At 45.8% G+C, this 144,179-nt stretch overlaps 1 protein-coding gene across 2 annotated transcripts; it reads left to right on the top strand.

The window, feature by feature from the left end:
- Positions 1–30,769: 30,769 nt before the first annotated feature.
- Positions 30,770–139,132, top strand: LOC138284995 (indolethylamine N-methyltransferase-like). 2 transcript variants are annotated; one of them, XM_069224394.1, is made up of 3 exons: positions 30,770–30,936; positions 83,305–83,512; positions 137,981–139,132. In XM_069224394.1, the coding sequence occupies exons 1-3, from the start codon at positions 30,783–30,785 to the stop codon at positions 138,408–138,410; spliced, it is 792 nt and encodes a 263-aa protein (XP_069080495.1). In that variant the 5' UTR covers positions 30,770–30,782; the 3' UTR covers positions 138,411–139,132. The 2 variants fall into 2 exon arrangements, with proteins under 2 accessions (XP_069080495.1, XP_069080496.1); XM_069224395.1 differs by lacking the exon at positions 137,981–139,132 and adding an exon at positions 91,887–92,084.
- The last annotated feature ends 5,047 nt before the right edge of the window (positions 139,133–144,179 follow it).

Below are 144,179 nucleotides of genomic sequence, written 5' to 3'. Positions count from 1 at the left end.
TGTGCCCGTAACCTTTCGTCCTCCCCCTCCCGTGTGTCGTAGGTGCAGTACTCACCGTTGTCGTCTGCGCCGGACTTCGTACTCGTGGTAGATGAGAAGGTAGACGAGAGCAGGTAGGATGTTTAATTCGGGTTCCATGCTGTCCTCCTTCCTCCTGGAGTGCGTAGTGGTGAGCGTTTTCCCGTCCGTAGTCTGTTTCCGCCGTGTTTTTATCGGCGGTGCTCCCGCCCCGGAAAAGGTGGCGTATTGGTGGGTTGGAATAGTGTGGGCGGTACATTGTCTGCCGCCTGTCTGTTGGCGGTGACCGCCACGCTGTTTGTTTGTACCGCAGTGGCGGTCGGAGTGTTAAGGTGGCGGGCTGTGTTGGCGGTTCCCGCCAGGCTCAGAATCCCATTTTTTTTACCGCCAGCCTGTTGGCGGGTTGGCCGCCGCTTTAACACCGACCGCCAGGGTTAGAATCACCCCCTATGTTTGGACCCATTCATTGTACTTGTGTTCTACTGTACTCTATGTATTGTATTGTTGTTGTCTTTTGTTTTTCAATCAAAAAAAAGAAAAATAAATAAAATTGGATATTAAAAAAATATATCTTACTGGAGAGATAGGTGTTTTTGTTAGCTGCAGTTTTGACTCATCAGGCTGTAGAGTAGATCATTAATGTACCTGCTGCAAATCACAAGGTTCATGTTGCATGCAGATCACAGATATGTATTTTTATGTGGCTAGCACAGTGTGTACCAGCTTTTGACAATGCAATGCGTTTCTTATTTAGGGTTCAAAAGTTACAATCATTCTAATATAGCACTGTGAGTCATGAACCAGCATCAAGAAGCCGAATGCAAACTGGAAAGCCCAAGTTTGGAACCTTATTGTTTTTCAAAATTCTTCAGTATTCTAAGGTTGTTAAAAAGGGTTCCTTTAGGTAGCAATAAAGGTTTATCTGCATCAACAAACCAACCACTGTGATATTTTAAATCCTGACTTTGTGTGCCTCCTGTCTAAGCACTCAACATATAGGCCCTCATTATGACATCAGCACTCTTTGTAAAAGACAGCCGATGCCATGCGCGCCACAATACCGTCAGCTGCTCACGCCCGTGGTATGTGTGCCACCCGATTATGACCTTTCCGCAGGGCCAGCGGAAAAGTCACAACAACATTGAAGCAGGCTCGTAATCGAGCCGGCAGCAATGTTGATGCGCAACGGGTGCAGAAGCACTCGTCATGCATTTCAAGCCCGTAATTCGGGCAGTGAAATTCGTGATGAGACTGTGCCTGGGGGCCCCTGCACTGCCCATGCCAAGTGCATGGGCAGTGCAGGGCCCCACAGGGGCACCCCAAGTCCCCCTTACCATCAGCCTTTCCATGGCGGTGTTTACCGCCATGGACAGGCTGGCGGATGGGGACTCATTGTCCCCAGGGCAGCGCTGCTTGCAGTGCTGCCCTGACGGATTATGACCACCAGGCTGCCCGCCGGGCGGTGCCGGCAATATAACCATGGCAAATGCGCCACAGTCATAAAACGGCTGGTTGGCACCGTCAGCCTGTTGGCGGTACCACCGCCACTGCCGGCAGGGCGGTCCGGGACCGCCAGAGTCGTAATGACCCCCATAATCCCTCCCAGTTTGGAGGATATATGTCACCAATGCACCTATTTCCTGCACATTGATTTACACTTGCATGAATGAGCTGCATAATTTACATATGTGTTGTAAAGCACTCTGCCATACTATATTGTAGCAGTCTAAAAGCAAATGAAAAAATAAGCTGGTCATTTTTAAACCTATATCAGTGTAATAATTACTCGTATAGGCAAATACATCTGACAGTTCATACAGTGCAGGAAGGAAACCTTCATTCACGGCGTTTTGCTCTTTCTATGTGTGCTGCACAATGCAGCACACATAGAAAAAGCAAAAACGAGGAAAAATAAAAGTATTTCTTCTCGTTGCACATTGCTAACACCACCCCTAGGGTGGTGTTAGTTTTTAGAGCTGCCACTGATTTCTAAATTCTTGTAAATCTGGGGCAGCATCAAAAATAATGGTTGTTGTTGTTGTGGAATGCCCACAGCAACATCCATTGCACGGCCCTCTGCTACAGAAATGGTTTCAGAGGGGCCCATATTTACAAGGCAGTGTTTAGCCACAATAAGTGGCTTAGCACTGCCTTGTAAATATGGCGCAGTGCACAGCTCCAACGGAGCGTCACAAAAGGTGACTCTCTGGTGATGCTAGGGGCATGTAAATATACCCCTGTAAATTTTCATTTCCCTCAATTTTATTTCCCCCTAGTTGTTAGATTCCAGATTGCTCCTAATCAGGCTTAGATTCCAACCATAGGAGGGCAAAGGGCCTTTTATGTGAGACTTTTCTGATGGGCCCAGCTCAAATGAAAATAAGATAGCCCCTCATCCCATAGCGGTTGCTGCTTTGAAAGGAAAGTAGACAATTTGCTAGCACGGCTGAACGAGTCCAGGCATTGGAAAATCACACAGGAATTGTAGGAGGCTGGCCTGGATTATAGTGGGTACCTTGTGGTACTTACACCCTGTGCCAGCTCCAGTTATCCCTTATTAGATGAACAGAGGTGTTTCTAGCAGCCTAGGCTGATAGAAGGTAGCTATGGCAAAGCAGCTTAGGCTGAACTATGAGAAATGCAAAGCTCCTACTATACCACTTGTATCATAAAGCACAATATCATTAGAAAACGCAATACACAGAGTTACAAAAATAAAGGTACTTTATTTTTATGACAATATGCCAAAAGTATCTCAGCGAGTACCCTCAGTAAGAAGGTAAGTAATATACACAAGGTATATGTACACAAACCCAAAATAGGTAAGGAAGAGTAAGAAAAGTAATGCAAACAGTGTAGAATTACAATAGGATGCAATAGGTGAACATACGTCTAGGGGCAACACAAGCCATATACTCCAAAAGTGGAATGTGAATCACAAATGGACCTCAGACCTATAGAAGCTTGTAGAGGGTCGCTGGGACTGTAAGAAAACAGTCAGGGTGTCGAAGATACCACACCCCAAGACTCTGAAAAGTAAGAGTAAAGTACACCTACTACCCCAAAAGGACACAATAGTCGTGATAGGGAGATTCTGCTAGAACAACAAACACCAGCCAAGCACTGAAGATGGATTCCTGGACCTGAGGGCCTGTAAGGGGACCAAGCCCAAGCGTCGCAATAGTGTCCAGGGGGGGCAGGAGCCCAGGAAACCCCAGATGAAGGTGCAAGGAAGCTGCCTCCGGATGGAAGAAGCTTAGGATTCTGCAACAACGAAGAGGACTAGGAACTTCTCCTTTGCATGGAATATGTCCCACGTCCTGCTGAAGGTTGCAGAAGTGTTCCCACTCAGAAATACCACAAACAAGTGTTGCTAGCTGCAAGAGTCTCGGTATAGGTTTTTGGCTGCTGCTGGGGACCAGGAAGGACCAGGATGTCGCCCCTTGGAGGAGGAGATAGAGGGGGTGCTCAGCAACTCAGAGAGCCCCCACAGAAGCAGGCAGCACCCACAAAAGTACCGGAGCAGGCACTTAGAAGATTTGTGAACCGGAGCTGGCTCAGAGTCACAAAGGAGGGTCCCACGACATCGGAGGCCAACTCAGCGGGTTGAGCACTGCAGGACAGAGTGCTGGGGACCCAGGCTAGGCAGTGCACGAAGAAAATCCTGGAAGAGTGCACAGGAGCCAGAGCAGCTGCAAATCACGCAGTACACAGGTTTGCAGTCTAGCGTGGGGAGGCAAGGACTTAGCTCCACCAAACTTGGACTGAAGGATCACTGGACTGTGGGAGTCACTTGGACAGAGTTCCTGTGTTCCAGAGACCACGCTCGTCAGGATGAGAGGGGACCCAGAGGACCGGTGATGCAGTCTTTTGGTGCCTCCGTTAGCAGGGGGAAGATTCCATCAACCCACAGGAGATTTCCTCTTGGCTTCCAGTGCTGGGTGAAGGCAGATGACCCCCAGAGCATGCACCACCAGGAAACAGTTGAGAAAGCCGGCAAGATGAGGCGCTACAATGTTGCTGGTAGTCGTCTTGCTACTTTGTTGCGGTTTTGCAGGCGTCCTGGAGCAGTCAGCGGTCGATCCTTGGCAGAACTCGAAGAGGGAAATGCAAAGGAACTCTGGTGAGCTCCTACATTCGTTATCTGCAGAATTCCCTGGAGGAGAGACCCTAAATAGCCAGAAAAGGAGGTTTGGCTACCAAGAAAGGAGGGTTGACTACCAAGAGATGTAAGAGCCCATCAGAGGGGTTCTCTGATGTCACCTGCTGGCACTGGCCACTCAGAGCAGTCCAGTGTGCCCCCAACACCTCTGTTTCCAAGATGGCAGAGGTCTGGGACACACTGGAGGAGCTCTGGGCACCTTCCCTGGGAGGTACCGGTCAGGGGAGTGGTCACCCCCTTTCCTTCGTCCAGTTTTGCGCCAGAGCAGGGCTGGGGGATCCCTGAACCACTGTAGACTGGCTTATGCAGAGATGGGCACCATGTGTGCCCATCAAAGCATTTCCAGAGGCTGGGGGAGGCTACTCCTCCCCAGCCCTTCACACCTATTTCCAAAGGGAGAGGGTGTAACACCCTCTCTCAGAGGAAATCCTTTGTTCTGCCTTCCTGGGCTGGGGCTGCCCAGACCCCAGGAGGGCAGAATCCTGTCTGAGGGGTTGGCAGCAGCAGCTGCAGTGGAAACCCCGGAAAGGCAGTTTGGCAGCACCAGGGTTCTGTGCTAGAGACCCGGGGGATCATGGAATTGTCCCCCCAATACCAGAATGGTATTGGGGTGACAATTCCATGATCTTAGACATGTTACATGGCCATGTTTTGAGTTACCATTGTGACGCTATACATAGGTAGTGACCTATGTATAGTGCACGCGTGTAATGGTGTCCCCGCACTCACAAAGTCTGGGGAATTGGCCCTGAACAATGTGGGGGCACCTTGGCTAGTGCCAGGGTGCCCTCACACTAAGTAACTTTGCACCTAACCTTTACCAGGTAAAGGTTAGACATATAGGTGACTTATAAGTTACTTAAGTGCAGTGTAAAATGGCTGTGAAATAACGTGGACGTTATTTCACTCAGGCTGCAGTGGCAGGCATGTGTAAGAATTGCCTGAGCTCCCTATGGGTTGCAATAGAAATGCTGCAGCCCATAGGGATCTCCTGGAACCCTAATACCCTGGGTACATCAGTACCATATACAAAGGACTAATATGGGTGCACCAGTTTGCCAATGAGAATTGGTAAATTTAGTCACTAGCCTGCAGTGACAAATTTAGAAAGCAGAGAGAGCATAAACACTGAGGTTCTGGTTAGCAGAGCCTCAGTGATACAGTTAGGTACCACACAGGGAACACATATAGGCCACAAACATATGAGCACTGGAATCCTGGCTAGCAGGATCCCAGTGACGCATATCAAACACACTGACAACATAGGGTTTTCACTATGAGCACTGGGCCCTGGCTAGCAGGATCCCAGTGAGACAGTAAAAACACCCTGACATATACTCACAAACAGGCCAAAAGTGGGGGTAACAAGGCTAGAAAGAGGCTACCTTCCTACAAAAATGAATTCAGCATATTTCACCCAGGCTGGCCTGGAATAAGCTCAATTTATGGCTGCAAAATAAAGAAATTGCATGGATCATTTCACCCCCGTTTCCTGCACTAACAAAAAGGCATACATACTGAAGTGGTGTTTGGACAAAATATAAAGTTTTTAAATTGTGATAGCAGAATATCAATGTATATACAAGTATATCCTTAAGCAGGGTATTTGGTCAATAGGAAACTTGCAGGTAATAATATCATTTGTTTATGCAGGTTTTTAATATTGTTGTTAAGTATATACTTGAAGAAAGAGCATTGTTCATAATATCATTGGTGTTGATCTCTTTGTTTATTTTTTAGTATATTTTGTACTTGGTTTTTTGTATTTGAATGTCTTGTTTTTCAATTGGTAATTTAATTTGGGATTATTTGATTGTTTAAATTGATGTAAAAATAATTTAAAAACAATAATGACATATGAATTATTTAGAGTAGTATAATATTTTTATGAGGCAGGATGTAGAGGAGTGGTTCCCAACCTGTGGTCCAGGGAACCTTGGGGGTCCGTAAGGCCTCCTCAGGGGGTCCGTGACTGCTTAAAAAATGAAATAATATTAACAGGTTAGGTCACTAGCTTTCAGCAATGACTCAGCTGAGGGTCACCGAATTTCAATAAAGATTCAGTGAGGGTCCCCAGATTTCAGGAATGATAAAGAGGGTGTCCACAAAAGTCAAAAGGCTGGGAACCACTGATGCAGAGGAAACAGGGTGGTGAGAGGTTGGGAGGGCAAGGCTGCAGGCTGGTCTGAGGAGGAATTATCGTTGTCAGGGAGCCACTTGACGAAGTTGAAGATTTCTTCATTTGTAATTAGTCAAATATCTCCAGTGGGATGAAGCTGGAGGCTGTAGGAGGTGAGATTTCAATGAAACTGGATATCCCTCTGGCAAATGACCTCTAAACAGGATTTGCTGCTGTGGAGAAGAATGTAGCAAAACGGCCGACCAGTGATGCACTATGGGTGGATAGACAAGCAGGTTGGTCCAGGTCTCCTCTGGGTTCTCAGAGCAGTTTTTAGTCAGAAATTTCCAAGTTTTTGATTTTGGCTATCTGGGCACCTTTAGCACCACCACCAAGGATCAAGGACTGGAGGGGTTAGGGCTCACTGAGGCTGGGTCCAGGTGCAGGTTCAAGAAGATCAGAACCTTTCTGTCCATGAAGCTCTGATCAGGAAGCCAGCCAACTAGCCACTGGAGTCACTCTGGTTGTCCTGGGTGTAGGAAAGTAGCCTCTTTCTAGCATATTTACCGCCACTTTTGGCCTGTTTGTAAGTGTGTGTCAGTGTGTTTTTATTGTGTCACTGAGATCCTGCTAGCCAGGACCCCAGTGCTCATAGATAAAAACTTATAAGTCAGGGTGCTTTGCCTGTCTCACTGGGATCCTGCTAGCCAGGATCCCAGTGCTCATAGTTTGTGGCCTAATGTGTATGCCTGTGTAGTGCCTAACTGTGTCACTGAGGCTCTGCTAATCAGAACCTCAGTGCTTATGCTCTCTCTGCTGTTAAATTTGTCTCTGTAGGCCAGTTACTTCATTAACCAATTTCAATTGGCACACTGGACTCCTCTTATAAGTCCCTAGTATGTGGTACCTAGATACCCAGGGCATTTGGGGTTCCAGGAGATTCATATGGCCTGCAGCATTTCTTTTGCCACCCATAGGAAGGTCAGACAAACCCTTACACAGGACTGCCATTGCAGCCCGCGTGAAATAGTGCACACACTATTTCACAGCCATTTTCGCTGCACTTAAGTAACTTATAAGTCACCAATATGTCTAACCCTCACTTGCTGAAGGTTAGGTGCAAAGTTGCTAAGTGTGAGGGCACCCTTGCACTAGCAAAGGTTCCCCCACATAGTTCAGGGCCATTTCCCTGGACTTTGGGAGTGCGGGGATGCCATTACATGCGTGCACTACATATAGGTTAATACCTATATGTAGCTTCACAATGGTAACTCCGAATATGGCCATGTAGCATGTCTAAGATCATGGAATTGTCTACCTATTCCAAATCTGGTATTGGGGAGCCAATTTCATGTATCGTGGGGCCTCCACCATGGACCCGCAGTAATGCCAAACCAGCTCTCTGAGGCTTGCACTGCAGCTACAGCTGCTGCCACCTCACAGACAGGGTTCTGCCCTCCTGGGGTCTGGGCAGCCCAGTCCCAGAAAGGCAGAACAAAGCATTTCCCCTGAGAGCAGGGTGTTACACCCTCTCCCTTTGGAAATAGGTGTTACAGGCTGGGGAGGGGGAGCCTCCCCCAGCCTCTGGGAATGCTTTGAAGGGCACAGATGGTGCCCTCCTTGCATAAACCAGTCTACACCGGTTCAGGGACCCCTTCTCCCCTGCTCTGGCGGGAAGCTGGACAAAGGAAAGGGGAGTGGCCACTCCCCTGTCTATCACCACCCCAGGGGTGGTACCCAGAGTTCCTCCAATGTGTCCCAGACTTCAGCCATCTTGCTTTGCAAGGTGTAGGGGCACTCTAGAGGACTCTGAGTGGCCAGTGCCAGCAGGTGACATCATAGACCCCTCCTGATAGGCCCATACCTGATAAGGTAGCCACTCCCCCTTTCAGGGCTAATAAGGGTCTCTCCTGTGGGTTCTCTTCAGATTCTGCTTGCAGGTTTCCTGCAGGAATCCTCTGCAACAACTTCAGCTCCCTCTGACCTCGGATCAACCTCAGCCTGCTCCAAGAAATGCTGTACCTGCAACAAAGTGTCTACAAGAGACACTTTTCTTTAGCAACCTCAGCTCCAAGTCAGCAATTGCAAAAGTTTTCATGGTGTGCATGCTCTAGGGACTTCCTGTCTTCATCCCGTACTATAAGGACCAAAGAAATCTCCTGTGGTGGGACGGAGCCACTCCCCTGCTCCAAGCAGGCACCTTCCAAGGCCATGACCAGTACCCTGAGACTCCTCTCTCAGTGACAAGCATGCTCCTAAGGACACAGAGGGTAGATATCATCGACATAAACTGTCCTGAGGTCCTGCTGACGCAATCTGGAGAAGTAAGACCTTGCCTTCCCTGAGAAGTATGTACCCCTGTGTTGTGTGTCTTCTTCGCCTCCTGAATCTGCAAAATTCCTTTGTGCACAGACTGACCCAGGTTTCCAGCACTTCACCCTGGAATGCTCAACTTGTTGAGTTGTTCTCCGGCGGTGTGGGAACTTCTTTTGCTGTGCTGCATCAACTGCATTTTGCACCTCCTTTGAACCTGGATCCTGCGCCTTCTCGTTGTGCTGGCTGCCATCCTGAGGCCCCTCTAAAGTGCTGAGAGACCCTTCTTCCTCCTCACATAGAGTTGAGGCCCCCAGTCCCTCCTGAATCCATCCAGCACCATTTTGATGAAAAACATACTTTTGCCGTAGCCAAAGCTTGTTGCCTCCATCCAACACGAAATCTCATCTGCAACAATCTTCACACTATAGGACATCTTTTGCATCATGCAGGAACCCACTGGCATCTTCCTAGGGTGCATTTCTACAGTCTTCAACTAACCAGGGACTCTTCTTTTGCACCCTCTTAAGGGTTGACAGGGGCTCCTGTCCTTCCTGTAACTTCTTTCGACTTCTGGACTTGGTTCCCTTCCTTTGCAGGTCTTCAGGGCCAATAATCCAGCAGTTGTTCTTTGCACACTTGGTTGGCTGCTGCAAAATCCCAAAAACGAGGTGTAGTCTTTCCTAAGGAAACTTGCAGTACTTTACTCCTGCTTTTCTGGGCTCTGGGGTGGGGTAATTTACTTACCTTTACTGTATTCTTTCTCTCCCAGCGAATCTGCACACTCTACACTTGTCTAGGGGGGAATTTGTGATTCACATTCCACTTTTTTTGTATATGGTTTGTGTTGCCTCTAGACCTATTTTCCCCCATTACATTCCACTACTGTTTGCATTGTTCTATGACTATTTACTTGTCTAATTTTGGAGTCTAGTGTATATATTGTGTATAATACTTACCTACAGAGGGAGTATTGTTTCTGAGAGATTTTGGTGCTGTGCCACCCAAATAAATACCTTTATTTTTGGTAACACTGAGTACTGTCTTTACTTCTGTATAAGTACTGTGTAACTATAAGTGGTATTGCAAGTCTCCTGGTTCAGCCTAAGCTGCTCTGCTATAGCTACCTCTATCAGCGTAAGCTGCTAGACCACTAATACATTCACTAACAAGGGATAACTGGACCTGGTGTAAGGTGTAAGTACCCAAGGTACCCACTACAAACCAGGCAAGCCTCTTACACTGAGTGTAAGCTGAGGAACAGGGCTCAAGCAGCAGGGAAGTCCTCAGAGGGCATAGGGTGGGTTCCAGTCAGAACAATAGTTGTCCTTCATAGGCACCGTCCGCTGGGACGTTCCATGGTCTCAAGACACCACCAGGCGGTTCAGCGGACTGGCGGCGGACCCCCACCTCCTCCCCCACTACTAACAACATGGGAGGAGCAGGTCTTGGCAATTCTAAATCCTGAGGGCCTCGCAGGAGTAGCTGGAGGAATGCACTCTGGTAAGACACATCTTAATTATTAAATCCCCCACCCTAACTGCATGCTATCACATGCCCCCACCCTCACCCTCACCCCCAGCACCCCAACTCCTCACATATGTCCCAAAATCACAAACCACCCATCCCAACACCAAGCCCTGCATGCAACAACAAAGCATGGACACCCATCACTAAAGCATGCCCACTGCACATACCCATACAACCCCCTAAACCATCATCACACAAGGTACCACACAGGAATGCAAGCACTGGGGTACACGGTCACCCACCCATTGCACACCATGACACACACAGATGTAATAACCATCCTTTTATACCCCTGCAGGACCCCTACCCAACGTCACCGGACAGGAGGGTCCACACATGCCCACACCACTAACAGAAGAGGCCCACAGTAAAGACAGCACCTCTGTCCAACTGGATCAAGATGACCAGCCCGGCCCATCGGGGACCTCGGGACAGTCGGTTCCCCTCACACTGGCACAGGCCACCACAGACCTTCCCCCATCTGGAAACACCAGCACAGCACCCACCCAGCGGGCCCATACATCCGTCCCCAGGAGATGTCAATCATCTGTGTGTCCACCAATACAGGGAACCCAGGAGAACCCACCACCCCAACAACAACAGGGAACTGGGGGCAGTGGTAGTGGGCACACGGTCCAGGGGATGTAGGCCCAGGAACACAGGGGAACTGGGAGGGCTGCTGTGCGACAGGGGGCGGACAGGCCAAGGGAACCCACTCTCCACGAGGCCCTCTCCTCCATCATGGGAGCCTACCACCTCTCCCAGGAGACGATGGCAATGGTGCTGGCCAAGTTTCAGGAGACCCTGCGCCTGCAGGAGGAACAGTATTTGGGCTTCAGGGAGGAACTCAGAACCATCAGCTCCACCCTGGGCACTATTGTAGGGGTGCTGAAGGAAGTACTCAACAGAACGAAGGACACTGTTGCACTACAAGGGGCCCCTGACACTAGCATGGACGATGAACTGCCCACCACCTCCGCTGGCGGTAGTGGACAGGACGCCCCGCCACAGGACCACCACACCAGCACCCCGTCCTTGCAGAGGGAGTACCACCCCGCAAACGGTCCCTGAGATCCAGGACAAAGACAGAGCACGATGCCAAGACCCCCGCCAAGAAATTAGACCACCCTGATTGTCATCCTACTGTCCCACTTTGTCACTCTGTCCATACTTAAACTGCCCCAGCTCCACTTCCAAAGCCCATTTGGGCAATGCACATGTGAGACTAATAGACTGAACTCTGCCATGGACATTCCTCTGCCATCACCCCTCCCCATTTCACTACCCCCTCCAATATTGAGCACTAAAATAAACACACTTAAAGCACAAAACAATCTGGAGTCTGTCTGTGATTTCGAAATAGTGTATTATCAATTGCAGTGACAAAATGGTCTTTCAATTATAATGTCAACATACCTATGTCACACAGCTCTAGTCCATGAGGAATCAAAGCAGATGTCACACAGAAGGACCCACATCTGTGAAATCGTAAGGGAAAGTGACAACTCAGTGACCATACACTGGATGAAAACGACAGACATTAGAGAGGTAGTAGTGTTAAAGTACATGTAGTAGGCAGGTCTGTACTCTTACCTGTGTCTCACTGGAAATATTGCTGGATCACTGAGTCCCTGTTGTTCATGTCTTCTTCCTCTGCTTCCTCGTCTTCACTGTCCACAGGCTCCACAGCTGCAACAACACCGTCATCTGGATCATCCTCCTGCAGAAAAGGCACCTGTCATCGAAAAGCCAAGTTGTGAAGCATACAGCAGGCCACGATGATCTGGCACACCTTCTTTGGTGAGTAGAATAGGGATCCACCTGTCATATGGAGGCACCTGGACTTCAGGAGGCCGAAGGTCAGTTCGATCACCCTCCTAGTTCGCCCCATGGGTCTCATTGTAGCGATTCTCTGCCCTTGTCCTGGGATTCCTCACTGGGGTCAGTAGCCATGACAGGTTGGGGTAACCAGAGTCACCTGCAAATGGCGAGGGACAACTGTTAGACACACACTAACCTGTAGGGATATCCCCAGACAACCATTCCCACTGACTTGCTTCCAGGTGCTCACCTAACAGCCACACAAGGTGCCTCTGGAGTTGACCCATCACATAAGGGATGCTTCTATTCTGCAGGCATTCACATGGGAGATGTACTGGTCTGCCAAACATACCATCTGTACATTCATAGAATGATAACTCTTCCGGTTTCTGTACACCTGTTCACTCCTGTGGGAGGGGACCAAAGCCACATGGGTCCCATCAATGGCACCTATGATGTTGGGGATGTGTCCCAGGGCATAGAAATCACCTTTCACTGTAGGCAAATGCTCAAGCTGAGGGAAAACGATGTAGCTCTGCCTGTGCTTCAGAAGGGCAGACAACACTCTGGACAATACGTTGAAAAACATAGGCTGGGACATCCCTGATGTCATGGCCACTGTTGTTTGAAAAGACACACTTGCAAGGAAATGGAACACTGACAGCACCTGCACTTGAAGGGGGATTCCTGTGGGATGGCGGATTGCTGACATCAGGTCTGGCTCCAACTGGGTACACAGTTCCTGGATTGTGGCACGGTCAAGCCTGTATGTGATAATCACATGTCGCTCCTCCATTGTAGACAGGTCCACCAACGGTCGGTACACCGGAGGATACCGCCATCTCCTCACATGTCCCAGCGGACGGTGCCTATGAAGGACAACAACAAGCACAGAGTCAAACAACTCAGAGGTACGTACCCACAGTTTACCCAGAACACCAATCATACACAAAAGGTGGCCTGTATGTGTGTTGAGTCTAGGCCCAGGTATGTGTGGCGCAGTTGGAAATGAAGTCATGTGGGCCCCTGAAATGGCGGCTGCCTGACCTGTAAAGTGGGACAACGGGACGTGAGGTAACAGCGCATGCGTTGTATACCGTCACGGTAGGCGGCCGAAGACCGCAGCGCAATGCTGCATTGGTTAACAATGGACCCTATGGGTCCCAGGAGCCCGATGTACGCCGGCGGTGACGGTACGCACCGCCACGGACGTGACCACCATTTTCTATCTGTTCAATCACTCAATACCTAATCTTCGACAGGAGAGGACCTACACTGCAAGTGCTGCTGTGACCTCGGTCTGGAAGTGACAATGGCTCGAGTGTCTGAGGAAAGGGCCCCATGCCTTCACATCGGAGGAGTTGGAGAAGCTCCTGGATGGGGTCCTCCACCAGTACACGCTACTCTACGGTCCTCCAGACAAACAGGTAAGTACACAGGGAGCATGTTGTATGGGCTATGCCTGTGTGGAGAGGGCTGGATGTAAGAAGGAAGGGGGGAGAGTGCTGCATGCATGAAAAACGGTGAATGCATGTGCCACATGGCAAGAGTAGGGATGGGGGCCAATCACTTTGACGGTGCAGCTGGTAATAACTTCTCTTTTTCCCCTGTACATTTCATGTAGGTCAGAGCCCACCAGAAAAAAGATATTTGGCGTGTCATCGCCAAGGACGTCCGGACCCTGGGGGTCTACCACAGACGGAGCACCCACTGCGGGAAAAAGATGGGAGGACATTCGCTGCTGGAGCAAGAAGACGTCCGAGGCTCAGCTAGGGAGGGGTGCCCGTCGCACCATGACCCCCCTGATGTTCAGGATCCTGGTGAGGCCTACCTGTAGTTGGATGGGTGCTTGAGGGCATCACAGCACCTGCAAGGGGGTGAGTACACTCTCATTCTGGTGACTTTGCACGCAGTGGAGGTGTCTGGTTGGGGGAGTTGGGCTGTGGGTTTCCCTAGGCCAGGGCGAGTTCTGTAGGCAAGGCCCCTCCGTAAGGCAGGCCATGTGGCACCCTACCCCACCTCTGTAGAATGCCAAGTACACCTAGTCATGTCCCTGTGTCCTCTATGTGTGCAGATGTCGTGAATAGCCTTGTAGGCTGTTTCCCAGGAGTTGAACAGTGGAGCCCAAGAGGGCGGGGTAGTGCAGGGGGCTTCTGTGTCTGTCGTGTCCACCAACGCTAGCGGTAATGCATGCACTCAACATGTCTTTCTTCTGTCTTCCCCCCCCCCCTTTTTGTGGTCTCCCTGTTCTTGTGTGCATTAGCATCATCAGGCGGAGGAGCAGTGGCACCGGAGCACGAGGGAGCTGCATCCCACATGGCCCTGGAGGGCGAGACTATGGACTCAGAGTTCACCAGTGGGACGGAGGGCGAGGGGAGCTCCAAGGCGGGGACAGGAGCTGACACCAGCAACACGGACTCGTCCTCTGATGGGAGCTCCCTTGTGGTGGCGGCAACATCTGTGCCCCCTGCATCTACAGGTACAGCCGCCACCCCCCCCTACCAGCACCGCCCTCCCAGCAGCCCCTCAGCCTTTGCCCTCTGCCCGCTCACCCAGGAGGTTGGGCATCACCTTCGCCCCAGGCACCTCAGGCCATGCCCCAGTCACCCCTGCTGCCCTCAGTGAGGAGGCCATTGACCTCCTCAGGTCCCTCACTTTTGGGCAGTCTACCATTTTGAATGCCATCCAGGGTGTAGAGAGGCAGTTGCAACAAACCAATGCATTCCTGGAGGGCATTCATTCTGGTCAGGCGTCCCTTCAGCGAGCTTTTCAGACTCTGGCCTCAGCACTGATGGCAGCCATTGTCCCTGTCTCTAGTCTCCCTCCTTCAACTTCCTCCACCCCAACCCAATCCCCTGTACCTCAGCCTAACCCAAGCACACCTACAGACCAACATGCACACACGTCAACACACAAGGGAAGCTCAGGCAAACATAAGCACCACACATCCCACAGGCACTCACGCAAGCATCAGACACATGCAGACACACAAACATCCACCTCCTCCACTGTGTCCCCCTCCTCGTCTCCCTCCTCCCTCCCAGTCTCGTCTACACTCACACCTGCATGCACTACCTCTACAGCCACTACATCCCTCTCCAGCAAACCCACCACCACACCGCACTCATGTGCAGTCACCACCCCACTACCATTCACACGTCCCCTGTGTCCTCTTCCAATGTGTCTGTGACGCCCCCTCCTAAGATACACAAACGCAGGCACACACCCACCCAACAGCCACCCACCTCACGACAGCCTCCAGGACATGCACCTTCACCCAAAGTCACCAAACGTACACCTCCTACAACTACCACCTCTTTCTCCACTCCCAGACCCCCTCCAGCTACTCGTCCCAGTGTGTCCCAAAAACTTTTCCTGTCCAACCTTGACCTCTTTCCCACACCTCCCCCACCCCGTCCGTCTCATAGGTCCCGAACTAGCACCTCAGCCACAACACCCCTGGGACCAGTGGTGCCTGTAGTCACCGGAATCTGGAGTGCACCGGCCACCAGGGCAGCCAGTGTGGCACGGAGCCACAGCACAGACAGTCCCCCACCTGTGAAGCATCAGAAGTTGGCCAGTGCCCGGCGGGAGAAGGGGAAGACTCCAGCCACCAAAGCCATCCCAGGGGTCCCGGTGGGAGTGTGGAGTCAGCTGTGACACCTTCCAAGGTGGGGAAGGGCCACAAGAAATCCGGCAAGTCTGGGAAGAGCAGCACGGCGGAGAAGACCACCATCATCCCCGGTGCCCAGGATCACATCTCCAGGACAAGCCCAGCTGCCGAGGAGGCCACCGCCAGCACCAGCTCAGCTGCCTAGGAGGCCACCACCAGCACCAGCCCACCTGCCCAGGAGGCCACGCCAGCACCAGCCCACCTGCCCAGGAAGCCACCGCCAGCACCAGCCCAGCTGCCCAGGAGGCCACCTGCCCAGGAGGCCACCACCAGCACCAGCCCACCTGCCCAGGAAGCCACCGCCAACACCAGCCCACCTGCCCAGGAGGCCACCTCCAGCACCAGCCCACCTGCCCAGGAGGCCACCACCAGAACCAGCACAGCTGCCCAGGAGGCCACCACCAGCACTAGCCCCGCTGGGCCTTGAACGATCGCCAGCAAAATCCCCGCTGGGCCAGGAAGGACTGCCAGCAAAAGCCCCGCTGGGCCATGAAGGACCGCCAGAAAAAGCCCCGCTGGGCCATGAAGGACCGCCAGCAGCTGAGACCCTGCAATGGAGAACGCCGTCTCAATTACCGCTGCACAGGGCACCGCCATCTCAAGCACCGCTGCACAGGGCACCGCCATCTCAAGCACCGCTGCACAGGGCAACGCCGTCTCAAGCACCGCTGGCCCATGAGCGGCAAGGGCACTGACACAACTGCATCCGTCACGGGGTGAATGATGCACTCTGGGCACCAAGCCCCCTCCAGAACCAGTTGAGAAAAGCATCCACTACCTCTGTCCTTGGCAGGATGAAGCACTCTGGGCACCAAGCCCCCTCCAGAACCAGTGGAGAAAAGCATCCACTACCTCTGTCCTCAGCAGGATGAAGCACTCTGGGCACCAAGCCCCCTCCAGAACCAGTGGAGAAAAGCATCCACTACACCAATCCTTGGCAGGATGAAGAACTCTGGGCACCAAGCCCCCTCCAGAACCAGTGGAGAAAAGCATCCACTACACCAATCCTTGGCAGGATGAAGCACTCTGGGCACCATGCCCCCTCCAGACCCAGTGGAGACTGTCATCCACTTCTGAGACTGTGGCTTTGCACTCCCCAGGATATGGCAGTGGGCAAACCACCCACTGTAGAGACTTGAGAGACTGTGGCTTTGCACTCCCCAGGATATGGCAGTGGGCAAACCACCCACTGTAGAGACTCGAGAGACTGTGGCTTTGCACTCCCCAGGATATGGCAGTGTGCAACCCACCCACTATAGAGACTTGAGAGACTGTGGCTTTGCACTCCCCAGGATATGCCAGTGGGCAAACCACCCACTGTAGAGACTTGAGAGACTGTGGCTTTTCACTCCCCAGGATATGGCAGGGGCAACCCACCCACTGTAGAGACTTGAGAGACTGTGGCTTTGCACTCCCCAGGATGTAACAGTGGCCATGTGGCCCCCTCTTGGATTTTGCGTCGTGCACTCTAGCGGCTGAGGTGCCCCCCCTTTCCCTCCCCCTGAGGTGCCCGTTTAGTTGCTCTCTGATGCCCCTGAAGTGTTCTCTCCGTCATGGTCGGGGATCTTGTGTGGGCCTCGCCCATACCGTGTGGTCCCAGTGTTCCACGGACTTTCTTAGAGCACTACCTGGACTACTATGCTTGGTATATATTATGTACATGGTGTATATATATATATATTTCTGCCTACTTGCTTTTAATATATTACAATGGTTACCCTCATTTTCTATTGTTTTTGCATTCTTCTGGGGGGTTTGGGGGGTGTAACTGTGATGTATTGATATGCATTAGCGAGTGTGTTGTAGTGGGTGAGGGTGGGGGTGTTGCGTGTGTGTGTCCCTGTTTTTTGCCTTCCCCCTCCCCTGTGTCGTAGGTGCAGTACTCACCGTGGTCTTTGCCGCCGGCATTCGTGCTCCTGGTAGAGGAGCAGGAAAACTATTGCAGGGAGAATTTGGAGTTCCAGGTCTATGGCATCCTCGTTCCTCGTGGGGTGTGTAGAGGTGAGCGTTTTCCCTTCGGGATTCCTGTTTCCGCCGTGTTTTTATCCGCAGTGAATCCGCTCTGGAAAAGGTGGCGGATTGGCCTGTCATAATAGTGTGGGTGGTACATTGTCTCCCGCCTGTCTGTTGGAGGTGACCGCCACGCTTTTTCTTTGTACCGCCGTGGCAGTTGGCGTGTTAAAGTGTCTGTCTTTGTTGGCGGTTTCCGCCACGGTCGTAATTGCAAATTTTTTACCGCCGGCATGTTGGCGGTCTTTCCGCCGTTTTAACACCGACTGCCAGGGTTGCAATGACCACCAATATGTTATACCATTTTGTTTTGTATACAGATACATACCCTTTATACAAAATGTAAATGTACTTTATATAAGATATATTTGTTAACAATTGTATATGCTAATATTTTTATGTATCAGTTTAATTCTATAGTAGTATATTTACATTGAAGTTATAGACAGATGTCTAGAGATGTTATTTATAAAATGTATTAAAAAATAACTTTATGTCACTTGACATGTCAGTGACTTAATGTCACTTTGACCCAATGGAGCACAAGAGATCACTGGAACATGATGGCGAAATCAAGAGGATGTATGAAACTTTTTTAATAGACATCCTAGCTCACGTTTTAATCATATCTAGAGTACCCTTTAAATATAAAACAAATCATTTGATAAAGTAAGAGAAAAAACATGGTTGCAGTAGCCACCAGAGACCTGTGCATCAATACTAAATGATGGCCTTTAGTGCATGTATACTGATAAAACGTGGTGACCTTACCTATGCACACAAATTATACATATGGTATGTGATTGATCATGTGCTTTACAAGCAGTGTGGTATAATAACGTAAGGTGTCTTTACTATGGGCTCCATGAAATTATCAGCACAGACCATGCAGAAAATATATATGATAGTGAACTTTCCAGATCATACTAACCCTTGTAAAAAGATCATCTAAGTTTCCCACAAAGTTTATTTTATACCCACCTGCAATGTAAAAGTGAAGTAATGAGTCATGATCATGTTGTATGAGGATTTCACCATGGCATGATGAATAGCAATTTTACTGTCTGCATGTCTTAGATGCTTATATGCTGTACGTCCTTACAACTAATAAAACACTGATGAAAGAAAGTAATTTAAAAATGTGGATTATGTGCATTAGAAAAGATAATATGAACACAATGATACTTTAATTTTGTAATTGTGTGACTACCGGGAGGTGTCCCCCTTCCCCCCTTCCCATGCCTGGGAAGTGAAAATGATCACTTGCCAATGTAATTGAGGATTATAGACATTCATGCGGTCATGTTCGCTATGGCTATTAAGCCTGCTGTGTAAAAAGTTTGCAATTGAGAGCTCCTCAAACTTGTGTTTCAATGTCCATTAAAAGTCATAGTACTGTTCTATGATAAAAAAGTTAATCCAGTGTTTTCAAATAAATATTTATAATATAAAAAACATTTGTATGATACATTTAGAATAAGAGGTAATCAAATCTACAAATAACAGGTCTGAGAGCTTTACACCTTGACATATTATCTTGCATGTTAGAAAGTGCAAACTAGCTAAGGACCACCACTTTACTGAAGGAAGGCTAAGAACCAACAGGGCTCAAGAGATAGGTGAAACTTCTCAGCAAAATTAAATTGATGTATGAAACATTGCTTTCAACAGACATCCCAGTTCCAGTCTTTATTCATACCACTGAGTTCCCTCTGAAAAAAATAGAAATCTTTGGTATATCATTAGACAATTTTAAATAACTGGATCACTCCTTATATCAGAAGGATTTAGTTGGAACTCACTTCACTGGTCAAGTTCATTGAGGTGGCATTTACTTACCTGGATGGGAAGAGAACATCAATGATTATGCATGCAACAAAGAATCGTGGGTAAGATGTCATCATCCAATGTCTTGGGATAACTATGATGTGCCAAGAGATGACAAATAGAGTCCCTGAATGAAAACCTATGTACCTTGGGTGTTCAGTTGTGACTTTAGCTGGGTTGTGTGTAGGTCTGGTTTCTCCCTTTCTCTCCCACTTGTGCACAAGAAGGGTAGTACTTGACCCAGATGTTCAGGATCCACAGTAAACTGGTTCCCGGGACAGCAGGAGTAAAAGGCCTCAACCCTCTCAACTGGGACCAGTAGCCTCTGTCTGCCCAATTTCACTCTTTAAGGGGTACTGAAACTGCTAGCAATGGATTTGTGAATTGTCTTCAAAGAATTTCTAGAAAACCATCTGCCTATAGATTTGTGAATCAGTTCCTTTCTTGTTTGATCAACGTTGACATGATTATCGATCTGTTTACACAGAGCCTGAAAATCAATTTCTTCAGAATCTACCTAAAAACCTAACATCAGTTTCCACAGTTTCTTGTTTCTGCTTAAGTTACATCTTCATTCTCTTCTTACATTCTTTTTTCATGCTCTATTTTCCCTTCACAGTAATGTGGATCAGCACACTCAATCTTCACATGTAAATAAAACAGGAGGGGGCAATAGAATTGGAAAGTGTATAGATGGTAAATGTGCTGGTTTTAATTTAAAAATGTTACAAGCACCTATGCTCGAAGCCTCAAAGTGGATTTGAACATACGCATATTGTGCTGCATGTGCACGACTGCTTTTGGCCCAGCTATCTGCATGTTACTCAATCACAAAATGCCCAAATCTACTCCTTGCACGAATCACAGCAGCATTGAGAAACAGTATGACCTCTGTGACTGAAAGAGATGCATTGCAGGTAGATTGGTCTAGGGCAGTGGTTCCCAACCTTTTGACTTCTGTTGACTCCCACTTTACCAATACTGGAATCCAGGGACCCCCACTGAATCATTATTGGAGTGCAGGAACTCCTCACTGAGTCATTACTCAAAGCTGGGGACCTAATCTGTTGAAATTATTACATTTTCTAAGCAGTTGTGGACCCCTAGTGTAGGAAAGTACCATCTTTCTTGGCATGTTACCCCTAATTTCTGCCTGTTTGACAGTATGTTTTGCCTGTCTCCTGCTGGTCAGGACCCCAGTGCTCATAATTTGTGGCCTAATGTGTGTGTTGTCAGTAGTGCTTAACTGTGTCACTGAAGTTCTGCTAACCAGAACTTCAGTGTTTATGCTCTCTCTGCTTCCAAATTAGTCACTAAAGTTTAGTGACTTCATATTCCAATTCCAATTGGCACACTAGACCCCCCCCTTATAAGTCCCTAGTATATGGTACCTAGGTACCCAGGGCATTGGGGTTCCAGGAGATCCTTATGGGCTGCAGCATTTCTTTTGCTACCCATAAGGAGCTCAGACAAACCCTACTTCAGGACTGCCACTGCAGCCTGCATGAAATAGTACACACACTATTTCACAGCCATTTCCACTGCATTTAAGTAACCTCTAAGTCACCTATATATAAGAGGGGTCCAGTGTGCCAATTGAAATTGGTAAATGAAGTCACTAGCCTACAGTGACAAATTTAAAAGCAGAGAGAGCATAAGCACTGAGGTTCTGATTAGCAGAGCCTCAGTAACACAGTTAAGCACTATATAGACACACACATTAGGCCATAAACTAGGAACACTGGGGTCTTGACCAACAGGATCCCAGTGAGACAGCCAAAAACATACTGACATACAGGCAAAAATGGGGGTAACATGCCAAGGAAGATGGTACTTTCCTACACAACCCCCCCACCAAACGAGTGACAATAAGGCTAACCTTGCCCAGATGAGCCTTTGTTGTCTAAGTGGAAATATATGGAGAGTCCATCTGCATTGGAGTGCGTACTTCCAGGTCTATGTTCCCCTGTATAGTCCATTCCCTGTAGGGAAATTGACCACCTCAACAATGTAGGGTTTTTACCTTTCATTTGTTTAAGCCATAATAGAGGTTTGTGGTCTGTCTGAACAATAAAGTGACCCCCAAACAAGTAGGGTCTCAGCTTTTTCAGTGCCCAGTGGCAGACCAATGCTTTTCACTAGAGGCCAACCTCCTGCTAATGAAAGCAACAGGTTGATCCTGGCCCTCTGAGGTTAGTTGTGATAGTACAGCCCCTACCCCTAATACAGAAGTATATGTTTGAAGAATTAATTTTTTGAGTATTTTGGGCTCCTTAAGACAAGTGCAGAGCACATTGCCTGCAAAGCTTTTTAACAGCTGGCTGTCCACAATACCTTTTTAGGCATTTTCTTATTGGTGAGGTCATTAAGAGGTGTTGCAATGGAGCCATAGTTCTGAATTAACCTCCTGTGAAACCCAGTGAGACCTAAGAAGGCTCTGACCTGGGTCTGAGTTGTAGGGGGAGCCCAGTCCATAATGGTCTGAATCTTCCCCTGAAGTGGTGCAATATGTTCTCCACCTACCAGGTGGCCCACAAAAACCACTTTTCCCTGCCATATCTGGCACTTTGAAGCTTTGATAGTTAGGCCTGCCTTTTGCAGAGCCTCCAAAACTTTCCAGAGATGGACCAGATGATCCTCCCAGGTGGAGCTAAATACAACAATATTGTCCAAATATGCTGCACTAAAAGCTTCCAAGCCTTAGAAAACTGTATTCACTAGTCTCTGAAAAGTGGCAGGTGCATTTTTCAAACCAAAGGGCATCACTGTGAAGTGATAATGTCCTCTTATGGTAGAGAATGTCGGTTTTGCTTGAGCATCTTCTGACATTTGGATTTGCCAATACCCTGCAGTCAAGTCAAAAGTGCTTAGATACTTGGCAGATGCCAGTGTATCTAATAGCTCATCTGCCCTGGGTGTAGGTTGAGCATCTGTTTTGGTTATTGTATTGAGACCCCTATAGTCCACACAAAACCACATTTCTCTCTTTCCTTCTTTGCTATGTGGTTTGGGTACGGGCACCCCTGTGAGGTACTGGGTTTTTCAGAACCGGTACTGATCCGGTAACCCAGCGGTGCCAGGGTACACCCAAAGACCTCGGGTACTTTCCTGATTCAGACCACAGATACTCAGAGTCTTCTAGGTGAAGTCAAAGATCTAATTTATTGGCTGCAGCCAAGTAACAAGCGTCCTAGAAGTACAACAGCACGGTTTGTATGTTCTCAGGAGACTGTGTTTCAATGCAAAGTCAGGTTTCCTTATATACAGTTTTTTAAGCTTCAGGCAAACATTCTTGACATTTTGGTTGGTCATTCACATGTTTTCACTACAAAGGAAAAAACAGTGTCATGATGAAACCTCATATTTCATGTCATCCAACCCATAATAAATTATCCGGCAAGACCTAGTATTTTACATCAGATAAGTGTGGACCCCCAATAAAAACGGGCACCTCCCCCTCGTAAAGTAAGAAGAAGAAAAGAGCAGGTGCAGGTGTGAGCAAGATTAGGCAGGGTGTGTGAGCGATAATAAGGGTTTTATGGCATGGTATGCCTTGATGCTATCTGATTCGGCCACTGGGAGAGGGACTGACCAAACAGGTTTGGCCTGAGGCAATGGTTCCAGCTTGCCCAGGTCAGAGAAAAGTCAATCAAGGTGTACGTGTCCTTGGAATCAAATCTGACTGTATTATAAGCCTATGTGAGGGCAACTTTTAAAATGGCTGCCGTGTATAAAATGGGAGCCACGAGTGCAGGACGAAAAAGGCGATTTCGAGGTGAAAACGCTGCTGGAATTGAGCGAAAATGCTCATGCTTAGTGTACTAGTCATTATCGGTCTTTTGATACTAAAATCGTACTGCTGTGGCAAAGTAAATTACATGGGTCCAGAATTTTTAGAACCACACCTGGGCTAGCCAAGGTGCTATCAGAAGGCTCAATAACTCCAAGGTCTAACATTTTCTGAACTTCAGCTTTTATGCAATCTCTGACATGGTCAGGTTGCCTGTAAATTCTTCTTTGGACAGGTAAACTGTCTCCAGTGCCAATTGTATGTTTACACCAAGTTGTTGTACCAGGTGTGAGTGAGAAGAGTTCAGAAAACTGATCAAGGAGATTTTTGCAGTCTTCCTTCTGCTCAGCAGTTAGGCAGTCTGCCAGAACCACTCCCTCCACTAAACCATCAGTTTAAGTGGTGGAGAAGAGATCAGGGAGAGGGTCATTCTCTTCTTCCTGTCCCTCATCTGTAGCCATGAGCAGGGTTAAGTCAGCCCTGTCATAGTAAGGCTTTAGGTGATTGACTTGAAGTACTCTAAGGGGACTTCTGGCAGTGCACAGGTCTACCAAAGTATGTGACCTCACTTTTTTTTCTTTAGTGAGATGGGGTCCACTCCATTTGTCCTGGAGTGCTCTTGGGGCCATAGGCTCCAATACCCAGACCTTCTGTCCTGGGTGGTGCTTTTGGAGCTCATGGCTTGCCTGAAGGTTTTTGCTGGCCTTTTTGATGTACACAACCATTCTACTTCTTGGGCCAAGTACATAGTCCTCAATGTCTTGTTTCGGAGCTTTTAAAGGTTGTTCCCAACCCTCCTTAACAAGAGCAAGGGGACCCCTAACAGGGTGACCAAACAGGAGTTCAAAGGGGCTGTAACCCACTCCTTTTTGGGGTGCCTCCCTGTAGGCGAAAATGAGGCATGGTAATAGGACATCCCATCTCCTTCTGAGTTTTTCAGAGAGTCCCATAATCATACCTTTGAGAGTTTTATTAAATCTCTCAACCAGTCCATTAGTTTGTGGATGATAAAGGGTGGTGAACTTGTAGGTAACACCACACTCCTTCCGCATTGCTTTTAGGTATGCAGACATGAAGTTACTACCTCTGTCTTACACCACTTCCTTAGGGAAGCCTACCCTGGAAAAGATTCCTAGGAGGGCTTTTGCCACTGCAGGAGCTGTAGTGGCCCTTAAGGGAATAGCTTCTGGGTTTCTTGTGGCATGGTCCACCACCACAAGGATAAACCTATTGCCAGAAGCTGTTGGAGGGTCAAGGGGGCCAACAATATAAACCCCTACCCTTTCAAAGGGCACCACAACCACTGGTAGTGGCATTAAAGGTGCCTTTGGGGTGCCACCAGTCTTTCCACTGGCTTGGCAGGTGACACAGGAGCGAGAAAACTCCTTTGTGTCTTCTGACATATGGAGCCAGTGAAAATGTGAAACAAGTTTGACCCATGTTTTGCTATGGCCTAAATGCCCAGCTAAAGGGATGTCATGAGCCAGAGTTAGGAGGTATTCCCTGTACTGAAGGGGGATGACCAGTCTCCTGGTAGCACAAGGTTTGGGGTCCCTTGCTTCAGTATAAATGAGATTATTCTCCCAGTAAACTCTGTGTGTGTCAGTGACATCACCATTTTGCTGCTTGACAGCTTGCTGTCTGAGGCCCTCTAGTGTGGGACAGGTTTGCTGTGCCATACTCAGCTCTTCCCTGTCAGGGCCCCCTGCACCCAAAAGCTCAGCTGTATCAGCTTCCAGCTCCTCTGGTGTATGTTCTGTACAGGGAGAGAATGCCTCTTCCTCAAAAGGGGAATCACCTGTGGAGGGAGGGATAGTGGACAAGGGTTTGCCCTTCCTATCCCTAGTTTTTGGGAGCACTTGGTCCATTGTTGAGCCCTGGTAACAGCAAAGATATGCCCAGGAATGCCCAGCATTTCTGTATGGTCCACCAACTTCACTTCAGCCCAAGCTGAAGTCTCCAAATCATTGCCTAGCAGACATACTACAGGTAAATCAGTTGCTACCACAACTTTCTTTGGACCGGTAACCCACCACAGTTGAGATTCACAACAGCCATGGTGTGGCTCACAGTGTTGCTATGGGCATCTGTTACTTGGTACTGGTGACCAAGTAGGTACTGCTCAGGGGCAACCAGTTTGTCCATCACTATGGTGACACTGGCACCTGTGCCCCTGTAGGCCATTAATCAGGGGTAGCTGCTTGTACTTATCCATAGTAAGGGGACAAGCAACTAAAGTGGCTAGGTCAATGCCACCATCAGAGACTAAAACAGCCTTGGTGATCTCCCTAACTAGCCCAGCTACACCCTTTGACTGGCTATTAGTCGTGCTCCTCCCACCACCACTGCTATTGATAGGGGCACTAGTGGTTGCAGCTGGGGTTGTGGTGGTGGGAGGTTTGATGTTTTTCTTTGGACAATGACTGTCAGTTGCCCAAAGGCCTTTGACTCTACACAAATAACACCAGAGTTTCTTATCTTTGTGAGGAGAGCATTTGGACCCATCACCCCCGGAGGATTTTGTGGGCCTGATGAAGACTCTGATTATTTTTTTTTATCTTTGTCCCCAACCTTGTCATGTGACTTATCGTCCTTCTTCTTGTCATCCTTGTCACCCCCTTGTTCTGACCCATTTGTCTGCCCTCTTTCCCAATTCTTGGGGAGAGGTCATATCTGAGTCCACAAGATAGTGATTCAACAAGTCACAAGTCAAGATATGCTCTCTCAGAATCAAGTGATATAGTTTTTCATAATCAGTCACCTTACTGCCATGTAACCAACCATCTAAGGCGTTCACAGAACAGTCTACAAAGTCTGTCCAGTCCTGTGATGACTCCTTTCTGGTCTTTCTGAACTTAAGTCTATACTGTTCAGTGGTTAAGCCCATACCATTCAAGAGTGCATTTTTAAGAATTTGGTAATTATCTACATCATCCTTTCTGACAATAAGAAGTTAGTCTCTACCCTTGCCAGAGAAGGATAAGCAAAGGATAGCAGCCCACTGTACATGAGGGACCCTCTGAACTTTACAGGCATTCTCACGTGCAGCAAACCCCCTTTTGATGTCATCGCCATCCTTGTAAGGAGGGACAACTTTGTGCAGATTCCTAGAATCAAATGAAGGTTCCCTAACATTTGTATTTCTAAAACTGCTGCTGCCACCATGGGATACTAACCCCAAACCCTGCCTCTCTCTCTCTCCACAGCCAGGGATTCCCTGTCTAAGGCCAACGGTTGCTGCATTAGCCTCAGTCTAGCCTCCTCCAACCTCAGTTTTCTGAGTTCCCTATCTAGGGACTGGTCCTCAGAGTTAGAATTATGTGAAGCCTCTAAAACAGAGGTAACATGAGATTGTGCAGAGGCAGATCTATCTCTAACAGGGGCCACTCTAGTGACCTGGCCTCTAGGGGTGAAGGAAGCCTTACGTGTGTGTGAACCCTTCCCACTACCAGTTATACTAGGGAGCTTGTTGACAGATGGGTCTGTGGAAGTACCCTCCCCAGGATTGTCATTCTGCTCCTCTGAGCCTTCCTGGTTGGAGTCATCCTCTACCTCTTCCCCTGTCTGATCTGGACCAGTGCAGAGTCCCCGGTCATCTTGGAGGAGAGGATTTAAGAGGAACTCCTTATTGGGCTTCTTCCCAATCCCTAAACTTCTTTCAGTGCAGAGACTCCTCAAACTTTTAAAGTTTAGATTCTCATAGATAGTCTTGACAACTCTAGGGGTAGCGTCTACAGAAGACATATTGAAAGAAAAGAGAAAAGATAAAAAATGTGTTTTCACTGCACTTAAGTAACTTATAAGTCACCTATATGTCTAACCTTCACTTGATGAAGGTTAGGTGCAAAGTTACTTAGGGGCATATTTATACTCCGTTTGCGCCGAATTAGCGTCGTTTTTTGACGCAAATTCGGCGCAAAACTAACGCCATATTTATACTTTGGTGCTAGACGCGTCTAGCGCCAAAGTATGAGTAAAGAGCGTCATTTTTTTGCGTGAACGCCTTCCTTGCGTTAATGAGATGCAAGGTAGGCGTTCCCGTCCAAAAAAATGACTGCGCCGCAAATGCGTCGTATTTATACTCCCGGGCAAAAATCACTCCCGGGAGTTGGCGGGGCAGAAAACCCCGCATTTGCGCCACTTTTTAACGCCTGGGTCAGGGCAGGCGTTAAGGGACCTGTGGGCTCAAAATGAGCCCACAGCTGCCCTCCCATGCCCCCAGGGACCCCCCCTGCCACCCTTGCCCACCCCAGGAGGACACCCAAGGATGGAGGGACCCACCCCAGGGACATTCAGGTAAGTTCAGGTAAGTATAATTTTTTTTTTTTTTTTTTTTGGCATAGGGGGGGCCTGATTTGTGCCCCCCTACATGCCACAATGCCCAATGACCATGCCCAGGGGACAGAAGTCCCCTGGGCATGGCCATTGGGCAAGGGGGCATGACTCCTGTCTTTACTAAGACAGGAGTCATGTAAATGGCGTCTGGGCCTCGTTTAAAATGGCGCAAATCGGGTTAAGATGATATTTTAGCGTCAACCTGACTTGCACCATTTTTAAGACGCCCTAACGACATTTTTCCCTACGCCGGCGCTGCCTGGTGTACGTGGTTTTTTTCCACGCACACCAGGCAGCGCCGGTCTGCTTGCGCCGGCTAACGCCATTCAATAAATACGGCGCCCGCATGGCGCTTCAGAATGGCGTTAGCCGGCGCAAAAAATGTTTACGCTAAACTGCGTTAGCGCAGTTTAGCGTCAAAAAGTATAAATACGGGCCTAAGTGTGAGGGCACCCTTGCACTAGCAAAGGTGTCCCCACATAGTTCAGGGCCATTTCCCAGGACTTTGTGAGTGCGGGAAGCCATTACACGTGTGCACTACATATAGGTCAAAACCTATATGTAGCTTCACAATGGTAACTCCAAATAAGGCCATGTAACATGTCTAAGATCATGGAATTGTCCCCCCATTCCAAATCTGGCATTGGGGAGCTTATTCCATGCCTTCTGGGGGCTCCACTGTGGACCTACAGTACTGCCAAACCAGCTCTCTGAGGCTTGCACTGCAGCTACAGCTGCTGCCAACTCACAGACAGGGTTCTGCTCTCTTGGGGACTGGGGTGCCCAGTCCCAGGAAGGCAGAACAAAGCATTTCCTCTGAGAGCAGGATGTTACACCCTCTCCCCTTGAAATAGGTGTGACAGGCTGGGGAGGGGTAGCCTCCCCCAGCCTCTGGGAATGCTTTGAAGGGCACAGATGGTGCCCTCCTTGCATAAACCAGTCTACACCGGTTCCACTTGGCTGGCACGAAACTGGACAAAGGAAATGGGAATGACCACTCCCCTGTCCATCACCACTCTAGGGGTGGTGCCCAGAGTTCCTCCAGTGTGTTCCAGACTTCAGCTATCTTGTTTTCCAAGATGTGGGGACACTCTGGAGATCTCTGAGTGCCCAGTGCGAGCGGGTGACGTCAAACACCCCACCTGATAGGTGCATACCTGGTTAGGTAGCCAATCTCCCTCTCAGGACTATTTAGGGTCTCTCCTGTGGGTTCCTCTTCAGATTCAGCTTGCACGTTTCCTCCAGGAATCCTCTGCAACCTCTGCTTTAGCTGCTGACAGTCGGATCAACCGCAGACTGCTCCAGGAACTGCTGAAACTGCAATAAAGTATCCAGAAAGGCTACTGTGACCCTGCAAATTCAGCTCCAGCCAGCAACTCCAACAGTTTTGAAGGTGTGAATGCTCTGAGGACTCTCTGCCTTCCCCCTCCACCAGAAGAACCAAAGGAATCTCCCGTGGAGTGACAGAGTCACTTCCCTGCTCCAGCAGGCATCTTCTAAGACGACGACCAGTTCTCTGGGACTCCTCTCCTGGCGACGAGCTTACTCCCTGGAACGCAGGGGGTGATCCACTTCGACCCAGACTGTTTTAAGGTCCAGCTGTCACAATTTGGCGGAGGTAAGAGCTTACCTTTCCGGTTTGCGACAGTACCCCTGTGCAGCATGTCATCTCTAACTCCTGGGGCCTTTGTGCACTTTTTGCAAGAATCCTTTGTGCACAGTGTGGCCCAGGTCTGCAGAATTCCATCCTGTGATGCACAACTCACTGAGTTGTTCTCCGGCAGTGTGGGACCTTCTTTTGTTTGACAAACCTGCAGCAAGCAGGAACCCATAGCCATCTTCTGTGGTGCTCTTCTGCAGACTTCTTCTAACCGGAGAATCCTCTTTTGCATCATCTTCTAGGTTGGCAGGGGCTCCTGTCCTTCCTGGAATCTTCTGCGACTTCTGGACTTGGTCTCCTCTCTTCACACGTCTTCAGGTCCAGGAATCCACCATTTGTTGCTTGCAGTCTTGCTTGGTTCCTGCAATAACTCTTAACACAACTTGTAGTGTGTCCTGAGGAAACTTGCAGTACTTTACTCCTACTTTCCTGGGCTCTGGGGTGGGTATTTTACTTACCTTTGGTGTTTTATTACACTCCTAGCGCTCCTCTACACAATGCTCTTGCCTAGAGGGGAATTCATGATTCGCTTTCCACTTTCTTAGTATATGGTTTGTGTTGCCCCTACACCTATTGCTTTCTACTGTATGTTCTACAGTTTGCACTATTATACGACTACTTACTTACCTGATTTTGGTCTCTAGTGTATATACCGTGTATAATACGCACCTCCAGAAGGACTTTTGCCTCTAAGATATGTTTGGCCTTGTGTCACTAAAATAAAGTACCTTTATTTTTGGTAACACTGAGCATTGTATTTTATTGTGTATGAGTACTAGGTGACTATAGTGGTATTGCAGGAGCTTTGCATGTCTCCTAGTCCAGCCTAAGCTGCTCTGCTAGAGCATCCTCTAGGCAGCCTAAGCTGCTAGAACACTGACTACATTCCACTAAAAAGGGCTAAATGGACCTGGTATAATGTGTAAGTACCTAGGGTACCCATTACAAACCAGGCCAGCCTCCTACACCCTGAGAAGGCTTCACAGACCCCTATGGGTCCCTGGACCACAGGCTAGGAACCACTGGTCTAGGACCTATAATGGGTGCATTCTGCCCTAAGATTTAGCTGTTTTTTCTGTTTCTCTGTGTTTAGCTTGGAACATTTTGCCATCAGTGGGTTGAAAGTACTTGAAGCATTATAGCCCAGGGCCAAAGGAAGCGATTCTTTCAATGAGTGAGGAGCAGGTGTAATTTGAGCGGAATAAAATTATTTAAAATCATTTTAAAACAAGTATATTTCATTGCACTCCCTTGGTGAATGTAATCCTGGTGCCATGAAGAGGCCCCCATCCCGCACCCACACAGTTTATAAGAAGCATTTAATGACGGAGCATGAAGCCAGATGCCTTTTTATTTGAGAAGTAGGAACACTGTAAACTGAGAGGTTACATAAGGTAATTTTAGCTTTCACCATGACTGTATTGCAAAATTAGCAGAGCATCAAGGATCCATTTCGCAACACTATAAAAGGCGTTGTCTGAGATGAAATTACAGCATTTTGTTCCAGATTTTCAAGCTAACACAATGGAACCTGAATTCGACTTAAAAGATTTGTACCAAAAGGATTTTGATACTGAGAGCTATTTTCAAATGTACTTCAATCCAAAGTCTGATGCATACGTCGAAGGTTATTTTTTGCCCTTTATGTTGGAAAATCTGCATAAGACATTCTCATCAGGCAAGTAGCAAAATGACTGCATTGATGATTTACTTGCTTTAGCATGTTAAGGTGTACACGGCAATGTGACGTTTTACTTAATTGCTTCTGATTTATTTTCGTATAATATCTATTCCTATTTCACATCAGTTTGAAACTTAATTTTCTCGCAGGATCCTTGATTCCTCTCAAGTCAATACAGTATGCCTTATGCGACCAGATTGGTGGTGGTGGGGGGGCTTCAGATTTCCCAACAATTCCGCTAGCACATCCTGTTAAAATGAATTACACAACAAGCAGGGCGCACAAGACGAGCTTAGAAGGCAGCGTAATTGGAGAGGAATGCTCATTCGGAGGGTTGCTAAGTGAAAGAAACACGTTATTTGTGAAATAGCCAAAATTTTTGAAGTTTTTCCAAACAGAACGAGAGGGAGAGGGTGTGTGTGGGTTGTGTCTGTATGTGTAACATTTCCTAGTAAAATCTGACAAAAACTGCACCATACCCGACTGAAAGCACCTGTACTCAACTATGTATCATAAAATACATTTACTAGGGGGCGTAGCACCCCAAACATCCCCTCCTAACAAGAAGCTACGATGGATCGTCAGGTTATAGATAACCAAAAATAAAAGCTGAAAAAAAGCTTCTTAAAGCATATTAGTGCAAAAAAATGCAAAAACACAATCAGATAATAACGTAGTGACATGTAAGAACAAGCATTTGCAATGCAACGGATCTCGCATTAAGTCGAGTTAGAGCTATTAGCATTGTAAACACATAACCAGACTTTTCTTGCCACATTAAATGAGGAAAAGAAAAAAAAACGAGTGCTACTGCGCTGTGTAAAAACAGCGTGATCGCGCTGCGAAATAAAGTGGAAAAGTAGTCCAGAAACCATACGGAAAACATAGAGCCTTGCATGATTCCAGTAGTTTACCGGTGTTCTCGAGGAGGGCTAAACACCGGAAAAGGCATGACGTGTGCATGCCTTTCACGAATGAAAATAAGCGGATTTTAAAAGGCAAGCCCACGAACCAATGAAAGTGACTGACCTAAAATGGGAGTGGTTAAAATCCCCCTAAAGAGAGATTAGAAGAGGGGCGGAGCACTTTGCACTCGCCCCTAAAAACTACATCAGCTAAAAGCTCAAGTTATATCACCAAATAAAACCACACAATTTCAAGAAAATCGCCTGTAATATATAGTTTTATAGTTTGTTTTCTGTGGCATCCTTAATTAAATTAAATCCAGACTCAATGTAACTTGTTCCCCAATATAGAATTATCATTGTATGCCACGTACAGAAGTACAGCATCAATCACAGCGAGTTATAGGTAAACGTTAAATTTGTTGAAACAGATCATTAATTAAAGACTGCATGTTAATAATGTGGCGATATTGTGACCTCAAAACAGCAGTTCAAACTTTAAAATCCTTTACCAATAGTCACCAAGCTTTAGGTCTAAATGCATTTGAAATCCAGGAAGTTGCAAGATATTTGCTGGACTTTGGCCAGACAAATAGATGCTGGTCTACTACTTAACATGACTTGTTTATCAAGAGAAATTCATATCTGGGAAGTGTACAGAAATATTTTTCGGCAGTGCCCACATACAACGTAATTTGAAACCAATTCGTAGAAGGGGCAGAGCCCCCAGTAAGCCCTACATGTAAAGTGTCTTAACGTTGCACTAAAAAATAAATAAAGAAGTGGTCCTTCTAAGTTCTTGATGGTGTCCTTAAAAAGGGCACAAGAAATCGATGAAAAGGCTTTTTGTTTTTCACCAACTACTCTGGGCCCCCACCTGCAACTTTAAATCAAATTTAAAAAAAACATGGGTGGTGTCTAATCAGGATAAAAAAAAACACATCGTAAAAACCCTTTTGATAAGTTCTTCACTAACATCAACGAAAAACATTTCCCTGATTGTTAACTCCAACATCTAACAGGCCAAAGGTCTTCAGAGTTACCTGCAATGTGATGTAAAACATGCCTAATAATGAACATGAAGCAATTGAGGAATGCTGAATTTGTGCCCATATTTTGTGGAGCTCAGCACCGGCACTTGTTTATGGGAACACACCACACAGTGGCATTTTCAAGTTGTTTTTTGAAGCACAGCATGTGTCTTTAGTAATACAATATATTAAAAAGTTATTTAAATTATATTTTTAAAAAATCGCACTTCCAAACTATTCCTACAGATGAACTGAAATAGTGCAAAATGTCTCACTTGTTTAAGTGTAATGATTAGTAGGTAATGCTGGGGACTGCCACTCGACAACTGCTTTGGGTTGTATCGGAAGCAATAGAATACCATTAGCCCTGATGCTCATATTTTTGATAAGGACAGTTGTAGACTAGTGTGAAAAATGTCTTATGGATACCTTGAAATACGTTCTACAAAAGTACAAAAAAAAATACTAACAGATTAATAAAGTGTATGTAAACAAAATAGTGACTGAAAACTATTAAAACATTCTGTAAATGTAAAGGGATTTGAAATTGAGGCTAAAAATTAAGTTGAATTGTTGGAGCAGTGCAAGTGTCTCAAACACAATACAGTATGGAGGAAGAGTGGCCTCATTTCAACTTAGAAAAACCCCATCCTTCCCATTAAAATTTTGATTTTATTTTATATTTGTTAGCAAATTAAATAAAATGCTTAATCATTGGTGTATTTGTTTGATAAAGGTTCGTTTCTGTATTTTTTGTGTACTGTTTTGTGGTTCAGATCATTAAAATGCTTAGGCTGGGGCCCCCAGCTTCTAGTAGAGACTAATGGTGGTCTATGTATTCCAATAATGATTCAGTGGAGGTACCAGGGTTTGAGTAATAATTAGGCAGGGGTCCACAGAAGTGAAAAGGTTAAGAACCACTGATCTTGTGGAATGTGGAAAGTTCCAATTCTGTCTTTTCCGCGAGATAAAAAATAAATCAGTTTACCATCCCCTTTTGCTTATCTACCAACCTTTAGAAAGCACAGTAAAAGGCCTGGTTTAGGGGTGAGGCAGGAACGGAAGTGGTATAACCCACGTTGTAGATAGACAACCCCAGATGTAAGGAGAGAGAATGTGGATCCTTTGCGAAGGTCCTTGGAATTACTAACACAGAAAGGTCAACCACATTGTAAAATCAGGGGGCACAGGTACACAAAGGCAGATTCCTGTTACATGAAGGCAGAGTATGAACCACAACTCAACGACCAAACACAATCTCGAATAGCCGAAACCTCAAGAACACGCGGGCTCATTGTTTCTCTTTTGGGCAAAGGAGTGTCTTGTTGTATCAGTTATCTTCTCTACTTTTTTTGCTCGTTTCAAACTGGTATCTGACATCCCTTTAAGCTTAAAGTGAAGTAACAGAGGTCTCCTTTGGAGACCATCAGAGGCCGTGGTGGAACACAACTCTACAGGGAACGACAACCCATTCTGCTATTCTTGATAAGACTATGAGAGGACACCAGTGAATTTATATAAACAGAGTATCTCCAGAGAGGAAATGAGGAGTGTCATAGTTCAGATAAAGGGCCTTTTGGATTATGTTGGATTTACAGAACATCAATCAAAACACACCAAGCGATTTGCAGGGGTGACGTTGGCGACAGTCTTGAAGTAAAAGGCTGTCACGACCTGCCACTCTATATTTACCGAAGGACAACATGACGTGCGTCAGTTTCTACATACTTCAGTGTTCTTGGGCAGCAGTTGTGTGCCGCGCCCTAAACTCAGTCCTATTAAAAATGGATTAAGTGAGTGGGGGTCAGGTTTAACTGCAGGGCCTCAAAATAATAAGTAGGCAGATTTCTTATTGGTTTAAACATTTCCATACGTGTTTTGGTGTCTGCTGGAAAAACTGCTATACAAAGACCTAACTATGAAAACTAAGGTAACAGATGATGGGGGTGGCCTCCTATAGCACAGTTTACATCCACCGCCTCGCTGTTCCTCCAAAACAGTAAAAATATACATAATACACAAACTGCCCCATGGAAATATCCAAGTCAAGCTTTTCGAGGTCACTCCAGCTCCCAACCTTATCAAACACTACCGGGTCAGTAGAGGGCTGTGGGCCCTTTTCATCGAGGCCTTTCTCTGAAAATGAACATACTTGTTGTCATAGGCGGAGATGCCTTCGGTACACCTGGGGGGTCTATACGGACAGATATAGAACCGGCTCTCGCATTCAGGGAACTAACCCACAGCCCAGTGGGAGGCGCTATGGGCCTCAGTGCGGACCATCCACAGTACAAGAGCCACAGATACAGCTCCCTCCCTCACCCTACAAAGAAAGCGGCCACACTCACCCCGTGAGGGGCACCGGTCACGGCGCTGCCCGGGTCTCGGAGGTGAAAGAGGAAGGCCTCTGTGAACCGGCTCACCGATCACACGCAGCAACCGAAGGGGAGATGGCGGCGATGGAAATAAAGGATGGACACGTCTGCTGCAGTCTGTTGTCTATTTCTTATGGTTTCGCCACCATACTGTGGCTGCAGCCCTCCCGTGAACTAACTAGAAACAGTATCAGAAAACATCCAAGCCTATAATAAACAAGCCATTTTGAGGAAAATCAAACTTGCACAACTCACATAAACACGTCTCGTGTTTTACTGTGACCTTTATAAGCAAGCTGGCCGTAAGTCTTACAATAAAAAAAAATTGTATATTTGTCTACTGAACGGAGAGCTACAATCAGTGCTCACAGTGATGAAAACAATAAGCTTTACAGCTTAACTCGCATGAACACATGGATTGTGTTTTACCGATCATCACTCACAGTGATGAAAAAATAATCTTCACAGCTTAACTCGCATAAACACATGGGCCATGTTTTACCGTAACCTTTTATAAATATGCACAAGAAACTGAATCATGTTTACACAACATAAAAACAGTGAGGGGAGAGCAAGCTGGCCCTGGAAAAGCCCCCCTCTATTTTTATTAAGTTTGCAGAGGGAGCTGGTGGGGAGGAGGGACTGAACAAGCACCCACAGTGTTGAAGTGAAAAAGGCAAATGCTAAAAAAAAGTCCCTTACAGAAGACATAAACAGGACATAGCATAATTACACAGTACTTTGAGCTGCTCCCAAAGTGAAAAAAGGTAGGGCAAAGAGGCAGACCTGACCACTAGCAAGCAAGGATTTTTGAAGGACACTGCAACTAACAAATTAAATAGCTTTTCTTCACAGTATAAGTATACTAAAAGTATACAACACTTTGAACGCTAACGCTCGACCTAAAAAATATGATATTCAGAGCACTGTGTATGGTGCAAAAGGATCTGTTCAAAAACATTATAAAAGAGAAAAGAGATTGAGATATGTGCAATGAAATAATCTTAGAGCTGCCACTGCCTCCATACATATATTTCACTGTAGCGTCTTACAACTGAACTGTCTTACAATGAAGCAGGGGCTATCTAGGCAATATAAACCATGAGCAGAAGTGCCTGCCTCTTGTGCGCTGGTTCATTAAAATGAGGTGGGTGCTTTCATTGTGTAGCTGAATTGTCATGGTACTGTAACATCCTAGTATTTACAGCTGAGAGTTGTGTCAGGCTTCAGGTGTGCATGCGCACACTCACACACATACTCTTCTTGCTGTCACAGGGGTGATGCATGCCTGCAACCAACCTGATTAATATGCAGAAGCCTGCTGTCTTCCTTTTCGGCACATATACCACTGACAAAGAGCAACACGCTTAAGTAACAGTCTTCCAGATGGTCATTGCCTTATATAATTTGAACTATTTTTGCAGCCCATGTGGAATCATGCACCCACAGCTTGAAAGTCCCTGGTTTCTGGAGGTCTTTGTATGATACTGACACACGAATGGTGGTGATGCAGGATTATATGGGAGGAAAAGACAGTTAACAATACAACTCTATGGCCTGTCAAAAAAGAATATGGCAATATATTTCTGATCTAAAAGGCTGAGCTATTGGATTTACTAATGCTTTTTTCCAAGGCATTACTTTCGATAGGCAGCTCCAGCATTTGCCCTCTTGAGGAAGGTTCAAGCATGATAAGAAGTTACCCAAGAGATCCACAATTCAACTGCTTTATTTAAAGCACAGAAAAGAGGAAGACGGCAGGATCCTGCAAGTTGAAGGAGGCCTCTTCTAGCTGCCTCCCTGTTCAGGAAGGGAGGACAGGGTGGAGTGGAGGGAACTGAAACAGGGCCACACATGGCCAGAATGGAATGAAACAACAGAGTGTTTTTCCTGCTCTGTTCTGTTGTGTAGTGCATAGTACAAAGTGAGGAAATAGAGTCTGAATCAGAGGGTTGAGACAAGTAGCTCTCTTGTGATGCAAGGACTTGATCCTACAAACAGATCAGGTTATATTTACATAATCTGCTAGAGTGAGGGTGGTGTGCCACACCACACTGACCTTAATGATGGTGGTAAACGGAGAAAGATAGAAAGGTGGAGTGTTGGACATGGTCTTTTTTGCAGGGTTATTGCAAACTTTTTTTGCCTTCTTCCTCCTATTTTTTCTGACCTGTTTTTGTTGGCTTTAGGACAGTGTGTACTTTATAACTGCTAACCCGTGCTAAAGTGCATATGCTCTCTACCTAAAATGTATTGGTGATTGGTTTATCCGTGATTAGCATATTTGATTTACTAGTAAATGTAGGAGGCTGGCCTGGCTCATAGTGGGTACCTTGTAGTACTTACACCTTGTGCCAGGTCCAGTTATCCCTTATTAGTAGAATAGAGGTGTTTCTAGCAGCTTAGGCTGATAGAGATAGCTATGGCAAAGCAGCTTAGGCTGAACTAGGAGACATGCAAAGCTCCTACCATACCACTTATATCATATAGCACTATATCATAAGAAAACACAATACTTAGAGTTACTAAAAATAAAGGTACTTTATTTTAGTGACAATATGCCAAAAGTATCTCAGAGGATACACTCCCTTAGGGGGTAAGTAATATACACAAATTATATGTACACAAACCAAAAACAGGTAAGTAACAGTTAGAAAAGTAATGCAAACAATGTAGAATCACAATAGAATGCAAAAGGTAGAAATAGGCCTAGGGCAACACAAACCATATACTCCAAAAGTGGAATGCAAACCACAAATGGACCCCAGGATCTAGTGTAGGTTGCAGAGGGTTGCTGGGACTGTTAGAAAACACTAAGGGTGTCCAAGATTCCCAACCCCAAGACCCTGAAAAGTAGGAGTAAAGTTTCCCATACTTCCCCAGAAAGATAGTAAAGTCGCGATAGGGGATTCTGCAAGGACAACAACTGCCAGTAAAACACTGAAGACAGATTCCTGGACCTGAGGACCTGTAAAGGAAGGGGAACAAGTCCAAGAGTCACACCAGTGTCTGGGGGGGGGCAAGAGCCCACTAAACCCCGGATGAAGTGCAAAAGGGCTGCCTCTGGGTGGAAGAAGCCAAAGATTCTGCAACAATGGAAGAAGCCAGGAACTTCTCCTTTGGTCAGAAGATGTCCCACAGGCTGCTGGAGGATGGAGAGTTGTGTCCACGCAGAAAGACTGCAAACAAGCCTTTCTAGCTGCAAGAGTCACGGTTGAGGAGTTTGGGTGCTGCTGGGGCCCAGGAAGGACCAGGAGGTCGCCCCTTGGAGGAGGAGACAGAGGAGGCACACAGCAACTCAGAGAACCCCCAAGGAAGCAGGCAGCACCCGCAGAAGTACCGGAACAGGCTATTAGAAGATCTTAGGACAGCAGTCAACTCAGAGTCACAAAGGAGGGTCCCACGACGTCTGAGTCCAACTCAGCGAGTTGTGCAATGCAGAACAGAGTGCTGGGGACCTGGGCTAGGCTGTGCACAAAAGAAGTCTTGGAAGAGTGCAGAGAAGCCCGAGCAGCTGCACATCATGCAGTACACAGGATTACTGTCTGACGTGGGGAGGCAAGGACTAACCTCCACCAAATTTGGACAGAAAGGCCACTGGACTGTGGGAGACACTTGGACCCAGCTCCTGTGTTCCAGGGACCAAGCTCGTCAGGATGGGAGGGGACCCAGTGGACTGGTGATGCAGAAGTTTGATGCCTGCGTTGGCAGGGGGAAGATTCTGTCGACCCAGGGGAGATTTCTTCCTGGCTTCCAGTGCACGGTGAAGGCAGACAGCCCTCAGAGCATGCACCACCAGGAAACAGTCGAGAAAGCCAGCAGGATGAGCCCCTACAATGTTGCTGGTAGTCTTCTTGCTACTTTGTTGCGGTTATGCAGGTGTCCTGGAGCAGTCAGTGGTCGATCCTTATCAGAAGTTGAAGAGGGAAGTGCAGAGGAACTCTGGTGAGCTCTTGCATTCGTTATTTGAGGAATAGCCCACAGGAGAGACCCTAAATAGCCCACAGAGGAGGATTGGCTACTGAGAAAGGTAAGCAACTATCAGGAGGGGTCTCTGACGTCACCTGCTGGCACTGGCCACTCAGAGCTCTCCATTGTGCCCTCACACCTCTGCATTACAGATGGCAGAGGTCTGGGACACACTGGAGGAGCTCTGGGCACCTCTCCTGGGAGGTGCTGTTCAGGGGAGTGGTCACTCGCCTTTCCTTTGTCCAGTTTTGTGCCAGAGCAGGGCTGGGGGATCCCTGACCCGGTGTAGACTGGCTTATGCAGAGAGGGCACCATCTGTGCCCATCAAAACATTTCCAGAGGCTGGGGGAGGCTACTCCTCCCCAGCTCTTCACACCTATTTCCAAAGGGAGAGGGTGTAACACCCTCTCTCAGAGGAAATTCTTTGTTCTGCCTTCCTGGGACCAGGCTGCCCAAGCCCCAGGGGGGCAGAAACCTGTCTGAGGGTTGGCAGCAGCAGTATCTGCAGTGGAGACCCCGGAAAGTTAGTTTGTCAGTACCTGGGCTCTGTGCTGGAGACCCGGGGATGTATGGAATTGTCCCCCCAATACCAGAATGGTATTGGGGTGACTATTCCATGATCCTAGACATGTTACATGGCCATGTTCGGAGTTACCATGGTGATGCTACATATAGGTATTGACCTATAGGTAGTGCACACGTGTAATGGTGTCCCCGCACTTACAAAGTCTGGGGAATTTTCCCTGAGCAATGTGGGGGCACCTTGGCTAGTGCCAGGGTGCCCACATACTAAGTAACTTTGCACCTAACCTTCACCAAGTGAGGGTTAGACATAAAGGTGACTTATAAGTTACTTAAGTGCAGTGTAAAATGGCTGTGAAATAACGTGGACGTTATTTCACTCAGGCTACAGTGGCAGTCCTGTGTAAGAATTGTCTGAGCTCCCTATGGGTGACAAAAGAAATGTTGCAGCCCATAGGGATCTCCTGGAACACCAATACCCTGGGTACCTAGGTACCATACACTAGGGAATTATAATAGTGTTCCAGTGTGCCAATCCGGATTGGTAAAATTATTCACTAGCCTGCAGTGACAATTTTAAAAGCAGAGAGAGCATAAACACTGAGGTTCTGGTTAGCAGAGCCTCAGTGATACAGTTAGGCACCACACAGGGAACACATATAGGCCCCAAACCTATGAGCACTGGAGTCCTGGCTAGCAGGATCCCAGTGCCATATATCAAACACACTGACAACATACAGTTTCCACTATGACCACTGGGCCCTGGCTAGCAGGATCACAGTGAGACAGTAAAAACACCCTGACATCTACTCACAAACAGGCCACAAGTGGGGGTAACAAGGCTTGAAAGAGGCTGTCTTCCTACAGTAAGTCCCTATTATAGTGCAGGAGGTGTGACCCGCAAGCACTATCTCTCCCATAGGGTAACATGGGAATTACCTTTAAATTTCTTTCAAGTGTAGTTTCCCATTGGGAGCGGATGGAGATATGGAGGCAGGGGTCTCTGAATTCACAATTTAAAAATATATCTTTAGGTGAAGTTGGTTCTTGAATTGTAAGTTTAAAAATGCCACCTTTAGGAAGTGGACATTTTCTTTCTTAACCTTTCTGTGCCTATGCCTGTCTGCTAAATACACATCCTCTGTCAGGTCGACAGTTGGGCTTTTTTGTGCATTCACTCTAGACATTCACACAAAGGGACCTAGGTGTGCCCTGGATAGCCTGAAGGCCCGTCACCAGGCTGATGGGTCTTCCTGAGCTAAAGTGGTGGGAGGAGGTGACTTTTGCACCTAAATACGGCTATGTCCGTTCTCACACAAAGTAGTCTCCAATCCCCAGTAGTGTGTCTGTGGCCTGGGTAGGGAAAGGTGGGGTCTTGTAAACTACAAAGATTTATCTTTGAAGTTTGCCTACTTCAAAGGCAGAAATGGGTTTGACTACTGGACCTTTGACACCACATAGTTATAATCCTTTTGGACTCAGGAAATTCTACCAGGAAGAAGAGCTGGATGCTGTAGACATGCCACTCTGTCTGATGCTTTGTTGTGCTGGCCTGCTTCTTGCTGCTTCTGACCAGGAAGTGAAAAGGACTGGACTTGACTTTCTATATCCTGCTTCCAAAGGTTCTCCAAGGGCTTGGCTGAGCTTGCCTCCAGTTAGGAAGTCTCAGGAATATCAAAGATTTTACTTGCCAGTACCTGTGTTCTTATGCTGAGAGTCCTGACTTACCAAGTGGTGCCAAATCCAGTTCCTGGGCCCTTGGGAGTGAGGTCTGGAGCAGAAAGAAAAAAACCTGGTGTAATGACTTTGGAACTGGCACCGCGCCCTGCACTGTAGCCATGGTCCCCGCTGAGTGCACTGAACCTGACCTACAACGCAAGCCTGACGCTGTTAAAGTGCCTCCGAAGTCTCACAACAATGTGAGTCCAGAGTGCTGTGTCACCGATGCTCGATACACCCAACTCCGCAACAGTACCTGTGGCCCCGTCTTGTGATTTCAACACTGTGAAGTTGACGCCTTGTCGTAAGGAACTGCCGCCTTGCTGCCAACACTGCAACATCTTCCCTGCAACCATAAGAAACTGAAGCCTCAACTTCCCTGCCTAGCAGTAAGGAACCGACGCCTCACCCCCGGTGACAGTAAGAATCTGACTCCGCACCGTCTCCAGCGATGCCTCACCTCCCCGACGCCATGCAACATCTTTGTTTCCTCATCGTTTTAAAAGGTACTGTAACTGGGGTCCACATTACTCTGCATCCGGCCCGTGCTCCCTCATGGGTGGCGCTGGACTGTTGGAAGTGATTTCGTCAAGCAGCTTTGATAGCCCCAGTTGGAGCTATTTTGTTTCTAAGCACTATACTGCATTTAATCTTTGAAAATTCATATTAATACTTGTGTATGTTGGATTTTTATCATTTCGGTCTTATTTTACTATTTAATATTGGCTACGTTTCTAAACTGGTGTGGAGTACATTTGTGGCGTTTTCACTCTGTTACTGTGTGTGTGTGTACAATTACTTTACACATTGCCTCTGAGATAAGCTAGACTGCTTGTGCCAAGCTACCAAGGGGGTTGAACAAGTGTTATCTTAGCTGTGTGATTCCCTTCCCCTGACTAGAGTAAGGGTCCTACTTGGATAAGGTGGAAACCGCTGCAAACTAAAGATCCCATTTCTAACATGGAGGTAGAGCAAGGAAACAGCTTTAGCTGAAGAAAGAAGGACGCCATCCAATTGTAAGTAAGTGGTGACCCTACGCCCACTCAATGTATTGTATAGTTTACAATGAGTGTTTCAAAAAGGGACATTAAAGCCATCTGTGGCAGTGGTCTAAAATCTGCAAGCACTAGAATGCAATTACAAATACGTATACTGAGTGTTCAGCAGGCTAGTGTCCTGTCATGGGATCACTTGAGATCTCTGCAGACTATGATTTACTCCAGGTTAAACTTAAAACACAGGTAGTCATCTGCACCAAAGAGCTTAGATAACTTCCAGGTTGAATACAATAGAAATACCTACTAAGGAAAGCAAGAAAGTTAAATATATTCCAACGGCGTGAAACCATTGACTTAAAAGTTTGAAATGCATTTTCTGCAAGTTCCATAATAAAGGAGGGGGAGAGTGAATTATACTTGATTGACAAGTGTGTTCCACAAAGGAGAATAACCCCAGTGCCTGCATCCTACTCATTCTGGTAGGTTGGAAATTGCCTGTTAGGATGTACAAATTATGTGGCCATTGCTTACTTTTAGCTGGTGGTTGCTGGTGAAAGCCACAGGCACTCGTTTTTGGGGGGGCTGGCACTTATTTGTTCTGATCAGACAATTACAGTAAGCATGAGAGGGAACAAACACAAAGGGAAAAAAGGAGGAACAGAAAGACTGAAAACCCATCAACAATGGAGAAAGCAGGAGCCTGCAGGAGGAGGATAATGGTCTGGGAGTGTCTGGTAGTGGATTAAGGGCCAGATGTAGGAAGCATTTTGCGCCTCGCAAACGGCGAAAAACGCAGTTTGCGAGGCGCAAAAGGCCAAATGCGATGCACAACCGCAAATTGCGAGTCAATACCGACTCGCAATTTGAGGCTGCGACTCGCAAATAAGAAGGGGTGTTCCCTTCCTATTTGAGAGCGCATCACCATGCTGGGTTGCTTTGGGACCGCGAATGCGGTCGCAAACCAACTCGCAGTCACCATCCACTTGAAGTGGATGGTAACTCATTCGCAAAAGGGAAGGGGTCCCCAAGGGACCCCTTCCCCTTTGTGAATGTCAATAAAAATATTTTTTCAGAGCATGCAGTGGTCCTAAGGACCACTGACTACTCTGAAAAAAACGAAACCAAATGGTTTCGGAATTTTTTCTTTTTGCAGCTCGTTTTCCTTTAAGGAAAACGGACTGCAAGAAGAAAAAAAAAAAACTGCTTTATTCAAAAAGCAGTCACGGACATGGTCGTCTGCTGTCTCCAGCAGGCCACCATCCCTGTGAGTGCATGGACTCGCTATGGGGTCGCAAACTGCGACCCACCTCGTTAATATTCATGAGGTGGGTCTTTGCGACCCCATAGCGAGTCGCAGAAGGTGTCTGAGACACCTTTCTGCATGCACGTTTGCGAGTTGCAATTTGCGAGTCACTATGACTCGCAAATTGCAAATCGCAAAAGTAAACTTACCTACATCTGGCCCTAAGTAGCTGGCTAATACACAGTTTTCGTATTCAGTACACAGACATTTAATAGCAGCAGTCACAGACTTCTGAGAAAAGCTTTGGGCAACAGCACATATTTTTTTGTACAAATTAAGCACTGTCTGCGAAACATCACAGGGAGGTTTAATTCTTTGTCACTGATCCAGACATTTCATACCAGAAAAACTATCATAAAAAAACAAAGCACCCCTCCGCTCCCACCAGCAACCACCGTCATCTGGAAGGGGCTAAGTGGGAGTGGTGCATCTCTTCCATTTGCAGACAGACTCTACAATAATCGGTGACATTTAATAAACATAGGGACAGATTTAAGAAAAGTGGTGTTGCCCCTAGTGCAGAGCCACTTTCCTTGTGCCCCTTAGCCCCCCCCCTCACCACCATGTGTGCACCGTATTTAAAATACGGCGCACCATGGCGCAGGGTAGAGAGCAATAGTGTCATTTTTTAAAACTTTTTTACACTGCAAAATTTTGGCACTACACCTGCAGATGACATAGGGGCCCATTATAGATAATGGAAGACCCCTTTTTTAACGCCTGCTCTGATCAGGCTTTAAAAGTGCCGAAAAATATGGCACAAGGAATTCTCTTAGATTTCTTTGCGTCATTTTTTCAGCCCCCCTAGTGGGGAAATGCCCCCATGCACATATGCCTGGCTCAGACATAATGTGGGGCAAGGGTTTACAAAGTGGGGTAATTCATGATTGAATGCATTGCGCCACTTTGTAAATATTGCGCAGGGAAAATGCCACTTTAGCGCCTCCTTAGCGTAAAAAAAATTACGATATGGCAGCGATAAGGTGGCGATAGGGCTCTTAAATCTGCCCCATACATTTTTGTTAAAGTAGAGTTTAAAAACCTAGAATCCCTTCCAGAAAATACCAAAGGCTAGCGATAGGCTGTTAGCATCTAAAGCCACATTTACACCTCTTTGTCTGACACAAAAGTCTAAAACTAAAAGACAGCTAACTTTAGGAGTCAGCCTTTAATGGTACTGCATGGGACTATGTCACTGGGACAAAGCCTTTAAGTCTTGTATTTTCCATTTACAAATCTGAATGGAGCTAAGACTACGATACACATGCTCTGTTTTGTGTGTAATGAAACCCTGAGACTGCAAACGAGATGGCACAAATATATCTAGTAACTATTTAATAAAGACCCCATGGCTTTCTTTGATTTTCATCAAACTTATTTTGAGTGGGCAACAATTTATTCAACCTACTAAAGAAATTTCAAGTTAACATATGAATCTTCAAGAAATGTTGAATGGCAAGGGGAAAGGATGACCAGTGACAACTTGCATATAAAATCAGCTTCTGCTTCCATTCTGGGTAGAAATTCCTTCAAAGAGGACTTCCGAGCAGTGATGAAAACCTGTAGGATGAGTGTACAACAAATCTGTCAAGAGGAGCAACTAAAACTGATGTCCCTTTAAGGATATGTGAATTTTCATGTTTTATCTATTTTAAAGAAACTAAGGAAACAATTTTAGAGAAAGGACTACTTTATTATCATGACCCCGCGTTATTTTGGCCTTCCTGATTATGCTGGTTTTGTACCAAAGCCCTGGAAGGCAAAATGTCATATATAGGCCCGGTGTAATTTCAATTATGCTAGAGCACTTTTCATGATCTGGGGTCCTTTACGCTATGCTTATAATGTGCAATTCCCGAAATACACCATTATGCCTCATCACTTAGTTGTGCCACAAAATGATGGTGCAGGAGCATGGGTACAACGCAAACGATTGGAAATCCAGTGGCTGTCACTCACAGTACTTGTGTTTTTGGTTCTATTTTTTCTATGCATTTTATGTTGAGATAATTAGGCATAATTTCCAATTTATGATAACTGCACACAACCCAAGTCATAAGGCTGCAGTTTGTTTTTACACCTCCTACTTATCTGACAAAAGTATGACGGCCAAGAACACATCTGTGCTCTAGATGGACTGCAGTTGAAATACCGCCCAGTAGCACATGGGTAGGAAAAATTCCATTACCATGTAGGTAAAAGGCTATTTTTACATAGCCATGAGTTACCCTCATAGTGTACCTTGCAAGCCCACAGTGCAGAGTGCTAATATATGAAATAAGGCACACTAGATAGTGAGGTTGGTGTGCTTGCACAGCAAACTAAAAGCATACAGCTGCAAATGGGGGGCGGGAGGTATTTGCAAGCTTTTGGGGCAGGGCAGTGCCACAAGCCTTCTTGCTGCACTGCCCTGTGTCAGAAGTAAAGGACAGGAATGTGCAGTATTTACAAGATACATAAAAAAAGGAAAAAACAATGTGAAATAAAGGTATTTCTCCTCACTGCACCTCCCTTACGACTCCCCTGGGGAGGTTTAGGTTCCTGAAGCATTCCCAGGTGTACAAATCCTTGTAAATCTGTTAATGCATCAAAATCCAGGGGTGTTGCATGGGAACACCCACTGCAACACCCATGGAATGCTTCCCTGTCGCAGAGTAAGTTAATGTAGCAACTTGGGCTGCATTGACTAAGTCCATATTTACAAGGCCTTGAAAAGTCATGCAGGGTAGCTTTACATGGCTTTGTAAATATGGCCCTGCAGTGTGCACCGCCGGACCATCACTAAAAGTGAAACTCCAGCGGCGGAAAGGGCGTTGTAAATATGGCCCTTTTTAAAGAAAACACACAACAACAGTGACAAGGGAATCATTTACCATTACCAAAAGGCAGGTGTCCTAGCAATGGCAAATGATACCCAATGCAATATATGGAAAAAAACAGCCTCCACAGAGAGTGGGGAGCAAAGAGAAAGGGGGGAGGGAGTACAGACTATATCCCATTCAATTTTCTACAAAGCTATGAAGTCCGGATACTTCATCCAATCAGAATACTGTGAGACCTAAATGTTCCTGGGTGGGATAAACACAAGAATAGTCAGGAAAGACATTGAATCAGGAGCATGGAAGTAAGCTAGACTACAAAGTCTTCCAACAACGCACAAGGGGCTGACCAAATCCTTCTTTAAGTATATATAATGTATTAGAAACAATAGATGTGTCCAACAGACACCTAAACATGTCTGAAGCCCACACCTAAAAGCACATCTTCATATGAAGCTTTCAGGTAGTACCTTGGATTCTTACAATGACAGTGTAGAGAAATATTTGTCTAAGCAGTCTAAGCAATGATGCTTAATTAAACTCTGCTTAAGGTAAGCTTTGAGGGTTCACACCACTGACATGACAGCCATTCAAACATACTCACACAATGCCCACATCCTTAAAAAATTCTAATTCCCAGATTCAACAGATGTTTTTATAGAAGCAGATTGAAATTAATTTCTCCGGAGTATTTTCTTTGGGATTCCTTCCATGTTTCTATCATTCCATCGGGACTTCTTTGCTTGGACCCTGGTGTGTATTGAATAATAAACATTTCATTTGGTTGAAGGATTAATGTTTCTCCTTTCAGATAACAAAAGAACAAGCAAGAAGGTAGATGGTAGTAGCACATCCATGAAGATCTTCAGGACAGTTCCTTCAATTGATGCATCTAATATGCCCTAGCGTTGCTCCGCCCTACACCAGTTTATGTTTTTGTCCCCACTTCCTGTGAAGTAGGTTAACTGTAAACCATCCAGTGATTTTCCTGTGGTCCATTGGCCTTGGTGCGACCACAAACTACGCTTCCCTTGGCGGTAGCTGTTGTCTTGATTGTTCATTGGTGTCTAGCTACTGAGCATCTCTCATTGATGATGATCTTGAGCTTGTTGCCACCTCTCAAACTGATAGAGTGGGAGCTGAGCCCCTAAAATCTTCTGATCCTCAATAATTTATACACCCTGATTTTTGCCTTTGGCAGTTTTGCTGCCAGATCTCTTGTTGGTATAAGCGGTGAGAGACTACACTCCTCACATTAGTTTAGCAGAGTAAATCCAAATAGGATTAGAATACTTTAATAACTGAGTGCTAGATCAAAAATAGGGAAAATAGATTTATTTCAGAATTTTTAATACAAACAATACAGAAAAATGCATAAATCAGCTACGAAGGCTCAGGTACAGGAATACAGAATCACAAAACATAACAAATCCCTATTTAAGCCAACAAATATAGAAACACAGTGAGTGTCTAGCTCATATAAACTACTCACATCATCCCAAGAGAGGAAAAGTCTCAAAATAATCAGACAGATTCTCTGGAGAAAAGTCTCACACAAGTGCTCAAAACCAGGGATTTATAATGCACAATTTATGTAGAATAATTAATAAAACTGAAAATTCAGCATGGTGTCATCATAGGTTTCATTGGCAAATCAAAAACAACCATGTCATTAATAAAGTTTCTTTACACAAACCCACTCAACAGCTTCCTCAGCATCTGCACTCTGGAGATGTGCAACATAATATAAAACTTTCTAAAACAAAATCTCACAAAATTATGTTTTTTTGCATGCCTGCATCTGAACTTCCAGCAGAAATCCTTCAAAATGACACATTAAAGTATACAAAGGACACCTTTGCTCACAGAGCTTGCTTTTTAATAAACGTGACCCCTTTAGTGTCACATCATTCTATGTTCTGTGGAAACTAGGGGAAAGGTAACTTGCAGCAAGCTAATGATTGGGATAGGTAATGAGCAGGAGCAAGATGAGCGGAACACCAAAAACTGCATCCATTTTTAATAAATGTTTTTTGCACAAAAATGTAGCATGACTATTCTACATTACTAATCACACTCCTGATCAAACTAATCACATAGTTTTAAGTGCAACATTATTAATTGATTGGTTACAACTATATACATAATTAAAATTATTTATTCACACAAATAAAATGTCACACAAAATTTTAAATCAGACAAAATGTCAACAGCCTCCCCCTCTAATTATTTTTTTAATAATCACCAAAACCCATTAGTAAATTTTAATAATCAGTCATTAGTTTGTTGAAATCTTTTTGGAAAATTGAATAATCGCCTCCTATTGCCTCAATTGTTCATCTACTGGATCCATGTAGCTTTCCAATTCCAAATCCAGTGATCTTTTTCTTTTTCTGGATTTATTGTCAGTCTTATTTCTACTATTTTATATACTAGTTAAAAACTCTAACAATGTTAGTAATAGAAATAGATAAATTGCACAAACCATAATAATTACTACATGGGTTAAAACTGATACTGATTGAACAGCACCACCACCAATATCACTTAACCAATCACCTACTTTACCAAACTGCGTTCAATCCCCCCTATCCAGGTCCCTGCAGACTTCCATGAGTCTAGTTCCTCCAACAATCTAATCTTGTGAGTCAAATTGGTTATATTAGTAATAAAAGAATCAATTGCTCCACTATTACCTGTTATGTGAGTACAGCACCTTTAGGCTATATTTACCTTATAAAGTCTGCCCTCATTTTCCAAAAGAGTATGTAAAGCAAGGTGACTCTGCTCCACCATTGCTCTAATTGTTGAAATTTCTACATTAACTAATCTAAAAGGCCCTCCTGTAACAACAGCAGGTCTATCTACTTCTGTAGACAATCGCCTAATCTTCACATCATTCATCGCTACTCCCTCTGGAGGAATAATAGCTTCTAAAAAACCTAAAACCACTTGCCCAAAACTTTGCTTCTCTCTCCTCAAACTATGTGTATCATCAATCTCTTTCATATGATAAATTATTGTGAAAACTAAGGACAAGGAACACAATCCCACCCAATTTTACAACAGCTTAAAATAAGCAGTTTGTCGCCAAAACATAATACATTTCCTCATGATAGGTTCTCCTCTCGACATAAAACCTTCATTAGCTTCAATAGATTAGTCACACACAATTTCACCCACAAGTTCTACTCTCCATTCATAGAACTAGGCCTTATTATACACATATATACAATTCACCTTTCCTTTCATGCTCCATTTTCAATCTGGGATGTAAACCTGAAAACCTAAATTCTTCTTCTTTTATTTCTTCAAAAGCAACCTTTTGCTCTTCTAAATGTCTATTTTCACTCCTCTTTCATTATGTGCTGTAATAAAATCAATAAACATGAATACTATCCATTTAGATTCATACTCTCTTCATATTTGTTTTGTGAAATCATTTTTAAATGCTCACCATATTTAATTCCTCTATTATTTCCATCGCTGGACAGATTCTCCAAAAGCAAATTAAAATCAAACAGATAAGGGAAAGATGTTCTTTGTGATTAAAAGTCACAATAAAAACTTCACATGACAGTGAATATGAAATCTCTAATTGTCCATATGTATACCCCTGCCCAGCTGCTGTACTTACTTATCTTTATGATGTGTAAATAGCCCCTAATCATGTTGGTATCTGCACTATCCTTAAAACCACTAACTAAATGCTCTTTATGTACTGGCATCATTTGCATAAATTCTTAATGATTAGTTCTAATTCCAACTTTATTGTTGATATGATATGAAACATTTTCCACAGGACTGAGCAAGCACCCGAAACACACCAACTAATACTTTTAGTGTTATAATGAATAGTGGCAACCCTACAATTTTACAGCATGTGTTGTTTTGCACCTTGTTAGAGACCAAGAATACATTGGTGGAAAAAAATCAAACATTTGTACACAAAATGTTCTTTGAAATAGTAATATTTTTCTTCTTTTTTGTTTTTTCATTAAAACAATAACATAACCAAAAAAATCTAATCAGTATTGGCTTTTCAGGCTTTTTAAGAGTTTATATATCAACAATTTTAACAACTCCATCATAGAGTGACTCAACTTCAGGTGTCATTTCAGTTATTTCAGTCCTTAGGAAAAAATCTCTGATTCTTTCAAGTTTTTCATTAGAACTCAATATTTTAAAGTGTCTATTTCACTTTTCAAGGTGGCTCTTCTTCAGTGTCAGACTCTAGATCCAAAACACTCTCAAAACTACTTTTGCACTTGTTCCCTTCGGAAATAATCAATCTCAATTTCATCTGCATCTTTTTCTGATACTGTGGCTAAATACACCTACTCTGAAGATGCATATTTTCAATCTAGAACTCTCCTTCTGGTTGGTATTTTAGCAATAGGTGATTCTCTCTAGTTAGTTTCTGAGTTCACCTGTTTCTCAAAGATTGTTTTCTAGTTTACAATGCTTTTGTTTGCAAGTTCTCTTTTTTGGAATGTCTTCAACTTTTTCCCTGTAAGTGACAGTGTTTCATTTTTGTCCACTTCAATTCTTTCTCTCAAACTTGAACTTGCAGTTTGATAATACTTCTCCTCTGTCTGCTTTCTCCACCCTGAATCTTTTCTATTGAAAGGGGGTCTTTTTAATTCAGATTTTCAATTGCGATTTATCACTGCTTTGATCAAGGGTGTCTTCTAATGTCCCTGTTGCCACTCATGCTGTTGTCTATTGCATTGCAATAGCTCTTCACTATGATCACTCTGTAACTGAACTTCAAGAGTTTCAAGTTCTTCGTCCGAACTTTGGCTCACCTGAAACTTTTGTCTTGTCTTTGTAGTTTGTTTTTACCAGTTTCAGAAAAATCTTCACCCCCTGGAATTCACACTGCAATCTTGGGTTTACCTTGAGATTGATCATCAGAATGTATAGTCTGATCATTTTTCGCACCTACTGCTTCAGCTATTCTTACTCTCTTTGAGTGAGCAGTGTGGATCAATTGACAGAGCTGTTCATCATTAGGATGACCTGGAATGGCCCTCTCTACCCTTCATCAATGCATCCCTTGCAAAAATGTTTTTGGATTACCTCCCAATCTCTGGCATTCAATACATGGCAGGGTGTATCCTTGTAATCTTCTGCTTTTACGTTTACCAGATAAAAGATGGATTTGACCACATCAGCCAATCATCAGTTATAGAAACTAGGGCAGTTCAAGGTACATGTGAAAGTCTCATTGCTCTGCTCATCACCACCTCGTGGTGAGACAAACTATTCTTCCTATATGGATTACTTATCATATTCATCAGAACAAGGGGAAGAGTGTTGGGCTACTTCAGACCAGTTGAAGCATAAACTTTCACCAGTTTATTCTTGAGACCTCCATTTGAACGTCCCACTAGATCTGAGGATTGTAGTCGATAACTAGAATGAAATCTCTGCTTGATCTCAAAAGCTGTGCAGATTATCTGTAATACTTTGTTCTCACAGTGGCTGCCACAGTCCATCTCAATAGAAGTCAGAAAGCCAAATTTAGGAATTAACTCTCTCAACGATCATTTGGCAACTGTAAGGCTATCTGCTCTGCTGGTGAGGAATACTTCCACCCATTTGGAGAGCAGGCAGAGAGTTACTAAGACATATTTTAAACCATTCCAATGTGGCTTCTCAATAACGTCTGCTTGTAGTCTCGTAAATGGGCCTTCTGATTTGCCAGTGTCGTACTGTAACAGTTTTCTCACCCTGATTGTTTAAATGGCATAATAAACTACAACATACTTCCTCAGCAACATATCTAATTCCTGTATTCTTCCAGTACTTTTCCCAGTTCTAACCAGACCACCTCTTACTGCATGAGTATGATGATGTAAATATTTAGACATAGACTACAACATTGAGCCTGGCAGGATATATTTCTGTTCTTCATTTACATTCAAATCCTGATATTTTTTATAGGACATTTTCACTCATTTGTTGTCTCATGAACAGGCACAACTTCCTGCAAGTCCCCCAATTCACTGAAAGATACCCACACAAATCTATAAAAAAGGAACTCACATTATTTTAACTCTATATAATATCAATTGTGAAATCATAATTTTTATTTTTTGAATATCTGACTTTTATTGCAAGGCACAATAACTGGCCATTTTATCTGTGTATTTATTTGCTAATGTAACCATGCCCTTGCCAAACTTATGACGTGTGCACTTCACAACTGCCACTTCCGTTGCCTTCTGAATTGCTCCCAACAAACCCAATATAAGCATACTATTTTTGATTGGAGCATCTGAAGATGGCATAAGTCCCCTCTGTGACTATATCATGAACAACACCAAACCCATACTGGCTATTGGTATAGACTGTCACATTCAAATTTTGTGATAAGCAGCAAGCTCTGTTTAGGGCAATCGCTTTTATCACTTCTGCTGATGTCACATTTGATAAGGCAAATGCTTCAAATGTCTCTGTGTTAGGCACTGCCTATGCATCTTTAATTCCTCCATTTAGGCCTCTGAGACAAAACAAAATCATCAACAAATAATGTTAAATCTGCTGGTTCCAGTGGTCTTAGGTTTGTGCATAATTTGCTCACTTCTATGCAATCATGCATCATCATCAATTGCATTTCCCATGCCTTCACAATTTTTGTCTGAAATTGGAAGGAATATTTATTTAGGACATTGCATCTTTGAATGGATATATTTTCTGCTTCAAGAATGGGTTTCTCATATTTTGACAACCTACTGTTATGAGGTGTGTTCTTGTTAAAAGAATCTCAACTGAAGGATGGATTAAATTATGACCCATCCAAATGCCATCACTTTGCTAGATTGCCAAACAAAACAGCTGCAACCAATTTCAAACAGATTTACAGCTTCAAGATCTACCACACCTGAAAGATATGCCACTGGACCCATGAGTCCTCCATGTTCCAAAGGAGAAGTGCAGATCCATCTTTCTCAGGACAAAACAGGAAAAAGATCACATTGCAATCAGCTATCCCGAGTGAAGGTGCATGAAACAAACTATTTTTCAATTTCTTAAATTAATTTAGACACTCATCAGCAAATGCCACTCAATCCTGTACATGATTGCATATGAACATTACCAAAGGCTTCACAATCAACCAGGTTTGGAATCCACTGATGATAGTATCCAACAATTCCAAGAAACATTAAATCCTCCCTCTGGGTGGTTGGGGAACTCAATTTTAGAATTGCAGAACCACATTCAAGACTTTCCTCACACCTTTTTTACTATGGTGTCCAAGATAAACACCTATTTTTCACAATACTGCATTTTAATTGCAGAGACTTTATGCCCATTTTCAGAAAAGCTTAGCAATGCAATTGTATCCAATTTACAATTCTCCTTTTATTAAAAGGTTATCAATATATTGAACTAAGACTGAGTTAAACAGCAACTTGAGAGTCTCTAAATCTTTCTTCAGTATTTGGGAGAAAATAGAAGGACTCTGTCTTTACCCTTATGGCATCTTGCATCACAAGAGGACTTTATTCAAAAACTGAATTGCAAAAAGGAACAGTGAATCATCATGAAAAGGACTTGCGATTACTCTATACCATTCTGCTTCTTATGGAATTTGAAACTTCCTCTGCCTCTTTTGTAAGCCTGTACTGCTCAGGACTAGGGAATAATGCAAGTGGTTTGATTTTATTTTCATAGGGTCTGTTCTTTTAATTTATCCAATCTCTTTTCCAGTCTAATCCCATAACTCTTTTTTGATAGTCAGGGAACAACTAAACTCTTGTGTCTTCTGCACTTATTTTAAAAGCTGAATCCTGATCTTTCTTTTCAACTGTGACATTATCCATTGTGCAATATATTATGCAGTTCATTTTCCAAAGAAGATCCCTACTAAGTAAATTAATAGGACTTGAATTGCACAATATAAACTGATTTTTAGTCGTAATCTATTTAAAATGGAATATCAGCTATAACCTCATTAACAACTTGTTTATAGTTCATCCCAACAACTTGGACTACTCTTCCCAAAAGGGGTAGGATTGGAACTTCGACAGAACAAAATTAATTGGAAATTTAACAGGATGGCCATTGCCTTTTCTTTCACTATATGGCTGCGTTGGTTTACCTGTAGGACTCTTCCAAGCAAGTAATCCTACTCCCCCTCAGGCACTCTATTGAAAACTGCTCCCAGCCATCTCATCATTCAGAATCATAGTATTCTGTTGGTATTCTGCATTGTATAACATTATATGTTTATGTTTTGAATAATTACTAAGCTATTGGAATGAACATTTTCTGATTCGCATGACCTGCCTTGAATTTTGCATATTCAACATCACATTACCTCTCTGTTGGATTTTTTAAGGATTCTCCTGAATCATGTTATGATTCTGTCCACACTCTCTTTTCCAGTGTCTGATCCTCCTACAGTAATTACATGCTGTATTCATTTTCAACATTTGCCTTGATTCCACTTCCTCTAGCTTCTTGATTACTTGGTTCTTTCCACTGATTCAATTTCCACAAAATTCATATTTAATCCCATTTGATTCCACAGCTCTTTCTCAAACTGAGTCATCTGAGTAATCACCATGTCTCTTCTAAGTTCTTTTGCCTTATCTCAAAATAATCACTACTATTTTTCGCAAACAACATGATCTCATCAATGGCCTTTGTTAACCAACAAAATTCACTTTGTTGAGTATGATTGTTAATCTTTGATTTCAATCCATTCATGAAAGCAGAAACAGACCCACTAACTCCATCTTTCTCTGGGTTTTCAACTACTCTATGGCCCTCATTATGACATTGGCCATGCTGACGGCCTCCAACTTACTGCCGTGACGGCGGATATTCGTTCACCATATTATGACACACACATTCCAACCCAACAGAATTTAGCCACATACACAAATCCACCAGCCAAAGGTCAGTGCTAAAGTGGTGGTATCAAAACCTACACCATTACGCCAACAGAACAACGCCCACCACATCATGACCCATGAATCACCACAGCAGACATTTAACAACAGTAAACCTTTGACAGTTCATACCGTCGCGCTCACAATGGACACCCACAGACAAAACAACTCCTCATTGGACAATTCAAACAACACACACCTGACACCCATACACACCACACCCACACAGCCACACCAATATAAAACACACACCCACATTACCCACAACCCTTACAATTACAAATCATTGCCACCATAGAGACACCAAGACCACTAAGACAACTGGAGCCACACACTACTCACACCCATACACCACTCAGGCATTACTCATCACACACCCCAACACATTACCTAACACACCCTCACCAACACACCTCACATAACACCCATGGCACCACAAAGACACCCCCGTTTCACAGAGGAGGAGCTAAGGGTCATGGTGGAGGAAATTGTCAGGGTAGAGCCACAGCTATTTGGAGCACAGGTACAGCAAATCTCTATAGCTAGGAAGATGGAGCTATGGCAGAGAATCGTGGATAGGGTTAACGCTGTGGGACAGCACCCCAGAACAAGGGATGACAGGAAGAGGTGGACCGACCTATGGGGGAAGGTACGTTCCATAGCAGCAAGACACCAGCTCACTATCCAGAGGACTGGCGGTGGACTCCCACCTCCTACCCCACAACTCACAGCATGGGAGGAGCAAGTCTTGGCAATACTGCATCCTGAGGGCCTGGCCAGAGACGAAGGAGGACTGGACACTGATAAGTCAACTCTCAACTATTATCACCCCCCTACCTGCATGCCATCACATACCCTCACCCTCACTCCCATCACTCCACTACATCCCACACACTCCATCACATCTCACTAATCGCAATGCCAAGCCCTGCATGCTCTACCAATGCATGGACACCCCTCACAGCCCTGCATGGACACCCATCACTAAAGAATGCACAGCATAGAGAACTAACAATCCCACCATACACTAACATACAAAAGTGAAAGCTGTCAGGGCAAAACCAACCATAGAGGGTAAGCCAGGGATGTACAATATGTCATACACATCTACCATAACACCTCATTTACATCCCCACAGGTACCCTAGCCAATGTCACCGGAGAGGAGGTGCCAGCACTATCCAATCCCACAACTGAAGAGGCCCACAGTGATGACAGTAACTCTGGACTTCAGGATCTGGATGACCTACGTGGCCCATCAGGGACCATTGGACTGCTGGGTACCCAAGTCCAGTCACAGACCACCACAGAGCCTCCCCCTTCAGGAAACACCACCACAGCACCCACACCTTTGTCCCCAGGACACATCCATCAGCAGTGCGTCCACCTGTACAGAGACCCCAGCCACAACTCGCACACAAGACAATCAGGGACCTAGGGTCAGTGGCAGTGGGCACACAGTTCAGGGGACAGCGGCACAGGCCAACAGGGAAACTGGGATGAGTGCTGTGTGCCAGGGGGAGGACAGGCCCAGGGAACCGACTCTCCAGGAGGCACTCTCCGAGATCCTGTGAGCCAACCAACATTCCCAGGACACGATGGGCCAGATCCTGGACAACGTGCAGGAGAACAGGCGACTGCAGGAGGGACAGTACCAGGGGATCAGGGAGGACTTGCAGGCCATCAAAAACCCCCTATTCTCCATAGCAGGGGTGCTGGCAGACATGGCCAACATTATGAGGGAGGCAGTCTCACACCAGCGGGCCCCTGCCACTAGCCAGTCATCTGAACAGCCATCCACTTCCACTGCCGCTAGTGGCCAGGAGGCGCTTACAGGCCACTAACACCCCTCCCCCTGCAGAAGGTGAACCACCCCGCAAATGTTCCCTGCGATCCAGACAGAAGCCAGAGACACTTGCCAAGACCCCTGCCAGGAAATAAGACTCTCCTGGTTGTCCCCCTTGTGACCCACTCAGTCGCCCTGTCCACCTTTGAACTGCTATTACTCCCCTTCCTATGTCCCCTTGGACAATGCACCTGTGCTACAAACACACTGGAACAATACCTTGGACTTTCCTCCATTATCACCCCATCCCATTAGACTTTACCCCTTTATGTTAGCACTTCAATAAACACAGTTTGACAAAAGTCAATTTTGAGTATGTCATGTAAATCCAATATTTATTGTTTGAAACAGGAACAACCATTGCAAATGAACTGTACATAGAACGATCATAGAATTAATGACCTGTAGCTGGCTGTAGTGATCACACCAGGACTATTGTCATATCACCAACATCTGTAAAATGAACAGCCAGAGGGAACAGTAAGTTGGCATTGATCTGGGAATTACCAGCATGCCAATGGCACACAGATTACAATAAAAGTCATTGAAATGCAAAGTTACACTGTCCTACCTATGTGTCATTTGAAGCACTGACGGATCACAGATGTTGTCCTCATCTTCATCCTCTGCCTCCTCATCCTCACTGTTCACAGGATCCACTGCTGCCACAGGGGCATCTCCAATCTTTTCCTCCATGCAGAAAAGGGACATGTCATCTGAGGGCCAGGTTGTGCAACATGCAGCCCGCCACCACTATCTGGCAGACCTTCTTGGGTGAGTAGTACAGGGATCCACCTGCTAGATGGAGGTCCAAAACCTTGCCTTCAGGAGGCCAAAGGTTCTCTCAATTATCCTTCTGGTTCACCCATGTGCCTTATTATAACGTTCTTCTGCTCTTGTCCTGGCATCAGCCATGATAGGTTTGGGTAACCAGAGTCATCTCAATTATTGAGGGACAACATTTAGTCACACACTATCCCATGTGGCCAACAGCATAGGCATACACCAACATATACTGTGTGGGAACCAGGACTCACCTATAATCACACCCTGTGCCTCTGTAGTTGGGCCATCACATTTCAGATGCTGCTATTCCTTAGGACAAAGATATCATGCACCGACCCAGGATACTTAGCATTGACATGGGAGATGTACTGGTCCGCCAAGCACACATCTGCACATTCATGTAGTGGAAATGTAGGAAGTTGGCTCTGTATGTGCTATTTCAAAGTAAGGAATAGCATGCACAGAGTCCAAGGGTTCCCCTTAGAGGTAAAATAGTGGTAAAAATAGATAATACTAATGCTCTATTTTGTGGTAGTGTGGTCGAGCAGTAGGCTTATCCAAGGAGTAGTGTTAAGCATTTGTTGTACATACACATAGACAATAAATGAGGTACACACACTCAGAGACAAATCCAGCCAATAGGTTTTGTATAGAAAAATATCTTTTCTTAGTTTATTTTAAGAACCACAGGTTCAAATTCTACATGTAATATCTTATTCGAAAGGTATTGCAGGTAAGTACTTTAGGAACTTCAAATCATAAAAATTGCATGTATACTTTTCAAGTTATTCACAAATAGCTGTTTTAAAAGTGGACACTTAGTGCAATTTTCACAGTTCCTAGGGGAGGTAAGTATTTGTTAGTTTTACCAGGTAAGTAAGACACTTACAGGGTTCAGTTCTTGGTCCAAGGTAGCCCACCGTTGGGGGTTCAGAGCAACCCCAAAGTCACCACACCAGCAGCTCAGGGCCGGTCAGGTGCAGAGTTCAAAGTGGTGCCCAAAACACATAGGCTAGAATGGAGAGAAGGGGGTGCCCCGGTTCCGGTCTGCTTGCAGGTAAGTACCCGCGTCTTCGGAGGGCAGACCAGGGGGGTTTTGTAGGGCACCGGGGGGGACACAAGTCCACACAGAAATTTCACCCTCAGCGGCGCGGGGGCGGCCGGGTGCAGTGTAGAAACAAGCGTCGGGTTTTCAATGTTAGTCTATGAGAGATCTCGGGATCTCTTCAGCGCTGCAGGCAGGCAAGGGGGGGATTCCTCGGGGAAACCTCCACTTGGGCAAGGGAGAGGGACTCCTGGGGGTCGCTTCTCCAGTGAAAGTCCGGTCCTTCAGGTCCTGGGGGCTGCGGGTGCAGGGTCTCTCCCAGGCGTCGGGACTTTAGATTCAAAGAGTCGCGGTCAGGGGAAGCCTCGGGATTCCCTCTGCAGGCGGCGCTGTGGGGGCTCAGGGGGGACAGGTTTTGGTACTCACAGTATCAGAGTAGTCCTGGGGTCCCTCCTGAGGGGTTGGATCGCCACCAGCCGAGTCGGGGTCGCCGGGTGCAGGGTTGCAAGTCTCACGCTTCTTGCGGGGAGCTTGCAGGGTTCTTTAAAGCTGCTGGAAACAAAGTTGCAGCTTTTCTTGGAGCAGGTCCGCTGTCCTCGGGAGTTTCTTGTCTTTTCGAAGCAGGGGCAGTCCTCAGAGGATGTCGAGGTCGCTGGTCCCTTCGGAAGGCGTCGCTGGAGCAGGGTCTTTGGGAGGCAGGAGACAGGCCGGTGAGTTTCTGGAGCCAAGGCAGTTGTCGTCTTCTGGTCTTCCGCTGCAGGGGTTTTCAGCTGGGCAGTCCTTCTTCTTGTTGCAGGAATCTAATTTTCTAGGGTTCAGGGTAGCCCTTAAATACTAAATTTAAGGGCGTGTTTAGGTCTGGGGGGTTAGTAGCCAATGGCTACTAGCCCTGAGGGTGGGTACACCCTCTTTGTGCCTCCTCCCAAGGGGAGGGGGTCACAATCCTAACCCTATTGGGGGAATCCTCCATCTGCAAGATGGAGGATTTCTAAAAGTTAGAGTCACTTCAGCTCAGGACACCTTAGGGGCTGTCCTGACTGGCCAGTGACTCCTCCTTGTTGCTTTCTTTGTTCCCTCCAGCCTTGCCGCCAAAAGTGGGGGCCGTGGCCGGAGGGGGCGGGCAACTCCACTAAGCTGGAGTGCCCTGCTGGGCTGTGACAAAGGGGTGAGCCTTTGAGGCTCACCGCCAGGTGTTACAGCTCCTGCCTGGGGGAGGTGTTAGCATCTCCACCCAGTGCAGGCTTTGTTACTGGCCTCAGAGTGACAAAGGCACTCTCCCCATGGGGCCAGCAACATGTCTCTAGTGTGGCAGGCTGCTGGAACCAGTCAGCCTACACAGATAGTTGGTTAAGTTTCAGGGGGCACCTCTAAGGTGCCCTCTGTGGTGTATTTTACAATAAAATGTACACTGGCATCAGTGTGCATTTATTGTGCTGAGAAGTTTGATACCAAACTTCCCAGTTTTCAGTGTAGCCATTATGGTGCTGTGGAGTTCGTGTAAAACAGACTCCCAGACCATATACTCTTATGGCTACCCTGCACTTACAATGTCTAAGGTTTTGCTTAGACACTGTAGGGGCACAGTGCTCATGCACTGGTACCCTCACCTATGGTATAGTGCACCCTGCCTTAGGGCTGTAAGGCCTGCTAGAGGGGTGTCTTACCTATACTGCATAGGCAGTGAGAGGCTGGCATGGCACCCTGAGGGGAGTGCCATGTCGACTTACTCATTTTGTTCTCACTAGCACACACAGGCTTGTAAGCAGTGTGTCTGTGCTGAGTGAGGGGTCTCTAGGGTGGCATAAGACATGCTGCAGCCCTTAGAGACCTTTCTTGGCATCAGGGCCCTTGGTACTAGAAGTACCAGTTACAAGGGACTTATCTGAATGCCAGGGTGTGCCAATTGTGGATACAATGGTACATTTTAGGTGAAGGAACACTGGTGCTGGGGCCTGGTTAGCAGGGTCCCAGCACTCTTCTCAGTCAAGTCAGCATCAGTATCAGGCAAAAAGTGGGGGGTAACTGCAACAGGGAGCCATTTCTTTACACAAGCCCCCCCCAGCCCACAGGCCAGGAGACTCAGCCCAAGCTGGGAGAGTCTTCCTAGTCTGTCAGGCGAGGAAGAGTAGGAGAAATAGGCTGGTTAGTTGCAGGGCCTACTCTGCCTTACATCCTTCTGTTCAGGTCATTCCCTTTGGGGAACTGACCCACTTCCACAGTGATAGGACCTAGTCTGAATTGCCTCTTGTCTGCCTCTTCAATGTCTCCACCCATTCTTTTTATTTTGGGTTTAGAGGTATCCACCTCTGCTAATCTTATCTTGGCCAGGGTTACCCCTAGCTTACCCAGAGAGGTTACCCAGAGCTGGAGTAACCCCACCATGACCAATAGGGTCAGGGGGCCTAACTTGCTATTTGGCATGGGGTCAGACCACCATGCTAAGGATAGTGCAGCCATAAAGGCTAACACCCAGCAGAGGCCACTGACAGCTGTCAGTGCCCAGAACCACACCTTTAGCTCTTCACCTAAAAGGGAAGGGGCTAAGTTACAGGCTTCTTTGGGTTCAGGTTGCCTGTCTGCTGTATTGGAGTGGGGGGTTACCACATCTTGTAGTAAACACCCTTCTTCCACTCTTTCTTCTGTTAGCTGAGGAGCCACCCACTCAGGTTTAACAGTTGCCTGACTAGCCAGGACTTCTTGTGGGTCAGGTTGGACTTTATCAGGGCCATTTTTGGAGTTCTCCCCTACTGGAGCAGAATCTCCTTGGCTTGCTGTAACCTTGGCTAAAGGTTGTCCACCCTTCCTACTCTGTTTTCTTTTCTTCTTCTTCTGGGGCCTGCTTGCATTTACTGCAGAGGCAGGACTTCCAGAATCCTTGGGAGAGGACTGGCACTGGACCAGTTTCTCTCTTGGGCTCTGACTAACCTCTGGGTAGTCATTTCCAAGGAGACAATCAAGGGGGAGGTCTGTACTGACTACTACCCTTCTCCAGCTAAGAGTGCCACCCACTTCTATGGGCACTAAAGCCACAGGCCTCTTAGTGACCCTGTCTAGGCTAACTCTTACCCTGGCAGTCTCACCTGGGATGTACTGGTTTGAGAGCACCAGCCTGTCATGCACAATAGTGTGACTGGCACAAGTGTCTCTCAGGGCAGTGGTTGGGATTCCATTCACCAGTAGGTGGTGGAAGTGTCTACTTCCCTCTGGAATCTCCAACTCACCTGTTGGGCCCTGTTTCCAGTTGAAGGCTATGAAGACCTCCTCATCTGAGGAGTCATCTCCCATGGCTACACTGGTTACCCCTGGAATTTTGTTCTGGGGTTTGTTTTTGGGACAAGAAGTGTCCTTGGTGTGGTGCCCAGACTGTTTACAGTTGTGGCACCATGCCTTAGTGGCATCCCAGTTCTTACCCTGGTACCCACCTTTGTTTTGGGTTGTGTCTTGGGGCCCACCCACCTGTTCTGGTTTTTGGGGGCCTACAGAGGACTCTTTTTCTTTGTTTCTAGTGTCACCCACTTTCTCCTGGGGAGTTTTTGTAACCCCTTTCTTTTGGTCACCCCCAGTGGAAGTTTTGGTTACCCTAGTCTTGACCCAGTGGTCTGCCTTCTTTCCCAATTCTTGGGGAGAAATTGGACCTAGGTCTACCAGATACTGATGCAACTTTTCATTGAAGCAGTTACTTAAAATGTGTTCTTTCATAAACAAATTATAAAGCCCAACATAGTCACACACTTCATTTCCAGTTAACCAACCATCTAGTGTTTTTACTGAGTAGTCTACAAAATCAACCCAGGTCTGGCTCGAGGATTTTTGAGCCCCCCTGAACCTAATTCTATACTCCTCAGTGGAGAATCCAAAGCCCTCAATCAGGGTACCCTTCATGAGGTCATAAGATTCTGCATCTTTTCCAGAGAGTGTGAGGAGTCTATCCCTACACTTTCCAGTGAACATTTCCCAAAGGAGAGCACCCCAGTGAGATCTGTTCACTTTTCTGGTTACACAAGCCCTCTCAAAAGCTGTGAACCATTTGGTGATGTCATCACCATCTTCATATTTTGTTACAATCCCTTTGGGGATTTTTAGGATGTCAGGAGAATCTCTGACCCTATTTAAGTTGCTGCCACCATTGATGGGTCCTAGGCCCATCTCTTGTCTTTCCCTCTCTATGGCTAGGATCTGTCTTTCCAAAGCCAATCTTTTGGCCATCCTGGCTAACTGGATGTCCTCTTCACTGGGGTTATCCTCAGTGATTTCAGAGTTGTTGGTCCCTCCTGTGAGGGAACCAGCATCTCTGACTATTATTTGTGGAGTCAGGGCTTGAGAAGCCCTGCTCTCCCTAAGTAGGACTGGAGGGGGGGAATTTCCCTCCAAGTCACTATCTTCATCCTCTGAGTTGCCATCCTCAGAGGGGTTGGCCTTTTCAAACTCTGCCAAAAGCTCCTGGAGCTGTACTTTGGTAGGTTTGGGGCCCATTGCTATTTTCTTTAGTTTACAGAGTGACCTTAGCTCTCTCATCTGTAGATGGAGGTAAGGTGTGGTGTCGAGTTCCACCACATTCACATCTGTGCTAGACATTATGCTTCTAAAAGTTGGAATACTTTTTAAGAAACTAAAACTGGTTCTAGAATCTAATTCAAACTTTTACCAAACTTTTAAACTCTAAAAGAAATGCTAAACAGGATCTAACACAAGGCCCTAGCAGGTCTTTTAAGAATTTAGAAAACTTTTCAAATTGCAAAAATCAATTTCTAATGACAATTTTGGAATTTGTCGTGTGATCAGGTATTGGCTGAGTAGTCCAGCAAATGCAAAGTCTTGTACCCCACCGCTGATCCACCAATGTAGGAAGTTGGCTCTGTATGTGCTATTTCAAAGTAAGGAATAGCATGCACAGAGTCCAAGGGTTCCCCTTAGAGGTAAAATAGTGGTAAAAATAGATAATACTAATGCTCTATTTTGTGGTAGTGTGGTCGAGCAGTAGGCTTATCCAAGGAGTAGTGTTAAGCATTTGTTGTACATACACATAGACAATAAATGAGGTACACACACTCAGAGACAAATCCAGCCAATAGGTTTTGTATAGAAAAATATCTTTTCTTAGTTTATTTTAAGAACCACAGGTTCAAATTCTACATGTAATATCTTATTCGAAAGGTATTGCAGGTAAGTACTTTAGGAACTTCAAATCATAAAAATTGCATGTATACTTTTCAAGTTATTCACAAATAGCTGTTTTAAAAGTGGACACTTAGTGCAATTTTCACAGTTCCTAGGGGAGGTAAGTATTTGTTAGTTTTACCAGGTAAGTAAGACACTTACAGGGTTCAGTTCTTGGTCCAAGGTAGCCCACCGTTGGGGGTTCAGAGCAACCCCAAAGTCACCACACCAGCAGCTCAGGGCCGGTCAGGTGCAGAGTTCAAAGTGGTGCCCAAAACACATAGGCTAGAATGGAGAGAAGGGGGTGCCCCGGTTCCGGTCTGCTTGCAGGTAAGTACCCGCGTCTTCGGAGGGCAGACCAGGGGGGTTTTGTAGGGCACCGGGGGGGACACAAGTCCACACAGAAATTTCACCCTCAGCGGCGCGGGGGCGGCCGGGTGCAGTGTAGAAACAAGCGTCGGGTTTTCAATGTTAGTCTATGAGAGATCTCGGGATCTCTTCAGCGCTGCAGGCAGGCAAGGGGGGGATTCCTCGGGGAAACCTCCACTTGGGCAAGGGAGAGGGACTCCTGGGGGTCGCTTCTCCAGTGAAAGTCCGGTCCTTCAGGTCCTGGGGGCTGCGGGTGCAGGGTCTCTCCCAGGCGTCGGGACTTTAGATTCAAAGAGTCGCGGTCAGGGGAAGCCTCGGGATTCCCTCTGCAGGCGGCGCTGTGGGGGCTCAGGGGGGACAGGTTTTGGTACTCACAGTATCAGAGTAGTCCTGGGGTCCCTCCTGAGGGGTTGGATCGCCACCAGCCGAGTCGGGGTCGCCGGGTGCAGGGTTGCAAGTCTCACGCTTCTTGCGGGGAGCTTGCAGGGTTCTTTAAAGCTGCTGGAAACAAAGTTGCAGCTTTTCTTGGAGCAGGTCCGCTGTCCTCGGGAGTTTCTTGTCTTTTCGAAGCAGGGGCAGTCCTCAGAGGATGTCGAGGTCGCTGGTCCCTTCGGAAGGCGTCGCTGGAGCAGGGTCTTTGGGAGGCAGGAGACAGGCCGGTGAGTTTCTGGAGCCAAGGCAGTTGTCGTCTTCTGGTCTTCCGCTGCAGGGGTTTTCAGCTGGGCAGTCCTTCTTCTTGTTGCAGGAATCTAATTTTCTAGGGTTCAGGGTAGCCCTTAAATACTAAATTTAAGGGCGTGTTTAGGTCTGGGGGGTTAGTAGCCAATGGCTACTAGCCCTGAGGGTGGGTACACCCTCTTTGTGCCTCCTCCCAAGGGGAGGGGGTCACAATCCTAACCCTATTGGGGGAATCCTCCATCTGCAAGATGGAGGATTTCTAAAAGTTAGAGTCACTTCAGCTCAGGACACCTTAGGGGCTGTCCTGACTGGCCAGTGACTCCTCCTTGTTGCTTTCTTTGTTCCCTCCAGCCTTGCCGCCAAAAGTGGGGGCCGTGGCCGGAGGGGGCGGGCAACTCCACTAAGCTGGAGTGCCCTGCTGGGCTGTGACAAAGGGGTGAGCCTTTGAGGCTCACCGCCAGGTGTTACAGCTCCTGCCTGGGGGAGGTGTTAGCATCTCCACCCAGTGCAGGCTTTGTTACTGGCCTCAGAGTGACAAAGGCACTCTCCCCATGGGGCCAGCAACATGTCTCTAGTGTGGCAGGCTGCTGGAACCAGTCAGCCTACACAGATAGTTGGTTAAGTTTCAGGGGGGCACCTCTAAGGTGCCCTCTGTGGTGTATTTTACAATAAAATGTACACTGGCATCAGTGTGCATTTATTGTGCTGAGAAGTTTGATACCAAACTTCCCAGTTTTCAGTGTAGCCATTATGGTGCTGTGGAGTTCGTGTAAAACAGACTCCCAGACCATATACTCTTATGGCTACCCTGCACTTACAATGTCTAAGGTTTTGCTTAGACACTGTAGGGGCACAGTGCTCATGCACTGGTACCCTCACCTATGGTATAGTGCACCCTGCCTTAGGGCTGTAAGGCCTGCTAGAGGGGTGTCTTACCTATACTGCATAGGCAGTGAGAGGCTGGCATGGCACCCTGAGGGGAGTGCCATGTCGACTTACTCATTTTGTTCTCACTAGCACACACAGGCTTGTAAGCAGTGTGTCTGTGCTGAGTGAGGGGTCTCTAGGGTGGCATAAGACATGCTGCAGCCCTTAGAGACCTTTCTTGGCATCAGGGCCCTTGGTACTAGAAGTACCAGTTACAAGGGACTTATCTGAATGCCAGGGTGTGCCAATTGTGGATACAATGGTACATTTTAGGTGAAGGAACACTGGTGCTGGGGCCTGGTTAGCAGGGTCCCAGCACTCTTCTCAGTCAAGTCAGCATCAGTATCAGGCAAAAAGTGGGGGGTAACTGCAACAGGGAGCCATTTCTTTACAGGAAACTTTTATGATTCCTGAATACCTGTTCATTCTGGTGGGGGGGGGAACAAATGCAATATTTGTTCCATCAATCACCCCAATTATATTGGGGATATATCCCATTGCATAAAACTCGGCCTTCACAGTGCCCAAATCTTCCACCTGGGAGAATGCAATGTAGCTGCACATGTGTTTTATCAGGACAGACAATACTCTTGTCAGCACTATTGAGAACATTGGCTGTGACATTCCTGCTGCCAAGCCCAATGTCACTTGGAAAGAACCAGTTGCCAGGAAATGGAGTCCTAATAGCACTTGCACAAGAGGGGGGATCCCAGTGGGGTGACGGATAGCAGATATCAGGTCAGGCTCCAATTGGGCACACAGCTCTGTGATTGTGGCCCTGTTTAGTCTATAGGTGAGTATGATGTGCCTGTTCTCCAGTGTAGCCAAGTACACCAAGGGTCTGTACACAGGGGTATGTATCTGTCTCCTATTCATCCGCAGGGGTAGGAATCTATGGGACAAAAGAGTGAAAAGCCTGTCACAAACTGAACAATGGAGCCACAACAGTAGTTTGCATTCTGTGAACATGTAATGGGTCAGTGTGATTTGTCCAGTATGTGCCTATTTCTCCTGTGATGCAGCATTAGTCCGTAGGGCTCCCCCCGACTGAAATGGCATCCGCCTGTCCTGTATGGAGGGACAGGTAGAAGTGAGGTAATTCCGCTGATGTGCGCCGTGGCGGGAGGTGGTCGGAACCGCCATGCAACTTCTCTTTGGTTAATATTGGGCCCTATGGGTTACAGTGGCCAATGGTGATCTATGCCGGCGGTGACGGTATGCACCACCTCGAACGTTACCGCCATTTTCTATCATATTCCTCACTTGTTACCTGACCTTCCATAAAAGAGGACCTATACTGTATGTGCTGCTGTGACCTGTGTCTGGAATCTACCGTGGCCCGTGTGACCGGGGAAAGCGCCCCAACCTTCACTTCGGCGGAGTTGGAGCAACTGGAGAATGGGATCCTACCCCACTACGGACTGCTGCATGGGCCTCCAGACCAACAGGTGATTACACTGTGGGGACAATGCATGTGGAATGGATGCATGGAGATGTGTGTAAAGGCATTGTGTAAGGGGGGTATCTGTTGGTGGTGTACATGTTGTGAGCTGGGCTATGTATGTGCCAGTGGTGATGGAAAGGGATATGGTGGGCCATGTGTGTGACAGGCTGGACTGTTTGTCTAATGGTGCTCTCCTGTCTGTCTTGCCTATGCGGGTCAGCGCCCACCAAAAGAACGGTATATGGCATGCCATCGCCAATTAGGTGAAAACCCTGGGGTTCTATGGCAGATGGAGCACCCACTGTCGCAAACTGTGGGAGGACCTGAGATGCTGGGCATGAAAGAGCGTGGAGGCCCTGCTGGGGATGGCCTCCCAATGAGGAAGGGGTGCCCGTTGAACCCTGACCCCCCTGATGGCCCGCATACTGGCGGTGGCTTATCCAAAGCTGGATGGGTGCTTGAGGGCAACACAGCAGCCCCAACGGGGTGAGTACTGTCGCTATCATTACAGCTTACATCTGGTGGGTTGGTATCCGGGTGGTGGGTGTTTGTCCTTGGGTGCCCCTGGCCAGCCCAGACATAGCAGCGTAGGTCCTCTGGTGGCTAGGGGTCTGATTGGAAAATGGAGGCTACCTATCTTGTTAGCATCCAACATTGGGCAGGGCTGCGTGGGTCCCAGGTGTGCTGCAGTTGGCGGTGTGTGCTCCTCCTCATGTCTTGGTGGCTAGCAATAGCACTGGTAGTGCAATGCATAGTGCGTAGGCCTGTTCCTTGTGTGTGAGGGTGCTGTGTACGCCAATAGTGGTGCAATGATTGACCCAGTGCATCTTTTGTCTCTCTCCCCCTCTCTCCTGTTTTGTCATACTGTCCTTATGTGCATTAGCACCATCTGGCGGAGGAGTAGAGGCACCGGCGACGGAGGTAGCTGCATCCCACAGAACCCAGGAGGCAGAGTCCACCGACGCTGAGGGCACCGTAGGACTGAGGGCGAGGGCAGCACCACAGCGGAGACTGGAGGGGACAATACAGACTCTGATACCTCCTCCGATGAAAGCTCCCTGATGGTGGCAGACACCTCTGTGACCACCCCAGCTACAGGTATAGCTGCCACCCCCGTACCAGAACCACATTCCCAGCAGCCCCTCAGCAAGATGCCCGTGCCCGCTCACCCACGAGGGTGGGCATCTCCTTCACCCCAGGCACCCCAGGCCCTGCCCCAGTGAGCCCAGCTGCTTTGAGTGAGGTGGCTATTTACCTCCTGAGATCCATCTCTGTAGGGCAGCCAAACATTGTGGATGCCATCCAGGGGCTGGCCAGGCATTTGCAACATACAAATGCATTCCTGGAGGGCATTCACTCTGGTGTGGCGGCCCAACATAGATCATTTCAGGCTCTGGCCCCCTCCCTGATGGCAGCCATTGTCTGTGTCTCTAGCCTACCCCCTCCAACTTCCTCTACCCAGTCCCATTCCCCTGAACCCCAACATATCCAGGCACACAATCAGATCAGCATGCAGCCAAGACAACACACAAGAGTGGCTCAGGCAAACACAAGCACCACACATTGTCCCACAGGTACCCACACAAAACCCAACCAGAAGCAGACACACCAATATCCACTGCCTCCACTCCAGCCCAGATGCAGCAATCTAATGCATTCCTGGAGGGCATTCACACTGGATTGGTTGCCCAACAAAGATCGATTTAGGCTCTGGCCTCTTCTCTGATGGCAGCCATTGTCCGTGTTTCTACCGTCCTCCCTCCAACTTCTACTTCCCAGTCCCATTCTCCTCAACCCCAACCCATCCCAACCACACAGCCAGACGATCATGCACACAGGAAACACCCAAGAGTGTCAAAGGCAAACACAAGCACCACACTTCATCCCACAGGCACTCACACAAACATCATTCAGTTGCAGACACAACAATATCCACTATTTCCATTGTCTGCCCCTCCTCCTCCTCCTCCTCATCCACCTCCTACCCAGTTACGTCAACATTCATACCTGCATGCACTATATCATCATCCACTAACTGCATCATCACCACACCAAGCAGAACACACACCTCACTGGCATTCACGTCCACGACAGCCATGCACACGTCTCCTGTGTCCTCTCCCACCGTGTCTGCCCCCCCAAGGTACACAAACACAAGCACTCAGACACCCAACAGCCATCTACCTCACAACAGGAAACAGCCCATGCACCTGCACCCAAATCCAGCTGACAAACCCCTCCAACAACCACTTCACTCCCATTACTTCTCCCTCTTCCCGCCCCAATGTCCCTAAAAAGCTTTTCCTTTCCACCATTGATCTCTTCCCTACCCCTACCCCCCATCCTGCATGTATGGCCAGGGTATTGAGAACCCAGCCAAGCACCTCAGCCACACAGTCCACGGGCCCACTTCCATCCGCACCTACTGGTGGTGGAAAGGATTCCAGGCCACAAATCCTGAAGGGGAAGGAGCCTGCACCAGCCAGCAAAAAGGGGAAGGAGCCTGCACCAGCCAGCAGAAAGGGGAAGGAGCCTGCACCAGCCAGCAGAAAGGGGAAGGAGCCTGCAGCAGCCAACAGAAACGGGAAGGAGCCTGCACCAGCAAGCAAGAAGGGGAAGGAGCCTGCACCAGCAGACAAGAAGGGGAAGGAGCCTGTACCAGCAGACAAGAAGGGGAAGGAGCCTGTACCAGCAAGCAAGAAGGGGTAAGAGCCTGCACCAGCTGCTGTCTGTAGGAGGCTGGGCTGGCTTGTAGTGGGTACCAGAGGAACTTACACCTTGTGCAAGGTCCAGTTATCCCGTATTAGTGTAGAAGAGGTGTTTCTAGCAGCTTAGGCTGATAGAAGGTAGCAAAGCAGCTTAGGCTGAACTAGGAGAAATGTAAAGCTCCTACTATACCACTGGTGTCATATGCACAATATCATAAGAAAACACAATACACAGAAGTACTAAACATAAAGGTACTTTATTTTTATGACAATATGCCAAAAGTATCTCAGTGAGTACCCTCAGTATGAGGATAAGTTATAAACACAAGATATATGTACACAAACCGAAATTATGCAAGTAACAGCAAGAAAAGTAATGCAAGCAGTGTAAAATTACAGTAGATTGCAATAGGAGCACATAGGTATAGGGGCAACACAAACCATATACTCCAAAAGTGGAATGCGAACCACGAATGGACCCCAAACCTATGTGAGCTTGTAGAGGGTCGCTGGGACTGTAAGAAAACAGTGAGGGTTAGAAAAATAGCCCATCCCAAGACCCTGAAAGGTAGGTGTAAAGTGCACCTACTACCCCCAGAGAGCACAAAAGTCGTGATAGGGGGATTCTGCAGGAAGAACAAACACCAGCAATGCAACAACAGTGGATTTCCGGAACCTGAGTACCTGTAAGATAAGGGGACCAAGTCCAATAGTAGCGACAGTGCCGAGAGTGGGAAGGAGCCCAAGAAATGCCAGCTGAGGGTGCAAGGAAGCTGCCACCTTTTGGAAGAAGCTTAGAGTTCTGCAAGAAAGAAGAAGACTAGGATCTTCTCCTTTGGAGGATGGATGTCCCACATCGCGATAAAGCTTGCAGAGGTGTTCCCACGCAGAAAGACCACTAACAAGCCTTGCTAGCTGCAAGTGTTGCAGTAGAGGTTTTTGATTGCTGCTGTGGCCCAGGAGGGACCAGGATGTCACCAATTGGAGGAGGAGACAGAGGGTGCACCCAGCAAGTCAGGGAGCCCTCACAAGAGCAGGCAGCACCAACAGAAGTACCTGAACAGGCACTTTGAAGAAGAGTGAACTGGAGTCCATGCGAAGTCACAAAAGGGAGTCCCACGACACCGGAGGACAACTCAGAAGGTTGTGCACTGCAGGTTAGAGTGTCGGGGACCCAGGCTTGGCTGTGCATGAAGGAAATCCTGGAAGAGTGCACAGAAGCCGGAGCAGCTGCAAATCATGCGGTACCCAGCAATGCAGTCTAGCGTGGGGAGGCAAGGACTTACCTCCACCAAACTTGGACTGAAGAGTCACTGGACTATGGGAGTCACTTGGACAGAGTTGCTGAGTGGACCAGGGACCACGCTTGTTCTGCTGAGAGGTGACCAAGAGGACCAGTGATGCAGTCTTTTGGTGCCTGCGGTTGCAGGGGGAAGATTCTGTCGACCCATGGGAGATTTCTTCAGAGCTCCTGGTGCAGAGAGGAGGCAGGCTACCCCAGAGCATGCACCACCTAGAAACAGTCAAGAAAGCCAGCCGGATGAAGCGATACAAGGTTGCTAGTAGTCGTCTTGCTACTTTGTTGCGGTTTTGCAGGCGTCCTGAGCAGTCAGCGGTCGATCCTTTGGTAGAAGGTGAAGAGGGATATGCAGAGGAACTCTGATGAGCTCTTGCATTCGTTATCTAAAGAATTCCCCAAAGCAGAGACCCTAAATAGCCAGAAAAGGAGGTTTGGCTACCACGGAAGGAGGATTGGCTACCAAGAGAGGTAAGAGCCTATCAGAAGGAGCCTCTGATGTCACCTGCTGGCACTGGCCACTCAGAGCAGTCCAGTGTGCCACAGACACCTCTGTTTCCAAGATGGCAGAGGTCTGGGACACACTGGAGGAGCTCTGGGCACCTCCCCAGGGATGGGCAGGTCAGGGGAGTGGTCACTCCCCTTTCCTTTGTCCAGTTTCACGCCAGAGCAGGGCTGGGGGATCCCTAAACCGGTGTAGACTGGCTTATGCAGAGATGGGCACCATCTGTGCCCATCAAAGCATTTCCAAAGGCTGGGGGAGGCTACTCCTCCCCAGCCTTCACACCTGTTTCCAAAGGGAGAGGGTGTTACACCCTCTCTCAGAGGAAATACTTTGATCTGCCTTCCTGGGCCAGAGCTGCCTGGACCCCAAGAGGGCAGAAACCTGTCTGAGGGGTTGGCAGCAGCTGCAGTGGAGACCCCGGAAAGGCAGTTTGGCAGCACCCAGGTACTATGCTAGAGACCCGGGGGATCATGGAATTGTCTCCCCAATCCTTGATCTTAGACATGTTACATGGCCATGTTCAGAGTTACCATTGTGACGCTGTACATAGGTAGTGACCTATGTACAGTGCACACGTGTAATGGTGTCCCCGCACTCACAAAGTCCGGGGAATTTGCCCTGAACGATGTGGGGGCACCTTGGCTAGTGCCAGGGTGCCCACACACTAAGTAACTTTGCACCCAACCTTCACCAGGTGAAGGTTAGGCATATAGGTGACTTATAAGTTACTTAAGTGCAGTGGTATATGGCTGTGAAATAATGTGGACGTTATTTCACGCAGGCTGCAGTGGCAGGCCTGTGTAAGAATTGTCAGAGCTCCCTATGGGTGGCAAAAGAAATGTTGCAGCCCATAGGGATCTCCTGGAACCCCAATACCCTAAGTACCTCAGTACCATATACTAGGGAATTATATGGGTGTACCCTTATGCCAATGTGAATTGGTAAATTTAGTCACTAGACTGTTAGTGACAAATTTGGAAAGCAGAGAGAGAGCATAACCACTGAGGTTCTGGTTAGCAGAGCCTCAGTGAGACAGTTAGGCATCACACAGGGAACACATACAGGGCACATACTTAGGAGCACTGGGGCCCTGCCTGTCAGGGTCCCAGTGACACATAGACTAAAACAACATATATACAGTGAAATATGGGGGTAACATGCCAGGCAAGATGGTACTTTCCTACACTGTCACAGAGCCCCCACCACCAACCGTGGTTGTGCAGCTACCAGTGAGTGCAGGGGCTGAGCAGGGGCCTCCCACTACCTCCACCACCACAGTGCAGCCATCGCAGAGTCCAGGGGCTGATCAGGAGCATCCCACTACCCCCACCACCACCACAGTACAGCCATCGCAGGGTGAAGGGGATGAGCAGGAGCCTCCCACTACCTCCACCACCACTACAGTGCAGCCATCGCAGGGTCCAGGGGCTAAGCAGGAGCCTCCCACTACCTCCACCACCACCACCACCACAGTGAAAGCATCGGCGGGTGCAGGGGCTGAGCAGGAGCCTCCCACTATCTCTAACACCACAGTGCAGGCATCGCAGGGTGCAGGGGATGAGCAGAAGCCTCCCACTACCTCCACCACCACCACCACAGTGCAGGCATCACAGGGTGCAGGGGCTGAGCAGAAGCCTCCCACTACCACCACCACAGTACAGCCATCACAGGGCACAGGGGTTGAGCAGGATCCTCCCACTACCACCACCACATTGCAACCGTCACCGCCGGTGGAAGCAATGTGATCCAGCTTCCATGGGCTGCTGTGCGCCCTGTCCCCTCTAGAACCAGTGGGGAAGACACCCACAGAGAGACTGTGGCCCTGCACTCCCCAGGACCAAGCACAGGGCATGTTGCCCCCTCCAGAATCAGTGGGCAAGTCTCCCACTTGGGAGACTGTGGCCTAGAACTCCCCAGGACCAAGCACAGGGCATGTTGCCCCCGCCAGAATCAGTTGGCAAGTCACCCACGTGAGAGACTGTGGCATAGAACTCCCCAGGACCTAGCATAGGACATGTTGCCCCCTCCAGAACCAGTGGGCAAGTCACCCACTTGAGAGACGGTGGCCTTGCACTCCCCAGGACCAAGCACAGGGCGTGTTGCCCCCTCCAGAACCAGTGGTCCTGTTCCCGCATCCGGCTGAGGTGCCCCCTCTCCCCCTGAAGTGCTTGCCTATTTGCAAACTGATCCCCCTGCAGTGTTCTCTCCATATTGATGCAGGTAACAAGTGGGGTCTTGGACTTTGCCCTGTGGCCATGTGGCCCACGTGAACTGAGGACTGGGCAGTGTCCCATTTTTTTAACATTTGTACATGTATGTTGCATTGGCAACATTTTAATTTATACTGTGTTGATCTCATTACAATCACTCTAGTCAATTCCTGTTGTCCTTGCATTATTCAGCCAATTTACGGAGATCAACTTGTTTTCATGGGCAGCTGGTTGTGTGTGCTGTGCGTGTGTGTGTCACTCTTATTTTCCTCCCACCCTCCCTTGTGTGCTAGGCGGCTGTACTCACCGTCATCATCTTCGCTGGTGTTGGTGTTCGTGGTGGAGAAGGACATAGAATATCATCGGGAACACGTGCAGTTCTGGTTCCATGGCAGTGTGGTTCTTCCCTGTGTCTCCAATGGTGAATCCTTTCACTTCTGCGCAGTGTTTCCGCCAGGCTTTTGATGTCGGTGGTACCGCCCCGGAAAAGGTGGCGGATTGTCTTGTCATAATATGGTGGGTGTAGGAGGCTGGCCTGGTTTGTAGTGGGTACCTTAGGAACTTACACCTTATACCAGGTCCAGTTATCCCTTATTAGTGAAGTAGTAGTGTTCTACCAGCTTAGCCTGATAGAGGTAGCTATAGCAGAGCAGTTTAGGATGAACTAGGAGACATGCAAAGCTCATGCAATACCACCTATAGTACTTATACACAATTAAAGACAATACTCAGTGTTACCAAAAACAAAGGTATTTATTTGGGTGACACAGTACCAAAAATATCTTAGAGACAATACTCCTTCTGGAGGTAAGTATTACAGACAATATATACACTAGACACCAAAATAACACAAGTAAATAGTCATAGAACAATGCAAGCAATAGGAAATGCTATAGATTGCAATGGGAGTATATAGGTCTAGGGGCAACACAAACCATATACTAAGAAAGTGGAATGCGAATCACAAATTCCCCTCTAGACACATATAGTGTGTGCAGAATCGCTGGGAGAGTAAGAATACAGTAAAGGTAAGTAAATTACTTCACCCCAGAGCCCAGAAAACCAGGAGTAAAGTACTGCAAGTTTCCTTAGGACACACTACACCTCGTGATTGGGATTTTGCAGTAGCCAACCAAGTCTGCAAAGAACAACTGCTGGATTCCTGGACCTGAAGACCTGCAAAGGAAGGGTACCAAGTCCAGAAGTTGAAAGAAGTTCCAGGAAGGACAGGATCCCCTGCCAAACCAGAAGAGGGTGCAAAAGAAGAGTACCTGGTTGGTCGAAGACTGCAGGAATGCACCTTAGGAAGATGCCAGCTGGTTTCTGCAAGATGCAAAAGATTTCCCACAGCATGAAGATTGTTGCAGACATGATTTCGTTTTGGAAGTAGTCAACAAGCCTGGGGGCCTAAACTCAGTGTGAGGAGGAAGAGGGGGCTCTCAGCACTTTAGAGAGTCCTCAGGATGCCAGCTAGCACCCCAGGAGTCACAGGATCAGGGGACAAAGGAGGTGCAAAACACAGTTGGTGCAGCTCAACAAAAGAAGGTCCCACGTGACCAAACAACAACTCAGCGAGTTGAGCATCACAAGATGGAGTTCTGGGGACCTGGGCCAGGCTGTGCATGGAGGAATTTTGCAAATACTGCACAGAGGCCTCAGGAGGTGAAGATGATGCAGTACACAGGGATACCGTCGCTCTCAGGGGAGGCAAGGTCTTACCTCCTGCAAAATGCATCAACAGGACCTCAAGACAATCTAAGTCAATGATGTCCACCCTCTGTGTCCTTAGGAGCACGCTTGTTGCTGTGAAGAGTCCAAGGGTACCGTCATCGTCGTGGAAGGTGCCTGCTTAAAGCAGGGGAGTGACTCCATCACTCCACAGGAGATTTCTTCAGCCCTTCTGGTGCAGGATGCAGACAGGGAGTCCCCAGAGCGTGCACACCATGGAAACTGTTGCAGTTGCTGACTTGGAGCTGAGGTTGCTGAAGAAAAGTGTCTCTTGTAGACACTTTGTTGCAGTTACAGCGTTTCATGGAGCAGGGTGTGGTTGATCCGTGGTAAGAGGAGTCTGAAGTTGTTGCAGAGGATTCTTGAAGGAAACCTGCAAGCAGAATCTCAAGAGAACCCACAGGAGAGATCCTAAATAGCCATGAGAGGGGGATGGGCTACCTTATCAGGTACAGACCTATTAGGAGGGATCTCTGACGTCACCTGCTGTCACTGGCCACTCAGAGCCCTTCAGAGTGCCCCCACACCATGCAAAGCAAGATGGCTGAAGACTGGGACACACTGGAGGAGCTCTGGGCACCTCCCCTGGGATGGAGACAGACAGGGGAGTGGTCACTCCCCTTTCCTTTGTTCAGTTTAATGTCAGAGCAGGGGACAAGGGGTCCCTGAATGTATGTAGACTGGTTTATGCAAGGAGGGCACCATCTGTGCCCTTCAAAGCTTTTCCAGAGGCTGGGGGAGGCTACCCCTCCCCAGCCTGTAACACCTATTTCCAAAGGGAGAGGGTGTAACACCCTGCTCTCAGAGGAAATTCTTTGTTCTGCCTTCCTGGGACTGGGCTGCCGAGACCCCAGGAGGGCAGAACCCTGTCTGTGAGGTGGTAGCAGCTGTAGCTGCGTTGCAAGCCTCAGAGAGCTGGTTTGGCAGTTCTGGGGGTCCATGGTGGAGCCCCCATGATGCATGGAATTGGCTCCCCAATACCAGATTTGGAATGGGGGGACAATTCCATGATCTTAGACATGTTACATGGCCATATTCTGAGTTACCATTGTGAAGCTACATATACGTATTGACCTCTATGTAGTGCACACGTGTAATGGCATCCCCGCACTCACAAAGTCTGGGGAAATGGCCCTGAACTATGTGAGGGCACCTTTGCTAGTGCAAGGGCACCCTCACACTTAGGCCCATATTTATACTTTTTGACGCAAATCCGGGTTAGTGCAGATTTGCGTCAAAAAGTATAACGCCGGTTACCACCATTCCAATGCACCAGCCGGGCGTCATATTTATGGAATGACGGTAGCCGGCGCTGGGGCTTGGTTACCATCAAAATAAATTACTCTAACCAGGCAGCAGAGCCGTAGGTAAGACTGGGGGTTTTGAGTCAAAGAATGGTGCAAGTCAGGTTAGAGTCCAAAATAGTGACTCTAACATGACTAGCATCATTTTTTGATGTACAACACCCATGGAAATTACTCCTGTCTTAGGAAAGACAGCAGTCATGCCCCCCTGCCAAATGGCCATGCCCAGGGGACTTGTGTCCCCTGGGCATGGCCATTGGTCATAGTGGCGTGTAGGGGGGGACAAGTTAGGCCCCCCTATGCCACTTCTATGTAAATAAAAAAAATACTTACCTCAACTTACCTCTACTTACTGTAGATGGGTTCCCCCATCCATGGGTGTCCTCCAGGGGTTGACAAGAGTGGCAGGGGGTGTCCCTGGGGGCAGGGAAGGGCACTTGTGGACTGCTTCCATGGGCAGAAACCATGGAAATGAGCCCACAGATCCCTTAACTTCTGCGCTGACCCAGGTGTTAAAAAAGGAGTAATTTTTAAGGCCCTTCCATGTGTCATTTTTCAAAAATGACGCGCAGGAGTATAAATAAGGCGCAAATGCCTTTGAGTCATTTTTTGCCCGGGAACAACTACCTTGCATGTCATTAACGCAAGGTAGGTTTCCACTGTAAAAAAATGACTCTGACTCCATAAATTTGGCGCTAGATGGGTCTAGCGCCAAAGTATAAATATGGAGTTAAGTTTGCACAGAATTTGTGTAGAAAAATTATGCAAATCCGGCGCAAACAGAGTATAAATATAACCCTTAGTAACTTTGCACCTAACCTTTTGAAGGTTGAACATAAAGGTGGCTTACAAATTACTTAAGTGCAGTGAAAATGGCTGTGAAATAGTGTGTGCACTATTTGACGCAGGCTGCAATTGCAGTCCTGTGTAAGGGTTTGTCTGAGCTCCCTATGGGTGGCAAAAGAAATACTGCAGCCCATATGGATCTCCTAGAACCCCAATCCCTTGCGTACCTAGGTAACACATACTAGGGACTTATAATAGGGGTCCTGTGTGCCAATTGAAATTGGTAAATGAAGTCACCGGCCTACAATGACAAATTTAAAAGCAGAGAGAGCATACGCACTGAGGTTCTGATTAGCAGAGCCTCAGTGACACAGTTAGGTACTACACAGGCATACACATTAGGCCATAAATTATCACTGGCCAAACACACTGACATATAGGTTTTTATCTATGAGCACTGGGGTCCTGGTTAGCAGGATCCCTGTGACACAGTAAAAACACACTGACACACGCTCACAAACAGGCCAAAAGTGGGGCAACCATGCTAGAAAGAGGCTACTTTCTCACAGTGGGTGGAACTTTGACTTCCACCTGGCTGTAGGCGGCAACCGCCATAGTGTCTGTTGTTTCCGCCCTGGCGGTTGGTGTGGTACATTGGCTGTCTATCGGAGATATTACCACCAAGGTCATAATTTGGCAGTAGTTACCGCCAAACTACTGGTGGCGGTATTACCACCACTTTATCACCGACCGCTAGGGTTGTAATGAGAGCCTAAGTTTCTTCTGAACCTGCATTAACCTTGGAATTCACTGACGTTTTGGGTTCCTGTGTCATTCTCAATATCTCCTTCCAATTTATATTTAAAATTTACTTTTTCAAATACTCAACCACAGCCTTGCATTTGTCTTCTGTCACTGATTCTGGTGCATTATTAGGACCAAGTTCTCATGTTTTCCATACAACAACAGACTTACATTCCAACCACAAATCTCCAGGCACTACAGTCTCAAACAACATATTTAAATCAGTCCACAACACTGGGGAGATGTGTGTTAACTTATGAATTTCATGATATCATTCTGCTGAGTCTTGCAATTTCGGGAAATTATGCATAATAGCATGGAAATCAGCCCTTGTCCGTGGTATATGACAAACTACCTCTGTGTGCTTCCCTTAAAGGAAAGTCTGTCACTGAATTGTCCCTACTTCTGAACCACTTGCAACATGTCTTTCCTTTCCCTCAATCCCTTTCGTTTTCCTTTTATTTGCTGTCCCTTTCTTCCATTTTCTTGATGGTTCTTTTTACATCATTCCTATCTTGTGTTCAATCAATTTAATGTTTAATATACCTAAACAAAACTCAAAACAACTTAAAAATCACAGGAAACTGCTGTAAACAAATAACCACCAAAAGCAGCGTATGTTTTTCAAAGGTCAACCTTTCACAGCGGGACCGTATCATTAACCAATCAATCAAAGCACAGCTTTTTGGTGACAACTCACCAATCTCAGTGTGTCTTTCTGGCTAAGAACCCATCACAGCGTGATTCCTTTTATGAGCACAAAAAAACACGTCAAATAATTTAAATCAATAAACCCTTTGTCTGTTTACCCTATAAATCAGCATATTTAAGTAAAACAACACATCTGCAAAGTGTAGAAATTCAGGGTCTGATTCTACAGTGTGCATTAGCTTGCTATTCACAAAGGGCTTTATGAGTAGTATCTTTGAGAATGCAGAGTCTCTACCATTAAACAGATAGGTCTGTTATGTGCATAGGCTCAGCACTCGTAAAGATACTGCTCATAAATGCCTTTGTAATGAGTAAACAATTGTAAACTCACACAAAAGTGCACGTTTACCTTGTGAATCAGCCCCTCTAATATGAGCAATATAAGAAGTCAAAGTCAGAGATGAGATTGAATCACAAGCAACCTACAAAAATGCACACTGGGCAAACTCTCATCAGCAGACATCTATCTCCAAGTCAGTGCACTCCACCCCGTGCATTCAGGGTAAACACAATATCTCAAATTATACTTTCTAGTCTGAAAAGGAAACCCAACAGTAGTTTATCAACAGTTGACCCACGATTATCTCCACATATCTGTGCAACTCAGCACAGAAATAGAAATCTCATCATCACAGTCATACCTAAAAACGAATTCATAAAATCAATTTCCCTATTCACAATTGTACTCTAGATTCAATTAGGAATACAGTTAGTTGGGTTCTTAAGCCAAAAATTTGCCAACTTTCCAAACACTTGTCTCTTCTCCGATTCAGGCATTAAGAGCTTTGATACCAAATTGTGATAGATCAGAATGATACTTTAGGTGCACAATGGATATCTTCATTCACAATACATGCTTCCTACTATACTTGTTCCCTTTGGTGTCATAACATTCTGTGGTACTCGGAAACTCAGGGAAAGACGACTTGCAACAGGCTACTGCTTGTGAGGGAATGAGCAGGAGCAAAATGATCAGAACACCAAAACTGCATAACTGCATCCACTAAATGGTGTCTTGAACAACAAAGTGGCATAACTATTCTACATTATTAATTACGGTTCTGAACAGAATAATCATATCATTTCAATTGCAACATTATAATTCATTGGTTATGACTATATGCACAATTAAAATGATTAATTCTGATCAATATTTGTACAGGGGTCCTGATGCACCTACATTTCAGCAGACGTAGGTGAATGCCTGCTGGGGATTTCCAGACTCACCAATATTTCCACACCGTTGATTCGAGTGGCAGACTGTTTACCCTGCCTGTTGGTTTGTGCAGTTTTCTTTCCACCTGGGTGCGGTTAGTCAAACCATAGCCAGTGGCAGTCCTGTGCAGACAGACCCCTACCACTGAGTCAGGGACCTTTCCAGTACAAAAAGTATCCTTTAAGACTTTTCCTACTTTGTCTATGTCCTGTACAATGCAAAGTTGGAAAAAAAAAGAAATGAATACATTTTGCCTCATTATGACTGCTACGAGGAGGCATAAGGTATTGCCCCAAATCCATGTCGATGAATGTTAGTGCATATGAATTTGCTCCAACACCCATTGTTGGTTGCTTGGGAACACCCAGGTATCACCAATCGAATGTCCCCTCAACACAAAGTAGCACAAAGTAGTGCATAGCACAACTTTGCATAACTTTGGTGAACTTTAAAAGCAATTTCTGGTTTGATTTAGATAGTAAATCTCACTTGGACTACTTGTGCTTGGTTTGCAACACTTGTGTGGCTGAGCCAACGGGCAAAGCACTAGTAGATCAAGACCTAGACCACTTGCGGAATGCACCCATTGCACACTACCTCATTCTCACACAACCTTGCAAAATCTTCATAAGCAACCATGTTCTCAAAAACAGCAAGGAACCGATTATACCGTTCTAGGTCTGAATAATCTTTGATATCTTGTATTTGCAGCTGGAAACATTTTGTGCAATTATAATATACCCTGATGCTACCTAAACCGCTCTTACACATTATGACAATGTTAATGTGGTAACCTTCAAGTTTAACCTGTTTGTACATAAAGCATACCACTTTTGTTATGTAAATTTCTGTGGCACATATGTCTTGCTCGTGCTACAGCATAGCTAAATAATAAATGACTGTGCTTAAGATACTACTCAAACATTATGATTCAGGCATGTTAAGTTGCATTTCATCCTTCTGAAGTCAAGTACAGGAGTACCATCTAGCTTAACTTGGGTGAAAACAGTAATTTACAGTCCCTGGAACTGCAAATCGAGTTGCTCCAGATGTTTTCTGATGCACAACTGTCATGTAGTCTTAGATATTCTGTATCAGCTGTTGGAAATTTTTGCCCTTCTATTTTTGGTGTGGTGTGAATATGAGCACACATCTTCAGTGTATACTCTATGATGGAGTAGAGTGAAGGTTTTCTCTTTAATTACTATGGGCCTGATTACAACTGTGGCGGTCAGACATGCCGACTGCCAAAGCCGCAGGGAGGAGGCTGTCCTCATACTGGTGGTCTCTCTCCCAGTCGTATTACAATACTTCCGCCAGGCTGACTGGTGGAAACATTGTATTATGACATTTCTGCCGGTCAGACCTGCGAAAACAGTGCCATGGCATTGGCCTCAGGTCCCTTAAGGAGCACACAGTGCTCATTTGGAGGGTGCTGCAGGGCGGCCCTTCTCTGCCCATGCTATGGGCATGGGCATGGGCAGGTCAGGGACCACCCTGTGCCTCCCGGCACTGGCTTTTCACCAGCCTTTTCATTTCAGGGACCACGCCATGAAAAGGCTGACAGAAAGAGGACTCGTGATCAGCACAGCAGCGCTGAACTCAGCATCGCTGTGGCTGACCCTGACCCCGATCGTCGCTACCCCATCAGACTCAATGATCCTGATGGTCGGACCACCAGGGATGTAATCTGGCGTTCGAACCTCCAGAAGTGTGGTGGTCTGACCGCCACCAAGAGTTTGGCAATCTTAGGACCACCAAAATTGTAATTGGGCCCTATGTGACAGGAGTCCTTCTAAAAAATGTACCCTGTTCCATCCCCAGATGAGGACAAGGAAAGGTGCTTGAGTGAGAAACTAAGTAAAGGGAGAAAGAAATAATTTTAGCTAGGGAGAGATGGATAAGTGAGATAAGCTGTTATAGTGAGAGAAATGTTAGGGGGAAGGTCTGAAGAGACGAGTCGTCTAGCAAGAAAAGAGGACGTGCAGGAGGGGGTGAATATGTGAGAAGAAAAAAGATTATTTCTAAGGACTGAGAGAGGGTGGAGAATGTGGTAAGAGAACGGAAGAGCGAGAGTGAGAAGCACTTAAAGGAAAAAGTGACTAATTTACAAATCCCTATTGGGCAGTATATCCATCCCATTGTCACAGCCATCGCTCCCAAAGACATTTACAGTAATGTTATTCAAAAGGAAATAGCTCAAGTAACTTTCTTTATTGAGTTTTACTCATTCAGTTACGTTGTCCAAAACTATACTGAATGCATACCAGTCTGACCTATTCCTATTTTGTATACCAGGTGATGTCAAGGGTGATCTTCTTATTGACATTGGCTGTGGACCCAGCATTCATATGATTATATCAGCTTGTGAGTGCTTTAAGGAAATCATTGCAAGTGACTGGACTGACGCGAACCGCCGAGCATACGAGACGTGGCTGAGAGATAAGCCTGGAGCTTTTGATTGGACCCCAGTTTTAAGCATGGCTTGTGAGCTGGAAGGCGACAGGTAAATTTGAGAAAACATATTTTGGTAACAATCCATTATTCTTCACTTTACTGATTCTCAGAATGTGGAAAACAGCATCAGAACGTATTGTGCACCTTTCACAGTGAGGTAAGCTCAGAGGAGGGGAACTGTGACCATTTCTTTCCAGGAATCAGGCACAACTTGCAGAATGGTAGATATTCAAAGGGGCTAAGAATACCTTGCAAAGTAGTAGTTATTCAGATATATTGGGAAAGACTTTCTCACCCTGAAAGAGGTTTGGCGATTTACTTCTGTTAAAGGCAAATGTATATTTGGCTGACATTTGTCAGAATTGGTCCTTGTACAGTGGAAGCTGAGAGGCTCCCTTTATCACTTACATACACACATCCCAGCAAATGATGTAATAAAAGATCATTTTAAAGAAATTAATTTTCAGTTTAGCACACAAAGTGTGGTACAAGTGAGTTCAATAGGAGACCCTGAGTTATAAAATAATCTTAAAAGTAAAATCTCTCACACATGGAACAAGGGAAAATCCACGAGATGGATGGATTTAAAGCACCTTTCACTTTAGTAAAAGGTTGAAAATATCAATGCGTTCCATGTTGTCACCACTTACCCATCTTACAGCTTCTCAAATTAGAACTTTGTGGTAATTCTCAGACACTAGAGTGTACTCACTCCCACAAAAAGTTTGTGCAACTGTGCATCTGGGAGGAAAGAAAGGGGAAAAATTGTGCAAATGCATGTTTCTCTTACCCTTGTTGAAGTTCCACTGATAGAAATCCACATGAGAAAAGTGGATATTCTTGAAGGGCTACAATTTTCTTAAATAAACAGGGTTTTTAGGATTTTACATAAAAATGAATACAGCTACAACACTCCTAGGCCTAAATCGATGACTCAAAAACGTCTAATGTTTTTAAAGAATTGGAATCAATTGCTGCTACTAATTCAAAGAGTGAGCTGTTTTAAAAACTGTTGTACTGAGCATTTTTTGTTCTCTCTGCTTTTCTATCTTGCTTAATATAGAACCCCTCTCCATCCTTTTATTTACAGTGAATACATTCTAGTGCATCCACTGACCAAAACATTCTTCTTGAGGTCTAGTCATGTATTGTTTTCATTTAGTAGAGAATTTATTTTGGTTGGGAGCACTAGTGAGCAAATTTGATGAAGACACAGAGTACAGAGTACCCCTTGGCAAAATTTTACATTTGTTTTGTTGGAGAAAGAAAATTGTTTTCTAAAAGCAGAATTATCTTGTTCTTACAGAAAATATCTCATGCAGTATTTTTTACCGTAAAATAAAAGCACTGGTGAAGAATTTTTTGGATCACTTTTGAAAAAACACTTGGGATTAGAGTTTCATTCACCGACCCATGAGATAGGTGTTTACTTGGCCTGCATAGATGGAGGAATAGGTCTTTTTTCCGAACATGAGAGAAGCTCTCACAACAGGTGGCAAGCAAGGAAAGTAGAAAACCGTGAGACGTTCAACATAAAGTGACACTTCCCTCATGTTGCACATTGTTCATTTTTAAATGATGATGAAGTGTTGCAATTTAACACAATGTTTCCCTTATAGAGTAAATATATTTTGACATATTCAAAATTTCCCCTGAACATTTGTTTCTAAGTTAGATTTAATTGCCAACAGGGGTAGAGAAAGATGACTTTCCACCTACTGAGAGTTCCTAAAGAGAGTCTGAAGATTAAAGTACAATATGACCGCAATCAGCCAATTGCCTTATTTAATTGTCGGATCATAAAGATGAGATTTTATTAATTTAGTGATTTGTTTTTGTATTTTTTTGTTTATTGAATGTAAGTGCTGTCAAGTAAAGTAGACCCTTACTGCCTCATTTACTAAGGAACTCATTACAATGCTGGCGGTCTTCAGACTCCCAGCTTTGCGGTGGCAGTTGGACTGCCACACTCTTGGAGGTCTGACCGCCACATTATGACCCTGGTAGTCAGACCGCCAGAGGATTGCCGTCCCCGCCACGAGCATGGTTCCCATTGGGTTTACGGCGGTCAGATTCATGGTCAGCCACAGCAGTGCTGATTTCAGCACCGCCGTGCTGATCATGAGTCCTCTTTCTGCCAGCCTTTTTGTGGCAGTTAAACCACCATGAAATGGCTGGTGGAAAGAAAATGCTAGGGGCTATGTCGTCGGCAGTGCAGCCCAGTGTAGCCCTGACCAGCACCCTTGGAATGCGTACTGTCTGTTTTGCAGACAGGGTGCATTCTCAAGAGTGCTGTTATGCTACGGTATTGGCCTCAGCTCGTTTAGCACTGTTCCAGGTGGGCTGACCTTCGGGAATGTCATAATACAATGTTTCCTCTGGTCAGCCCAGTGGGAACATCGTTAAATGACTGGGGTGAAGCCGCTGGGTTGACTTTGGTCTCATCCCCGTGAGTTTGGCGGTTGGCACGTCCAACCGCCAAACTCGTAATCAGGCTGTTCATTTTGGCGCAGGGCAGCGCTGCAAGCCTCTTTGCTGCCCTGTGTCAAAACAAAAGGGTGAGAATGTGCCATATCTGTAAGATACAACACATTCCTGTCCTTGTCTCCTTTGCGAGTTCACAAATTGCTACCTAGCGCAAATGCAGGCACCCCTGCACCATAGTGCAAGGGTGCCTGAGTTGCAGGGATGATTGTGTATATGCAGGAAGATACATCTACCTCCACATAAACAATGATTAAAGATATTTTCCTATGTCTATGTTTGCTGTGGAATGCAGCACACATATAAAGAAGAAAAAACAGGGAGAGATAATGTTATATCTCCCCATTGCACCATTTTAACATTACCCCTGAGGTGGAGTAGGAATCTGACTCATTTCCAGACTTGTAAATTTTAGAATGTATCATATTCCGTTGGATTCCATGGGTGTTGCATGTGAACACCCAGAGTAACATGAATGAAACTCCCTTTTCATGCAGTGTTATCTGTGAAAGAGGTTTGCATTTGCAAGGCAATGAAAAGCCACGCAAGGAGTGCAGTGTGCCACTAGGGTCTCAGAAATGAGGCCCTTGGTACTTATCAGAACCTGAGAATATACTGTGGACTCCTTTTTGATGTGTTCTCAGACACTGCACTGTTGACTCCTTTTTGCTATGTAAAAATTACAATATCACCGCAATCAGTCAATTGCCTTATTTAATTGTGGGATCATAAAGATGAGATTTTATTAATTTAATGATTTGTATTTTTGTGTTTATTGAGTGTAAGTGCTGTCAAGTAAAGTAGACACTTACTGCCTCATTTACTAAGGAACTCATTACAATGCTGGCGGTCTTCAGACTCCCAGCTTTGCGGTGGCAGTTGGACTGCCACACTCTTGGCGGTCTGACCGCCACATTATGACCCTGGCAGTCAGACCGCCAGAGGATTGCCGTCCCCGCCACGAGCATGGTTCCCATTGGGTTTACTGCGGTCAGATTCATGGTCAGCCACAGCAGTGCTGATTTCAGCACCGCCGTGCAGATCATGAGTCCTCTTTCTGCCAGCCTTTTTGTGGCAGTTAAACCACCATGAAATGGCTGGTGGAAAGAAAATGCTAGGGGCTGTGTCGTCGGCAGTGCAGCCCAGTGTAGCCCTGACCAGCACCCTTGGAATGAGTAATGTCTGTTTCGCAGATAGGGTGCATTCTCAAGAATGCTGTTATGCTACGGTATTGGCCTCAGCTCGTGTAGCACTGTTCCCGGTGGGCTGACCTTCGGGAATGTCATAATACAATGTTCCCTCTGGTCATCCCAGTCGGAACATCGTAATATGACTGGGGTGAAGCCGCAGTGTTGGCTTTGGTCTCTGTGTCAAACAAAAGGGTGAGAATGTGCCATATCTATGAGACACAGCACATTCCTGTCCTTGTCTCCTGCGCGGGTTCACAAATTGCTACCTAGCGCAAATGCAGGCACCCCTGCACCGTGGTTCAAGGGTGCCTGAGTTGCAGGGATGATTGTGTATATGCAGGAAGAGACATCTACCTCCACATAAACAATGACTAATGATATTTTCCTATGTCTATGTTTGCTGTGGAATGCAGCACACATATAAAGAAGAAAAAACAGGGAGAAATAATGTTATATCTCCCCATTGCACCATTTTAACATTACCCCTGAGGTGGAGTAGGAATCTGACTCATTTCCAGACTTGTAAATTTTAGAATGTATCATACTCCGTTGGATTCCATGGGTGTTGCATGTGAACAACCACAGTAACATGAATGAAACTCCCTTTTCATGCAGTGTTATCTGTGAAAGAGGTTTGTATTTGCAAGGCAATGAAAAGCCACGCAAGGAGTGCAGTGTGCCACTAGGGCCTCATAAATGAGGCCCTTGGTACTTATCAGAACCTGAGAATATACTGTGGACTCCTTTTTTATGTGTTCTCAGACACTGCACTGTTGACTCCTTTTTGCTATGTACCTTTGACACTGTAATGACAACTCCGAAGGGGAATGCTGGTTGCTTTTCCTCTGGGTAGATGGCTTTACCATACACTTTTCATGGAAAATGATGGTGAGTTCTCTTGTCAGGTGAAACAATACACTCACAAACATCCAGTTCCTAAGACCTTGCTACTAATTCCCCCTTCTGGATTGTTGATAGCCAGAATAGAAGACACCACAATTGTAAAGAGTGGAAGTTAACACTATAACATAACATAACATAACATAACACAACACAATACAATACAATACAACACAACACAAAATAACATAACATTAAGGAATAGAGAGGATATTTAATGCTATGGCAAACAGCTTATAGAACAAACAAGCCTATTTGGTTGGCTGTGCTGTAAACTACAAAACTAGAAAACTAGAAGCGGTGTCTTTTGAGCATGAAGTGAACCAAAGAGAAATAGATAACGTGTGTATAATACTTTTACAAGAATTGTTAACTTTCAATGTGACGGAGGAAGAAAGGCATTTCACTTGTGTGCACTGGTGTACCATCTGTGTGTGGGAAAGACAGATGGACCAGGAAAGAAGGAATAGAGTTTAGGCAGTCCAGGGTAAAATGGTGACTTACATGTTTCTGGGAGAGGGAAGAATAAAGTAAGAGGAGCGAAGATGGAGCATTACACATCCTGAAGCGAGAGAGGGTCTTCTGCCAGTGGCAGTCTGCAGAACTACATTCAGGAGGAAATGGGATTGAAACAAATTAGCTGTATATTGTTTCTGCAACAGCAAAGGAAAGTGAGGATAAAGTTGGAGTCTTCTGCCATGATTTAGAGCTTGGTGGAGAGAGTACTCCATTGCAACATCAACAGAGTATACTCTTTGTCAAACCCTTGGCCCACCCACCCCATTTAGAGGCAGACGAACGTAAAGTATGTTGTTGAAGGATCCGACTCTGGTTCTTTCATAAACATACTTCTCCCAAAGCCCAATGGAGTGCGTGCTGTCAGAAGTTAGCCATCCAATTATCCACATATATTTAGAGTGGGCGGATGGATGGCTTTTTTCACTGTCAATCACTGCCCAGGTAAACCTGCCAGTGAGTGACAGTAAAGGAAAATGAACGACTCACTGCCTGGGAGAAATCATGTATGGTGTAGGGATCATTAGTTTCTCATTTTTCAAAAGTAAACTCCGCTTTGGGAGTTTGTTTGTGAAAAATTAAAAACTGTTCAAACGTTTGACAATGGCTGTCTTGCGTGATGAAGCCTATAATCAAACTTTCACAATAATGACAGAAACATCTGTGATGGTGGTTCCTATGAATGCTATGAGATATCTGCAGGTCAGCAGACAACTCTAATGTGGGTACAGTATGTCCATCATGCAACAGAGTAATTTGCTCCATTACCCTAAGGGACATTTCTCCTTCCTCCAGACTATAATTCAGGCCATAATTTACTTCAGGGTGTGTAAGATACAATTCTAAAATGCGATATGTTAAACCTGTCAGCCTTCGGGTGGTTTTCCCCCAAAACATTTTTGCCTTTTGCCCTCTACTTTTGCTGACATTCGTTTTTGTTGGCCTTAGGACATTGTGCTTCACTCACCTAAACATGGTACAATTGGCTTACATCTGATTGACATATTTATTTTACTTATAAGTCCCTTGCAGAGTGGTATACCACATGCCCAGGGCCTGTAAATTAAATAGTACTGGTGGGCCTGCAGCATATATTGCCCTATTCATTTAAGTAGCCCCTGAAAATATGTCTCAGGCCTGCAATGGCAGCCCAAATGTAGTTTTAAATTATGAAAGTGACTTGGCAAGATAACATCCTTACCAAGCTTTAAAATCCTTTCTTATTGCATATAAGTCATCAGAAGGTAACGCGTAGTAGCCCATAGGGCGGGGCACATTGTCATTAAAAGGTTGGACACATACATTAAAGTTTTACACAACCTGGAAGTGATAATCACCTAATTTGTTTTTCAGTGCTATGTGCCCTGCTTGTCCCAGATGTTGCCATCAGGTTGCCTTAATTTAATAATTGCTAACTTTTGATTGGGAACAGGTAAGCATTTTATGTTTAGTATCTATGAAATTGCAATTACAAAATCATCTTTAATGGTAAGATCAGAATTTAAATTACACTGATGACAATGTCACTTTTCGAAAGTTGGCATTTTCGGGCCCTTACTATTTAGTCCCTGCAGCCTGCTCTAGGTCACACGACTGGGTGGAGTTGGGGGTTGGACTTTGCTAATTCCTCTGAGACAGTCACAAAGTAGAGGGATTAGGTGTGCCTCATTTGAGCTTCAACTAACAGGATGTGGGGTGGAGTTGGGCAAAGCCCTACCTACAACTGAAAACACAGGTGGCAAAAATCACAAATGCCCTCCAAACAATTTACTGCAGACTATGTATCCTTGTGGCTGATGGTGCACGAAGCTATTATTAAGCAAAAATATAATCTGACTCAATTATTGCCAAAAATATTGTGATGACAAGAATATTATGGAGCACAATATTGTAAGCAAAAATTACTTGTTTTAAGTGTTAAATATATATATTTTTGCTCAATTGTTGTTGAGTTTGTAGGTGAGTAGGGTGGGAAACATTTTAAGTATATATTTAAAGGTATTCATTTTTTCAATTTTTAATCAATAATTGGACAATTAGATCATTACATATATAAATTATTTAATTACTAAACTATGTAATATTTCTTTTTTAAAATTGTTCCTTAGTTTCTTATTTTATTTGGATAATTAGATTATTAAATATGTATATTAATTAATTGTCTGATTCAACTCATTTACATTATTTCAATATGTTATGTTTTCATTTTTTTAAACTTTCATATTTTTGATGTGTTATGATTCATTTATTTTTTAGCACTATTTCAAAAAATGTTAGTGGGTCAAAGGGATTGTTAGTGAACAGGGTAAGACATGCTTTTTCTATTTAATGTTTTCATTTGGCATATGAAGTTTAAATTGATGACTTTTTTATTAAATAGATGTGTTTGTTGTTTGTTAGGTAAAACGTAAGAGTGTGTGGTTGCTTACAAAAATTGGTAAACATATTTTATTGTATTTGTAATTGATACCTTTATGGTATTCATTTATGCTATGATTTTAAATATTATATTTTTTCAATTATTATATTTATTTTCTAAACCCTTCACTTACGTTGCTTAGCTTGGAGTGGGAATAGTAAATGTGCCTCCTCCTAAGTCCAATGCTTTCTCTACTGCTGCTTATATTCTAGTGGCAATAGTAAGCCTGATCCCTTCAAAGTGCAGCACTTCCCCAACATATTCCCTATAGTTGATTAAGTTTGAATGGTAAAAGCAAACTTGATCCCACCAAAGTTCAACGCTTTCTCAGCTGGTGTTTAGGTTTGAGTGCAAATAGTGAATCTAACCCCACTGTCCATAAAAAATCTAGCACTTTCCCTAATGTTCCGTAAGGTGGAGTGAGAATAATAAATCTAACCCCTCAAAAGTCCAAATCTTTGCCAACTGTGTAGTGATATTTGTGTTTTGACCACTGACTTTGTGTCGCACCACCTTGCACTTAGCTTGGCCGTCCACCGTCATATTAGTGGTCACCAGTTACAGACTCCATTTTGTATTCAGCTCACCAGTTACAGACTCCATTTTGTATTCAGCTTAGCCTTAGCTTCACTGCCACGTTAAAAGCGTGAGTAGTTTTCCGTACAAAACATGGTGTGCAACGTTTTCGATTCTGTATGTACTTTTCTCACTGATGGGCTAGGACATAACGTTGAGGATTCAGTTAGCAAGAGAAGGATGTACTAGACAGATGTTTATTGTACAGCTGGGAACGGTTTAGTTTTGGGAAAGACACCTTGGGATTTTGGCCAATTTCCGACGAGTTTCTTTGAAAGCTCACCTAAAATAGCAAGCATTTTTTAATACTTCTTACTGAGTGGTTTTTTTTTTCCCAGAAAGCTCCTTCCTCGTTGTTTAAGGTATATAAGAGATGCCGGTCGACAGTGGGAGACTCAGAGACCTCAATCACAATTTAGACATTGAATTCCTGATACATTTCCAGTGAGGGTAGAGATCTCTCTTTCTCATTGCGGTCAAACCGGGGTCAACGACTTGCTGGCAGCAGAAAGATGAAGCAGCAGACAAGTCCTACAGTGAAGCATTTTTATTAATTATTTGCTCTGCATTGTGTATGAATATATCTACATATATCAATATAGGTGTTTGTATCCTTGCATGTATATATTTGCTGTTTATATATTGAAGATTCTTTGTACATGGTCTTACTTCATTGTTGCACATTTTAAAAGTACACTTTTGGATTTACAGGCCTTCCTTCACAAGCCTTGCAAAAAGATATAATAAATGTCTTCTTCAGATTAAGAGGTGCATTCCAGAGAATCTTTTCGACTCCTATCAGTGTGTATTTTGGCTCAATCAGCAGTAAAGCAAAATAAACTGTTGCTTAGGTTTGTGTGCAAATAGTAAATCAAACCTCACCACCCATAGCAGCCTAGAGCTTTCCCTACTGTTTCTTAAGTTGGAGTAGTAAATCTAACTGTTCCAATGTTCACGCTTTTCCTACTATTGTTTATGTTGGAGTAGATTATCAAATATGACCCTCCTAAAATCAACACTTTCCCTACTGCTGATTATGTTGGAGTAGGAATAGAAATTTGACCCCTCAACAGTCCACTGCTTTCTCTGCTGTTTCTTATAATGAAGTGCAAATTCTAAATCTGACCATTCCAAAGTCCATCACTTTCACCAATGTTCCTTGGTTTGAAGCGGTAATGGTAACTCCTTCTACTATCCAAAACGTTCTCTACTTTTGCTCAGGATGGAGTGGGAATAATAGATTTGACCCCTCATAAATTCAAAGCTTTCCCCACAATTGCTTATGTTGGAGTGAAAATAGTAAATTTCACCTCCCCCCAAAAGTCCAACACTTTTACCAATGTTTCTTAAATTAGATTGCAACATTAAATATGGCCCCTCTTGAGTCCAACATGTTCCTTTCTGTTACTAAGGGTCAAGTGGGATTAGTAAAGCTTACTCCATCAAAGTCTAACGCTTTCTCTACTAATGCTTAGGTTGGAGTGGGGCTAGTAAATCTGTTACTCCTCTCAAAGCTTTTCCTATGTTTTCCTATGTTTTCATAGGTTGGTATAGGAGTAGTAAATGTAATACTTTCAAAGTCCAATCGGTTCCCTTCTATTGCTTATGTTGATGTGGGAATAGGAAATGTGATCCCTCAAAAGTCCAATGTTTTCCCTACTGTTGCCTACGATGGAAATGGAGTAATACACCTGACCCTCAAAAGTCCAGCCATTCCCTACTGTTACTTAGGTTGAGAATAGTAAATCTGAACCCATCAACGTACAAAACTTGTCCTACTGTTGCTTATGTTATAGAGGGTATAGTAAATCTAATCCACCACACCGCCACAATTCCATCACTATCCCTACCGTTGTTCATATTTGAATAGAAATGGTATATTTTAATCATACATATTTCAGACATTTTGTTTTGTTGTTGAAGTTGGAGTGGTAATTTTCTTTTATTACTTTTCTTGTTTTAATTTTTATTTAATAGAGTTTTATTGTTATCTCACCTTTTTGGTTATTAGTTTAGATGTATCCTTTCTAATTAAAGAAGTATCTATTTTCATTAAATTTGTAGTTTTTTTCATATTAGTAGTTTCTCGTTTTATTGTTTTGCATATATTGTATGCGCAATATATGTCATTTGTTAGATTTTCTATTAATATTAACATTTATATTTTATAGTTTTTATAATATTAGAATTTATAGCTTTTTTAATAATTTCATTTTTTATGTATTTTTATTATGCTTTCGATTGTTTGTTTACATTTAGTTTTACGTATGAAAACATTATTACTTTTTTTATTTTCTAAATAGATTTTATTTTATGGAATAACATTTAAAAGTTATTTTCTAATGTTTAATACTTTCAATTACATATACATAGTTAGGCAATGTCAATATTTAGGGCCACAATGTCTTCTAGAGAATATTTATGTGTTTTACATCGCTGGTATTTAATATTAAATTTGAGGACCACAAAATGTTTTGCCTGAATATTTTGATAATCAGCAATATTTTTGAAGTTGATACTATGCTGTAGAAGTGTGGCTGACTGACAGAAGAAAATTGGTGAATTAATTGTTCTAAAAATAAAGTGTTAGAAATGGGTTTCTCTTTGGAAGAGGTATGTACCCTGATCAAGCAAGAACCAGAATACTTGTCAGGGTAAGTGTCAGGCAAATGATAAATTAACCGCAGTGGAGGAGATGCCATGATTTCCCTCACACAGTCGAGGAGATGCATCAGTTTTCTACATGCAGCAGCGGCAATGCCTTGGTTCTGAGATGTAGTGTGCCCGAAAACAATGCATCAGTTTTGTTCCTGCAACAGCTGCAATGCGTTGGAGTCCATCCCCGCAGCAGAGGTGATGGGCCTGTTCCGATTCAAGCAACAGTGGTGATGTTCTGGTTCTCATTCCGTGCAGTGATGTGTCGGGCTGACAGAGGATGCATCGCTGCAGCAAGCACCATATGTTGACTTCCAAAGGTTCAGGTCTGGGGTGGCACCAGTTGACAGGGCAGACTCACATATGGCAGAGTCTAGGTGCAGAGATAGGTTGGTTAGAAGTTTTTATGTCCCTGAGACTCCAGATCAGGAGACCAGTCAGCTGCCACATAGAGTGACTATGGGTTTTGGTTGGAGAGAAGCCGGTCCAATCCCTTTCACTCCCAGACAAGAGGGCAAAAGTCAGCAGGTCAGCAAAGCAGAAATCCAGTAGAGCAGCAGTCCAGCAAAATGGCAGTCTTTGTATCAGCAAAGCGGTCCTGCTTCCTGGCAGAGTATCCACAAGTCCAGAAGTGTACTGAAATGATAAGGTCTGAGGTCAAGTTCTTATACTCAGTGCTACCTCTGAAGTGAAGTGCACAGAGGCCCTCACTTCCTATCCTGGCTTCAGACTCCACCAGGGTATTATACAGCCCTTAGTGTGGGGACGACACAGCCTATTCAGATGAAAATGTGTGAAGTGGTGCCAAGCTCCTCCATCCCATCCTTCCTGGAAGGCCCACTAGGTTACTCATAAGATCCCATTGTGTGGGGCTGTCTAGAATGAATACACAAAACCCATCTTTCACCTAACCCAGATGTGCGTTCAGAAACAGGCTACATGCACACTGAGCTAAAAGCAGGAACATGCCAACTTTTTAAAGGTGTCATTTTCAAAATTGTAATAAAGAATCCAACTTAACCATTAAAGTCGATTTATCATTACAATTCTATAGGTACTACACATGAGAGATCTATAATCTTTCAATTAGGAATTACAGCTTTTTAAATGTAATACGGGATCCACAATGTTATCCTATGAGAGAGGTAGTCCTAAAAAATTAATTGGGGAGTTTTTTTACTATCAGGACATTTAAAACTTAAAAGCACATACCCTACCTCTTAACCACATAGCACCCTGCCCTATGGGCTTCCTACTGCCTACCATAAGGCTGATATACATGTAATAAAAGAGGATTTTAAGGCCTCACAAAGAGTTGTAAATGCCAAGTCGGTATGGCAGTATAACACTACATGTAGGCTGCAGGAGCAGGCCTGTGACATGCTTTGGGGTGGGGCTACTTTATTGGATGGCACAATATGTGCTGCAGGCCCACTGGTAGCCTTCATATACAGGTCCTGGGTATATGTTATATCATTCTACAAGGGACTTACAAGCAAATCACATGTGCCAGTTGGATATATGTCAACCAAACACTATTTTTGAGAGAGATCACAAGCATTTTAGCACTGGTTAGCAGTGGTAAAATGCACCAGTCCTAAGGCTAACAAAAACAAATTCAGCAAAACTGGAGTCAAATGCACAAAATGTTTGGGAAAACAACGTACTGAGGCTGGCAGGTATAACACATGTCCCCCCAGATGAAAGTGGGGAGAACTACACAACCTCCTGGGAGTTCGCTTCACAAAGGTCGGAGGAACCTGGAGAGAGCATCAGCATTGGCACGGTATGACCCAGTTCTTTGTTCCACTGTAAAGTCCATTATCTGCAGGGAGATGGACCACCTCAACAATTTTTGATCCTTCATTTGTATTAGCCACCAGAGGGGCCTGTGGTCAGTCTGAATCTGGAAGTGAGTCCCAAACAAATATGGTCTCCGCTTCTTGAGTGTGCATAAGACAACAAAAGCTTTTCTCTCAATAGCGCTCCACCTTGATTCCCTGGGAAGGAACCTCCTAGAGAAGAAAGCTATAGGTTGGTCTAGGCTCTCATCCTTAACTGCCCCCATGCCATGCTCTGCAGCATCAGTTTGAACAATGAATTCTCTGGTGAGGTCAGAGTCCTTGAGTACAGGGGCTGTACACATGGCCTGTCCTAGGGAGTCAAAAGCTTTAGGGCAGGCCTCTGTCTAAATTTCTTGGCTGATTATTGGTAGTCAGCTCAGTCAAGGGGCAACAATGGTGCCATATCCTTCGACAAACCTCCTATAATATCTTGTGAAGCCCAGGAAGGTATTCACCTTAGTTTGAGTTTTTGGGGGCTCCCAGGCCATGATGGTCTCTATCTTGGCTTGCAGGGGCTGTACCTTACTCACGCTCACCAGGTGTCCTAAGTACACACACAACCCTGCCCTATCTGGCACTTACTTGCCTTAATAGTCAGGCCTTGATTTTGCAAGGCCTGAAGCACATCCTGCAGGTGCAATAGGCGGTCTCTCCAGCAGCTCCTAAAGACAGCTATGGCATCCAAGTAAGCAGCACTGAAGACCTCCATTCTGGCCAAAACCTGGTTCACCAGCCTCTCAAAGGTGGCAGGGGCATTCTTTAATCTGAGGGGCATCACTTTGAATTGGTAGTGGCCCTCTGGAGTGACAAATGTCAACCACTCCTTGACCCCTTCAGTTAGGGCAATCTGCCAATTTCCTGAAGTCTGATCAAAGTTTCTCAAGAACAAGGTAGCCTCTAGCTTATCAGTGAGCTCATCAGTCTGGGAAATGGGGTGAGGATCATTCTTGGTGAATGAGTTAATCCCCCTCTAATCAACCCATAACTGGAATTCTGTAGTAGTGCATGGTGGGGCAGCTTCCGAAGGTCTCAATCACCCTCAACTCCAACATCTTGGAGATTTCCTCCTTGACAATGGGCCTAACCTTGTCAGACAGCCTGTATATTTTGTTTTAACATGGAATTGGTCCCCAAGCATGAGGGACAGCAGAGAGTAGAACTACCCTAGCAAGTGGTGACAGTCCCTCTGCTGCTTTGAAGTCAGGGTAGGGGAGAGGTTTACACTTTTCAGTGACCCATCCTCCTGTTTGGAGGATAAGATGTCAGGGAGAGGTTTACTCTCCTCTTCCTCCCCACCATCTGTCACCAACAATATGGTGACCTCAGACCTCTGAAAGTGTGGTTTGAGATGGTTGATATGGAGAACCCTCTAGTGGTGACTGGAGGTCTTGAGGTCCACAAGTAGATGGCCTCCCCCTTCCTCTCACAATCTCATATGGCCAATGTCAATGGTATTTGAGGTTTGTCTAGGTTGGAATTCTACAGGGGTAGCCATATAGTCATACCACATCTTTATTACCTCCTGGCTGGCCTCTAAAGTTTCAGAAGCCCTTGTCCAAAACTTGGTCATCTGGCTCCAGAGGGCAAGCATGGAGCTAACCACATCCTGAGGAGGTGTCTTGGAAGATTGCTCCCACCCCCCTAACCAGGCTGAAAGGTCCCCTTACAGGGTTTCCATACAGAAGCTGAAAGGGGCTAAATCCAATCCCCTGGCACCTTTCTATAAGCAAAGAGCAGACATGGCAAGAGGATGTCATAATTATACCTCATGGGCTCAGGTAGGCCCTTGATCAAGCCCTTGAGGGTCTTGTTGAATCGCTCAACAAGCCCATTGGTTGGTGGATGGCATGGTGTAAAAAACTAGTAATTAACCCCACATTCCTTCCACATTAACTGCATATAAGCAGACTTATATTTGGTGTCCCTGTCAGACACTACTTCTTTGATGAAACCCAATCCCCATCAGGGGCATGGCCAGTGCAGGTTCTATTGCAGTCTTCAGAAGTATGGCCTCTTGATATCTTGTGGCATGGTCCACCAATACCAGGATAAACCTTTTGCCAGAGGCTGTCTATTGATAAATGGGCCCTACAATGTTGATGCCCATGCTTTCAAAGGGGGTGCCAATGACAGGGAAGGGATTCAGGGGAGATTTGAGATTTTGCCCTGTCTTCCCGCTGGCCTATTAGGTCAACCAAGTCCTACAGAAAGTGTCCAAGGAAATCTTTATCTGGAGGCAGTAAAAGTAGGGGGCAAGCCAGGCAAAGGTCTTGTCCCGCCCCAGATGTCCTGCCAGGGCCATTTCATCAGCCAGCTTCAGTAAGAAGACCCTGTAGTATTGGGGAACTACCAGTGCCCTTTAGGCTCAATTTATAAGAGACCATCTTCCCAATAGATGCAGTGACTTCCAGCGGCATCACCAGCTGCCTGGGCTTTGGCCTGTTCCCTCGTGCCCTTCAGAGCTCCTTCTCTGCCTTACAGAATTACTCCCTGGTGGCCCCTCCTTCTACTTGCCTTCCAGAAAGTTCAGGCAGGTCACTGAGGGAGGTAATGCCCTCTGCAGTGGGCTCCAGGGCAAGCTCCTCTGCAACCCAATCCACCTCAACTGGAAGACATTGAGGGGCTGGTTTCCCACACTCTTTGACCTTACCTCTTTTGGGAACATGTGTGGGATATTTTCAAGTCTCTAGACTTCCTTGACACCCTTCCTTGTTAGCCATGGACCTGGTGATTGCACAACTCCACTCAGGCAACTCTAACATTCCCAGGTGTGATCTGAGCTCCACTTCTTTCTAGGTAGTGTGCTTAAGATCATTCCCTTGCAAAAAATCCACAGGCATGGCAGGGCATGGCAGGGCTCGCAGCAACTTTCAGAAGACCTGAGACCCCCCTCCTGAAATGGAGCAAGTGCACAGGGTAGTGATCCTCTCAGTTTTCTTCTACTATAACCTGGTGTAATATATTGGGTATAATATGCTCTTGGGTGACCAACTGACTCATTACTATAGTCATAATGGCTCCTGTGTCCCTCAGAGTCTCAACTCCTTGCTCATTAATGGTGACACACTGCCTATACTTTGCAGTATTAGAAAGCATGTGGGTTTTCAACTCCTTCTTCTGGTAGGAACCCTGACAACTCTTTTGGAAGTCCCCCCGATGCCTTATTGGACACTCCGGTGCTGACACAGAGGTCTGCCTCCTCAGCAAGCTTCCTGGGGTCGGTAAGCTTGCTATCAGCCAGGTGTTGGTGTAACTCTGTGTTAGAAATGGGGTTTCTGGTTGGCTAGGTTATGCACCTCAGCCAGGCAGAACTTACCCACTCTAGTCAGAGTAAGGGAGTTACACATCCAAGAAAACACCTGCTCACCCCCTTGGTAGCTTGGCACAAGCAGTCAGGCCTATCCCAATGTGTAAAGCGTTTGCACAACACACGCAACACACGTGACGCAATATCCCCACCACAAAGAAAACACAACACCAGATTATATGAAAATATACTGTATTGTACACAACGCAATTATCAGACCAAACATCACATATCAGTACTATCCTTCTACCTTAGCAGTTGTCAGAACGTTACACATTAGTTACTCTGCAAACTAGCAGTAGTCATATCTAACGCACAGGTTACTCATTATTCTGCAACATAAGCAGTAGTCAGTAAACACGTTATTACACCAAAACACTTGTCATAAGAATATCATAAAATGCCCATAGTAAGAACATTAAAAAACATATGGCAAGTTAGAAAAACATATTAGCAAGCATGTCCATAAAAGGAACATATAATGCAATAAAGTCTCAAACAAGAACTTTTGATATATATATTGTCACTTAGGAGTACCTGGTTGAAGATGAAGGCACCTCCAGTGCCTAGTAGAGCGAAGAAGGGGCCCCCAGTGCTCTTCTGCGCAACGTGGGGGCCTCCCTGGCGATTGTGGGGTGTAGGGGGGTGGCACGCACCCCTCTATATGCCTAACGGGCCCCTCCTGGGGACCCCTGATCGCTAGGGGCCCCACCCCGGCCTCCACCGGCCCTCCCGAGAGGGGTGGACACAAGCCAGGAAGAATGCAAGGAGGAGGGAAGCGCCACGCTCTCCCTCCGACTCAAGCGCAGGCCCCTCCTGGGACCTGCAAACGTTGTATGGCCCCACTGGGCCTTAACTGGCCCTCCACGAAGGGGGAGAGCCAAAAGATTAGTACTGGCCCACACAAGGACCAAGGCATAGACTAGCGGCGTGGGGGGTCTCTGGTGAGGCTTCCGCCCCCCCACGTGGTCCAAGAGAAAGCAGGACGGCCTCGTTGGAGCCGGAGGGAACCTCCAATGTGGTTTCCTTCCCCCCACCCGGCTTCCAGCCTTACATGCAGCCCGCCCCACCGTCGAGGAAGAAGCAGGCACCAAAGTCGCTACCTGCCTGTGCCCCGTGGGCGCTCCACAGAGCACGCATCTCTCCGGGGGCACAACAGGAGCACTTGTGCTCCGAGTTTGTGAATAAGGATGCTTCGGGTGCCCTGGGGGCACGAGGAGCAGCGCTGGCTCCTCTCTTTTTCTGCAAGTGCCCTGGAGCTGAAATACAGTGTGTTCCTTCGCACTGTAGTAATTTGCGTGGCCCGGCTGCGGCGGTGAGTTTCAGCATCGAGAAAGCGCTTCCACAGCACTATAAAAATGACTCCACAGCCCTCACTAGGAGCTAGGCATTTTAAGAGAAAGCGCTCCTCATGCGCTTTGAAAACAGGTGGTTGCAGGGGTCAGGGGCCACAGCACCCTGCCCCTTGGGGGACAACAGTGAAGAGAAAAAGGAGCAGAGGTGTCAGAGCCCAGCAGCAGGCCAGCCCAAGGAGAAAGCAGGCAGTTCCTCAAAGTGACCAAGCAGGTCACAGGTCGGCACAGCAGCAGCAGTCCATGGCAGTTCCTGGTGAGTCCCTCCAGCAGCATTGTGTCCAGTTCTAGGTAGTTCAAAGAGTCTCCAAATTGTGGGGAAAATTCCCCTGTACTTATACTCAGTCCTTACAGTGTTTTGCAACCGTAGGGAGAGGAGATTCCAGCCAGTTACAACTGGTTCTGGGAGTGCCCCTTCTCTTCTTTCAGCACAGGCTCCCAACATCAGTGGGGAGTTAACGACCCTATTGTTGCGAGGCCAGGGCACAGCCTTTACAAATGTAGGTCTGCCCTGGCCTCTCCCTTCTCTCAGCCCAGGAAGACTATTCAGTATGCAAATGCACCTCTGTGACACCTCCACCCTCCCTGTGTACAGGCTGTCTGAAAAGTAAGCACAAAGCCCCACCTGTCACTCTGCCCAGACGTGGATTGGAGTCAAGCTGCAAAACACCAGAGTCATGAGCACAGATAAATGTGCAATTTCTAGAAGTGGCATTTCTGTGATAGTAATAAAAAATACACCCACACCAGTAAGCAGTATTTATCATCACCATCACAACCATACCAAACACGCCTACGCTAACCCTCATAAATCAGACAATACCCCTTACACATAAGGCAGGGCATTTCTAATGCAATCCTAGGAGAAGGCAGCACTCACAGCAGTGAGACACCAAGTTAGGCTGTTTGTCACTACCAGGACAGGCCACGCAACCTGGCACATGTCCTGCCTTCTACATACAAGGCACCCTGCCCATAGGGCTAGCTAGGGCGTCCCTTAGGGGTTACTTACATGTAGTAAAAAGAAAACTGTGCACACAGGCCATGTACTAGCAGGCCTGAGACAGGTTTGAAAGTCTACTTCAGTGGGTGGCGCAAGCAGTGCTGGAAGCTCACTAGTAGTATTTAATTTGCAGGCCCTGGGAATAGAGACACCACTGTACAAGGGACTTATAGGTAAATTAAATATGCCAATTAGGTATAAGCCAATCATACCAACTTTAGATTGGAGAGCACCTGCACTTTAGTACTGGTCAGCAGTGATAAAGTGCTCAGAGTCCTAGAGCAGACAGCGGGAGGTCAGAAAAACCCGGAGGAAGGAGGCAAAAAGACTAGGGATGACCCTGCATAAGGAAAAGGTCCAACACTCTGTAAAACAAATATCAAGTATGTGCTCCCTCAGAATTAGCTTGTACAGCTCAGTATAATCTTCTATCTTGCTGCCCCTCACCCATCCTTTTAGCGTCTTACTGGAATAATCTAGAAAGTGCACCCAGGTCTGGGTGGGAAGTTTGTAGCTGCCACTGAACATCTGCCTATGTCTCTCAGGGGTCAACCCAAATGGATTAACAAGAATGACCTTCAGAGGAGTGCACTGTCTAGTCTTCTACGTCTAGTGTTAGGAACGTGTTCCTCTCCACTTTGGGTATGTCCCTTTACAAGCTATCCCCCCAGCACTCTTGAGGAACCTTATGCAGCCTTAGAGACACTTCATATGCTGAAAACTGTTTGTCATTGTCATCTCCAACCACATAAATGGGCACCAAATCATTGGGTTTGTGGACCCTTCCTTCTCCAGTGGACACTGCAGGTGTAGGAAAGTACCATCTTGCCTGTCATGTTACCCCCATTTTTCACTGTATATATGTTGTTTTAATTGTATGTGTCACTGGGACCCTGTTCACCAGGGCCCCAGTGCTCATAAGTGTGCCTGAATGTGTTACCTGTGTAGTGACTAACTGTCTCACTGAGGCTCTGCTAATCAGAACCTCCGTGGTTATGCTCTCTCATTTCTTTCCAAATTGTCACTAACAGGCTAGTGACTTTTTTTACCAATCTACATTGGCTTACTGGAACACCCTTATAATTCCCTAGTATATGGTACTGAGGTACCCAGGGTATTGGGGTTCCAGGAGATCCCTATGGGTTGCAGCATTTCTTTTGCCACCCATAGGGAGCTCTGACAATTCTTACACAGGCCTGCCACTGCAGCCTGAGTGAAATAACGTCCACGTTATTTCACAGCCATTTTACACTGCACTTAAGTAACTTATAAGTCACCTATATGTCTAACCTTTACCTGGTAAAGGTTAGGTGCAAAGTTACTTAGTGTGAGGGCACCCTGGCACTAGCCAAGGTGCCCCCAAATTGTTCAGGGCCAATTCCCCGGACTTTGTGAGTGCGGGGACACCATTACACGCGTGCACTACATATAGGTCACTACCTATATGTAGCTTCACAATGGTAACTCCGAATATGGCCATGTAACATGTCTATGATCATGGAATTGCCCCCTCTATACCATCCTGGCATAGTTGGCACAATCCCATGATCCCAGTGGTCTGTAGCACAGACCCTGGTACTGCCAAACTGCCCTTCCTGGGGTTTCACTGCAGCTGCTGCTGCTGCCAACCCCTCAGACAGGCATCTGCCCTCCTGGGGTCCAGCCAGGCCTTGCCCAGGATGGCAGAACAAAGGACTTCCTCTGAGAGAGGGTGTTACACCCTCTCCCTTTGGAAAATGGTGTGAAGGCAGGGGAGGAGTAGCCTCCCCCAGCCTCTGGAAATGCTTTCTTGGGCACAGATGTGCCCAATTCTGCATAAGCCAGTCTACACCGGTTCAGGGGACCCCTTAGCCCTGCACTGGCGCGAAACTGGACAAAGGAAAGGGGAGTGACCACTCCCCTGACCTGCACCTCCCCTGGGAGGTGTCCAGAGCTCCTCCAGTGTGCTCCAGACCTCTGCCATCTTGGAAACAGAGGTGCTGCTGGCACACTGGACTGCTCTGAGTGGCCAGTGCCACCAGGTGACGTCAGAGACTCCTTCTGATAGGCTCCTTCAGGTGTTAGTAGCCTATCCTCTCTCCTAGGTAGCCAAACCCTCTTTTCTGGCTATTTAGGGTCTCTGTCTATGGGGAAACTTTAGATAACGAATGCAAGAGCTCATCCGAGTTCCTCTGCATCTCTCTCTTCACCTTCTGCCAAGGAATCGACTGCTGACCGCGCTGGAAGCCTGCAAAACCTGCAACATAGTAGCAAAGACGACTACTGCAACTCTGTAACGCTGATCCTGCCGCCTTCTCGACTGTTTTCCTGGTGGTGCATGCTGTGGGGGTAGTCTGCCTCCTCTCTGCACTAGAAGCTCCGAAGAAATCTCCCGTGGGTCGACGGAATCTTCCCGCACCAAAAAGCTGCATTACCGGTCCCTTGGGTCTCCTCTCAGCACGACGAGCGAGGTCCCTTGAATCCAGCAACTCTGTCCAAGTGGCCCCCACAGTCCAGTGACTCTTCAGTCCAAGTTTGGTGGAGGTAAGTCCTTGCCTCACCTCGCTAGACTGCATTGCTGGGAACCGCGACTTTTGCAGCTACTCCGGCCTCCGTGCACTTCCGGCGGAAATCCTTTGTGCACAGTCCAGCCTGGGTCCACGGCACTCTAACCTGCATTGCACGACCGCCTAAGTTATTCTCCGGCGACGTGGGACTTCTTTGTGCGACTTCGGGTGAGCACCGTTTCAAACATCCTCGTAGTGCCTGTTTCTGGCACTTCTCCGGATGCTACCTGCTGCTAAGAGGGATCCTTGTCTTGCTCGACGTCCCCTCTACCTCCTGGTCCAATTTGCGACCTCCTGGTCCCTCCTGAGCCACAGCAGCATCCAAAAACGCTAACCGCACGATTTGCAGCTAGCAAGGCTTGTTGGCATTCTTTCGGCGGGAAAACACTTCTGCACGACTCTACAAGGCGAGAGGGATCCGTCCTCCAAAGGGGAAGTCTCTAGCCCTTTGCGTTCCTGCAGAAACCACAGCATCTTCTGTCCAGTAGAAGCTTCTTTGCACCCGCAGCTGGCATTTCCTGGGCATCTGCCCATCTCCGACTTGCTTGTGACTTTTGGACTTGGTCCCCTTGTTCCACAGGTACCCCAGATTGGAAATCCAGCGTTGTTGCATCGTTGGTTTGTGTCTTTCCTGCATTATTCCTCTAACACGACTTCTTTGTCCTTAGGGGAACTTTAGTGCACTTTGCACTCACTTTTCAGGGTCTTGGGGAGGGTTATTTTTCTAACTCTCACTATTTTCTAATAGTCCCAGCGACCCTCTACAAGGTCACATAGGTTTGGGGTCCATTCGTGGTTCGCATTCCACTTTTGGAGTATATGGTTTGTGTTGCCCCTATTCCTATGTTTCCCCATTGCATCCTATTGTAACTATACATTGTTTGCACTGTTTTCTAAGACTATACTGCATATTTTTGCTATTGTGTATATATATCTTGTGTATATTTCCTATCCTCTCACTGAGGGTACACTCTAAGATACTTTGGCATATTGTCATAAAAATAAAGTACCTTTATTTTTAGTATAACTGTGTATTGTGTTTTCTTATGATATTGTGCATATGACACTAAGTGGTACTGTAGTAGCTTCACACGTCTCCTAGTTCAGCCTAAGCTGCTCTGCTAAGCTACCATTATCTATCAGCCTAAGCTGCTAGACACCCTATACACTAATAAGGGATAACTGGGCCTGGTGCAAGGTGCAAGTACCCCTTGGTACTCACTACAAGCCAGTCCAGCCTCCTACATTGGTTGTGCAGCGGTGGGATAAGTGCTTTGAGACTACTTACCACTCTTGTCATTGTACTTTTCATAAGAGAAAAATATACAAAACAAGTTCAGTGTATATACACATAGCCAAAAAGTTTTGCATTTCCTCTTTTCACTCTTTTCTAAGTGCTGAAAAGTACTTCTAACTTTCTAAAAAGTTTAAAAAGTTTTTTTCTCTGTCTTTCTAAAATCTCTGACAAACTTTTTTCTCTTTTTCTATCACTTTAACTCTCTCTAAAAATGTCTGGCACAGGCCAAAATGTTGATCTGTCCAAACTTGCATATGACCACCTTAGCTGGAAAGGAGCAAGGAGTCTCTGTGTAGAGAGAGGTTTGAGTGTAGGGAAGAATCCTTCCTTGGAACTGTTACTTAACATGCTTAGAGAACAGGATAAGGCTAGAAGTGCCCCATCTGTAGAAAAAGTAGCTAATGGTTCCCAATCTGATCCAGGGACTCCCCCAGGAAAAGATTCAGGAAAGAAACTTCCTAGCCTGCCCATTACTAGACAGTCTAGCATAGTTGGTAATGATGAAGAGCCACACCATACAAATAGTGTTGTCTCACATCATAGCAAAAGCATTTATTCACACCACAGTGGTACTGATGTTTCTGTTAGCCAAGCTGTTAGGGTGCCCTCTGTAAGGGACAGGTCTCCTTCTGTCCATTCTCACCATACTTCTGTTTCAAGGCATGTCCCTCCCACCCACCCTGATGACAGATTGTTAGAAAGGGAACTCAATAGATTGAGAGTGGAACAAACCAGACTGAAGCTCAAGAAGCAACAGCTGGATTTGGATAGACAGACTTTAGAAGTAGAGAAGGAGAGACAGAAACTGGGTTTAGAAACCCATGGTGGCAGCAGCAGTATTCCCCATAGTCATCCTGCAAAAGAGCATGATTCCAGGAATCTGCGCAAGATAGTTCCCCCTTATAAGGAGGGGGATGACATTAACAAGTGGTTTGCTGCACTTGAGAGGGCCTGGTTTGTACAGGATGTCCCTCAAAGGCAGTGGGCTGCTATCCTATGGCTATCATTTAGTGGAAAAGGTAGGGATAGGCTCCTTACTGTGAAAGAAAGTGATGCCAATAATTTTACAGTTCTTAAGAATGCACTCCTGGATGGTTATGGCTTAACCACTGAACAGTACAGGATAAAGTTCAGAGAGACCAAAAAGGAGTCTTCACAAGACTGGGTTGATTTCATTGACCATTCAGTGAAGGCCTTGGAGGGGTGGTTACATGGCAGTAAAGTTACTGATTATGACAGCCTGTATAACTTGATCCTGAGAGAGCATATTCTTAATAATTGTGTGTCTGATTTGTTGCACCAGTACTTGGTGGACTCTGATCTGACCTCTCCCCAAGAATTGGGAAAGAAGCCAGACAAATGGGTCAGAACAAGGGTGAACAGAAAAGTTCATACAGGGGGTGACAAAGATGGCAACAAAAAGAAGGATGGTAAGTCTTCTGACAAGGGTGGGGACAAATCGAAAAATGAGTCTTCATCAGGCCCACAAAAACACTCTGGTGGGGGTGGTGGGTCCAAATCCTCCTTTAATCAAAACAAAGAATAGAAACCATGGTGCTATTTATGTAAAGTAAAAGGCCATTGGACAACAGATCCCAGTTGTCCAAAGAAAAGCACCAAGCCTCCTACCACTACAACCCCTACTGCTACCCCTAGTGTCCCTACTAATAGCAGTGGTGGTGGGAGCAAACCTACTAATAGCCAATCCAAGGGAGTAGCTGGGCTCACTATTGGTAACTTAGTTGGGGTTGGCCTTGTTAGGGAGGCCACAGAGGCTGTGTTAGTCTCTGAGGGGGCTATTGATTTAGCCACCTTAGTTGCTTGTCCCCTTAATATGGATAAGTACAAGCAGCTACCCCTAATAAATGGTGTTGAGGTTCAGGCCTACAGGGACACTGGAGCCAGTGTGACTATGGTCATAGAGAAACTGGTCCACCCTGAACAACACCTACTTGGTCACCAGTACCAGGTAACCGATGCTCACAACAACACACTTAGCCACCCCATGGCTGTTGTTAATCTCAACTGGGGGGGGGTTACTGGTCCAAAGAAAGTTGTGGTAGCCACAGATTTACCTGTAGACTGTCTACTAGGAAATGATTTGGAGACATCGGCTTGGTCAGATGTGGAGTTGGAGGCCCATGCAGCAATGCTGGGCATCCCAGGGCATATTTTTGCTTTGACAAGGGCTCAGGCCAAAAAGCAAAAAGGACAGGGAAGCTTGGATCCTGGAACAATGGACCAAGTGCTCCCTAAAGCTAGGGCAAGTAGAAGCAAACCACTTCCTACTATCCCTCCCTCTACAGTGGATTCAACTTCTGAGGAAGAAGAATTCCCTCCCTGTGCAGAACCTACACCAGAGGAGCTGGAAGCAGACACTGGTGAGCTTTTGGGTGAAGGGGGGCCTGCCAGGGAGGAGCTGAGTGTGGCACAGCAAACCTGTCCCACATTAGAGGGTCTAAGACAGCAAGCTGTCAAACAGGCTAATGGGGATGTCAGTGACTCTCAAAGAGTTTACTGGGAGGACAACCTCTTGTACACTGAGCATAGGGATCCTAAACCTGGAGCTGCCAGGAGATTAGTGATCCCTCAGGAGTACAGAAAGTTCCTCCTAACTCTTGCTCACAACATTCCCCTAGCTGGACACCTGGGACAAATGAAAACTTGGGACAGACTTGTTCCCTTGTTTCATTGGCCTAGGATGTCTGAGGACACAAAGGAATTTTGTAAGTCCTGTGAAACCTGTCAAGCCAGTGGCAAGACAGGTGGCACCCCAAAGGCACCCCTTATCCCACTGCCTGTGGTTCGGGTTCCCTTTGAGAGGGTAGGGGTTGACATAGTTGGCCCCCTTGACCCTCCTACTGCTTCAGGCAATAGATTCATCTTGGTGGTAGTGGACCATGCCACAAGATACACTGAAGCTATTCCTTTAAGGACCACTACAGCTGCTGCAGTGGCAAAGGCCCTCCTGGGAATATTTTCCAGGGTGGGCTTCCCAAAGGAAGTAGTATCAGACAGGGGAAGCAATTTCATGTCTGCATACTTAAAGGCCACGTGGAAGGAGTGTGGTGTAACTTACAAGTTCACTACACCCTATCATCCACAAACAAATGGACTGGTGGAGAGATTTAATAAAACTCTCAAAGGCATGATTATGGGTCTCCCTGAAAAACTCAGCAGGAGATGGGATATCCTTCTACCATGCCTCCTTTTTGCCTAGAGGGAGGTACCCCAGAAAGGAGTGGGCTTCAGCCCCTTTGAACTTCTTTTTGGACACCCTGTTAGGGGTCCACTCACACTTGTAAAGGAGGGTTGGGAACAACCTTTAAAAGCTCCTAAACAAGATATTGTGGACTATGTACATGGCCTCAGATCAAGGATGGCTGAGTATATGAAAAAGGCCAGTTAAAACCTTCAGGCCAGCCAAGAGCTCCAGAAGCAATGGCATGATCAGATGGCTGTTTTGGTTCAGTACCAACCAGGGCAGAAAGTGTGGGTCTTGGAGCCTGTGGCCCCAAGAGCACTCCAAGATAAATGGAGTGGTCCCCACACAATTGTTGAAAAGAAGGGAGAAGTCACCTATTTAGTTGACTTAGGCACTGCCAGGAGTCCCCTTAGGGTACTCCATGTCAATCGCCTGAAACCCTACTATGACAGGGCTGATCTCACCCTGCTCATGGCAACTGATGAGGGACAGGAAGAAGACAGTGATCCTCTACCTGATCTCTTCTCTTCCACAGAACAAGATGCTCTTGTGGAAGGTGTAGTTTTGGCTGATTGTCTTACTGCTGAGCAGAAAGACCATTGCATAAATCTCCTAGATCAATTCTCTGAACTCTTCTCTACTGTGCCAGGTACCACTTCTTGGTGTGAGCACCCTATAGATACTGGAGACAGTTTACCTGTCAAAAGTAAGATCTATAGGCAGCCTGACCATGTCAGGGACTGCATAAAGCAAGAGGTGCAGAAAATGTTAGAACTAGGAGTGGTTGAGCACTCTGAAAGTCCATGGGCTTCTCCTGTGGTACTTGTACCAAAACCCCATTCCAAAGATGGAAAGAAGGAAATGCGGTTTTGTGTAGACTATAGAGGTCTCAACCTGGTAACCAAAACTGATGCTCACCCTATACCCAGGGCAGATGAGCTCATAGATACACTGGCATCTGCCAAGTATCTAAGCACTTTTGATTTGACTGCAAGGTATTGGCAGATCAAATTGTCAGAAGATGCTAAACCTAAAACTGCATTTTCAACCATTGGAGGCCATTACCAGTTTACTGTAATGCCTTTTGGTTTGAAAAATGCACCTGCCACTTTTCAAAGGTTGGTGAACACAGTTCTGCAAGGGCTGGAATCTTTCAGTGCAGCATATTTGGACGATATAGCTGTCTTTAGCTCCAGCTGGGATGATCACCTGGTCCACCTATGGAAAGTTTTGGAGGCCCTGCAAAAGGCAGGCCTCACTATCAAGGCTTCAAAGTGCCAGATAGGGCAGGGTAAGGTGGTTTATCTGGGACACCTTGTTGGTGGGGAACAGATTGCACCACTTCAGGGGAAAATCCAAACAATTATTGATTGGGTTCCCCCTACCACTCAGACTCAGGTGAGAGCCTTCCTAGGCCTCACTGGGTATTACAGGAGATTCATTAAGAACTATGGCTCCATTGCAGCCCCTCTTAATGACCTCACATCCAAGAAAATGCCTAAAAAGGTATTATGGACAGCAAACTGTCAGAAAGCTTTTGAGGAGCTGAAGCAGGCCATGTGCTCTACACCTGTCCTGAAAAGCCCTTGTTACTCTAAAAAATTCTATGTCCAAACTGATGCATCTGAATTAGGAGTAGGGGCAGTCCTATCACAACTTAATTCTGAGGGCCAGGATCAACCTGTTGCTTTTATTAGTAGGAGGTTGACCCCTAGAGAAAAGCGTTGGTCTGCCATTGAGAGGGAGGCCTTTGCTGTGGTCTGGGCACTGAAGAAGTTGAGGCCATACCTATTTGGCACTCACTTCATTGTTCAGACAGACCACAAACCTCTACTTTGGCTAAAACAAATGAAAGGTGAAAATCCTAAATTGTTGAGGTGGTCCATATCCCTACAGGGAATGGACTATACAGTGGAACATAGACCTGGGAGTAGCCACTCAAATGCAGATGGACTCTCCAGATATTTCCACTTAGACAATGAAGACTCATCAGGTCATGGCTAGTCTTATTGTCCTTCGTTTGGGGGGGGTTGTGTAGGAAAGTACCATCTTGCCTGGCATGTTACCCCCATTTTTCACTGTATATATGTTGTTTTAGTTGTATGTGTCACTGGGACCCTGTTCACCAGGGCCCCAGTGCTCATAAGTGTGCCTGAATGTGTTACCTGTGTAGTGACTAACTGTCTCACTGAGGCCCTGCTAATCAGAACCTCAGAGGTTATGCTCTCTCATTTCTTTCCAAGTTGTCACTAACAGGCTAGTGACTATTTTTACCAATTTACATTGGCTTACTGGAACACCCTTATAATTCCCTAGTATGTGGTACTGAGGTACCCAGGGTATTGGGGTTCCAGGAGATCCCTATGGGCTGCAGCATTTCTTTTGCCACCCATAGGGAGCTCTGACAATTCTTAAACAGGCCTGCCACTGCAGCCTGAGTGAAATAACGTCCACGTTATTTCACAGCCATTTTACACTGCACTTAAGTAACTTATAAGTCACCTATATGTCTAACCTTTACCTGGTAAAGGTTAGGTGCAAAGTTACTTAGTGTGAGGGCACCCTGGCACTAGCCAAGGTGCCTCCACATTGTTCAGGGCCAATTCCCCGGACTTTGTGAGTGCGGGGACACCATTACACGCGTGCACTACATATAGGTCACTACCTATATGTAGCTTCACAATGGTAACTCCGAATATGGCCATGTAACATGTCTATGATCATGGAATTGCCCCCTCTATACCATCCTGGCATAGTTGGCACAATCCCATGATCCCAGTGGTCTGTAGCACAGACCCTGGTACTGCCAAACTGCCCTTCCTGGGGTTTCACTGCAGCTGCTGCTGCTGCCAACCCCTCAGACAGGCATCTGCCCTCATGGGGTCCAGCCAGGCCTGGCCCAGGATGGCAGAACAAAGGACTTCCTCTGAGAGAGGGTGTTAAAACCTCTCCCTTTGGAAAATGGTGTGAAGGCAGGGGAGGAGTAGCCTCCCCCAGCCTCTGGAAATGCTTTCTTGGGCACAGATGTGCCCAATTCTGCATAAGCCAGTCTACACTGGTTCAGGGGACCCCTTAGCCCTGCTCTGGCGCGAAACTGGACAAAGGAAAGGGGAGTGACCACTCCCCTGACCTGCACCTCCCCTGGGAGGTGTCCAGAGCTCCTCCAGTGTGCTCCAGACCTCTGCCATCTTGGAAACAGAGGTGCTGCTGGCACACTGGACTGCTCTGAGTGGCCAGTGCCACCAGGTGACGTCAGAGACTCCTTCTGATAGGCTCCTTCAGGTGTTAGTAGCCTATCCTCTCTCCTAGGTAGCCAAACCCTCTTTTCTGGCTATTTAGGGTCTCTGTCTCTAGGTAAACTTTAGATAACGAATGCAAGAGCTCATCCGAGTTCCTCTGCATCTCTCTCTTCACCTTCTGCCAAGGAATCGACTGCTGACCGCGCTGGAAGCCTGCAAACCTGCAACATAGTAGCAAAGACGACTACTGCAACTCTGTAACGCTGATCCTGCCGCCTTCTCGACTGTTTTCCTGGTGGTGCATGCTGTGGGGGTAGTCTGCCTCCTCTCTGCACTAGAAGCTCCGAAGAAATCTCCTGTGGGTCGACGGAATCTTCCCCCTGCAACCGCAGGCACCAAAAAGCTGCATTACCGGTCCCTTGGGTCTCCTCTCAGCATGACGAGCGAGGTCCCTCTAATCCAGCAACTCTGTCCAAGTGGCCCCCACAGTCCAGTGACTCTTCAGTCCAAGTTTGGTGGAGGTAAGTCCTTGCCTCACCTCGCTAGACTGCATTGCTGGGAACTGCGACTTTTGCAGCTACTCCGGCCTCCGTGCACTTCCGGCGGAAATCCTTTGTGCACAGTCCAGCCTGGGTCCACGGCACTCTAACCTGCATTGCACGACTGCCTAAGTTGTTCTCCGGCGATGTGGGACTTCTTTGTTCGACTTCGGGTGAGAACCGTTTCACACATCCTCGTAGTGCCTGTTTCTGGCACTTCTCTGGGTGCTACCTGCTGCTAAGAGGGCTCCTTCTCTTGCTTGACGTCCCCTCTACCTCCTGGTCCAATTTGCGACCTCCTGGTCCCTCCTGGGCCACAGCAGCATCCAAAAACGCTAACCGCACGATTTGCAGCTAGCAAGGCTTGTTGGCATTCTTTCGGCGGGAAAACACTTCTGCACGACTCTACAAGGCAAGAGGGATCCGTCCTCCAAAGGGGAAGTCTCTAGCCCTTTGCGTTCCTGCAGAAACCGCAGCTTCTTCTGTCCAGTAGAAGCTTCTTTGCACCCGCAGCTGGCATTTCCTGGGCATCTGCCCATCTCCGACTTGCTTGTGACTATTGGACTTGGTCCCCTTGTTCCACAGGTACCCCAGATTGGAAATCCAGCGTTTTTGCATTGTTGGTTTGTGTCTTTCCTGCATTATTCCTCTAACACGACTTCTTTGTCCTTAGGGGAACTTTAGTGCACTTTGCACTCACTTTTCAGGGTCTTGGGGAGGGTTATTTTTCTAACTCTCACTATTTTCTAATAGTCCCAGCGACCCTCTACAAGGTCACATAGGTTTGGGGTCCATTCGTGGTTCGCATTCCACTTTTGGAGTATATGGTTTGTGTTGCCCCTATCCCTATGTTTCCCCATTGCATCCTATTGTAACTATACATTGTTTGCACTGTTTTCTAAGACTATACTGCATATTTTTGCTATTGTGTATATATATCTTGTGTATATTTCCTATCCTCTCACTGAGGGTACACTCTAAGATACTTTGGCATATTGTCATAAAAATAAAGTACCTTTATTTTTAGTATAACTGTGTATTGTGTTTTCTTATGATATTGTGCATATGACACTAAGTGGTACTGTAGTAGCTTCATACGTCTCCTAGTTCAGCCTAAGCTGCTCTGCTAAGCTACCATTATCTATCAGCCTAAGCTGCTAGACACCCTATACACTAATAAGGGATAACTGGGCCTGGTGCAAGGTGCAAGTACCCCTTGGTACTCACTACAAGCCAGTCCAGCCTCCTACAGCAGGTATGCTGCCACCATTACTTGCTGGAATCAATCTGCTTAGCTCTCAAATTAAGCTTTCTGAAACTGAGCTCATGGGCCATCCTTCTCTCCTTTTTGGCCATTCTCTTTTTGTTAAGGCTCTCTCAGCCTCTGCTTTCTCCTTATATAGCTTAAATTTGGCTAGCTTCAGGTTGAGATTTCTCTACTCTTTCCAGTCCTCCAGCTCCTGTGAGGTCAGACCCATGGTAGAAACACCGCTCTCTGCACCATCCTGGTCTTCTAGTTCATCCAATTCATCTGCTGGGGTTGTGTGGGGCCCTCCTGGCAGCTTAGGATGCTGGGCTGGGTCCTCCTCATCTGAGTTTGCTCCTCCCTCCTCATTGTCATCTACCTCTTCTTCCACTTAGGTGGCCTCCCATTTCTGTACTTCCTCAAAGGCCGTTAGAGCTACCTTGAAATCCAGTTTGGTAGCCTTCTTGTTTGCTTTTAGTCCCTTCTGTTTGCAGAGTTTCAACAGCTCAGGCCTGCTGAGGTTGTCAAAATTGTAGACACCAATGATGGAAAAAGGAAGTTAGGGAGGTTAATTTAGAAAAGGGGACAAATAGCCAATTGAAAACACTAAGGAAAAATTAAAACTCGTAATGGTCTTTAGATGTGGAATAGTAGTGTACACCAAATCAATATATTGCACTGCACAAACATAAGTCCTATCCTCACTGCTGATCACCAATGTTAGAGAATGGGTTTTGGGTTGGAAGGGATGTGCACCCTGATCAAGCAGGAACCACAATCTTAGTCAGGGTAAATGTCAAGCAAACTATATATTAACCTGTGCCTACCCTCTGGTAACATGGCACATAGCTGTCAGGCTTACTTTAAAGGCAGTGTGAAAAGTATTTGTGCAACACTTCATACTGTAAAACTGTGAAAACACCACACAAAATAGATACCATGCCGCATTACAAAAATAGAACTTACTGTAATAAATAAAGCAAGACCAAAACAAAAAAAGCCAATAAGTCGAACTTGAGTTGTGAATCTTAAAAAATAAACTGTAAAATAGCGTTTAGAAACGAGACGTGCCAACTGGGAATATCTGGTAAAACCAGGCCAGAACAAAGTCAAAAATCCAGGCTGACCGCGATGGAGCGTGGGCTGGATACTGGGATCCAGTGAGATCCTCTGAACAAAAGTACCTTAATCCTGCTTGTGTTGACGACAAAGATGTGGGGTGCAGCAGAAGTGAAGCACCAGTGTTGATCAATATTGGGTGTGCAGTCAGAAAACCAAAAAGTAACTTAACAATTCTGGTTTTGAGTGCCCCTTGGCTGGCTGTGTTAGGGGGCTTTCACAACTTTTCCCCGTGAAGGGTACGAAACATCTGCAGGGACAATGGGGACAAGGATCTCTGAAGTGCCCCTAGGATCAGGAAACGTGGAAGTTTCATCCCACTTTACTTGTCAGGCACCACCTACCCTGTGCCTGGAGTCTGGTTCTGTTTGGCAGGCTGTTATGCTTCGAAGCAGTAGCCTTTGATCACTGGGGCTCCACAGAGAATACAGGTGTTAGCATCACCCAGGTCCAGGGCGTTGGTTCCTTCTTTCATGGCTGGTATAAATCCTATGGGGGAGGCTGGTCACCAAAATTAGTTGTAGTCCTACAACAGTGATCCTTACGTTGCAGGAAGTCTTTAACCCTTTTGCTGCCAGGACTTTTCCCCCTCAGGTGCCAGGCCCTGTTTTGGCTGTTTGGAGCAGTTTGCACTTAGGCCCTGATAACTTTTTGTCCAGATAAACTACCAAAGCTAAGTGTGCATCCTTTAATTCTAACAGCCTAGGGATTCTAGAGGTACCCAGAGTTTGTGGGTTCCCCTCAAGGAGACCAAGAAATTAGCCAAAATATAGTGAACATTTTGTTTATTTTCAAAAATTAAATAGGAAAAAGGGGCAGCAGAAGGCGGCTTGTGTTTTTTCCCCGGAAAATGGCATCAACAAATGGTTTGCGGTGCTAAAATCACCATCTGCCCAGCTTTCAGGAACAGGCAGACTTGAATCAGAAAACCACATTTTTCAACACAGTTTTGGCATTTTACTGAGACATACCCTATTTTTACTATTTTTTGTGTTTTTAGCTTCCTTCCAGTTAGTGTCAGAAATGGGTATGAAACCAATGATGGATCCCCGAAAGCTACACATTTCTGAAAAGCAGACAAAATTCTGAATTCACCAAAAGGGTAATTTGTGTAGATCCTACAAGGTTTTCCTACAGAAAAAAACAGCTGAAATAAAAAAGTATTATTTAGCGGTATACAGCAATTCATTTGGGGAAATATAAAGACTGAAAAATAGTTATCAAGGAAACCTTTGTATTTCCAAAAACGGGCACAAGATAAGGTGTTGAGCAGCAGTGGATATTTGCACATCTCTGAATTCCGGGGTCCCCATAGTAGCATGTGAATTACAGGGCATTTCTCAAACAGATGTTTTTTTACACACTGTCTTACATTTGGAAGGAAACAATGCAGAGAAAGACAAGGGGCAATAACACTTATTCTGCTATTCTGTGTTCCCTTACGTCTCCAGATAAGAATGGTACCTCACTTGCATGGGTAGGCCTAATGCCTGTGACAGGAGACACAACATAGACACATCGCATTTTTACATTGAAAACTGTTTTTTTAAAGTCCTTTGTTTAAAATTTTGATCTTTAGCTCAGCCGGCACCTAGGAAACCCTACCAAACCTGTGCATTTTTGAAAACTAGACACCAAGGGGAATCCAAGATGGGGTGACTTGTGGGGCTCTCATCAGGTTTAGTTACCCAGAATACTGTTCAAACCTCAAATTTTGGATAAAAAAACTATTTTTCCTCACATTTTGGTGACAGAAAGTTGGGGAACCAGAGATTAGACACAAATTCCCTCCCACCCAGTGTTCCCCCAAAGAAAAGTGAGGAAAATATGATTTTTAAAGCAAATTTTGAGGTTTGCAGAGAAGTCTGGGTAAGAAAATGTTGGGGGATCCACGCAAGCCACTCCTCTCTGGACTCCTTGGGGTGTCTAGTTTTAAAATAATGCCTGGGTTTGGTAGGTTTCCCTAGGTGAAGGCCACACCTGGGACCAAAAACGTAGGTTCCCCTCTCCCCCCAAACACAGGTAGTTTTGTAATAGATCATTTTGATGTGTCCACGTACTTCTGTGATGTTCTAAACACTAAAATTGTGAAAAGAAACCCACCTAGGTTATATTAAAAAGACCCCTCACTCACCAATTAAATTGGTGGCATGCTTCATCATCGGGGTCCCACCCCAGACACCGAGCGTGTCACAGGTGTGCTGCAACGCCTGATTACAGTGGAGCAGGTTTTGTCATTTTTACCACACATAAAGGTTGGATTTGGCGACGAGGGTGAGTGATGGATCTGTAGATCAAATTTTACTAACAAGAGATTTCACAAAAATGAAATGCACTGTTAATAACTGAAAGGCCAAAAAACTGAAAAAATGACGCACAACTCGTGAACTGTAAAGCCAAGACAAGGCACCAACTGCTTTACAGTCCATCCACACACCTTTCATACATGACATGCATAAGACCATTCATGCCACCAGACACAGGCCCAGCACATTACAACACTCACTTCGACTGACAGCGCCACTCAAGGGCCCGCACTTACATACACCCACATGCCTGATACAGCTATCACACCAGCAGATGGGAGTGTGTGGGCTGAGGTTTAGCTGGCACCGGCAGCCAAGCACCACTCTACACACACACCGCCAGCCAAGCGCCACCCCATGCACACCACCAGCCAAACGCCACTCCACACACACTGCCAGTCAAGCACCATCCCATGCACACTGTCAGACAAGTGCCACCCCGTGCACACGGCCGGCCAAGCGCCACCCTGTGCACACCGCGAGCCAAGCGCCATTCCACGCACACTGCCAGTCAAACACCATCCCATGCACACCGCCAGCCAAGTGCCACCCCATGCACACTGTCAGCCAAGCTCCACCCCACGCACACCACCAGCCAAGTGCCACCCCATGCACACCACCAGCCAAGCGCCACCCTATGCACACTGCCAGCCAAGCTCCACCCCATGCGCACCGTCAGCCAAGTGCCACTCCATGTACACTGCCAACCAAGCGCCACTCCACGCACACCGCCAGCCAAACTCCACTCCATGCACACCTCCAGCCAAGCGCCACTCAATGCAAACCGCCATCCTTATTTTGTTTGTTTTTAAACAACAAAGAAACCACTATCTAATTATAAATAAGCACAAAACTACAAACACAAAAGCTCTAACTGAATACATGACAGAAATGCCAACCGTGAAACTGAACATATGAATATATAAAACAGGTAGTTTACGCTCATGGTATTTCCCAGATATTTTTTTGGGTGTGGTAACTCCTGAAACAGCCGGCCACACACAGCCCAGGCTTTGACTGCCAAACGGGCAGTTCATCCAGCTCTCCATCTGGATACCTCTTTGGGCACAGACTCTACATTTCTTAGTGGGCAAGTCTTTTGTGGGAGTGGGAGGAATGTGATCAGGAAAGTGGCGATCTTTCAATCTAACCACATCCTCCACCACTGCTACTCTAGGAACTCTTGCCTGTTCCACCATAATAAGGCTCTCTATCACTGACTCCTGAAATTTAACAAATTTCATCCTTGACTCAGGGGAACAATCCTTGAACACAATAAAAGCATTGAAAGTTGCCAAATGAAATAAATGCATGGCCAACTTTTTAGAAAACACATAAGACTTACGAAGAGCAGTGTAAGGTTCCAACCTCTGATCTACTCTATCAACACCACCCATGTGCTTATTGTAGTCTTTGCGCACTTCGGCAACCTGACCCCAAACAGTCACAGGGGAAGTACCCTCATCATGGATGATAGTTAGCATGTACACATCCCTCCTGTCTGAAAATTTCAGAGCTAGCAGCTCATCATTCTGCAAAACACTGCACTGTCCCCTCTCAAGTATTTTACAGACAAGCTCCCTTGGATAGCCTTTCCGGTTAGAACGGATTGTGACACAAGCAACAGTGTCCACTCTGAACAACTCCTTGAACAACTGCACTCCAGTGTAGAAAGTATCTACGCACAAATGGTGACCTTTGTTAAACAGTCATCTACCAAGCTCCCACACAATTTTCTCGCTAACTCCAAAAGCGGCCGGACAACCATGGGGTCAATAGTGGAATCCCTACCAGTGTAGACCCGAAAATTATACACATATCCTGTACTACTTTCTGACAGCATATACAATTTAATTCCATACCGTGCCCTCTTGCTAGGAATGTACTGCTTAAAAACCAAATGCCCCTTGAACAGGACCAAACACTTGTCCATACCTATTTCTTTGCCTGGAACATACACCTCTGAAAAACAATCTACGAAATGATCAAGGACAGATCTAACCTTAAGAAGACAGTCACAATCAGGGTGATCTTGTGTCAAGTCTAAAGCATTGTCAACAAAATGCTGCATCCGAAGAAGAAGCAAATACCGATTAAGAGTCATGGTTGTAGGAAAAATAGATGTTACCATCAAGGGACTAGGAGACCAATAAGAAGCCAGTGATGGCTTCCTTATCAATCCCATCAAATAGCCAAACCTAAGAACTTTTTCATCTCTTCCAGATTTGTGGGAACCCACTGGGTAGCTCTAGACTGAGGCCTACATCTGGCAGCATTGTCCCTCAAATACTGCTCCGCATACAAATTAGTCTGCTCAACAATCTCTTCCAAAAATACATTGTCCATAAACAACTCAAAGAAATTGAAAGGCAAAAAGTTTTCTGTATTTACTCTACACCTTGGGACACCAGTAAACGCAGACAATTGTGGCTGCTCCATGTTTGGGGCAACCCAAGTGTCAGGTCTCAAAAGGGAAACCTTTCAGCCCCAGGCTGCTGGACTAATGGCACCTCAGTGTCCTCCTCTAAAACAGAAGATTCCTCTCGGACACAAAACTCACTGCCAGAATCTCTCAATTCCTCCTCTGCCTCAGATGCAGAGTTAGTCTCATAATCATGGTCAGACGATAAATCTAAAAGCATGCCAACAACCTGCTGAGCGGTCACTCTGCGGCTAGCCATGATCCTTTCTAACAACAAATGGATTGCCGCCAACAACTAGCACTGTCTTAAATAAGTAATAAACAAAGTGTGGCTTTATCACAAAGAGTTATGTACTAAAAAACTAGACCACTCACTTGCCTGAAAAAGCTAGACTCACCAGCAACTACTCTGCACAGACACAGCAATCACCAATCATATCTGACCAAAAATGAAAAAAGGAAAAGCAATTAGACATAAGACAACACAGATTTAACTGTGCACAAATCGAAGGGCAGTCTCAGACACAATCCTGCATTTAGTACACAACCTACAAACATTTCATTCATGCGTGTCAACAATACTCCTTTGGAGTAAATTGCTTATACTTACCTAAAACATACAAGTACGCAAACAGCAGGTCAACTACTGCAACAACTGCATGGATCCACAGCAAAGGAAGCAAAAGCTTTGAACTAGAACAGAACGAAGAAATTAACTGTTATAATCACAAATGCAAATACTTTGCCAGTTGGCAAACACCCTGCCACCAAGAATTTATACATTTTCCCTGGTGCCTAAGTGGATTGTGCCCCCCTTTTGGCAGATGGGCCTAAAGAAATAGCCAGATCTGCCCCCAAGGGGGCAGAAATGGCCATCAGTAATGTGCCTCCTTTGGGGAGGTGACCCTTGCCAAAGGGGCTGCCCCCCAAACAAAACACACACACACACACAAGATCCCTATTGCCAAAGTGGATTCTGCTCCCCTTGAGGGCAGATGGGCCTAATAAAATAGGCCGATCTGCCCCAAAGGGAGTCAGAAATGGCCAACACTAATGTCCCCCCTTTGGGGGGGGGGGGTGACACAACACAGTCCCTGGGGTCTAGTGGGTTTCAAACCCCCCGGGTGGTGAGATTGGCCAAAAACATGGCCTCGCCTACGATCGTGGAGCAGGAATCCACTCAAGACAGGCACAGGGGGAAAGGAAAAACTCTTAACTGTCCCCTTGTGTCTGTTCCCCTCTTCCCACCACCCCCAGGAGAAGGACTCACCATGAAGATGTCCTCTCTCCTAAAGCGCTGGAAGAAAATGGCTTCCAGCGCGTCCCCGCCAGCTTTTAATGACGTCGCCGTGCTGTGAGCTGTGAACACAGCAGGGCAATTAGCAAAGTGGCAGTCCCTCCTACAGTACAGCAAACAGCAGTACTAGGCCAACACAGCAATGCAGTTGCAGAGTGGCAGACCCTCCTGGCAGTGCAGTAGTCCTTCTTCCTGGCAGAGTGTCCTTGGATCCAGTAGAGATCTGGTTTGCTTGGGTTTGAGGTCCACTACTGAACCCAAATGTGCTTTTGATGTGGGGGAGTCTTCAACTGAGGCCTTTGAAGATCCTAAGGCCCCTGTCATTTCATGCCCTGTCTCTAGACACTCTACAGGGGGTTGCACAGCCTTTGTGTAGGGAGAGGCACAGCCATTTTCAGGAGTAAGTGTCAGCTCCTCCCACCCATCTAGCCCGGGAAGACCCATCAGCCTGGTGATGGGCCATCAGGATGCAAATGTCACACCCAAGCCACCTTTGTATATGACTGTTGAGATGTCAACAACCCCTGACATGTTTTCAGAGACAGGTAGAAGCACAGTATGGTTAATGTAAGAAAACACCGACTTTCTAAAAGGGATATTTTTCAGTCTTACAATTTAAAATCCAACTTTACCATAAGTTGTGATATTAAAATGTGATCTAGGAGACACCAATCTCCATGTAACTATCTTTTCTCAGTTGGAAATTACACTTAAAAGATGTCTTAAGGTAATCTCAATGTTATGCTTTGGAAGAGATAGTCCTTGCGGTAGTGTAAAATGAACTTGAGTTTTTTTTACTATCAGGACATGTTAAACTTAAAATAGCGACTTGTTAAATATACTATACCCTGCACTTGGGGCTGACTATGACCTACCTTAGTGGTAACTTGCATGCAATAAAAAGGAAGGTTTGGGATTGCAAATGGGTACACCCACCAAATCAAAATGGCACTTTTAAAACTGTGCACACAGGGTTGCAGTGACAGGCTGGGTCATGTTTGAAAGCCAGGCCCTGGGCACATATAGTGCACTTTACTAGGGACTCACAAGTAAATTAAATATGGCAAATGCGGAGAAGTCAATGTTACCATGTTTTAGAGTACAGTGCACCTGCACTTGAGCATGGTCAGCAGTGGTAAAGTGCCCAGAATCCTATAAGTCAGCAAAAATGAAATCAGAAACAGGAGGTCAGAGGACAATAAGTTAGGGGAACCCATGCCAAGGATGCCAGGTCTAACAATCAGCAAAACATTGCCCAGCCTTGTCCCAAGTGTGTTTCAAGTGTAATACAAAAAGGTATTTCGCTAGGGTGTGACAGATGTTTCAAAAGTCTCAGGTATCCAAGTTGGAAGAGTGTGGAAGTCATGAGGATGACCATAATGTAGTACTTAGGCTGAGTTTAACTGCCAATGAAGTCATAAATAACATGGACAATGACAAGGAAGGAGAGCTAGTTGTAAGTCATGTCAGGTAGGAAACCTCTGAACCATATTATCCTTCTTAATGGCATCAATGTTCCAGTAATTGCTGATTCAGGGTCACCATTCACTATAATTGGGTTGGATATGTTTCAGAAATTTCAGCCTATCCAACTTAACCCCTTCGCTACCAGGCCTTTTCCCCTTCAGGTGCCAGGCCTTTTTTTGGCTATTCGGAGCAGTTCATGCTTACGCCCTCATAACTAACTAATACTAATGAGATGCTCTGTACTTTAAAGGGAGAGTCATTTTTACCACCTTGGACATGTCAGATGTGTATCACCAGGTAGTTTTGAGTGAAGAATCCAAACATCTCACTTCTTTCCTCATTCCTCTGTGAGCATATTTTTACAAACGAATGCCTTTTGACCTGGCATTGGGTTCACCAGTTTTCCAAAGAAGGATGAGGTTGTTGTTCCAAGGGTTGTCTGGTGTACTGTACTTTCATGATGACATCTTAGTGTTTGCAAGTAGTCTGGCTGAGCATGATGAAAGATTGAATGTAATGTTGTTGGGATTGAGAGAGGGAGGACTAACTTTACACTTTCATAGGTGCATGTTTGAAGCACAATGTGTGTTTAGATCACCATATAAGTGCATATGGAGTGCTGACTAAAATGATCTTGAAGGCTTTTGTAGATGTGTTGTCATGAAAATAAGCAGCAATGGAAGTCCTACCTAGGTCTGATTGAATGCTGCTCCAAATGTGTTCTTCGTTTTACCCAGAAGACAGGACCCCTTAGGAATCTGCTTAAAAAGGAATGTACATACGTCTGGATGGATGAGTGCCAACATGCATTTGAGGTAATTAAGAGAGACATTGCAGCTTCTCTTCCTTTGGAACTGTTTAACCCTTGTGATGCAAATATAATTGTCATCGATGCCAGCAATAACTGCCTTGGTGCGTAGTTGATGTAAAATAGAAGCAATAAAAGGGAGGAGGCAAATACATTTGCATCCAGAGCATTAAGCAGATGAAGGTTGACCTATTCTACCACTGAGAAAGATGTCATGGCACTATGGTGGGCTACCCAAACAGAACATTTTTATGGGGAGTTCCAATTGTGTTACGCACGGATCATAAACCAATGGTTGATTTGTTTAGCACAAAAGGAGGTGGAAGGGCTAGCCCAGTAGTAGCTAAATGTATGTATCACTTGCAAAAGTATCAATATTGCATGGAGTATTTACCTGGCAAAAGGAACGTGGTGGCAATTATTTGTTCACATTGCAGCTGGCTGATGACAATTGTGAAGATGCAAGTGAGAATGAAGTTGTGGTGTGTGAGATGAAGCGATTGTTGGGGGTATACGGTGGTGCTATCTCCAAACAAGAGTGGAGAGTGGCACTGGAAAATTATACTGCATTGTTCCAGGTCAAAGTTTGGGTGAGCAGTGGTTGGCCAAATGTGAGGAAGGTGAGTTCATAATTTCTTCCTTATTCAGATGTGGCTATGGAGTTAACTTCTGTGGAAGATTTGGTGCAAAGATTTGAACAATTAGTGATGCCTACTAGTTTGAGAGAGAGGGTTCTTGTTTTGGCACATGAATGGCATTTATGATTTCAGGCCATGAATGGATAACTCTGGTGGAGTTAGACATAGCACCCTAGTCCAAATTAGCTCTAGACATTTTAGGCCCTATTAAGATAAGGGAGAAGTTCCTAAGTATGTTGTAGTTCTGTTGGACTACAAGTCTAAGTGCAATGAGGTTGCATTTGGGAATAGTGTGTATACTCATGCTGTTGTAGAATTCTTACAGAAGATTTTTAATTGTGAATGTTATCCCAATGAGAGTGTAACAGATAATGGCACACAATTGATTTTGAATGAGATACATGTGTTTTTAGCAAGTATGGCATTAAACACACAGACCATTACATCATTGGAGAAGCAATTGACTGGTAGAATGATTTCACTGTACATTAAAGGATCAATTGCAAATTTGTTGGTGGAAAAAATGTTGTGGGCCGTATGGACTACACCTAATGTGTCCAATGGGGGTAATGCCTTTTGTCTTGTTGTGGGGGAGTGCCCCTGATTCCAGAATGAGTAAAGATTGGATGGGTCACAAAAGTATTGATGCTTCACACTTGTCTAAGGCAGTGGATATTAAGTCTAAGATTCAAGCTGGCTATACAGCAATGGATGGTAAGAGAAATGTGTTTGTGAAGAGGGGTGTTGGATGAAGATAAGGAAGCTGGGACATGTTGTCAAGGTATTCTCCTCTTGTCCCAGTACTAAAGGTCATGCCTCATGCTGGGCGCATGAGTGATGGGTGTGTGTGGAATAATGATAGAGTGGTAGTGATTGCCGAGGATAAGGTGAAGTTAGTTTGGAGTCATATGAGATGCGATGATGGTGCAGAGAGTGAGGCGCTTATACTAACTTTGCGATCGGCATTTACAAAAGTGTATCTGATCGCTCCAAGAATCATGTTATGGTTTCAATATTTGTCTGGGTTTCTTCCAACCCTGTTAATGATATGTAATTCTATTTTGTTGTGCCAATGTATGATTTATTATTTTGTATCTTAGGCGGTCATCACAACATTGGCGGTAAAAGCCACTTACCACGGCGCAGAAGACCGCCAACACACCGCCGCGGCCTCAGAAAACCGCCACAGCTATTATGACAGTACGGAATCCGCCAAAAGTCAGACACCCACTCAAGTCCACCACACCAAAGGTCAGTGATAAACTGGCGAAAACAAAACCTCCACTGTCACGCCAACAGAAATACGCCAACACTATCACGACACACGAATCCACTCGGCAGTCTTTCAACCGCGGTATTCCATTGGCAGTACACACCGCTGCACTCAAAGTACACACACACACGTTTACAAAACACCACCACATTGGACAATTCGAAATACACACACCTTATACACATACATACACCACTCCCACACACCCAATACAATATAAAACACACACCAACATCACCCACAAACCCATACGACCAAAAATCACGAACGAAGGCCAGAGAGAGACACCACCATCAACAATGCTAGCATCCACAGGCACACAACACCATCACCCACATAACTGCCACGCACCTCACACTACACACCACTACATATCAGCACACTTATCACCCCACACATCACCTACACCACCCCATGGCACGGAAAAGACACCCCAGATTCTCGGAGGATGAGCTCAGGGTCATGGTGGAGGAAATCGTCCGGGTAGAGTCACAGCTATTCGGATCACAGGTGCAGCACACCTCAATTGCAAGGAAGATGGAGCTATGGCGAAGAATAGTGGACAAGGTAAACGCAGTGGGACAGCACCAAAGAAATCGGGATGACATCAGGAAGAGGAGGAATGACCTACGGGGGAAGGTGCGTTCCGTGGTCTCCAGACACCACCTGGCGGTTCAGCGGACTGGCGGCGGTCCCCCACCTCCTCCCCCACAACTAACAACATGGGAGGAGCAGGTCTTGGCGATTCTGCATCCTGAGGGCATCGCAGGAGTAGGTGGAGGAATGGACTCTGGTAAGTCAAATCTTAACTATTACATCCCCCACCCTACCTGCATGCTGCACATACCCCACCCTCACCCCCATCACTCTAACTCCTCATAAATGTCCCAACATCACAAACCACACATCCTAACCCCAAGCCCTGCATGCAACGACAAAGCATGGACACACATCACTAAAGCATGCCCACTGCACATACCCATATACCCCACTAAACCATCATCACACAAGGTCCCACACAGGAATGCAAGCACTGGGGTACACGGTCACCCACCCATTGCACACCATGGCACACACAGATATAATAAACATCCTTTTATCCGCTTGCAGGACCCCTACCCAATGTCACCGGACAGGAGGGTCCACACATGTCCACACCACCAACCGAAGAGGCCCACAGTGATGACAGCATCTCTGTCCAACTGGATCTAGATGACCAGCCCGGCCCATCAGGGACCTCGGGAGAGTCAGTTCCCCACACCCAGTCACAGGCCACCACAGAGCTTCCCCCCTCTGGAAACACCAGCACAGCACCCACCCAGCGGGCCCATACCTCTGGTTGAAAGATAGCCTAGATTGCAAAATTTCCCAAATTCCCTCTGATAGCCCCCTAATCCATGCCTTTTTAACTACCTGGCCATCTGGTATGAGTATTGACATAATACAATGCCTATTGCAACTCGGGCCATACATATTGACAATCTCAAAGTGTTGTCTAACTTCATTTTAGGCTTAGAAGAGTCTTTAGCACCTCTGTATCAGGATTATGATTTTATTTTAGGGGGTGACCATAATGCCAATTGAGGGTCTATGCTGTTGGAAAGTGAATCATGCATGTTTGGTAATCTAACTATTGGGTGTGACAGCTTACCATGAGAGAAGAGGGGCCAGGTTCTTCACCATCTTGTTAGGCTGTATCACCTAGTGAATTTGCCTGACATCTATGCCAGAAGTCTAAGTCAAAAGCTTCCTATAAATATGGAGGGAGTGCACCACAGTAATCAAATATGTTTTTACAAACCAGGAAGTATGTGCCTGGTCAAAGATGCTAAAATAGGCATTAGTGCCCATAGTGACCGTAACCCCATTTGTGTGGAGCTATGCATCGCGAGGAGGGTGGGAGGACTGATGATCGTGCCTGCACGGTCCCTTGAAACTAAAACTCAAGGGCTCAACCTGGTGTGGAGAAATGTGGATATGGCTTCAATTTAAAGAAGTTATGTTCAAACCATCTCCCCCTGGTACTTTCCTATCTTCAGGGACCTGATTGTCCATATGCCATGTCCACCCATTTCAGGAAGTTAGATGTAGCAGGTCTACTGTATAAACCAAGCAGGCAGAAGTCTGATGGTTATAAATAGTTTAAAGGGATGTGCTAAAGGTACGCCATTGTAGGCAGGCCTTTAAAACCACAATTAAGGTCAGGTGGAAAGAATTGCACGACAAGTCCCAGAAAGACATTGCGAAGGCTTGCATGCTGAATGATACCAGAGCCTTTTGGCGGGCTGTAGGTGACATTAAGACCTTGGGGTAAAATCAAATTCTGTTATTACAACTAGGCCAGGAAGAATGGTTTGAGTATTTAAAAAAAATGTGTAGCCCTTCTAACATTAGTATGGTCCCTGAAGAGGGGGAAGGCCCTCCCCAACTAATGGAACTTTCTATGGAGGAAGCTAGGGAGGCAATCCCCAGAGGGGCCAATGGATCATAAATCAGCCCCTGACTTTTGGGCTCCACTGTTTTGTAACAGTTTTAATGATCTTTGAAAGACTGGGCTATCAGCTATCATCATTTTGGTTTTCAAAGAGGGCAATCCCCAGTTCACTGAATGTTTTCACCCTATTTGGCTATTGGATTCCACTGTCAAGTTGGTGGGCAGAATTGTTCTGGAGCATCTTCAGAAATGGATGGGGCTGCCGGCATTCTGTCGGCGGTGCAGAATGGATTCCAGGAGGGGCTAGCTACGGTGGAGCAATGCTTAAACATACATCTGTTGATTAGCAAATATACAGGTGCTAAGCAGTGCTCTGTGTGGCTGGCCTTCATGCATCTGTCCTGTGCTTTCAACAGTGTTGTGTGGTCCAAGCTCATGGAAATATTGATCACTCTGTGGATTGAGTGTGATCTGATTCAGTTCTTGAGAGCTCTTCATTTCAGTATTTCTGCCTCAGTCTGGTTTGGCCCGTTAGGCGAAAGGGCAGAGTGTTTCAATATACTCCGCAGTGTTAGACAGGGGTGTGTCTTAGCCCCACTTTATTTGTATTATATATTAACGGTGTAGGCCTGCCATGTCCGCCAAAACGTCTGATGCCCCCATGATAGATGGGAAAAAAAGTCCCAATATTGCTATACCTGGATGATGCTGTCTTGATTTTTAGGACCCCTAAGGGTCTTAAGTTACTATTGCTTGAATTTTTTGCCTGGTCAACCTTCTGCAATCTGTGTTGTTGATCTGGGGGTATCACAGTTTTTTAAAATAATTCTGTCTAAGCAAGGTGTGGCCCAGGTTAATGTTTTGTTTATGACATATCGACAGAATCTCAGGGCAGAAAAGGAACTTTCCAAATCCACAGTCAGAGCTTATGAAGCCCTAAATAACATCCCAGGAAGGACAGCATACTTGGGGTGGTTTGATTCTACCTGGGAGAGAATGATTTTAATGTGGTTCTGATTGGGGTTCGCAAGATGGCATCTGAACTTCCATTTGGGGCAGTCTGATGCATCTTGCATTATGAAATGCCCATGTAATGAGGTTTCATTGCAAAACTTGTTGCATTTTGTTTTCTTTTGCAAATTTTATAGGGACCGCACTAAACTATATTTCCTCCCATTCATCAGAAAACAAGTTATTCGCTCATTCTTGGCTGCTCTGGAGTACTTCCAGTCTCTACAGTCCCCCACAATTTGTGTGAATATATGCTCCTTTTTAAGAGGTGCCATTAAAAGAAGGAATTGGGCTGGTGCTGGCGGTGGCCTCCTGGGCAGCTGGGCTTGTGGCGGTGCCCTCCTGGGCAGCTGGGCTGGTGCTGGCCTCCTGGGCAGTGGGGAGGATGGCGGTCTTCTCCACCGTGCTGCTCTTCCCATACTTGCTGAGTGTCTTGTGCCCCTTCCCCACCTTGGAAGGTGTCGCAGCTGACTCCACACTCCCACCGGGACCCCTGGGAGTGGCTTTGGTGGCTGGAGTCTTCCCGCCCTCCCTCCGGGCACTGGCCAGCTTCTGGTGCTTCACAGGTGGGGGACTGTCTGTGCTGTGGCTCCGTCCCACACTGGCTTCCCTGGTGGCCAGTGCACTCCAGATTCCGGTGACTACAGGCACCACTGGTCCCAGAGATGTTGTGGCTAAGGTGCTAGTTCGGGCCCTTGGAGACGGACGGGGTGGGGGAGGTGTGGGAAAGAGGTCAAGGTTGGACAGGAAAAGCTTTTTGGAGACACTGGGACGGGTAGCTGGAGGGGGTTTGGGAGTGGAGGAAGAAGTTGTGGTTGTAGGAGGTGTTCGTTTGCTGACTTTGGGTGAAGGTGCATGGGCTGGAGGCTGTTGTGAGGTGGATGGCTGTGGGGTGGGTGTGTGCCTGCGTTTGTGTATCTTGGGAGGGGGCGTCACAGACACACTGGGAGAGGACACAGGGGATGGTGAATGGTAGTGGGGGTGTTGACTGCACGTGAGTGGGGTGTGGTGGTGGGTGTGCTGGTGATGGTAGTAGTGGCTGTAGAGGTAGTGCATACAGGTGTGAGTGTAGATGAGACTGGGAGGAAGGAGGGAGACAAGGAGGAGGAGGGCACAGTGGAGGCAGTGGATGTTGGTGTGTCTGCATGTGTGTGATGCTTGCGTGAGTGCCTGTGGGATGTGTGGTGCTTATACTTGCCTGAGCTTACCTTGTGTGTTGAGGTGTGTGCATGCTGGTCTGAAGGTGTGCTTGGGAGAGGCTGGGGTACAGTGGATTGGGTCTGGGTGGAGGAAGTTGGAGGGGGGAGGCTAGACACAGGGACAATGGCTGCCATCAGTACTGAGGCCAAAATCTGAAAAGCTTGCTGAAGGGCCACCTGACCAGAATGAATTTGTTTGTTGCAACTGCCTTTCTACACCCTGGATGGCATTCAAAATGGTAGACTACCCAACAGTGAGGGACCTGAGGAGGTCAATGACCTCCTCACTGAGGGCAGCTGGGGTGACTGGGGCAGGGCCTGAGGTGCCTGGGGCAAAGGTGATGCCCACCCTCCCGGGTGAGCGGGCACGGGGCAAAGGCTGAGGGGCTGCTGGGAGGGCGGTGCTGGAAGGGGGGGTGGCGGCTGTACCTGTAGACGGGGGGGCACAGATGTTGCCGCCACCACAAGGGAGTTCCCATCAGAGGATGAGTCTGTGTCACTGGTCTCAGCTCCTATCCTTGCCGTGGAGCTCCCCTCGCCCTCCGTCCCACTGGTGAAGTCTGATTCCGTGGTGTGGCCCTCCATGGCCATGTGGGATGCAGCCCCCTCGTGCTCCGGTGCCACTGCTCCTCCGCCTGATGATGCTAATGCACACAAGAACAGGGAGACCACAAAAAGGGGGGGGATGACAGAAGAAAGACATGTTGAGTACATGCATTACCGCTTCCGTTGGCGGACACGACAGACACACAAGCCCCCTGCACTGCGCCACACTCTTCGGCTCAACTGTTCAATTCCTGGGAAATGGCCTACTAGGCTATGGACAACATCTGCACACATGGATGACACAGGGGCAGAAACTAGGTGTAGTTGGCACTCTACAGAGGTGCAGTGGGGTGCCACATGGCCTGCCTTACAGAGGGACCTTGCCTACGGAACTCGCCCTGACCTAGGGAAACCCACAGCCCACGTCCCCCACCCAACCCCTCCACTGCGCACAAAATCAGCAGAATGAGAGTGTATTCACCCCCTTGTAGCTGCTGTGATGCCCTCTGAGGCTCCGGTGTCTTCTTGCTCCAGCGGCAAATGTCCTCCCATCTTTTCCAGCAGTGGGTGCTCCGTCTGTGGTAGACCCCAGGGTCCGGACGTCCTTGGCGATGGCACGCCAAATATATTTTTTCTGGTGTGTGCTGACCTAAAAGATTTGTACAGGGGGAAGAGAAACGTATTACCAACAGCACCGTCAAAGTGATTGGCCCCCATCCCTACCCTTGCCATGTGGCACATGCACTCACCGTCGTTTCATGCACGCCGCACTCTCCCCCCTTCCTTCTTACATCAACCTCTCTCCACACAGGCATAGCCCATACAGCATGCTCCCAGTGTACTTATCTGTTGGTCTGGAGGACGGTAGAGTAGCATGTACTGGGGGAGGACCCCATCCACGAGTTTCTCCAACTCCTCCGATGTGAAGGCAGGGGCCCTTTCCCCAGACACTCAAGCCATTGTCTCTTCCAGACCGAGGTCACAGCAGCACTTGCAGTGTAGGTCCTCTCCTGTCAAAGATCAGGTATCGAGTGATTGAAGTTATAGAAAATAGCGGTCACATCTGCGGCGGTGCGTACCGCCACCGCCGGCATACATTGTCATTGGCTCCTGGGACTCAAAGGGTCCAATGTTAACCAATGCAGCAATGTGCCGCAGTCTTCGACCACCTACCGCGACGGTGTACAACGCCAGCGCAGTTACCTCACATCCCATTGTCCCACTTTAGAGGTCAGGCAGCCGCCATTTCAGGGGCCCACATGGCTTCATTTTCAACTGCGTCACACATACCTAGGCCTAGACTTTACACACATACAGGCCACTTTTTTTATTATGATTGGTGTTCTGTGTAAGCTGTGGGTACGTACCTCTGAGTTGTTTGACTCTGTGCTCGCTGTTGTCCTTCATAGGCACCGTCCGCTGGGACATGTGAGGAGATGGCGGCATCCTCCGGTGTACCGACCGTTGGTGGACCTGTCGATAATGGAGGAAAGACATGTGATAATCACATACAGGCTTGACCGTGCCACAATCCAGGAACTGTGTACCTGGTTGGAGCCAGACCTGATGTCAGCCATCCGCCATCCAACAGGAATCACCCCTCAAGTGCAGGTGCTGTCAGTGCTCCATTTCCTTGAAAGTGGGTCATTTCAAACAACTGTGGCCATTGCATCAGAGATGTCTCAGCCCATGTTTTCCAACGTGTTGTCCAGAGTGTTGTCTGCCCTGCTGAAACACATGCGGAGCTACATCGTTTTCCCTCAGGTGGAGGATTTGCCTACAGTGAAAGGTGCTTTCTATGCCCTGGGACATATCCACAACATCATAGGTGCCATTGATGGGACCCATGTGGCTTTGGTCCCCCCCCACAGGAGTGAACAGGTGTACAGAAACCGGAAGAGTTATCATTCTATGAATGTGCAGATGGTGTGTTTGGCCCACCAGTACATCTCCCATGTGAATGCCAAGTTCCCTGGCTCAGTGCATGACGCCTACATCCTGCAGAATAGCAGCATCCCTTATGTGATGGGCAACTCCAGAGGCACCGTGTGTGGCTATTAGGTGAGCACCTAGAAGCAAGACAGTGGGAATGGTTGTCTGGGTCTGGGGATATCCCTCCAGGTTAGTGTGTATCTAACAGTTGTCCCTCACCATTTGCAAGTGACTCTGGTTACCCCAACCTGTCATGGCTACTGACCCCAGTGAGGAATCCCAGGACAAGGGCAGAGGAACGCTACAATGAGGCCCATGGGGGAACTCGGAGGGTGATCAAGCGGACCTTCGGCCTCCTGAAGGCCAGGTTCAGGTGCCTCCTTATGACAGGTGGATCCCTACTCTACTAACCAAAGAAGGTGTGCCAGATCATCGTGGCCTGCTGTATGCTTCACAACTTGGCTTTGCGACGACAGGTGCCTTTTCTGCAGGAGGATGGTCCAGATGGCTGTGTTGTTGCAGCTGTGGAGCCTGTGGACAGTGAAGACGAGGAAGCAGAAGAAGAAGACATGGACAACAGAGACTCAGTGATCCAGCAAATTTTCCAGTGAAACACAGGTAAGAATACAAACCTGCCTACTACATGTACTTAAACACTACTTCCTCTCTACTGTCTGTCATTTTCACCCAGTGTATGGTCACTGAGTTGTCACTTTCCCTTTCAATCTTACAGATCTGGGTCCCACAGTGTGACATCTGCATTGATTCCTCATGGACTAGAGCTGTGTGACATAGGTATGTCGACATTGCAAATGAAAGAGCTTTTTGCCACATTAATTGCTAATACAGTATTCCGAAATCACAGGCTGACTCCAGATTGTTTTATTCTTTAAGGGTGTTTATTTTAGTGCTCAAAATTGGAGGGGGTAGCAAAATGGTGAGGGTTGATAGTGGAGGAATGTCCATGGCAGAGTCCAGTCTCTTAGTCTCACAGGTTCATTGCCTAAATGGGCATAAGAAGTGGAGCTGGGGCAGTTTAAGGATGGACAGGGTGACAAAGTGGGACAGTAGGATGACAATCAGGGTGGTCTCATTTCTTGGCTTGGCGGGGGTCTTGTCATCGTTCTCTGTCTTTGTCCTGGATCTCAGGGACCGTTTGCGAGGTGGTTCTCCCTCTGCAAGGGGTGGGGTGCTAGAGTGGTGGTCCTGTGGCGGTGCCTCCTGTCCACTAGCGCCAGCGGAAGTGGTGGGCAGTTCATCGTCCAGGCTAGTGTCAGGGGCCCCTTGTAGTGCCACAGTGTCCCTCCTGGTGATGAGTACTTCCTTCAGCACCCCTACGGTGGTGCCCAGGGTGGAATTGATGGTTCCTCCCTGAAGCCCATATACTGTTCCTCCTGTAAATATAAAGTACAAGAGGCACTCATTATAACATGAAAAATAATAGTACTCATGAGTCAGTATACATAGGCAATGTTTTGATACTTCATCGATACACACGCGTACTCACGCTTCACGTTTTGACTCATTGGAAGGTGGATTGATATAACTGATATCAGATAAGTTGCTTAACGGAATTATTCTGGGATTCGCTTGTAAGGAATACTTATGATATAGGACGCATCTACATATATGTTTAGCCCTGATGAAGTCATTGGGAAACTCCCGGACGAAACACATGTTGGCTATCAATTTGGATGCGGCTGCTAAAATTTAAATAATAAGCTATATCATCTTTTGAAGAATATGATTGAACTTTGATTAGAGAAATCTGGACTTGGACTTTGGATCATAGCAATCTTGGAACAACAGATCAATTAATTCTACTATTTGGATTTGGACAGTGATACTGTAATTGGGGATTATGTTGGAAATAATCCTATTAATTTTCAGAAATATATGACAAAACATTGCCTATGTATACTGACTCATGAGTACTATTATTTTTCATGTTATAATGAGTGCCTCTTGTACTTTATATTTGCAATAGTGCTTTTAGCATTTATCAAGACCTTTTGGGTGTGGTCTTTCAAGAGGAATCTTTCAGCAGGAATCGAGTGGGAGTAAATCCCATCCAAAACCAGTTCCTCAGTGGCCCATGTCTCCTGGAATAAGGCTATATCAAAATGTTGTATATAAAGCACATCCTCATCAACGGCCAGTTTAGCAGCAAGACATGCCACATTTGCAGGAGATCATCTTCACCCCATATTTCCCAGTCCCATCAGGGGTGTGATGAGGCTCAATAGATAACACTGAACACAGTGGGCTTTTGTGGGCGGAATTTAAAGCTGGGGAGAAAATTAGCAGGGTGACCCCTGGCCTTATTGTGGGAGCAAGAGCTTAAGGGCGGGGGAGAGATCAGTCTCATCCAATTCGCCCAGCACAGATTAATGGTTAGAGACCAGTACTGCAAAGTTGTGTGCCAGCAAGGGAGAGGGGGGGGAATTTAATCTTATAGTTGTATCCATATACATGTGCTACTTTTTTGATCAATTCTAGTGTAGACTCACTTGAGCCAGGTTGTAATTTTGTCGACATCCACTAATATGGCCACGTAAGGGCACGCAGCTGGAGGAAGATCATCTAGAGATGTGGTTGTGGGGAGGCCTAGCTGCCTCTTGTCATGGTGGCTGAGTCACCCACACCATGGGCTAATAACACAGAGGAGCTCTTCGGTGACGTACCCTGTGGGCCTTCACCCTTTGACTTATCTGGAGGGGTGACAGGTACAACAGAATGGGGGGCCCTATTGAGTGAGCAACCCCAAGTTTGGCTTCTCTCGCCCGGTCGAGCCCGCCCAGAGCACAATACTCGATTGGGACCAGGGATACCCGGACCATAGGGATGCTGCATAACAGCATTTACATCACTGTCCCGCCTATCCTCCCACCATATTACTGGGTCTCCCACAAACAATATCAGCTAATTTGATCTTTATTTGCCCCAGACGGTCACACATCCCTGTTAGTTTAGATTCTATAGTGTCTACTATTTCTTTGTCCAATGCTCTCAACAGGCCCTCAAAGTACTTTCTACAAAGAGGAGCGCTAGGAGTGGTCAAATCCATTGTGGCTATTGTGTTTAAACTCTTTCGTGAAATGGCAGATTCTTTTGATTTCGGCCTCTTTTCTGCTTTATCCTTGGGGTCATTGATTGGACATCTTGTTGCCCCTAAGAGGGAAGATCCAAATTGGGTTCTTGTGTTACGTTCTTGCAGGCCCCCTCCAGGCAATTGGCTTGTGTACCTGCTTGAGGCTGTAACAAAGCTGACAAGTGGTGTCTCTCTGCAAAAAGGATTTCCTTGTCAAGGGCGCCCACTGCCTTTTTGATGTTACCATCCAACGTGCCAATTTTCTTGGCTACAGACCCTGCCGGAGTCAGGCCTTGCTTGCACTTCACCATCATAAGCCCCCTAGCTAATTACAGAGAGCAAAAAACGAGCAATTGCAAAAAGGAGTGCACAGCCTAGAGGAGCATACAGACAAGAAACATATGTTCAGCTTGATGAAATAGCCAAGAACTAACACAGCACCTTAAAAACTGGCCCCAAGGGGGTGTCTCACCCCAGCCTACTCGGGCCTCCGAGGGGCGTGGATGGGCCCACCCTTGGCCAGGGCACGTTTCGCGCATCGGGGCTGTGATGCGCCTTTGTAGCACTAATGGGCGCCAGGTGATACTCCAGGCGGGAAATCTGGGACAGGTAGTGTCCACGGCGGCAGCAATTGATGGCAGTTTGCCCTCCTAAACCGCATTAAACCAATCCAGTATCTGGGGCAGGTGTAATCTGCACCCCAGTAGCACGTTTCCAGCAAGGGATTATGGCCCCGAAGTAGCAGTCCTCGAGGCCCAAAATTATTTTGTTAATTTGGGTTTGTTTAAAATAAAACTATTCAATTGATAGAGGTGAGCACGTTGTGCCTAGCACTGTGTTTTTAGAACGCATTCTCAGAACGTGGAATGCAGCGGACCTACGTGGATTCGTGGTTTGGGCTAAGGAAAAAGGATTTGCAGGAGGTGCTGGCAGTTAGGGGTCACTGTACGAAGTTGCTTGTTTTCAATAAAACAACTTCTTTCATGCGACTGCCTACTACTTTCATTACCTTAACATTTTTTTTATCAGGAAAGTTGGTGGAGCAGATGTTTCCTTTACTTAACTGTTTTAAACTATCTGTGCCATAGCTTTGTAGCAATTGTAAGTCTTGGACCACTAAGGACTTTTGTAGAATTGGTCTTTTTCACAATACATGCCTCAAGTGCAGACAAATTCAGATGGATTTTGGGTGAAGGTGGAGTTAACAACATAATTTTTAACCAGTTAAAATCTTTCTGTATGGAGGCTAAGCTTTTAAAAGTGTAGGTGACTTTTTAAGGACACATCAGAAATAAGAAGGTGCAAGTATTTTGAGCACCTTGCTGAAGTAAATATTAAATTAAGAATGACCGCGGACACGTAAATGAATCAAAGAAGATTTTCGTGCCTTAAAGCATACAGCTCGAAAATGCATTCTTTTGTTTTCAGTGTGTAATTGTATAGGCCTTGCTGTTGAACTTGTCCAGCTCATTTCTCATCCCAACAAATGTCCCCATGAAATACTGTGTCCAGTTAGGGCATTAACAGCATATGTGCAATGTGGCCCTATACAATGTGTGACACCTTTCAGGCAGTCAGTATATGTTTTATCATGGGAAGTTTAGTTCTTTTTTTAATTAAAGAGAATGAGCTGAAAAATACACTTTGAAAAACACTTGGGTTAAAAAGAATGTCTCACACATAGGATGGCCTATTTTTGCAGTTATTAAGCAAAAGGTTATGCAAAAGTTTATTTCAGAAAACTTGTTCTCGTGACTTTGAACATCATGTAGTTTTACTTTATGTACTTTTTATCAGCACTTGTAAATACCGACAATAAAAAAAAAAACATGACATTATCTCTGGTGCACAAATTTCCGCTTGGCCTAAAATTCCATTCAGGTGATAGAGAGGCCCTCTACCCTAAGGAAAATATTACTCTCAGTGTACTCTGAGTACAACAATATGCTGATATTCAGCAGAACCTCTCTCGATAAATCGCTTTCATCTCCATAGTCAGCTCAGTATTGAAGCTTTAGGAAGCACCATTTAAGGTGTTTGCTGGCGAAATGTACCATGTACCAGATGGCTAACTTGAAGACACCTGGTCATCCTGCAACATGTCTGCAGGCCCCAGGACAGTATCGTGGCTGAAACTGCAGTGTGTGTGCACAGGGCTTGAGCGCAGAACGCAGCCAATTACCAATTGAAAATGATGGATGCAGGTCAACCTAGCCCCCGGTGAGCTAAAAAAAAGTACTGGTGTGTCCATCGGCAAGAATTTACCACTATGTCCTCCTCTTTCACAGGGAAAAAAGCTGTACAGTTTACAGTGTCAGAATATTAGCTGGTTCGGTGGTTCCATCAGCAAAATGCTTGTCGCGCGGACCTCCAGTCACAGGGCCACTACGTCACTAAAACAACTCATTCCAGCAGTGCTTAGCACACTATGAGGAAGAAATACGCTAGTCTAGCAGGCAAAGTTGGTTAATATTAACAACTGATTCAGTAGAGATAGTGAGTTAGACATTAGGCCGCATACAAATTCTTTAGTAGTAATTAAACATCAGAATCGAATTATATGGAATATTTTTAAGGCGTGCTTGCATATTCTGAAAATGAAGTTGAGTATCAACCTGTTAATGGTGTAATCTAAATTTTGTAAATTCATTTTTAGGACTAAATGTGCTGAGAAAGAAAAGAAGATAGGAGCAACAGTCAAGCGAGTACTTGAGTGTGACGTCACAAGGAGCAATCCACTGTATCCAGTCGTCTTGCCACCAGCTGATTGTCTCGTCACTTCATTGTGCTTAGAATCTGCTTGCACTAATTTGAACAGCTATTCACAGGCCGTTAGAAATATCACAACACTATTAAAAAAAGGTGGGCATCTAGTTATGTGTGGAGCCAATGGATGTACCAACTACAGGGTTGGTCAAAAAATATTTCCTGCTCTAAACCTCAGTGAAGAGATTGTCAAGACCACACTTATTGCTAATGGATATGTTATCAAGGAGATGAAGATACACCCCCTTTCAGCTAAGCAGAAGGCCGATTTTGATTACTTATCGGAGTATTTTTTTTTTCTTGCACAAAAAAATGTGTAATTAAACCACTAGTAGAAAAAAATTAAACACTTTTCTATGGTTTTAAATAGTGGCTTAGTTTGAGAATATGAGAGTCAGGGTGTGTAATAGAATTACGGCGTATTTAAAATTCTAAAATAATGAGATGTAGGAACAACTTTTCAATTGTCTTGATCCAATTAATTCAACACTCTATGGCATGAATTGTTAAAGTAGAAAGTTGTGACCCTCCTGTTCAACAATGTTCCATTGGGCATAATATTTTAGCATTGATACTGAGTTGTCTCATTATGCCTGTCTTTATTCTATTTGCCAATTTAGGCCAACTCAGTCAACTAAAATTCTCCTGCTTCTTTGGCAGGAGTCACTTTGAAAGATTAAAAAACGTGGCATCTTCTCTACCTTTCCATTTCCCACAGACAGACCCCCATTTATACTTTGTCCAACAATAGACCCCTAACTAACCCTCAAATCAGGGGAAAATATAACTGTTATCTCTTAATGTACATCATCTGTTTCAAGTACACGGTGTTACAGCGATAGTGGAATCTTTCTGTCGTGGCATGGTACATAGTGTACATGGAGGACCGGTACAGGTAATGCACAGGGGCAAACGGTGTCAGAAGGGCTGGCCTGTGTGAGACTTCCTAAATGGTGCCATGCTAAAGAAAAATGGTTCTGTCAAGAGGTCAAAAACACGTGCAGCAACAAAATATATACAAATAAAAAACTCTAAAGACTCACTCTCTGCACTTCAAGCATTTGTGTTTCTCAATTATGTATTTGTTATGAAGAATGTCTTTAAGTAAATCATTGTAACAGTTAAATCATTTTCAAAGCCTTCATCTCAAGAGAGGCAAAGGGATATATATTATTGAAATCGCTTAAGGCTTGTTTGTGAACACTTCTTAGTGGCTATTAACATATCCTCACTGACTGTGATACGACATAGGTAAAAAACCAAAAACTCTAGAAAAAATAAAATCATTTGTAGTTTATGTGAATTTTTTTTTGAATTTTTTAAACAGGTTTTTCGATTATGGATCAATGTTACAAAAATTTTGTAGGAGAAGTATTTCCATGAGAAGAAAAGGTTACTTTAGCACATTTGTCTGATCCTGGTTAACGCTTGTCATACCTCTCTGGAGAGGCCACATTTTTGACCAGAGAAAAATACTAGGGCATTTGTGTGCCAATTCAGTTGTTGACTGCTCATCCTTTTCAGTGATTAGGTGGCAAAAATAGGTAAAACTCTAAATATTAGAGGGTTTAAAAGTAAACAATAAGTTTGACACAGGCACTTCACACTCCAGTTATTTTTTTTTCGAATTTTCTCAGAGATTAAGAAGTTGCACCATCCAAGAGAAAATGCACAGATGATCCATTAAATTCACTGCCTTAGAAGGGCAATGTTGGCTTATTTACAGCACACTAAGGTACAAATTAGATGATAATCTCAAGAAAAAGAATATAACATTCTTAAATGGAGGAAAGAGTATCCTCACGTGCTCTTGCATCAGCTATTAGAAAACACAAATGTTAAATTTAAACCAATGAGGATAATGTCAGGGGAATTTGCATTGTAATATGCTTCTATATGATTTAAGGTCGAAAGTATCTTTTATAAATAATCGTGAAATATCTTATTCACAGTGTCATGGGGGAGTGTATGTATAGGGGACCTACCGTAAAGAAAAAAAAGAAGAGTTAAAACAGGAACATCCACTTGTAAAGAAAAAAAGAAGCAGGGTGACTGATATTTATTGTCCCAAATAACATAAGACTCCCCACATTCAGAATATATTGGGTGGGATAAATAACACACAATTATGAACTTTCATTCTTTAGTGATTACCACACCAAAATCGGCATATCCCAGTAATTACTGAACACTTTCCCCTGATATATTTTGGCAGATTTGATCTGCCAAAATGTATCTTGGAAATATTTCAAGAGTAGGTTGTAAGCCATCAAAATCATTATTCTGGTATATGCGATAACAGTTAAAACCCCCATTCATCAAAATTGTCTTGATCAGCTACTTGTGAGGGGGGCCTGAATCTTGATTTATAAAAAGGATCCAATAGAAATTGCAGAACTATCAGACTTTTTATTTTTTTATCCTAATACTGAAGGGAAAATGGTTCACCTCACATTAAAAAAATATATGAAATGATAGAAAGTGCATGAGGCCAGAAATAACCAATTTGTTATTGTCTTATACAAGAGGGAAGGGAAACCTACATTGTTTTCTTAGGTCATTTTTTCTTGGAATTAAATAATGGAAGTGTTAGCGCGCCTGGTCCTTAGTAAGTAAACTCACAAGGGGACGTGTATAGGTCGATAAACTTTTTCAGTCACATGGAGTATCCTAGCTATGTAGTAATCAATGACTATCAATAATCAAATATACCGATCAATAACTATTAAACAAAACATTCATCAGTAGTTATTAGCATAAAAAATTCATGAATAACCACAACTCAATATTCGTTTTAGCAATTTTATTTCCCTATTAGATACAATATTAATTCACGAGGTTAATTCAAACTTTATTCAATTAACTCAAGACTAATTCATTAGTGACCACCAATAACATAATCTAATCAGAACTTGAGAAAACATAAGTTCTAATGCTTCAGCATAAGCCAGCAAAAATGAATATGACATCAGTAGCAGAGTTCAGCTAATCAGTCAGTTAATCATTTGTCTCTGAACATGTCAACGTCTTAGCATAGAACCCTCACCTAACCTATATTAGCATTAGCATGTGAGATCTAATGCAAAAACAGTTTAGAACAAGGATTTGGAAAAACATCTAGCTAAGAGAAAAACTATTTAGACAGCGCAGTTGGTACCTAGAAAGAAAAGGCACAAAAGGTATTCAGTCACATTGTCGTAGCAATCTATCCACAGACTGGATCAGCAACAAAGTCAGTCTTCGCCTTCAGGTCATCAATCGATCAGCAACGCATTAGGCTCTCAAGAGCATGAGCCTAATTGACAAAGTCTAGCATCAATTTCGGCAAAGGTCTCTCCCCAATCATCTGCTTCTAACATCTCTCCATCTGCATCAGTTCTATTCTGAAGTTTCTCCCTCTCTGTCATGGCATTATATCAAAGTCACCCAGACCATCCCCTAATTCCTAATTGATCTGTTAGTCACCAGTTATTACTCTACCCAATAACTTAAATTTTTCAAATCTATGAATTATAATATTACACCATTCTCAGGGTTTCGATTGGTTCGCTGTACAATGTCCTCATCATCCGGCTCATCGGCTATTGAAAATGTTGCATCTTCTTCTCCAGTCAGTGTTTCCATTGTCCAAGTCCTGGGAACGTACATCTCATCTGCTTTACACTGATTTTGATACATATTCTAGGTCCATCATCTCCTGTCCGTTGGTTCATTGCAGAAAATTCTAGCTAAGCAGACTTTATTAACAACGAGCAGTTCAGGGTCAGTTCAGCACATTAGCTTCTCTACACTGCATGATTATTCAGCTTCTGCATGAGGCCTGGCAAAACTAGGCCACAACTTTGGCTAAGTTAGCTTCTACAATATAATGTAAAACATATGTTATATATCTCAATATGACATATTACTATATTGTTATTAAGCATTTTCAACATTTTGCATATTTCTTGGTCATTTTTAGTATAATCGTGAATCTTGGTGACCACTCTCCATGGGCACATTTTCAAATGTGCACATTAATTTTCTATGTTTTGTATTTCTATCATTTTCTTGTTAATCAAAATGCATAAACACTTATTATTAATTTTAATTAACATATCTGCTTCAGCAATCCCTCCTCTGATGACTAAATAAGTAATCACACTATTTTTACATCATCAGTTTCACAGTTCGATTTCCTCAGTAGTTTGTCTCCTTCTCAAAACTTGTCTATAGATTCTTTCCCGTTTTCGTTCTTCCCTCCTCTGATTATTTTTAGTTCTTTTCCATTTAATCTTTTGACACAATTTACATGAACCCCATAATCCTAATATGCAAGCAATTACAATTAATATTCCCTGTATGATTTTCAATAATACCCCCTCCCAAATGTTACTAAGCCAATTTCCCACAGAAGCAGATCTCTTTCCAACCTTTTCCCAAACTCCTGGTTCCTTCAATTCTTTTAAATTCTTACTTGAGTTAGTCAGGTTAGTAAGTTAGGGCCAGATGTAGCTAAGTAAAATTTTGCGTGTTGCAAATTGCGAGTCATACTGACTCGCAATTTGCAACTCGCAAAAGTTTAGGCAGAAAGGTGTCTCAGACACCTTCTCTGACTTGCTATGGGGTCGCAAAGACCCACCTCTACAATATTAATGAGGTGGGTCGCATTTTGCGACCCCATAGCGAGTCCATGCACTCACAGGGATGGTGGTCTGCTGGAGACAGCAGACCTCCATGTCTGTGACTGCTTTTTTAATAAAACAGTTTTTTTTCTTTTTGCAGCCCGTTTTCCTTAAAGGAAAACGAGTTGCAAAAAGAAAAACTTCCGAAACCATTTGGTTTCAGTTTTTTCAGAGTAGGCAGTGGTCCAGAGGACCACTGCCTGCTCTGAAAAAACATTTTTTTCGGCATTCTCAAAGGGGAAGGGGTCCCATGGGGACCCCTTCCCTTTTGCAAATGAGTTACCACCCACTTCAAGTGGGTGGTAACTGCGAGTTGGTTTGCGACCGCATTCGCTGTCACAAAGCAACTCAGCATGGCGATGCGGTCGCAAATAGGAAGGGAACACCCCTTCCTATTTGCGAGTCGCATCCCCAAATTGCAAGTCGGTACTGACTCGCAATTTGGGGATGTGCATCGCGATAGGCTGTTTGCATGGCGCAAACTGCGTTTTTCGCAGTTTGCAACATGCAAACAGCTACCTACATCTGGTCCTAAGTCTCTTATCTCCTTACTATTGTTAGGAATGTACAAACAGCAATGCCTAGAGTCAATCATTTTACAGACTCCTCCATCCTTCGCTAAGAGGATGTCTAAAGCAAGGCGATTTTGAAGCGTCATAGCTCTATCCGCAGCTAATTCAGTATCTATCAGGAGTATTGCCCCTGTAAAATTTGTCAGCATATTATCCACAATAGTAGACAACTTTCGTATTTTGATTGAATTCAGGATGACTCCCAGTGAAGGCATCACCGCACCAAAGATATCTCCCACAACAGCAGGAAAGGTTTCCCTCTTCTGTCCCTTATGATGTAATTCAGTCAATTTCGGAAACTTCTTTAAGTCATCTGTCTGGTAAATCTTTGGGAAAACTATCCCCAAATAACATATCCCATACCATCTTCTTGGAAGACAGTAATAAGCATTAAGTCCACAAATATAATAGACACCAGTAATCGCAGGGTCCTGACCATTCAACATAAAGGTCCACATACTCTGAAACAAAACCAAATCACATGCCTACATCCACTCGTTCCCACAAATAAAGTGTCATTGCGTGATTTTGGCCTATATACTCAAAGCTTCCCTATGTGTAATGCATATAGTGCTAATTTTCCTTGCACTTCAATTGCAGTGTAAGCACAATCATTCTTATAAGTCCATTTCTCTAAGCCTTTTTCTAATTTTCCTTTTAATGCTTTTCTCCTGTCATCAGTATGCCCTGTGAAGCTCTTTTCTAAAGGTGTTAGCAAGCATGTGAGGTTATTTCTGTGTGTGTATGCGGTTCCAAATGTTAGTGCAGGCTCAAAGAATCCTCTAACTAATACTATATCATGATCTTTAGCTACTCTACTCAAATATCTAATAATAGGAACAAACAAAAACAC

The sequence above is a fragment of the Pleurodeles waltl genome, chromosome 3_1, assembly GCF_031143425.1.
Source record: "Pleurodeles waltl isolate 20211129_DDA chromosome 3_1, aPleWal1.hap1.20221129, whole genome shotgun sequence".
Taxonomy (NCBI): Eukaryota; Metazoa; Chordata; class Amphibia; order Caudata; family Salamandridae; genus Pleurodeles; species Pleurodeles waltl.
This window is presented reverse-complemented; position numbering and strand designations above follow the sequence as displayed.

Coding starts and splice junctions, on each gene's coding strand:
- LOC138284995 (XM_069224394.1), top strand. CDS start 30,783: ATGGAACCTGAATTCGACTTAAAAGATTTGTACCAAAAGGATTTTGAT. Junction 30,937..83,304: donor GCATAAGACATTCTCATCAG/GCAAGTAGCAAA, acceptor TTTGTATACCAG/GTGATGTCAAGGGTGATCTT. Junction 83,513..137,980: donor TGTGAGCTGGAAGGCGACAG/GTAAATTTGAGA, acceptor ATTCATTTTTAG/GACTAAATGTGCTGAGAAAG.